Source organism: Hypanus sabinus, chromosome 3, assembly GCF_030144855.1.
Source record: "Hypanus sabinus isolate sHypSab1 chromosome 3, sHypSab1.hap1, whole genome shotgun sequence".
Taxonomy (NCBI): Eukaryota; Metazoa; Chordata; class Chondrichthyes; order Myliobatiformes; family Dasyatidae; genus Hypanus; species Hypanus sabinus.
In genome coordinates, this window is record NC_082708.1 from 63,475,861 (window position 1) to 63,597,756 (window position 121,896).

Genomic DNA, 121,896 nt, shown 5'->3' on the forward strand with positions numbered 1-121,896 from the left:
GTGAAAGAAATTATTATTTCAGGATTGAATAAGTAACAGTATACCAATGAAATAGAAATAAATCTCAATTAATAGTCAGGCTTGATTGGCCTTGTCCACTCTCTTGTGGGTATACATGAATGATTCATTGTAGTTCCCCACAAACAGTAAATTAAGCTGCAGGACAATCAAGTCTAAGTTGTTTGCATCTGGAAGGACATAAAAATAATTAATGGTGTATATCCCAGTATATTTAAATATGAATGTGTCACATACAGTTGTAGGTATAACACACATATTATCCGCAACGTCTGTGTGTATGTGCAAATACTAAATGTATTCCATTGCTCAGTCTTTATCGCTTTCAAGACAATAATGCCAGTCAGTGTACTAGTGCCAAGCTACTGATCCATTTGCTGGCTCAGTGAATTTTGTTCCTGCCCACAGTAATTCAATCCCCAATGACCAAACATACTTTGACATGTAATGCAAATTGCTTGATTGCCATGAATTCTAAACTCCCAAACATAAAAAAAGATTGTGTCAATTATTAAATTTTATTTTGAAGCATATTATTTGACGTTGTAGAACCTACCCTACCATGAAGCAGAAAACATGACCAGTAAACATGCCAGTTAATGGACTTATTTGCTTAAAAGGGGCATTCACACACACACCAATTCATTCCTCATAAATTCAATAATGCTGCTTAATGGAAAACAAGAAAATTAGTAATGATGAAGACAGAAATATTTTCTTGTTTGAAGGAGGAAAGTAACAGTTCCCACTATATGCTGATATTAATATTTGGTATTCACAGGTAATCCTATACACTATTGTTTATGTTTTTATCCTATAATGCTGCCGTCAGTTACATATAGACCGACATTTTTTTTAATACAAGGCAATGATGCTGATTGGCTGTGGCAGTTAGAAACACCTCGGCTGTTTATTCCAAGGTTCCTACAGAGACATCACTCATTTGTTCAGCCACTATAAAAGGGAGAATTAAACAAGGATGGTTTCTCAGCCACAATAGTCCAATGCATATATTGTTATTAGTAATTTAAAAGTCATAGGAGCCCATACAGATTATCAATTTACAAAAGGCCAAATCATTTTGAGAGTATGTTTAGATGCTCTGTTTTTGGAATGCTATTTCATATAAATACAAGCAATATCTCTGCAAAAAATTAACCTTTCCAAAGGTTGAGAAAACTCTCTGAAACCTTTTTTCCCGCTTCAACTTGAAGATGACACTGATAAGATTCAGGTTCACATGAAAAAATAAAACTCAGAACAGATGAGTTTATTACAAATTTAAATGATAATATCTAAAATGCATGTGTGTATTATCAAGTGTATTTCTTTATTGAACTGATGGTGTCATAAACTTGTATTTTCTAAGTATAATTATGATATAGATGATTTTACTACCAAATTATATGGCCACTGTAAACTTGCTAGTATTCTGCCATGTCCATATCTTCTGGAGAGAGGGAGGGAGAGAGAGTAGATTCCTCAATAGAAGGCACAAAATAAATCATTCTGTCTGCTACAATAACTGAAGCAATAGGACTTCGCCATGGGGCTTTATAAAATTAATCATTTTCCATGTTTTCTGGTAAGAACTCTCACTGAATCTTTCCAGTGTATGCTTTTATGATAACCTTTTCATGTAGTTAATACCATTCATTCTTGAGGCACAGGCCATTCCCAATTTAAACAGCCTGACAGTACTTCTGATAATAATCATATCGGGAAGCACAAAACAAAGAACAGAATATTCAGCTCCATCATGTTGCTCCCAATCCACCTTATTACACCTCATGGATTTATTCTCTTGCATAAAAGAATCATGGAGAATTTTTTGGAAATCTTTAGGAATTTAGAATGCCCTGAATCTTAAATTCTAGCAAATCTGTCATATTTAAGGGCCTTCTCCAAGGAGGTACAGTTGATAGCAGGTTAATCCATGGCTTTTGACTTTGTGCTGTCAAGTCAGTGGAATGCTCCTCCTGCCAGGTGTGGGAAGTCAGAGAACCTCATGGTTTCCCCGATGTCTAAATCTGCGGGATGTGCACCTTGTACAGCTTCTGACTAACCAGATCAGGGAACTGGAGGTGCAGCTGAATGTACTCAGGATCATGTGGGAGGGATGAGAGTTTTAGTAAGGCAGTCACACCTCAGGTAATTAAGTAAGCTAGCAGCAATTGGAAATCTAATGACTGAAATTAGGGCATAATCAGGGAGAAAGGAGTGTTAAAGGGGAACAGCCAACCTGAACCATGGCACATACATAAGGATAAAAAAGCTAAAATCGGAAAATCTACTTATAGACTATAAGTATAACAGAAAAGCGTTCATGCAGGTGACTAGCAAGGCCAAAAAGAGCCATGAAATGTTGTTTAGTGAGCAGTATCAAAGAGCATTTTATATACTGTATGTATTAAGAGGGTAACTAGGAAGAGGGCTGGTTCACTCAAGGATAGGGGGGAAATGTGTGCTTGGAGTCAGGGCTTGCAGCTGAGGTATTAATTGAGTGTTTAGTGTTGGTAGTTACCAAGGAGAAGGATTTGGAGATAAGCAAAGGCAGAATGGGGCATGATAATGTGCACCTCTCAGATTAAGGAGGAGATAGTACTGAAAAGCATTAAGGTGGATAAATCCCCACAGCCTGATGGCATATTTCCCAGAATATTGAAAGAAGCAAGTGAGGAGACTGTTGAGGATTTGACAAAGATCTTTGTATGTTCATTAACAATCAACAAAGTCCCAAAGGACAGGAGGGTAGCAAATGTTGTGCCTTTGTTCAAGAAAAGAAATAGGGATAATCCAAGTAATTATAAACCAGCAATCTGGAACCAGGCAAATTGGTGGAGTTCAAGAGGCTTTTAGATGGACACATCAATATGAAGGGAATAGAGGGATATAGATGATATACTGGGAGGAGGACTTTTAATATAAATGGCATTCAGTGTGCAGAACATCACAGCCTGTCTAGTGCAGTACTGCTCTATGTTTTGTGTTCTATTCTCCTTTACTGAGGTTTTTGCCCATGTTTTGGTTACTTAGGTATAAAGCAAGGGACAAAATGGATGAATGAGATATATATGTTTAAGGTGGAAAGTGATGTGTGTAGCCTGTCAGTTTAACAAGGATTTTAACATGTATATTTCTATCTCATTGTCTTCTTTTCTAATTAGCACCTCATAACAGACAACATGATGAGTGGATGATTCCAACAAACCTTAGCATTGTGGAGTTGCCTTTGCACATTAAATAAGATTAAAAATATTCCATCCCAATGTTTTCTGAAGAGAAAAGAGCTTATCATGAGAAAGAACTGCACTTTGATTCAGACTGCCCGCTGGCTATTTTTATTCTCCCAACCTGATCTTTAACAGCTAGTGGCTGAAGTAAAAGGCAACAACGCAAAGTGGTGTGTATCCCACAGAGAGTGCCTGAAATGCTAGTTATTGGCTGGCTGGTTTCACAAGTCCCTCACAATTGTACAAGTCATAAAGCCATGCAAGAGACCACCTAACATCTTTTAAAATACTTTCTCCCATCACGTTTTTCAGGATGTATTTTATACTTTCTGCACTTTCTTCATCTCCTGCTGACTGTAACTACATTATTAATATTACTCTCTGCAGGGCACCATACACCAAGGGGTCCAAACTTGTCTGGAAATAAACTTAATGACATTAGACAACTTCTGTAAATAGTTTTGTGACCCAAGGAATTCAGCAGGTTACCCATAGTTCCAGCATTTATTCCAGTTCATTGCTCCTACCCCCTGCAGACCACTATACAATGGTCAAAGTCCAAATATAGAGCTTCATGCTTTTTATTGTTATTACTTCTTCTTACACATTTAGAACATGGAAAACTTGCTGCTCCTTGAAGATACGGATGAACTCTTAAAAATGTTTTCTGAAGGAAACTCATGGCACAAATTAGCAAGATTAATAAATGCTCTAGGGACATTACTGCTTAAGTAAACATATACAACTCACACAAAAGGTAATTATTTAGCTTTTTAATGAAATATGAAGCAAACCAGGAGATTTTCATGATGAACAAACTTGAGATGTTTCTTCAAGTGCCATCAGTATAAGTGAGTGGAATTAACACTTGTTTTAATTGGTCTGCTCTATATCAGAAACCTTCAGTCAAAATGTTCTTGTCACAGATGAGGTCTGATGCAAGATAAATAATCATTATTACTAGAAGGATTCAAAATATGTTTTTTATCAAAGTATGTACACAGTATACAACTCTGAGATTTATCTTCCCCACAGACAGATATGAAATGAAGAACCATGGAACCCATTCAAAGAAAAGAAATATCTACTCCCCCCACCCCCATGCACAGAAAACAACCAATGGTGCAAACAACAACAAAAATTTTAGCTAAAACACAAAATCAACAGGCATATCTCAATTCAGCTCAGTGTTCATTATCTGCAGGCCACCCCGATTCAGAATCAGGCAAATTAACAAAGAGCAACTAGAAACTAAATCACATTACAAAAGTGAATTAGAGGCCACAATCCACAACCACCGTGATTAAACTGCTCCGGCACCACCCTCCGACAGCATCAAGGGAGGGAGGGAGAGAGAGAGAGATCATTCGAATTCAAGGACTTGCCCTCAGGAGCAGCGAGCGAGGAAGAGAAGGAGGCAGCCACATGTAGACACCCTCCTCTGGCAGCAGCGAACGAGAGTCTACACCTTCTGCACCCCTCCTGATTATTTCAATCTTCCTCAGCACTTTAATTGGGGAGATTAGCAAGAAATGGAGTCAGTCGTGGGCTTGGGCCCCATCTCCATTGTATTTATTTCATTCAACAAAGATGGAACAAGAAGTTTTGCAGATACCAGAGTCATCATAAACTAGAACTATAATTAATGCTATAATGAATATAATTTATAAGATACTATTAATGAATCTCAAATGTACATCAGCACAATTCCTAGACTTAAGAAAACATTATAGATAACTGCTCATAAATAACTGAATTCTCATGATTTTTGTATTTATATAACACTTACATTTATGCTCAGCACTTAATTCAGATTCAGATTCAATTTATTGTCATTTAGTAACCACAAATGCAATGCAGTTAAAAAATGAGACAACATTTCTCCAGGATGATATCACAAAAGCATATGACAAAACACACTACACCAGAAAATCCACGTAACATTTGGCAATCCCCAATCCAGAGCCCAGAGAGGCTGCTGTGTATTAATATCGTGCTACCATCTTAATGCATTCCCCTTAAAGGAGCTCCAAACTCACCAGGCTAAACAAAACCAAAAACTAAGGCTACAAGATCTGCACAAAACCACATAGTTACAACAGTGCAAACAATAGCATAATTGATTAAAAAAAAACAGACTATGGGCACAGTAAAAATAGTCCAAAGATGTTAAAAGACTATAAGTTCGAAAGAAACCACCACACAGTTTCCACAAGTCCTCAGTGTCCCGATAGACTCGTCATCCCACGCAGGCGACAGAAGGGAATAATATCATCATACCCACAATGCTGACCGAGAAGTTGCAGAACCTAGGCCTCTGTACCTCCCTCTGTAAATGGATCCTCAACTTCCTAACTGGAAGATCACAGTCTGTGCAGATTGGTGATGACATATCCACTGGTGCACCTCAGGGATGTGTGCTTAGCCCACTGCTCTACTCTCTATATACACATGACTGTGAGGCTAGACATAGCTCAAATACCATCTACAAATTTGCTGATGATACAATCATTGTTGGTTGAATCTCAGGTGGTGATGAGAGGGCGTACGGGAGTGAGATATGCCAACTAGTGGAGTGGTGCCGCAGCAACAACCTTGCACTCAACGTCAGTAAGACAAAAGAGCTGATTGTGGACTTCAGGAAGGGTGAGATGAAGGAACAGATACCAATCCTCAGAGGTGGAGAGAGTGAGCATTTTCAAGTTCCTGGGTGTCAAGATCTCTGAGAATCTAACCTGGTCCCAACACATTGATGTAGTCATAAAGAAGGCAAGACAGTGGCTATACTTTATTTGGAGCTTGAAGCGATTTGGCATGTCAACAAATAAACTCAAAAACTTCTATAGTTGTACCTTGGAGAGCATTCTGACAGGCTGCATCACTCTCTGGTGCACAGGACTGAAAGAAGCTGCAGAGGGGTGTAAATTTAGTCAGCTCCATCTTGGGTACTAGCCTACAAAGTACTCAGGACATATTTAGGGAGCAGTGTCTCAGAAAGGCAGTATCCATTATTAAAGGCCTTCAGCACCCAGGGCATACCCTTTTCTCACTGTTACCATCAGGTAGGAGGTACAGAAGCCTGAAGGCACACACTCAACAATTCAGGAACAGCTCCTTTCCCTCTGCCATCCTGTTCCTAAATGGACTTTGAAGCTTTGGACACAACCTCACTTTTTTTAATATACAGTATTTCTGTTTTTGCACATTGTTTAATAATCTATTCAATATGTGTAATTGATTTACTTGTTTATTTATTATTATGTTTTTATGTTATTTTTTTTTCTCTTTCTGCTAGTTTATGCATTGCATTGAACTGCTGTTGCTAAGTTAACAAATTCCATGTCACATGCTTGTGATAATAAACCTGATTCTGATTCTGACTTTATCTTTGGATGCAAGTTCTCCAGTTTACCAAGTTCAAAATATAAGATACACACTCTGCAGTTTGTTAAAACATCATAATGGCCTTTTGAAATAAACAGAAATTATCGATTTTGTAGCAATTGCTAAATTGTTGAGAAATGGAAGTGTAAAAGGAAAATAGAACACACAATTGCAGAGTTTTGCATAAATTTCAAAGACTCTAATTGAAGAGCCAAAGGCAAAAGTGGCAAAGACCGTTAAGTGCTATTCCCAAAGATTAATAGATGTTCCAACCCTATCAGTAGACAGAAGCATTCAGTACACAGAACAAACTGTTGCATAATGGTTTTTGAAGCATGTTGGAAGAACAAAATGAAGAGTACAAAGAAAGTATCAAAATCATTGGATAAACAGAAAGAAAGGAACTATAAGCGTTCTTGTGGAAACCAGAGGCACTTTGGAGCTGCAAGAGAGTTTCAAAAGAAAGAATGGCAAACAGCCTTATGAAGTTGAGCCAGAGATTCAAGATTCAAGATTGTTTAATGTAATTTCTAGTACACAAATGTAAAGGAGACAAAATAAATGTTACTCCACGTCTGATGCAGCACAAAAAATACACAGTAGTTAAAGAATACAATAACAATAATAATAACACCATAAATATAAATACATTAATTATGAATATTATATGATAAGGAACTACTGTAAATGAATATACAAATACATGACAAATCATTGAATTATTCCCACAACCTATGGACTCATTTTCAAGGACTCTTCAACCTATGTTCTCAATTTTTATTGTTTATTTGTCATTATTATTATATTTTTGTATTTGCAGTTTGTTGTCTTTTGCACATTGGTTATCTGTCCATCCTGTTGGGTGCCGTCTTTCATTGATTCCATTATGTTTCTTGGAATTACTGAGTATGCCTGCAAGAAAATGAATTTTAGGGTTGTATATGGTGACATATATGTACTTCGATAATAAATTTACTTTGAACTTTGAACAGAAGTTATCACATATATATACAGATTGATTGAATGTCCATAAATTGACACTAGTGCTGATGAACTCTGTAAACAGCAACATTTTTTAAAAATATATGCATTATTTATAATATCTTGCATTTTTATAGTAACTTTAATATATAAAGGCAGTTTAAGATGTTTTATCAAGCCATTATGTAGTAAGTAATAATATATTTGACATCTCAAAATCAGGCAAGGTAAACAAATATTTGTTATGAGAGGTAGATTTTAAGAAACAGGAAGTTATAGAGTTTGAGTTTTGAGTAAAGATTCCAGAGATTTTGTGCAAGACAGTTCAAAACAGTTGTCAGGAGTTGAAAAATTCAAGTTGAGGGTGCAGGGAAAGGCATTGGGATGTGTGAGTCTGTTGTAATTTACATTAAGGGGCAGAAGGAAGATGAAGAAGTGACCTAAAAACAGGGATAATTATATTAAACCTGATATGTTGGGAATTGGTGTAGATTCCCATGTACGTGCTGAAGAGAGAGCAAAATGTTGCAAGTTAAGATATTGGTAGTCAACCCACGGAAGGCTGCTGGACCAGACAACATTCCTGGCAGAGTGCTTGAAGGATGTACAGACCAGCTAGCAGATGTTCTCACTGACATCTTCAACATCTCCCTGAGCAGCACCACTGTTCCAACATGCTTCAAAGCCGCCACCATCGTCCCCGTGCCGAAGAAGTCTTCAGTGTCCTGCCTCAATGACTACTGTCTCGTTGCACTCACATCCATCATCATGAAGTGTTTCGAGCGGCTCCTCATGAGGCATGTAAAGACCCTGCTGCCCCTCTCACTGGAACCCCTGCAGTTTGCGTACCGTCCCAACCGCTCAACAGACGAAGCCATTGCTATCACCCTCCACCTGGCCCTAACCCACCTGGACAAAAAAGACATGTACATTCAAATGCTGTTCATAGACTTCAGTTCAGCATTCAACACAATCATCCCTCAGAAACTGACTGGAAAGCTGAGCCTACTGGGCCTGAACAACTCCCTCTGCAACTGGATCCTAGACTTCCTGACTGGGAGATCTCAGTCAGTCCGGATTGAAGGCAGCATCTCCAACACCATCACACTGAGCATGGGGGACCCCCAGGGCTGTGTGCTCGGTCCACTGCTGTTCTCTCTGCTGACCCATGACTGTGCTGCAACACACAGCTCAAACCACATCATCAAGTTTGCTGATGACACGACCGTGGTGGGTCTTATTGGCAAGAATGATGAGTCAGCATACAGAGAGGAGGTGCAGCGGCTAACGGACTGGTACTGAACCAACAACCTGTCTCCGAATATGAACAAAACAAAAAAGATGGTTACACAAGGAAATCTGCAGATGCTGGAAATTCAAGATGGTTGTTGACTTCAGGAGGGCACGGAGCGACCACTCCCCATTGAATATTGACAGCTCCTCGGTAGAGATCATTAAGAGCACCAAATTTCTTGGTGTTCGTCTGGCGGAGAATCTCACCTGGTCCCTCAACACCAGCTCCATAGCAAAGAAACACCAGCAGCATCTTTACTTTCTGCAAAGGTTGAGGAAAGTCCATCTCCCAGCCCCCATCCTCATCACATTCTACAGGCGTTGTATTGAGAGCATCCTGAGCAGCTGCATCAATTCCTGATACAGAAATTGCATCATCTCAGATCGCAAGACCCTGCAGCGGATAGTGAGGTCAGCTGAGATCATCGGGGTCTCTCTTCCCTCCATTACGGACATTTACACTACATGTTGCAACCGCAAAGCAAACAGCATTAAGAAGGACACCACACATCCTTCATACAAACTCCTCTCCCTCCTGCCATCTGGGAAAAGGCACCGAAACATTGAGGCTCTCATGACCAGACCATGTAACAGTTTCTTCCAAGCTATCAGACTCCTCAATACCCAGAGACTGAACTGACAGCAACTTACTGTCCTCTACTGTGCCTGCACTGTTTTCTGCACTTTATGCAGTCCTAGGTAGGTCTGTAGTCTCGTGTAGTTTTTTTTTCTCTCTGTGTTGTTTTTCACGTAGTTCAGTGTAGTTTTTGTATTGTTTCATGTAGCACCATGATCCTGAAAAATGTCTCATTCTTACTGTGTACTGTACCAGCAGTTATGATCAAAATGACAATAAAAAGTGACTTGACTTGACTTGACGACTTGAAATTCTGATATTATGAGATTATGTAGAATGTGTACAAGTATCATCCAAAAGATCGCTGGAATGGTTAAAATTTGAGGTAAGTAAGGCATGAATTAAGGTTTCAGCCACAGATATGCTGGAGTGGAGTTGGATATGGGTGATATTAGAAAGATGAAAATCAGATCATTTTACAAAATCATGAATTTCAGGCTGCACTAGGAATCAAATAAGGGTTAATGTATCCAATGAGGTAGAAGGATGGTGAGTATTGAATGGCTCAGATAAGTTGCAAAAGTAAGTTTGGGCTGGAGGGAGAGTGAAAGAAAGTGGTGGAAAAAAGCTGAACATATGGTCTCAATTTTTGATCCAGAAATTGTCCAGGAAATCCTTGTTCTGGAACTCAGTTTGGAGGAAGCATGGGATGGATTTAAGATGGGGTGTCTGTGTGAAAAGGAGCCAGTGTCACCATTCTAGGATAAATTTTGAGCAGTGCAAAGTTTTAGTGATACAAGATTGAACCTAACAGTGCCGCATGAGATCCAGCCAGATCTGGTGATGGAAGTATTTTATAATTCCCACAAAAACATACAAATTAGCATCCCTTGGACTTCAGAGAGTGAAAAAGAATAAATAACATGAGTGAGCAAAAAGATCAACAATTTTAAAATGGATGAGGTCAACAAAAGACAGTGAAATTAATACAAATTAACACAACAAAAACCGTAAACCATGAACACAATAAGCAACAACTACCATCTTGTCCTCCCGGGACAACATCCCTAGGTTCAAGACTCTGATTACACACAGTCAGCTGCTATAGATGAACCGCATCATTCACAAAATTGGCTTTGTACTTAAAGCTCCTTCTCACCCAAAGATTTCAAAGATGAAAAAGACAACACTTCAGTGATTCCTGATGAAGGGTCTTGACCCAAAATGTCAACTGTACACTTAACCATAGACGCTGCCTGGCTGCTGAGTTCCTCCAGCATTTTGTGTGTGTTACTTCAATGATGTTCTCAAAAAAGCCTTGACACAAATGTAGTGCCCATAAATGTATGCATCTGGACAGGTATGTCAACATCTCCTGTCTCAACTGTGACAGATCCCACAAAGACCTCACCAACTCACAAAGTAGGGTCAGGAGCAAGACTCTGAGACCGGCTAAGAAGGAGTTGTGCACCATAATAAAGTGTTGAATGGCACTAGATAGATTTGGAACAAACATCAAGTCAGATCATTCTATTTGCTACCTGGTAGCTCGGTGCAGAAACTCATCCCAACCTCAACACTGGCGTCTACATGTCCCAGACTTCCAGACCTGCTTCCCCAATGTGGAAGAATGGAGTATGTTGCTTCGAGATGTGGGTTTTTCTAACCTTCCATTTCACCCATGTTTCCACCACTGTCTTCTTAGGGATTCAGTTACACTTGTTATGTAGTCTTACAACAGCTGTTACTGGAACATCTCATGTGGCTGCAGCCATTTAAAATTACTTACAGGTTTTTATTAAAATGATAAGTTGGCTCAGTATTATTTTTACTTCCCTATATATTTATGGTTAATTAATTATAGTAGCTCAATGTTTTAATGACTTTATTATTTATTGTTTCTATTCTAATTATTAAACATAGAACATAGAAAACCTACAGCACAATAGAGGCCCTTCAGCCCACAATGCTGTGCCAAACATGTACTTACTTTAAAAATTACCTAGGGTTACCCATAGACCCCTATTTTTCTAAGCTCCAAGAGTCACTTAAAAGACTCTATTGTATCCACCTCCACCACCGCCACCACCAGCCCATTCCACGTACTCACCACTCTCTGCGTAAAAAACTTACCCCTGATATCTCCTCTGTACCTGCTTTCAAGCACCTTAAAACAATGCCCTCTCATGTTAGCCATTTCAGCCCTGGGAAAAAGTCTCTTACTATCCACACAATCAATGCCTCTCATCATCTTATACACCTCTATGAGGTCACCACTCATCCTCCAAGAAGAAAAGGCCAAGTTCACTCAACCTATTCTCAGAAGACATGCTCCTCAGTCCAGGAAACATCCTTGTAAATCTCCTCTTTATATAGTTTCCACATCCTTCCTGTAGTGAGGTGACCAGAATTGAGCACAGTATGCCAAGCGGGGACTGACCAGGGCCCCATATAGCTGTAACATTACCTCTTGGCTCTTGAATTCAATCCCACAGTTGATGGAAGCCAATACACCATATGCTTTCTTAACCACAGTCAACCTGTGCAGCCTGTATTGTCAACAACAGACAATAGATTTAGCTTGATCACTTATGTTCAAATTGCCACAAAGGGATGAAAATTACTTTTGACTATATTGCCCCAGTGGTACTAAAAATCTCGCATCCATTTCCTTTCTATTTTATTCAAGGCAGCGATCAATTAATTACATGGAAGTTAACCTTGTACAACTGCAATTTGCTTCCAGCAGTTAAATTGGCATTCTTTATCATCCAGCTACTATAGAAACTAATTTTCATTTCCTTTCAAATTTGGATAGCTTTTATAATGATGATGATTCAAAAATTCAGGCTAACACTTGGGTGATACATTGATGGTTAACAGAGAAAAGAGAGAGCTCAGCCCTGGATTCTAAAGCATTTGTGTATTTATACTTCCTGCAACAAAGTCTATCCAGTGGAGTTCAGAAACAAGCTAATATATTTAGGTGTTCTCAGTGATGAGTTCCCACTCTTTTAAAAATTTATGGCTATCTTTGAAGGAAAAGGGAGAGGAATCAGTCACTCAAAAACATTATAAAGGAGGAAAGAATCATGAAGTACACCTCCGGCAACAATGAATATAGGATTGAGACAGTTTTTTAAATTATAAACAAAAAAGCAATTTATTAAACTCTGCTCAACAACAATGAAAAGTAAACAAATGACTAACTTAACCGGAAGCCAACTGCTATACGGCAACTCGAACAGTTCTTAAAGCGATAAATGCGAACACAGTTCTTATAGTGGTGAGTGCATAAGTCCAAATGATTTACACAGTCAATTAGGAGAGACTTCCCTAAAGTAACTAATTTCTTGACGATGTAACGTTACTGCTGATCCCAGCCAAAATATGCCTTACCCAAAAGACTCACGATGAAGGAAATTAAACCGGCTTAAAGGAACTGACCTTTTCCTTGGCGAATAACACTGCCCCAACCCTTTCTGCTCTTACAAAGGAGGGGTTATCTCAGATGCAGGTTACCATTTCCTGAACGAAGAACCAATAATGTTGATCCTGTATTACCACCGACAACACCAACTTTACTCAGGTTTCCGTACTTCTTTAAATCTTCACTCTTCAATTCTTAAAATTAAATCAAAGATATATCAAACATAACTGGCAGCAATTTTAAAAACTGCCGGCACAATGATTATGTACCTTACAGTAGAAATTAAAACTCCACTTTAAAATGAAACTGCGTCATGAACCAAATACACAGCATAAGGGAGTAACTGACGACTTAAATGACATCTCAACACAAAAACCCCTGCTTCACAGCAAAGCTTTTCAATTTTATACCTGTTGGAACAGGCCATCACATGACCTCACACTGGCGGGAAGATTGCATCACATGACCTCACACTGGCGGGAAGATTGCATCACATGACCTCACACTGGCGGGAGATTACATTACCCCACCATCACAAGACCATTACATCATGCTCACCAAATACTCAGTTACATCATGGTCATGAGACAGTCACAAGATACCCACAGGGTATGTAACAAATCACATACAAATTATTCTAATTATAACTAATTATATAAATTATAACTATTATTCTAATTCTAATGGCTTACAAATCAACTGGCTCTTCAGAAACATTTGCCATAATAGTGTCTTGGTGGCAAGGGTTATGCAATATAAAGATCATGTCTAGAAAACCCATCAAAAGTTGCTAGTGTTGGTCAGAAGGGTCTTCATCAAATAGTTTCTATTAGTTGTTTGACAATTGCCCAAATGTCAGAGACAGGAGTGATGTAGTCCAGTTTTGTTCCTTAAATTACACCCACAGCTGACTGATTCTGGTACATGCAGTGGGCTGTTGACAGTTATAAAGAAAGCCAAGGTAATGTTCTTGCCAGCCGAACAAAAATGTAATGACTCACAGTCTACAAAGAAAGCTGAGAATGGAGAGAAAAAGTGCTTGCATTATCAGAATTAGTATAAATTGTGTCAATTTGAAAATATTTCTCATTAATAGTATTACATTATCCTCCACAGTGCTTTAACTTAGCTGATTCGCATTCCCCTATTTTCACTTTGGCAAGATTCATATTTGTTCAGCCAAGTTCAGCTTCATTATTCATGTGGAATTAAATTATTCAGTTTGCTCAACACCACTCATTTAAATCATGATAAAGAAACATAAATCAGATTCCAAAGCTGATGCTACCCTTTGAGATTAGCATAACAAAGTTCGGAGAATGAATCTCTGATTAATAAAAATAATCTTCTGCTTTAATTATACATAAGCACAGATGCGACATAAATGTCTTCATAAAGCTAGCAATCAAGAAAAAGAAATCTGCAACCTTCCAATTTAATCAAGAGCTCCAGATTTCGTAGTCACTGAGAAAAAACTGAAAGGCTTTCTTCTTTTGGCATAATAAGAATTCTCTATACAATGCTGTGCCAAAAGTGAAGGGAAACATATCTTATAATTTTAAAAACTAAGCACGATTGAATTTCCACACAATGTCAGTCAAAAATAAAAATGTGTCTTTCTGCATATATGGTTTATCAATAACATAAAAATCAAGTTGTAGTGCAAAGATGATCAGAATGTGAAAACATACTTTACAGCAACACACTGATGGCAGTCTTCCCAGCCGTGAGACGCTGCCAAGATAACTGAAAGTGTGTGTTGTCTAAATTGGCATTCTGTGGGTCGTATTCATGAAGTCATCATAATTGCAACAGTAGGAGCTGAAAATTATGTTTTGGAAAAGAGAAGGGTTTCTGTCCTCTTCTGTCTGAATTGGTCATCCTGCTTATTTTTTTGACTTAAACTACTTTGCTTTTGATTTGATGACTTTTTAAGATCACACGTCTTCAGAAGAAGAAGGTCATCAGGACTTTAAAACTTTCCCTTTGGAATCACCTTGGTAACCAAGGGGTGTTGGAAACTTGATGATTTACCTCTGCTGCCAACCAGAAGATTAGGTCACTATTGTTGTGGAAGAGAATTAAAGCACCTGTAATTGTTTTTTAAAGTGTCAAATATTTCAAACAAGCAGATTATAGTACTTCAGTATAGGGTTATTGTAAAATAAGACAACACATTTAACACATTTCCCTAGATGAGTTTTAAACATTCTTCTCTGACTAAAAGATAACACAAATTTTGGTGAATCTATCGAACTGAATAGCATGAGATCTTTCACACAAGCTTTAATAATATAGACCAGCCTGTGGAGTTTTTGACTTCTTGTTGCCAGCCTGCTGAGCAAGAGAAAAGACTGAGCTGAAAGCTGAAGGCATCCAGCCAAATATTGTAATGAACAAGGTAAAAAATTCAAGTTGAAGCAATCGATGCCTCTCTCTTAACATACTCAGTACTCGCTTATTTTTGCCCATTGCTGACTAATTTTCTTGGCATTGAAGACATCCAGCCAAATTCATTTTTGGGGAAAGTAAACAACATAATACTTAAATCACATGACATGACACCAATGCAATCATGCAAATTTTGATTATGTTGCATTATCACACTCTTTCAACTAGTTACTGACAGGACCTAATTTGCCCTTTGCTTTTTTACTGGTCTTTACACCCATAATTATTTTCTTCTTCTTTGAATATTTTTTTTATTTTGTTTTAAAGTAACCTCACTTAAAAACAAATAAGTATTTCCAGTTTTGAAAATAACATTTGACTTATTTAAATTGCATACTTGAATAAACATTTTCATCCCACTGTTCAACCTTGATGGCTTGAGGTGCTAAAATGCAGGTGGAACTAGATTAATCCTTATGGAAAGATTGTAGGGAATAACCATATTTCAGGGAGAAATGTATTTGGTGCTTTTGAACAAATTTGGAATCATGATTCTGACAAAGTTCTGACAGGACCTGTTCTGTTGTTTTCTTTTTGGCCGGCCTTTATACCCATGATGCTTTTCTTCTTTTATGGACCATATGTTTTGTTTTTTGATCTTACTTTTAAATAACCTCGCTTAAAAGTAACAAAGAAACACAAAGCATGAATTAAAATGTTGTCCTTGTCCAGGATGCAATGCAACATTTTAATGGCGTGCTAGCTCCGGATGGTCTGGGGAGTTCCAGTAGGCACTGTGTAATCCATAGCAAGGCCTAATTTTAGCATAACTTTAGGATGCATGAACTCTCCTGCCAATGATGGCTCACTGCCTGGACCTGTGAATGGCCACCCAGAACACACTACCAAGGAAATCTCCCCCCCCCCCGCAATCAAATGTGAGATCACGGAAGTAAGGCTTATAGGTAGCTAAAACATGAGAAGTCCCTTCCCGGATTCAAAGAGAGGCAGCAGCTTCTCACATTTGTTTTTTTTACATATAATGCAGACTCGCCCAAGCATCATTAGTTACAAAGGGCCTGGAAATGTACAATACTAGTTAATTATGTGGGACTTCCGTAAGGAGAATTTATAAGCTGGAGTCCACTGGCCAAGTGAGGATCAACTTGGTCAGGACTGTTCCACAGTTCGAACCAAGGATCCGGGCTGCCTTTTGGCTACCAATCCAGTCTGTCTCAATATACAATTACCTTGACAACTGGAGTTCCTTTCACAACTGGCACACTGAATAAAGGTGACCATGTTTCAAATTCCAAATAGACCCTTCTAATAAACAGCTAACTCTCTCAGGAGACATGATCAGTGCTTGCCCACTGGAGCTGTGTGTCATCCTAAGTTAATGCCTTGATATAGAATGCACATTGCCAGCACAAACCACCTGGCTTCTGTGGACGGATTCTATGCAGGGTTCAAAGGTAGACAGTCATAGCCTGAGAACTGTCAAGTTGCCCACAAGAACACTATGGCGCCTGGGTCAGATTGCCCACAGTGTTAGTCTGAGGTGCGGGGGGTTGGGGGGGGGGAACACTCAATTGCCTCAATCAGATTGTCAGATTGCCTATAGTGTTACTCTGGGAGAGGGCAGGGAACACTATGGCGCCTGGGTCAGATTGCCCACAGAGTTAGTCTGGGGGTGGGGGCAGTGTGCTGGGCAATGACGGGCAGATGAAAGGACAGCCTGCAATCCTGGATATGGTTACCCACAGGACCAGGGACAGGCTGATGAGAGAACTAACCTGAACCAGGAGTAACTTGAGCAAGTCTAGCATAATAAACATTTGATTGATTAGAGCAGTGAACATTGAACAGGGACTGGTTGAATTCCCAGGATCTGTTTTGAATCTAGCTTAAACTGAAGAGGTAAAAATATCTTCAGTATAGAATAGAACCAAGTCTACCAAGCTGCCACTATGCCACCTCTGGTGAGCACAGCTCCACATAACAAAGATTATCATAATTTGGTAACTCAACACTCACTATAGGATAGAAGATTTGAAAAATACAATGTCATAATGCAGCATTTGACACTGTATTAATGAAGCCAAGGCTGAAAGAAACAAAAATAAAATTGTAATCTTTGTCAAGTCATTTTTAACCTAACTTGAGAGTTTCCATCCAGATTGACTGTCTATAAGTAAAAGGAAACCCAATGATGCTTCAACGTCTAGTAAAACACAAAAATATTGGCTTTTTTTTTGGAAAAATTACCTTAAGAAATTGTTGTTTAAGTTCCTGATCTATTAGGAACTATTAAAATCCTTGGCATAGGCAGCTGCAGAAAGTCACACCACTGTAAATGGACCATTGTTCCAAGCCTGTCCATGCTCTAGCACACTGCCAACCAATCCAATAGGGAAAAACAAACACCCTAAGTAATGAAAGGCAAACATAAATACCAGATATGCTCTTGGTCTATGAAGGTTCGCAGTCATCGAGCTCATTGGATATCTCCACAACAGTTCACACCTCCACTCATGCAAAGATAAGAGTAATGACCTTCTCATTACTTCTACCACTCTTAACAACCCTCCAACCCTCATGTGATTGCTATACCTTTAAACAACTCACAGAGGTTATAAGCTGGAAAACCAGCCAACATGGTTCAGAACTGAAGCCTCTAGGATGAGTGGTGAAGCAGCTTTTAGACAACACTGCATGTCCAGTTGCCTTGATTTACTACCGCGTGATCCAGATTTGCTATATTTTAATTGAAAATCACAAAAAAATCCTTTATTACCCCTCAACCATTAGACTCTTGACCAGAGAGGATAACTTTACTCATCTTGATTCACTCGATCACTGAAGTCTTCCAACAACCTCTGGACTCACTTTCAAGGACTCTTCATATTCTCACTATTTATTGCTTTATTATTATTATTTCTTTTACAACAGTTGTCCTGCTTCCATCAATGTTTCGGACTGCACAGGTTCAACTGGGATATGACAATGAAGCCTCAAAAGTCCATCACAATCAACAGACTTCAACATCACCCTTTTCAAATCTTCGTTCATTTGACACTACAGGCAGTTTCAAAGTATGGAATACTGGCAAACATAACTCTGATTCTGACTTGAAATATTCACTCTTTTTCTCTTTCCACAAATGCTGCCTGACCTGCAGCGTGTTCCTAGCACTTTCTATTTTTCTTTCAGATTTCCAGCATCTGTATTATTTTTTCATTTTCATGACATGCACAACTTGCACCCATGCACAGCAAAAATCCGTCCATATATACAAATTTATAGCATGTGAAGAGAACATTCAGTCTGTAATTTCCATTGCAGCCAAAGCTGGATTACAAACGTGAGTTACTATATATATGGTATATCTATATATAACAAATATAGCCTAGTGGTAAGCACACTTTACAGTACCAGTGGCCCCAGCTCAATTCCCACTACCTGTTTATACATTCTCCCCGTGACTGCGTGCATTTTCTCTGGGTGCTCCAGTTTCCCCCCACAGTTCAAAGACGTACTGGTTGGTCATTGTAAATTGTCCCATGATTAAGCAAGGATTAAATTGAGAGTTGTTGGCTGACATAGCATATTCCATGCAGTATCTCAATAAATAAATGAAACAAATAGAAGACCCGGATTAAAATGTAGATGAGTTAGATGGTTGGGTTAGTAAATTCACATATGATACAAAAATCGGCAATGTTGTGGGTAGTGTAGAGTTTTCCCAGAACTTACAGTGGACATAGATCAGTTGCAGATATGGGCAGAGAAATAGTAAATGGAGTTTAATCTGGTAAACTGTGAGGTGTGGCATTGAGAGAGCAAATGTGAAGGGACAGAATACCGTTAACGGCAGGACCTCTAACAAAGTTGATATAGAGAGGAATCTTGGGGTCCAAGTGCTCAGCTCCTTGAAAATGTGTGCACATGTTGATAGGGTGTTATGGCATGCTTGCCTTTATTGCTTGAGGCATTGCAGTCAGGAGTCAGGAAGTTTTGTGGCAGCTTTATAAAACTCTAGTTATACTGCATTTGGAATATTGCATTCAATTCTGGTCGCCCTGTTTCTGGAGGTATGTGGGGGGCTTTGGATACGGGGCAGTAGAGGTTTATCAGGGTGTTATCAGGATTAGAAGGCATGTGTTATCAGGAGAAGTTGGACAGCTTGGGTTCCTTTCTTTGGATTGATGGAGGAAGAGGGAAGATCTGATTGAGGTTTACAAGATTATGAGTGTAGTAGGTAGAGTAGGCAGCTAGAACCTCTTCACAGGGTCAAAATGTTTAATACTGATGGGTACCCATTTAAGGTGAGAGTGGGTAAGTTCAAAGGAACTGCACAGGTCAGGTTTGCTTCACACAGAGACTGGTGAGTGCCTGATATGCACTGCCGGGGAGATGGTGAGGGAACTCTGACAGAGGCATTGAAGAGCCTTTATGTAGGCACACGGATGTGCAGAGAATGGGTGAACATGGACGTTCTGAAGGACGAAGGGATTAGTTTAGTTTTTAATAACTAGTTTAATTAGTTCAGCACAACAGTGTGGACCAAATGGCCTATCCCTGTATTATTCTATGTTCTATGTTCTAAACCCACTCCAATCCTGCCACTAACTTATATATATGTCCCCTAGTGATTGATGTTTGTACTGAGGTAGGTACTTTTATTTTTTTCATTTTTAGAACCTTTTTATTGGTACATAATCTTCTACAGCTATAAAATGATACAGAACTTCAACAAATTAATATATACACAATTAATAAAGCTGAAGAAAATAAGAACTGATCATAATATATAAAAATGAAAAAAAATTATATGTAAAGAAAAGAAAGAAAAAAAAAAGAACCCCATCTAAGAAAAAAAAACCACTGACTGCAAAAAAATAGGGAAAAATCCATTAGGAATCAACCCCCGTAGCAATACGTCTTACCATCCTCTATATAGATAAAGAAAAAGAATCATCAACCGCCAATTCATATTTATATAAAATAAGATTAGAAGGAAACCATATAACATAATTCAAATTAAATGATAATATTTGGCAAAAGAGCCCCATCTTCTCTCAAAATCAAATCAGGGATCAAAAGTTCTACTAATTTTTTCCAAACTGAGATATAACATTACTTGAGAAAACCATCCAATTAATGTAGGGACAGAGGTATCTTTCCATTTTAATAAAATAGTCCTTCTTGCCAACAATGTAACAAATGCAATTACATGTTGATCTGAAGATGAAATACCCTGAATATGGTGCGGAACTATTCTAAATAGAACAGTCAATCTGTTAGGTTGTAAATTAATTTTCAGAGCTTTAGAAATTGTAGAAAATAATGATTTCCAAAATGGTTTTAATAAAGAACATGACCAGAACGTATGTGACAAAGTAGCTACTTCAGTTTTACACCTATCGCAGTGGTTATCTATACTAGGAAATACTTTAGATAGTCTCTCCTTTGTTAATTAATAACGGTGAACAATTTAAAACTGAATTAAAAAGTGATTGGCACATATAGAAGAAGAATTTACATTTTTCAAAACTCACAACCAATCTTCATTAACAAATGTCATATTAAGTTCTCTCTCCCAATCTTGTTTAATCTTTAGTGAGAATAGGTCCTTTTAGTTCAGCTTGCCTAAGCCTCTCCACTCCAGCAATCTCCTCAGCTCACTTTCTGCATTGCTCCTGCACTGTGGTAATCACAGAATTCTAGCCATGGCCAGCTAAATGTTCACACAGTTCCATCACAACTGCTCTTGGATTCTGTATTTTGCCACCAAGAATCCCCTGCAATTTCTTAATCATTTTATCTGCCTGCCCTGCTGCCTTCAAGAATTGGTGGACCTCTTTGTTCAGCCGTACAAAACCCTGCATCCTTATGAATCTCAACTCTTCAACACCCATTAATACTAAACATTAGCTTTCTGGCATTGTTCCCAATGCATCATGAATTATTTTCTGAAAGTTCATCACTTTTCTTCCATAGTTGATCTTCATCCATGTCTTAGCTCCAGCATTATGGGTAAGGGTGATGAACTCAGAGCATGGATCAGTACACGGAACTATGATGTTGTAGCCTTCACTGAAACTTGGTTGAGAGAACATAGAACTTAAAAAACCTACAGCACAATACAGGTCCTTTGGCCCACAAAGTTGTGCCGAACATGTCCCTACCTTAGAAATTACTAGGCTTATCTATAGCCCTCTATTTTATTAAGCTCCATGTACCTATCCAAAAGTCTCTTAAAAGACCCTATCGTATCCACCTCCACCACCATTGCCAACAGCCTATTCAACACACTCACCGCTCTAAGTAAAAAACTTACCCCTGACATCTCCTCTGTACCTACTCCCTAGCATCTTAAACCTGTGTCCTCTTGTGGCAACCATTTCAGCCCTGGGAAAAAGCCTCTGACTATCCACATGATCAATGCAGTCATCATTTTATACACCTCTATCAGGTCACCTCTCATCCTCCGTCACTCCAAGAAGAAAAGGCCGAGTTCACTCAACCTATTCTCATAAGGCATGCTCCCCAATCCAGGCAACATCCTTGAAAATCTCCTCTGCATCCTTTCTATGGCTTCCACATCCTTCCTGCAGTGAGGCAACCAGAACTGAGCACAATACACCAAGTTGGGTCTGACCAGGGTCCTATTAGCTGCAAAATTACCTCTCGGCTCCTAAATTCAATTCCACGATTGATGAAAGCCAATGCACCATATACCTTATTAACCAGAGTCAACCTGTGCAGCTACTTTGAGTGTCCTATCGACTCAAACTCCAAGATCCCTCTGATCCCCCATGCTCCCAAGAGTCTTACCATTAATACTATATTCTGCCATCATATTTGACCTACCAAAGTGAACCACCTCACACTTATCTGGGTTGAACTCCATCTGCCACTTCTCAGCCCAGTTTTGCAGAGGGGCAGGAATGGGTGATTAAGGTGCCAGGTTTTCAAAGTTTTTGAAAAGATTAGAGAAGTTAAATAAGTGGGGGGAATTTCACTTCTAATCAGGGACAATATCACAGCTGTGCTCAGAAGAGACATAATGGGTGGGGGGTGTCAGACACTATTTGGGTAGAACTCAGAAATATAAAGGGTGCAATCACAGTGAGGGGATTGTACAACAGACCGCCTAATAGCCACCGGGTCATTGAGGAACAGATATATAATCAGATTAAGGTAATGAGTGAAAATAATAGGGTTGTTGTCATGGGGGATTTCAATTTTCCCAATATACATTGGGCCTTTTAATGCAAGGGGTTTAGATGGGGCAGGGTTTGTTACGTGTATCCAGGAAGGTTTCATAAATCAATATGTGGACCATCCAAGAGGAGGAGCCGTACTGGATCTGGTGCTGCGTAATGAGTCTGACCTCTCAATGGGTAACAGTTAGGGAACTCCTTAACTTTCAGGATAGCTATTGATAAGGATAGGTATGGCTCTTGAGGGAGAGTTTTAAATTGGAGTGGGCCAACTACAAGGGCATTTGGCAGGAACTAAGAGGCATTAATTGGGAACAGCTTTCCTCTGACAAGTCCACATCAGACATATGGCAGTTGTTTAAAGATCAATAACACAGAGTACAGGAACGGTATGTTTCTGTTAGAAGGAAGACAGGGATGGAAAGATAAGAAAACCTTGGATGCCCAGAGAGGTGGTGAATTTAGTCAAGAGGCAAAAGGGGAAGTATGTAAAGCTTTGGAAGTTAAGATCAAACGAAGCACATGAAGAGTATAAGGAAGACAGAAAACAAATAAAGAAGGGAATTAGGAAAGCTAAGAGTGGCCAAGGGAAGTGCCTGGCAGGTAGAATTAAGCTGAATCCCAAGACATTCTATACATACATCCAGAACAAGAGGGAGAGGGTGGGACCACTCAAGGAAAAAGGGGAAAACATTAGCTTGGATGTGGAGATTGTGAGTGAGGTACTTAATGAGAACTTTGCTTCAGTATTTACCAAGGAAATGGATAAGGAGGACCAGGAGATCAGTGCTAATTGTATAAATACATTAAAAATGTATAAATAAATAAGTACTTTTATAAAACTTTGGTTAGGCCACATCTGGAGTATTGCATACAGTTCTGGTTGCCCCATGTTGGAAGGATGTTAAGGCTTTCGAGAGGGTGCAGAAGAGGTTTACCTGGATGCTGCCTGGTTTGTAGAGAACATACTGTCATGAGAGGCTGGATAAATTTTAGTTGTTTTCCCTGGAGCACTGGAGGCTGAGCAGATAGCTGGAAGTTTACAAGATTATGAGAGTCATAGATAGAGTGGACAGAGAGTATCTGTTTCCCAAGTTTGAGATATCTAATACCAGAGAGCATGTGAGAGAGGGAAGATTCAAAGGGAATGTGAGAGGTAGAGTTTTTGACTCAGCGTGTTGTGGATACCTGGAAGGCATTGCTTGGAATGGTGGTAGAAGCAAATGCATTAGAAGCTTTTAAGAGACATTTAGATAGGCACGTGGATGTAAGGAAGATGGAGGGATATAGACATTGTGTAGGTGGGAGGGATTAGTGTTTGGGTGCTTTTTTTGCTGGTTCAGCATATCATTGTGGGCCGAATGGCCTGTCTCTGTACTGTACTATTCTACGTGACATTGCCCTTCATTGAACTGGTTCCTACATTACCATTCCTCTTGCACACCTCTTCTCCTAGTTTCACACCATGTTCGTGCTCTCAATCCCATTCTATCCTCTAAATCTTGTACAAGTGCCTGAATTAGTACCTGCAGTACTTGCATGCTCTTAAATTCCACCTGGCACTCTGGAACTGTGTACTTGGCTCTGCTAGACAATCTTAGGGCAAAAACTGGAAAATTGTTTCAGGGGATGCTCAGCTACAGATGATGCAACTCCAGGATGCCCTGAAACCATGAGCTGATGGCACTGCCGAGCAAGTTGCCATCTGTCCCAGTTTGGGCAAATGTACACTAATAACGCTATAGGTGTGGTGAGCAGGAACTCCCAGCAGCATGCTCGAGGTTACACCTCTGTCAGGCCTCCCTGCAGCCACTTTGGTGTGAAGTGCATTCTGAGCCGGCTCAGACAGGAGATGCAGACAAAAGAATGGCAAGTAAAGAGAGACTATGATAAGTGCATGAAAGTTAACATAAAAATAATTCTTCTATAGGCATGTAAATGGGTAGTAATATATGGGGTGGTGTCAGTTCAGTTTAGAGTTGAACTATGCAAAGCTGAACGATCGATTGAGCCTGTTGGATTAGTTATCAAGTAAGTGGATGCAACTAAGATCTCAGCAAATGAGGTGGTGGTGGAGATAATGGATGGGCTAAAAATTGATAGGGGCTTACTAAATAGATTGTCTCTATTGGTCTGGAGAAGATGTTTGCCTGGTTACTGAGGGAGATAAAGACCGCTGAGGTCAGACTTTAATTTTTGAATTATTCTTGAATACAATGGAAGTACTACAAGATTAAAAAATGGCAAAAGTAACATCCTTGTTCAAAAAGGAATACAAGGACATGACAGGCAATTACAGGCCAGTTGGTTTAAGTACTAATGAGGGAAAAAAAACAAAGAGAAAAATATATAAGGCACATGGAAAAGTTTAAGGACGGCTATAATTAAAGGCAAATCATACTTGATTAACCTGACTGAATCTATTTATTGAGGTACCAGAGATAACCGATGAAGGAAATACAGTAGATGGCACCTGAATGGATTTTTAAGGCATTTGATGAAAAAGAGCAGCCAGCAAAATATAACCTCAGGTAATTAAAGGACTATTATCAGCATGGATAGGAAATCTGGTTTAAAGTAGAAAGCAGAGAATAATGATAAATGGATATTTGATAGATTGGAAGATGGCACACAGTGCTGTCCTCCAGGAGTCAGTGCTGCAGTCACTTAGTTATTGGGATACAGGGTAAAATCTCCAACTTTGCATTGAGCACAAAACTCAAAAATGTACTAATTATAGTAATCCTTTTCAAGAAGGCTAGATGAACAGGCAGACAGTGACAAATGAAATTTATTATGGAGAAGTTTGGATGATGAGGACAGATTATATCAACTAAAATACACAATTCTAAAGGATGAAGAGCAGAGGAATTGGAGGGTACGTGTGTAGAAATCCTTCAAAGTGGCACGGCACAATGAGGAAATGGTTAGTAAACCATATGGCATCCTGAGATTCACAAATAGAGGTTCTGATCACAAAACCTGGTAATCTGTAAAAACAATGGTTGATCGACAATTGGTGTATTGCATCCAACTATGGTGATCAAGCTTCAGAAAGGATGGGAAGACCCAAGAAAGTGCACAGGATAAGTTCACTAAAATGGTTCTATGGATGAGCGATTTCAACAATAGGACTGGACGAGAGAAGCTGGTGTTGATTGCTTTGGAGCAAAGAAACGTGAATGGAGATTTGATAGGAATGTCGAGCTCATGGTTCATTTAGATGAAGGAAATTGCTGTCCTCAGTGAATATTTCAAAGATAAAATATATAGTCCTTGAAATTTATCTAATTCAGAAAGAAGTTATTTTGGGAATTCACTGTGAGCAAGGGTAGTAGAAATAAAATGTTTTGGAGACTTCAAAAGCAAATTGGGTGGGCTCTTGAGGGAATGATTGACAGGGCTTTGGGGAAAGAGTGGTATAAATGACACCAATAGGATTGCTCCACGAGGAGCTGGCAAGAAGTGCCCTTCTAGAGTGCTGTAACAGTTCTCCATGCTGCAAGTTATGTGATGTGGGTGCGTACTGAGCACAGGCAGTTTGAATGTCGAAGATTGCTGTTTAGTGAACAATGGATTCAGTAAAGTCTGGTTCACTTGTAAGGATACGACATTGAATGATCTTTACAACTCATGTGTAATCATTGAATTTCTGCTGGATCTGGATGCTCAACTCCTGCCATTCATATCCTAAAACGAATACACCTACTGAAATTTCCGTGCTTGTGGAGAGGCTCCCAGGGCTTATTTACCCCACTCCCATTGTCTTTTTTCAAGTGTTTCAGCTAGGAGAGCAGCTGCTTTACAACTCCAGTGACCCAGTTCAATCCCGGCTTGCAGAGCTGTCTGTGCGCAGCTTGTGTTTTCTCTCTGTGCTGTAGATTCCTTCCACATTGTAAAGCCGTGTGGTTTAGCAGGTTAATTAGCTGATGTAAATTGCCTTAAGTGTGTAGGTGAGCTGTAGGAATTGGGGGGTGTAAAGGGGAGAATAAAATGGGTTCGGAGGAGTATTAGGTAAGTGGTATTTGCTGGTTTGTGTCGAATTGATGGGACAAGAAGCTTGTTTCTGTGTTGGTTAACTCCAAAGTAGTGCCATGGAATATTTTATACCCACCTAAAACAGGCAAATAAGGCTCCAGCTTAATGAGTCACCCAAGACAGAACCTCCAACAATGGAATATTGCTTCAGTATGACTGAGAATTGTAAAGATATACAAATTACGACGCCAGCAGTTTGAAATGTCACTCTTCAGTACTTCAGACCCATCAGTTCTGTATACAATCTGAGTTGCCTTGATTAACTAACAGTTATGTTAAGCCCAGGTATCATTTGTAAATTTAGTTGCATTAAATTATATAAACTATGAACAATACTACATCTCTCAATGTGGAACCACATCCACCCAAAATGATCCAACCGGTTATCCCACGAGAACTGAACATGTTTTGTTCTATGGCTACTCGAATAAGGAAAACTGCTGAGGTGTAAACTCACATACAAATGACCCCAAATTACTGTTGGCATCAGTATTATCCATAACGCGAAGCCATGTCTTCTGAGCATCAAGCAATAAAAGCTGAAAAAAATGTATTTACTTACTTATTTTTTATATATTACAGCAAATTTATATTGTATCTCAAATATTTGGCTAGTGAATTGTGAATGCTGTGTGGGCAAATTTCCATAATGGAACATAGGGGTGGCCTGTACTGCACTTTGCCCCAACAAGACAAACAGATTTTGGAACGCTCTGCACTAAATCATAACAACATAGAAAGCTGACGGTCAAATGATGTGATCCTTAAAAATGGTACAACCCAAAGGAGAAGATTGTATATGATAAGAAGCAACAAATGTTACAATTATAAATCTGACAAATGCATTCAGTGTGACTGGGATAGATACTGTTCTGTATACCTGGTAAAATTATCAACCTCCATGCCTTCTAGATCTAAAGTCATCCACTTTCAGGACAGGATTGATATTTAGTTGTATAACTAGCTCTGAGACATTCAATTCGGCACTTCATATTGGCTATTCAACCTGAGACATGGGAATTTGATTGAGAAATTGATCTTAACTGAAGTGATTTTGTATATTCTTGTTAAACATATATAAAACCAGGATGAAAACTAAAGAATACAAAAACGAAATGACATTCATTTTTGTTTCAGATAAATATAAGTACTCATTTCCTAAGCACCTACTGAAAGTAAATAAAATACAGTTTACTGCTGTTCTGTAAAAGCAAAGATGCAGTTTTGCATAATAAAATTAAATATTCTGTTTGTGCACTAAACAATCAGAAGAGCTGCCAGGTCTTGGCAATATACCAAGTAGTATTTTATTGGGAAAATTCGAGGCCTCAAAGACTCTCTCCGGAGCTTTTGTACTGTTTTGAAGAAAAAGGCCAATGGGTGACTAAAGCTGCAAATATTCCCTGCCTCCAGAGACGAGTGATTTACACCATAAAACAGCAATTGCTCCTTGGAGCATCTTCCGCCCACATTAGAGAAGGGATTAAGCAGATACATTCAGTTCTGCCAACAGATTTCTCTGCTCTAAGCCCTCAATAGCCCTCTCATAGTCACTAAGATAATCACATTAGTTTTGTCATTAAAGAAGCTTCTCTGTTAGACGGTGTTTAAACGGCTTAAACCACCCATAGAGGTGGCATATATTAAAAATATAAATGAATATCTGCATTTTATACCAAGCAGTGTTCACTGCTGCTTTCAAAAGTTCAAACTAATGTAGCAAACGAACTATTTTAATTTCTGTTATTACTAACTTTGATTACATAATAGGATCAGAAAGTACATATTTTAATTGAATATACAGAATTTCTATCTCATCACGTTCCTCAGTGTTGCTGTTTAAGTGGATAATTATGGATCCTGCACATTTTAAGGGATGAAGGTCCTTACTGATCAACAGATAATCTCTGACTACAAAGCAATTAAAGTGAAATCATTGTCTTAGAAAATTGAAGTTATTGTTCAACACAAAGTGCACTGCACATTTAACATGGAAGCAGCAATGTGGATTAATATATGTGTTGGGTTTATCAAGGAGTCATTTTTTCTCCATTAAATTATAGAGATGAATTGCTTAACTTCAAAAATCACATTTTACCAATGAAACAAACTCAAGTGGTCTTACCTGAATGGTCTTTTCTCACAATTGTGACACATGCTGAGATATACAGTGACAAGGATTGCATTTATACTTACATTAAAATAACTGAAGTTCTTTCAACTACCTTAATCAAAAACAAATTATTTCTGATAAATTAAAATTCAGCAGTGTTTGATGAAGACGTAGCAAAAAATATTTTCTAGTTACTTTTCTGCGGACAGGTTCCAGTTTAGTTCATGTATAAATAGTCCCTGGTGTTTGAATAGATGATATTGCTACCTAAATGTGCTATTCTCTTGCTACCTATTGCCAGGAATACATAGAAATAGAACTATATTCTTCTTAATAATAGAACATATCTAAAATAACATCTGAGGAATTATTAGTTAAAAAGTTTTAATGAAGGAATCTCCTACCTTCAATTAAGCCAAATAGATGTTGAGATGAAGGGCTTAACAAACAATGTATGAAAATCACTGTGAATTATGTATCATTTTATAGAGTCCACAAATTCATCGGGAAAGAGACCAAATTTGATTCTTTTGTGTGATCTGCACAGAATCCATTTCTCTACCTTATGCCAGTCTTGATTTATGATTTGATTTGCAGCTGCTTGCTAGTGATTGCAAAAACAGCAATTGTTAGAAACTTACAACTAAAAATCTTGTTTCAGGTGCTTCGTGAAGACATAATCAGAAAAAAAGGAAGCAAAGGCTGAAAATGTGATTGTAAGCTTAGTTAAGGTGAGTGTCGCTGGAACAGATTAACATGGAGGGACAGGGGGATTTAAGTAGGGAATTAAAGAAAATCAAGTTTAGTTAAATGAAGGTATGGCCATGAGAAGAATAAAGAAAAGAAAGGATTTCAAGGAAAGTGTAATTAAACATACTGCATAACAGCACACACTGTGTAAATGAACCAAAGTATGTGCATATAGAGCATAGCTGCTCAAGAGTAAAAGAGCATTTCATCTATAACAAAATATAATTGTACTATTTATAAATACATGTGTACATGTGCATGGGATGATGTGTACTTTGTGGAGAATCTCCCCACCCCAAAAATTTACAATTAAATTACATTCTTCTTCTAATAGGTATAATTGATCTTTCAGAAATTTGCTCTTCTCAATTAAAATATTCTACCAACTCTTAAAGACCATTAAATGACAACTTGTGCATGTCTTTGAATACAGCTGCTCTGAGCTCCCCCATTGCCACAATAATGCAACCAGGAGCTATTCCTCATTGACTTCAATTCCAATTTTGTTTTATATTTTACAGTAACTGGAGCAGTGGGATATCTGGAAATACTGATAGGAGTATGGAGAGTTTTATTCAAAATTCATCGATAGTATTTCACTACAGTAAATCACTATGTTGTCTTCACCTATGGGCATAGCATATCTTCTCACTTAGGTAATGATTCTGAAAACCTGAATTTTGAGATGCATTGAAATTTAATACAAACACTTTAACATACTGTACCTCTGAAGCAAGAATCAACCTGTCACAGACCTATTAACATGAAGAAGGCGAGACTTAAAGATTAAGAAAAGAGAACTACTTACATCTTACCTAACATCTCAGTGAAAACAATTAGAGTCTCACAAATGATTCATGCATTGACAGTTAAGTACAATAATGTTCATGTTTAGTCCTGGCAGCTATTTACTCATGGGGCAATATTGAACCTGCACACCTTTATGTACAATTATTTGATCTAATGACTTTAGATAAGGAAACACAAAAATAAGGCATAGTAATTATTTTGTGAACGGGTCACCTAAATTATTTTTAAATCACAGATAAACTAATTTCATGCATTTTATGTTTATTTTTGTCATTTCACGATGTAACAATGTTGTTGTTACTTTCTTAAAGTTATAAACCCCTGGAAGGTTACAGATCTCAGTCTGTAAGGATTTGTTGGTTGCACTTTGACTTATGCATAAATGAATTGTCTATGAATTCTGTTTTAAAAAATCCAAGCAAAGACAGCAATGCTGGAAATCTGAAGCAAAAAGGGGAAATAATGGAAATTATCAGCCTTCTGAAGGAAGGTCTTCATCAGAACAAAAGGCTGAGATTTTCAATTATTTCTCTTTCTACAATCTCTAGTATCCTTCCACAACCCAGTACACTTGGGTTGGAGGGTTAATTAGACAATGTAAATTGCCCCAATTGTATTGGTGAACAGTAGAATCCTCAGAGGGTTGATGAGAAGGTTATAAGATTAGGTCACAGGAAAATTAGATTGGGCAAATAGGATTGCTCTGAGAGTTAGTATAGTCTTGATGTAACCTCCCTCTAGTTGTAAAAAAAGGAATATTGCATATTTGTAAATATTTATTTTTAACTTCTTGTTCCAAGCAGCTGTCATTGTTACTCTCCTCCAGCTAGTGTTGTTATATGTTCAGTTGTGAAAACAATTGTGGCTTTCACGTAGCGATGAGCAGATTGGAAAAGGGCAGTAAGTGTAAAATCCCAGCTGATGGGATACAATAAAAGTACTACAGACTGCACCCGCAGGAGATTATTCCAGATCAGAAAATCTAAAAGCCCTAAGTTTACAATTTTAATGGAACAGCTACACAGTTCTTAACAGCACGGTGATCTGTCCTGGAACAAGATGATTACAGCTGTATTCCAATGTGTGCTCTATCATGGCAATTCACTGAACTGGTAAATCCAGTGAAATTCATTTTACTTACCCAACACTTAAGATATAAAAAAATAATTTATCAGATAAAAAAAATGCCTTAACATACAGATTAGGTTAAAATATTCAAAAAAAGGGCAAATGAGCAAAATATGAAATATCTTGCATTTCATTTTCATTGTATCCATTTGCTGCTAATTGTATTTAAAATTAGTTGAGCTTTTCCAATGTGGGAATTTGGTTTTAGAAGAAAAACAAGCAACTGAAATCAATCACACTTCTGTCATTTGTTGGTTTTGCATACGAATTTGACTCTGGGCTGTAACACGCCACCTAGTGGATTACCTGAGAGACAGCAAGTGGTAGGGTGGATTTCGGGAAAAAGTTCATTCTGGAATCCGGAGTCTGAATTATAACATTCCAGTGCATTGGAAAGTTGGGTGGAGATTGAGGCGAAAGGGTGTGAGTTTCTTAATGGAAAAAGACTGAAGTTTCTGCTGCTCATCTGTCTCTGTCTTTTAGCCATACAACGTGTGTTCTGCGAATATATGGCTCCTCCATAGAGAGAGCTATACGTACTCCAAGTTCCTGGAAGTTCACATCATGGATAATCTCAACCTGGTCCTTTAGTTTGGCGAGCAAGTCTCCCCACTCGCCCCCCCCCCCACCCCCATCTTAACTGTGTTTTGCTGGAGCACCTCATCTAGCATGGAAGCAGCCGAGGGTCAGACCAGAAGTCCCTACAAAGAACTGTGAGAATAGCTAAGAGGATCACACGGGTCTCCCTTGGATCCATCAAGGCGTTTATCAGGAGCGCTGCATACGCAGGGCCCTTAATATTATTAAGGATCCCACCCACCCATCCATCCAGCACCCTCTTTGACTTTCTCCCATCAGGCAGGAGACTCCGATGCATAAAAACAAGAACAGTCAGGATTGGGAACAGTTTCTTGCATCGGGCCATTAGGCTTCTGAACTCCCTGTCGCTTTGTATTGGAAGTGTCACTGGTTAATCTCTTCAGTACCTTACAACATTTAATTTATGCACTTCAGTTTGTTACTTATGTGTAGTTCATATGTAGATTGTGTCCTTGCCCTCATAAGTTATCGTGTGTTATGTGTATTGCAGTGCTTTACACCCTGGTTCGGAGAAACATCTCATTTCTATATAAATTATAGGGTTATATACTGTATATAGTTAAGTAAACGACTTAATTATATGTGGCTAGTTTTCCAGACTAGTTTGGTTAGCCACATGTGATGAATCAATTTCAGTTTCACTATTTAAAAGGACACTGTAATTATGACATTCAGTATTTTGTGATGTTAACTGTGCATACAAAGAGAACAGAATGCAGACAAGCCATCCAGATGTAGTAACTCGACTGAGGACATCATGAAGAGTTAATACATTTCCACAGGGAGAATCTTATCTCCGCTGTTGAGAGGTAAAAGATTGTGTGAAAGGCACGATTTTTCTCATAAAGAACATATGACAGAACTAACTGGAGGAGAGTAACAATCACAGCCGCTTGGGACAAAAAGTTAAAAATAATGATTTTCTCAGCGTTAGAGGGAGACCACATGGCTCAACAAGACAATGATAGCTCTCAGAGCAATCTCATTTCCCCCACCCTAATTTTCCCAATAACCTGTTCTCCTGGTTCCTTAAGGTTGTCATAGCCAGGGAGTGGTGGGGTTGGGGGGGGGGGGGGGGTAATGGGATGAGCTCCCACTACCAATTAAACGCGTCATAAATAGCCTGACGATCCTTGCTCCTGGCCTTAGCTGCAAAGCCCAGCAGAACAGGAGACAAGGCAAAGGCAGGTTACTTGTCTCTTAAAACCAGTCGCTCTGAATAGATGGGGCTTGTCAGTGATGATTGGCAGCTCAGCTAAGAGAAGAAAAATTCTGGTCTTAAAAACCAGCTACCTTGTGGCTACACCCACCCATAGGGACGGCTTCGGGAGTAAATCCCGAGGAAAAAGCCAGAGCTGGAGTCCCAAAGGCAGTCCTGCTTTGCTGACTGGCAACTCCTGCGATGTGCCAAGCTGTATCAGTCTCTGACATTCCTTTGGATTCATCCGCTGTGTGGAGTCGGGGGGGGGGGGGGGGGGGAGGGTCTGCATGGGCAACAACTTGCTCTCCATATCATACTGCCCAGGCAGTCTAAGACAGGACATCCATAATCGACCTTCACAACCGAGAGCCTCCTGAGGGCCTCATTCTCCTCACTTTCATCAACACCCCTCAGATTTTCTGTGAGATGAACAACCCATGGCTCTGGGCAGTTACAGGAACTGGAAATGGAACCGGAGTGCCTTTATTACTGTCACATATACTGAGATAGAGTGGAAGGTTTGTCTTGTGTTCGGTTCATACACTGAATGGCACAATAGCATAGCACGTCACTTCACAGTGCCAACAACCTGTGTTCAATTCCTGCTGTTGTCTGTAAGGAATTTGTGTGTTCTTCCCATGACCATGTGAGTTTCCTCCCACGTTCCAAAGATGTGTGGGATTAGTAAGTTAATTGGTCACGTCAGTGGGACTGAAGGGCCTGGTACTGTGTTGTATCTCTAAACAAATACATTTACACAGTGCATTGAGGTAAAACAATGACAATGCAGGATAATGTGCAACAGCTACAGAGAATGTGCAGTGCAGGTAATCAATCAGGTGCAAGATCATAGTAAGGTAGATTGTGAGGGCAAGAGTCCAATTCATCATGCTGGGGAATTATATAATAGTCTTCTAACTGTTACGATTTGTAACTCCAAAACATAACCTCAATTGAAAGAAGAACACAGAGCTGGGGATAACTCATGCGCTTTCACTTACTTTTAGTGAGGAGCGCACTTACGACGTGGTGGCATGATGACGTACTCCATTCAAGTATTTTTGCATGTAACCCATAATTAACCAATATATTTACAATACTACACCAATATTCCTGAAGTATTAAATCATAACACTCTTCCCTGCTTAGCTATAAACCCCAACTCAATATAGAATGTATTTCAATTCAAGTATGTAATGCATTGATCTCTAGTTTATATATACTGCATACTATATATTACAGGGGATATCGCTTTCCTTCCCGTCCTGATGAAGGGTCTCGAACCAAAACATCAACTGTTTGGGCTTTTCCATAGATGCTGCCTGGCCTGCTGAGTTCCTGCAGCACTTTGGGTGTGTTAGCGGGTGAGATGTTGGTGGTGGAGTGTGGTGCATTGCAATATGCAAGGAGGACATTGCTGAGCTTCTGCCGAGGTGTCTGTAGTGCATTATGCCGACATTGCTTGCAGTGCTTTCTTTAGATTCTGGACAAACCTTTTTGCCGAGAGATTTGTAGCTGGGTGGTACAATTCCTTGTTCCATACATTCCCTGGAATGACTGAAACTATTCCAGCGCAAACTGTAGTCCATTGTCACTGACTCAGCGTTCTGAAACACCAGTGCTTGAGAAGAAGCTTCTCAACACATCAGCAGTGTGTGAGGATATAGTGAAGGCTATTGGGAACACTTCTAGCTGCTTTGTAGCTGCATCCACTATTACCAAGAGATTTGTGCCCATGAATGGTCCAACAAAATCCACATGATTCCTCTGCCAGGGCAATGCAGTCCATTCCCAGGAATGAACAGGCTTTCCTCTTGGCATCTTCTGGATATGCTGGCATCCCAAGCAGTGTATTTCACTCTGCTTGGTCTGCTGATCTAGTTCAATCTACCAGTTAAAGCTTTCAGTCAACGCTTTAATTTTGACCACATCAAGATGACAGGAATGTAGCTCCTCCAACAGTTCAGCTCTCAGCTTGGATGGTACATTTTGGGTTGAGTGTAGATCTGAAACTGTGTGGTGTTTTTTCTGACTTCCCTTCGGTTCGTCTCTGCTGTAATAGGGAAAACTTTGATTTGCTTTAGGGAATAACACATCAAGAGGAGAGTCTCAGCCAATCACCGCACTCCTGTTTTTACCACAGTTGTATTTCATGCTACAAATATCATTCCCACAGGAATGATCTTTTCTACAGAATAAGATGGATATCTGCAAACTTCAGTTCAGTATCTCTGAAATGCTATTCGAGTACATTTTGTGGAATGACTGAAACACCCGAGCCAGTGTCAGATTCCATTTTAATTAATTTGCTGTTCACTTCCGGTTAATCCATATTTCTTGTCTATTGTTAGTTTTCACATATTAAATCTCAAGTCTACACAGCCCTGTGTCATTCTCATCATTAACAGCATGCAGATTAGTGCTTTTGTTGAAACTGCAACTTGACTTTTTATCTTTTTATCTTCTTTGTGCAGTCCATTTATTTTTGTCTACCCAACATGCTCTTTGTACGTGTCCTACTTTGTTGCATTTTCTGCAAGTTTTGCTTTTAAACCTGTATTGTTCTGATGTATGTGAGCCACTGCCACAATGGTAACACATTTTATTCGGCTAAGCAAACCTCCGTCTGGATGCTGCAATTTTATTCACGCTCAATTTCCTTCCTCCCTGCAACTCAGCTGTGTCTCTGTCTGTTCTTGCCATTGATACAATGATTTCAACTGCTCTTTTAAATTTAAGTCATGCTTCAGTTAGGAGCCATTTTTGAATGCCTTCCTGTAAGATTCCACAAAGTAAATTACCTGTCAGTGCATTGCTAAACCCATCACTGAACTGATAATGTGCAGACAATATCTTCAGTTCAGCCATGTAAACTGAAATGGACCCCTTTCCTTTTGATTCCATTTATGAAACCTAAAGCATTCTGCAATGAACAATAGTTTTAGTTCTAAATGTTCCTCATTACTTTCACAATGTCAGCAAAGCTCATTTGGCTGGTTTGGTTGCAGCAATGAAACCTCTAAGCAAACTTTTGTAGGAGTGGCAGCAACAATTGACATGAATGTAATTACTTCTAACGTACACCTTATTCCTCCCACCAACAATTGGCAATGTCGTGTGTGTGTGTGTGTGTGCGTAAAAGAAAAAAATCTGCCTCCAAAATGTAATAACGTATAATGTAACATGTAATATACACGGCGAACTTAACCATTAACAGTCTGGGTGAATTCTGCCTAATGAGATTAAGGAGTCCCTACACTGTATAATTTTCTACCAGTTACATGCAGCAAAACTGGAACTTGCTTTTCATTAGCTATTTCATTTACTTTAAAACACTGCTCAGTTTCTTCAGATACAGCATCCATTTATCTCTTGTGTAATCAAACATATCTATCTTTCCAATATAGCCAGCCTTTTTGCTTTTGTTTCATTTGTGATTATTATTATCCAGTACTCACTGTCTATGAACCCATGAATTTCATCCATTTTCTGCCTTTTCTTTTAACTTGTTCATCTTTCCCTTCCATCTGAAGAAAAACACATGCTGCCATTTTTTACACTCTAATATCTTGATGTACTTCGAGGGGTAGGTAGTCATCTCGGGTTTGTTTTAAAACTTAACCTCCAAAACATAAAACTAATTGAAAGAAAACACAGAGCTGGGATATACATTCATGTACATTCAGTTTTATTTTTATTGAAGCACTCGCTTATGATGTGGTGGCGTGTTGACGTATGCCATTCACATACTTTTACATATAACCCATAATGCATTATTTAAACAACAGAGAATGAATAATCAAACAATATATTTATAATATTACTCAAATATTACTGAAATACTGAATACATGACAAGAGCAGTGGGTTAGAAGTTGTTCTTGAACCCTATAGTACATGCTGTCATGCTTTTGTATCTTCTGCCTGATGGAAGAGGGGAAAGACAGAGTGTTTAGGGTGGATGGGATCTTTGATAATGCTGATTGATTTACTGATGCAGTGAGAGGTGTAGACAGAGGACAAGGAGGGGAGGCTAGTTCCCTACCATAGAGATAAGCAGCAAGCATCTAGATGCCATTGCAGAATTCAGTCCCATAATGACCTTATCAAATCATCAGTACAACAGCACTTTTCCCTACTCCAAACCCAACTAAACACTGTAAATGCCAATTCATGTTTCAGGTACAGACATCACTTTCTGTTAAAGCATTCTTTTACATCCCAGCCAAAGCTCATACTCACTCTCTATGCAGAGGCAAGCCTCACTACGATCAGTAGTTTTATTCTATTCAACCACTCAACACATCATAATTTGCACCTGGATCACTTTATTTTCCTCTTTTAAGTCAAAAACACAGAACACTGGGGAAAGAAAACTGGAGATGGCTCAATGCAGTTATCACCTCCAGAGCTGATAGAGCAGCTGCTCTGGAAAGCACAAATGGATTCAAATGAGGGTGAAGGCCTGCACAGTTATGCACCTCCCAGTCTCCACCCAACAGGAATCACTTGTCAATCGTTTCCAGTTCATCATCTGCATCCTATTTAAAACCAGTTCTCATCACAGTCCTTGTTCTTGTATATGAACCAGCCAGCCTCAGCCAGTTGCTTCTAGCCTTCAGTTGCCTTGTTGTGTTAAGTGTTTATTCTTTTTGCTTTGTGGCTCCTCGTAGCTTGTTATTTTGCAGGTCATTATTAAAGAGATTCTCACTGATAAACATCTCCATTGCTCTGTGTTTGGGTCAAGCCTCCTCTACATTTTCTGACAGGATGAGTGAACCAGTGATTCACCCAGCAGAGTTTGTTCACCTAAAGAAAGTCACCTGCCAACACAATCCAGAAGCAGCAGAAAAGCTTTGATCTTCTGCTGGCCACTCTCAACCAACTCTCCATCTCATTACAACACCACTCGAATCAACTCCTCCCTCAGAGCCCCAGATTCCAAAGCCTGAACATTTTAACAGATTCCTAACCTGATGCTGAAAGTACCTTTCCTTGTGCTTGAAGTCTCTTGCACTCGAGTTCAGGTCATCTCTGTATTTTACAGACTGAACCAAGATTGCCTTTGTCACCTCTCTCTTAACTGGACAAGCTCTGACCAGAGCCATCTCTAATAACTATTTTGTTATTATTTAACAATAACATTTGGAACAGATATGAGGATTTCACTGCTGAGGTGGCTGGGATTTTGACCATCCGGGAATTGGAAGGGAGACAGTGAGTCAGATATTTCATGTGCGTCAAGGCTCGCGCTTGGTGCTGCATCACACCACGGAATTCAGAGCCTCTGTGGCAGAGCATCACTGGAATGCAGAAGTGCTGCTAGCCCATCACCATCACGGCCTCACAGCGTGCTTGGCGGATGAGCAGCCTACCCAGATGAAGCCCACCGAGCTTGCAAGTTTCATTCTGGCCTTCCATCTTATGAAACAATCCTACAGATCTCCAGCCAGAACAGTACATCCATTCCCAGACCCATTTCAGGCAACACAAACCTCATCAGCAATGCATCACGAATCCTAAGGCGGACACCCTGTCATAGTAGTTTGGCCCAGCAGAAATAGAGATTAACACTCAGCCCATCGTACTATCCTTCCAGATGCTTGCCCTGATCAGTCGGGGTCTGGAGAACCAGATCCACCAGACCCTACAGCTCAAAACTGCTCTGGACAACATGCCTGACAACTGTACGTGCAGCTGTGCACCCTAAGGTACTCCTGAAGGCCCACTCCTCACCCTTCTCTGGCCATCCAGGTCCATGATGGACTCTGCATTTAATGGGACATTGAGAACCAGATTCGGCAGGCCCTGCACCTCAGATTTGCTCTGTCCGATATACTTACTGGTGGCTGTGCACACTGAGGCACTCCAGTGGGCCCACTCTTTACCCCTCTCCGTGAAACCAGGCACACAGCAGACTCTGGGTTTTCTGCAACGCCGGTTCTGATGGTCCACCTTGATCATTGCTGCTTGCCCTCAATGTGCCCGTTCCATTCTCTCCAACCAGCAGCTGTTTGGGCTCTTGCATCCCTCAACAATGATGGTCCCACATCATCATAGATTTCAACACAGGTTTGCCACCTTCCGATGGGGCTATGGTGATTGTGACAGTGGTTGACTGGTTCTCCAAGGTGGCCCACTTTATTGCCACCCCCAAACTTCAGTCAGCCTCTGAGACAGCAGACCTGGTTCTCTAACATCCAGCACCTCCTTGGTTTCCTCCAGGACACTGTGTTGGGCCAGGGCCCACAATTCGTCTCCCGTTCTGGCAAACATTCTGCTCCCTCCTCCACACGTCAGTGAGCCTGTACTCGGGATATCATCTGCAGACCAGCAGTCAGTCAGGAAGAGCCAGTCAGCCGGTGGAGAAGTTTCTGCAATGCTTCTCCATTTCTAACCCTTCCACTTGGAAGAGGTATCTGCTCTGAGCCAAGCTGTCCTCCCATCTACACAGCTCCTCTGCCAATGGTATATCACCCTTTGAAGTGCTTCATGGCTACTAACCCCCAATGTTCTCTGCAGAGGAGACAAAGGCAGAGGTCCTGTCCTCCAGGACTCTGGTTTGGCGTTGCCAGAATGGCTGGGAGAGGGCACAGAGAGCCATCCTAGCTGCAAACCATGCCTGCTGCCACCATGCCAATTGCTGGAAGCACCAAGCCAGACTTCTCCAGTGCCGGGACCACATCTGGTTGTCCACCCAACATCCGCTCCTACGCACTGACTCCCACAAGCTTCATTTTGGTTCCTTCAAAATCACCCAATGCATCAATTCAGTCACTGATCATCTCCAGCTGCCACAGTCACTCTGGGTCACACCTGCTTTCCACATGTCCTGCCTCAAGTCCGTTGTCGATGGACCACTCAACCCACCTGAGACTGCACCTCTGGAACCTGGGATGGTGGAAGGTGATTCGGTGTACACAGTCCACCGATTGATGGATTCACGGCATCATGGATGGGCTGTGCAGTACCTGGTCAACTGGGAAGGGTACAGCCCAGAGGAGAGGTCATGGATGCTGTCCAATTTCATCTTAGATTCATCATTCATCGAAGAATTCCACCAGACACATCCTGATCCCCCTGGACCATTGGATGCCTACCGTAGGGGGTGGGCTGTCAAGCCTACACAGGCAGGCACCTCTCAGTCTCCACTCAGCTAAGAGGCATCATCTGTCACTCGTTCCCAAATCATCACCTGCAGCCTATTTAAACCCAGCTCTCATTCACGGTCCTTATTCACTCATACTAACCAGCCATCCTTGGCCAGTTGCTCCTAGACTTCAGTTACCTTGTTGCCTTGTTGTGTTAAGTATCCATTTTCTCTTCCTTTGTGGCCACTTGTGGCCTGTTATTCTGCAGGTTATTATTAAAAAGATTGCTCACTATAAATATGTCTCCGTTGCTCTGCATTTAGGTCAAACCACTTCTACATTTCCTGACAGATATATCAATGCCACCATGGTGGGGGTGCTTACAACACTGAGTTGGACTTGAAGACAGTTGAGAACGGGAAATGAGTGCTTCAATAATGATAACCATCATACTTCTGATAGATACAACATAAGAATAGACAGAGTAAGTCATTAAGCACCAAGTGCCTGATCCATTATTAATAAGATTGTACTTGATTTACTACTTCAAAGACACTTTCTTGTACGAACTCCACATCCCTCAATGCTTTTAGTATTCGAGCAGCTAGTTACAGTGAGTGTCTTGTGTAAGTATTCAGTCCCCAACCCCCGTTCGCATAAATTTTTTATTTTTTATTCATACATAATCTTCTACAGCTATAAAATGATACAAAACTTCAACAAGTTGATATATATACAATCAATAAAGCTGAAGAGAAAAAAGCTGATCGTAATATATGAAAATGAAAAAAATATTTTTATAAGAAAAAGAAGGAAAAAAAGAGAACCCTAACTAACTTAAAAATCCCCACTAACTACAAAAAACAGGGAAAAAAACATTAGGAATCAAACCCTGGAGCAACACATCTTACCATCCTCTATATATATAAAGAAAAAGAATCATCAACCACCAATTCATGTTTATATAGAATAAAATTGGAAGGAAACCAAATAAAATAATTTAAATTAAATGATAATATTTGGCAAAAGAGCCCCATCTTCTCTCAAAAATCAAATTGAGGATCAAAAGTTCTACTATTTTTTTCCAAACTGAGACATAACATTACTTGAGAAAACCATTGCATTAATGTAGGGACAGAGGTGTCTTTCCATTTTAATAAAATAGCCCTTCTTGCCAACAATATAACAAATGGAATTACATGTTGATCTGAAGATGAAATACCCTGAATATGATGCAGAGCTATTCCAAATAGAACAGTCAATGTAATAGGTTGTAAATTAATTCTCAGAGCCTTAGAAATTGTAGAAAATAATGATTTCCAAAAAGATTTTAATGAAGAACATGACCAGAACATATGTGACAAAATGGCTACTTCAGTTTTACACCTCTCACAGTAATTGTCAATGCTAGGAAATATTTTGGATAGTCTCTCCTTTGTTAAATAATGGTGAACAATTTAAAATTGAATTAAACAGTGATTGGCACATATCGAAAAAGAATTTACCATTTTCAGAGCTTGCAACTAATCTTCATTAACAAAGGTCATATTAAGTTCTCTCTCCCAATCTTGTTTGATCTTTAGTGAGAGGTTATCTTTTTGTAGTAAAAATAGATTATAAATTCTACCAATGGAACCTCTTACTAAAGGATTCAAATTCAAAATAGTATCCAACAAATCAGATTCTTGCATATATGGAAACTTAGATAAGTATTGTTGTAAGAAATGTCTAATCTAAAAATATTGCAGGAAGTGTGTATGAGAGAGAGAATATTTGCTAATTAACTCTTCAAAAGTCATCACTCGACCATCACAAAATAAATCTGTAAAAGAACGGATCCCTTTATTTCTCCATAAGAGAAAAATGGGATCAGTTGTTGAAGGTTTAAATAAAAGAATTTTGATATAGAGAACTAGAAAATTTAAGTTGTTTAAAATTTTTTAAATTGCAAAACTGAAACCAAATCCGTAAGGACTGTTTAATAACAGGGTAGAGATTTAAATTTGGAATTTTAGAGAGCTGTAAAGGTAATGGAGCTCCTAATAATGAGGTTAAATAAAACAGTTTGACAGCTTTTAATTCCAAATCAATCCAAACTGGTTTCAGGCTCTTATCGAGCCAATATAAGCAAATATGTAATAATCAGATATTAACAGCTCAATAATGAAGTCTTAAATTAGGAAGTGCAAGTCCACCATCTTTTTTAGATTTTTGTAAATGATACTTATTAATTCTTGGTCTATTATTGATCCAAATAAAGGACAAAATAATGGAGTCAATTTGATCAAAAAATTGGTATATTTTGAAAAATATGTAAAAATCTAGGTAAAATCATCATTTTCACAGCATTGATATGACCTATTAAGGAAAAAGTAAATGGATTCCATCTAAAAAATAGTTGTTTCATGGAGTGCATTAAAGGAATTACATTAGCTTTATACTGTAAAGATCTTTATATTTTTTAGTAATTATAATACCTAAATATTTAAAAGAATTAACAATTCTAGATGGAATATTATTATATATAAAAACAGGGGCATTTAATGGAAACAATTCACTTTTATTCAAGTTAAGTTTATATCCTGAAAATTTTCCAAAATCTTTTAGTATTTCCAAAGATTAGGAAATGATTCCTCAGGATTTGAAATAAAAACCGAATGATCATCTGCGTAAATAGAAATCTTATGTATGATCCCATTCATAGAAATACCATGAATATGTTTAGCTTCATGGAGTGTTATGGCCAAAGGCTCCAGTACAAGATTACATAATAAAGGGCTGAATGGATATCCCTGTCTAGTACCACATGAAAGTGAAAAAAGAGGACCTGAAATTATTAATAATAACCATAGCAATAGGATTCTTATAGATCATTTGAATCCACCTATTGAAATTATTACCAAAACCAAATTTTTCTAATACTTTAAACAAATATGACCACTCAACTCTATCAAATGCCTTTTCTGCATCAAGAGAAATAACACATTGGGGTTCCTTAGATATTGGTGAATATATAATGTTCATCAATCTCCGAACATTGGAGAAAGAGTAACAGCCTTTAATAAAGCCCGTTTGATCCATAGAGATGATTTTAGTTAAACTATTTTCCAAACGGTTAGCCATTATCTTAGACAGAATTCTTGTATCCACATTTAATAATGAAATAGGTCTATATGATGAACATTGAGTAGGATCTTTATCTTTATTAAGAATTAAGGAAATAGAAGCTTCATAAAAAGAAGAAGGTAAACTACCCTTCTCAAAGGATTCATGAAATATTTCCAACAGGTACGGAGAAAGTAATCTTTGAAATTTTTTGTAAAATCCTACCGAATAACCATCAAGTCCAGGAGCTTTACCTGATTGCATTGACAACATAGCATTCTGAATTTCATTCTCAGTAATTGGAGCATCGAGCATCTGTTGATCTTCAACAGGAATTTGAGGAAATTTAATATGTAAAAAAAAAAGCCTTCATTTTGGAGGAATCTGCAGGAAATTGAGATCTATAAAGATCAGAATAAAAATCCTGAAAAATATTATTGATGTCTTCATGGATACTTGCTATATCTCCATTTTCTTTATGAATCTTTAAAATCTTTTAGTTCTAGCTGCCCTTAACTGGGATGCTGAGATTATTATTTTTATCCCCAAAAATTTTTATCCCCTAATACTGACTTTTCAATTTAAGCAAATATCCTTCAATAGGATAAGTTAATAATAAATTATGTTGTGAATGTAATTCCACTCTTCTTTTAAGCAAAACAACATTTGGAGAGGTTGCATTGATGTTATTTAAGTCTTTAATTTGCTTAGAGATTTTATCTAATTCCATTCTTGTCTGTTTCTTCAACTTAACTATATATGAAATAATCTGACCACATAAATAGGCTTTTAATGTATCCCAAATCACTAACCTTGAGATGTTTCCTGTATTATTAAAGAGAAAAAAACTCTGTTATCTGAGTTTCAATAAACTCAACAAATTCTGAACTTTGAACTTCTGGTAGAAGCAAAATCTTTCAGTTCAAATATTAGGTTTAAAGGAGCATGATCAGAGATAAGAATTGCATCATATTCACATTTCTGAACATTAAATAGAAGTCGAGGGTTGACCATAAAATAGTCAATTCTCAAATATTTATTATGAACATGTGAGAAAAAAGAATATTCTCTATAACTAGGATGCATATGCCTCCAAATTTCAATTAAGCCATAATCAGTTAAAAAGGAATTAATAAGTGATGCAGGACGATTAGGGAGTTGATATTTGGATGATGACTTATCTATTAAAGGATTTAAATAAGTATTCAAATCATGACCCATTAATAACATATATTCATTTAGATCAGGTAATAGAGAAAAGACAGTTTTAAAAATGAGGGATCATCAACATGTAGTCCATAAATATTAGCCAAAACCATTTTCCTGTTATGAATTGTTCCTTTAACAATCAAAATTCTGCCATTAATATCAGCTATAATATCCTCCTGGTTAAAAGGAATATCGGAATCAATAAAAATAGAAACCTCTCCAATTTTACTTTGAGAGTTTGTATGAAACTGAGGATACTTCCAAAATTTAAAAATCGATTTTTACCACATAACCTGATGTGCATCTCTTGTGCAAGGATTATATCAGGTTGGAATCGGTTAATAGTTTTAAATGTTTTCTTGCGCTTAATCGGATAGTTCCAACCACAGACATTCCAACTTAAAACATTTAACTGTTTAAGTATCATCACGAGACTTTGTATCTAGAGAAAGTTGTTAGACGCATGTCAGGATAAGATAAGACGGACTCTGTCTCCTGCCTGTGGAGACATAGTTTCTTTCTGTCCGCCTTTAGTCTCTCCCTTTTCTGACTTAAACTTAGAAATTTTAACTTTATTCAGTCGGATCTGTAGAGAAACAGTTATAATTATGTCTACCCTAAGAAGCACCAAAAGGAATCCGGTACCAGGCAACGGGAAGCCTAAAAAAGCTGACGAGTCCTCGGAGGAACACCCTTGGGTAAAGAGATTGGAGTCTCAAATCAGTTATATCGTCACTGAAGTAACTCAACTAAAAGATAAATTTCTCTCTTTTAAGGAAAAAATTGATTCTCTGAGCCTCGATCTTCAAGAAGTTAGTTGAAGTGCAGCTGACCTTTCTTCTCGTTTGGAAAAGGCTCAACAATGAAGCGTTGATCCGGAAGCCCGGGCGCGTCAGGATAATATTCGAATTGTTGGATTAAAGAGAAATCAGAACCTGCCGACACACCGGATTATTTTGCTAAAATGTTTCAGTCTTTATTTCCAGAGGCTTGCCCACAACTGACGGAGATTGAAATGGCTCACAGAATCGGTGCTTTAAAACTTTTGGACCAAGGTAAAAACAGGCATATTGTTCAGCGCTTTCTTCGTTTTAGAGACAAAGGCCGCATTTTTAAACTTGCAAGAAAACAAAGGTTGTTTGAATTTCAAAGTTCGGAGATTCGCTTCTTTGAAGATTTTCCTCGTGAAATTGTTAAGAAACGTTCTGGATTTTTTCCGTCTATGCGTATAGCTTATCAAAAAAAAGCTTTATCCATCGCTTCAATACCCAACTAAATTAAGTCTTTTCGTCAAATATTCTGGGGTTCGTATTTTAGATGACCCAGCTGAAGCATTGCGTTTTATTAATTCGCTGCCTGACAAGTCTGAAGCCTGAAGTTTGTATGATTTACAGCTGTTTAATTGTCTCGCGATGTAAGGTGTGATGAAATCGGAAGATTTGATGGTTATAGAAAGTCTTTACCTTAAAATGTACTTTTATCTCTGAAATAGACTGGTTTGGATTGTTTTAACCTTAGAAGACATAGCGGGAGAACTGTTGAAAGACTGTAGATAACTTTGAACAATCTAGAATTTTTTTCTGTTTGTAGCATTTAAATGAATTAATTGTTTTTTTTTGCTCCGTATGCTTTTGTAAAGATCTTTTAAGTAATTGTCTGGATCTCTTTGCTTTTTAAAGATTGATCGGATAATTTAAAGAGGGCGATTGTTTTTCTTCTGTGCAAATATTTCAAGAATTTTTTTGGACGTGTTTTTCTTTCCTTATCTAATATTATGAAAGTATTCTCAAAATTAAAGGTCGTTTTTCAAATAAAACACTGTTCCTTCTAAATCAATTATATTGAGTTGACTGTAATGGGTTTTATATCCAGAAGAGGGAGACAAAGATTACTTTTTTCATTTTTACTTTTTATTTAGGCAGATGGAGTTATAATTGCTATTTATGTATTCTTTGGGGCTTGTGTCGATTGATATCGACTTACTTCCGGGTTTTTTCTTTTTTCCTTTTTATCCCCATTATGGAATCCCGAAGTGAACACTAATTATTATTATTATTGTTGTTTATCCCCGTTCACATTAATGAGTATTTCAATCAATTTAACTGAGATTTTTATTTGTGAATCACATGCTCCAACCCAAAATACATAGAAAATTGTAAAATATGAAAAACTAAAAATTCAAAAACTGAAATGTCAGCAGTTCTAAAGTATTCACCTCACCCCGCTCAGTACATAGCTGAAGTGCCTGTCACAGCTATACAGCCAGTAGTCTTTTTGGATAAGTCTCTATTAGTTTTACAACATGCAATGGCCATTCCTCCTGCAAAATGGCTCAAACTATGGCAGGTTAGTTGGGGATGGTGGTTGTCAGCAATCTTGAGTCTTGCTATAGATGTTCGGTCAGGTTAAGTCTGAGACTCTAACTGGGCCACTCAAGGACATCAGCTTTCTTCATCTGAAGCCGCTCCCTAGTTGCCCTGACAGTGTACTGTGGGTCATTCTCCTACTAAAAGACAAACTTCCTCCCCAGTTTAAGCTTTCCAGCAGAGGCTAGCAGTTTTTTATCCGGGATCTTTCTGTAGTTAGCAGCATTCATCTGCTGACTAAATAAATCCTGACTAGATTTCCAGACCCTGCTACTGAAAACATCCCCTTAGCATGATGCCACCTCCACCATACTTTACTGCAGGGATGGTGTTTCCTGGCTAATGTGCAGTATTAGATTTAAACCACACAAACTACTTATTTTTGAGGCCAGAGAATTATATTTTACTCTCATCCGATCATAAGACCTTCTTCCACATCTTTACAGTATCTTCAAAGTGACACTTTGCAAAGTCTTCACGGGCAAGGGCATACTTTTTTTTCAGCCAGGGCTCAGGAATTGGAGCCATAGGACAGTGTATAAATGTTTCTTCAGAAACAAAATATCAAGTTGTTAAGAGCAACACACTCAAAATGCTGCAGGAACTCAGCAGGTCAGGCAGCATCTATGGAAGTGAATGAACTGTCGACATTTTGGGCCGAGACCTTCTTCAGGACTAAGAAGGAAGAAAGTGTTAGGGCGAGGGTAGCTCAAAGGTGATAGGTGAAGCCAGACGGGTAGGAAAGGTAAAGGGCTGGAGAAGAAGGAATCTGATAGGAGAGGAGAGTGGAACATAGGAGAAGGGGAAGCAGGAGGAGACTCAGGGAGAGGTGATAGGCAGATGAGAAGAGGCAAGAGGCCAGAGTGGGGAATACTGAGGCAGGGGGGGGGGGATTTTTTTACTGAAAGGAGAAATCAATATTCATGCAATAAGGCTGGAGGCTACCTAAACAGAGGAGGGGTGGCCTCATCTTGACACAAGAGAAGACCATGGACTAAACATGTAGGAATGGTAATTAGAATGAATATGTTTGGCACAAAGAAGTTCTCCTTTTGGCAGGTGGAGCAGAGGTGCTCGATGAAGCAGTCTCCCAATTTATGACAGGTCTCACTAATGTAGAGGAGGCTGCATCAGGAGCACCAGACACAATTAGTAGCCCCAGCAGATTCGCGGGTGAAATGTTGCCTCGCCTGGGAAGACTGTTTGGGGTCCTGAATGGAGGTGAGGAAGGAGACGAATGGGCACGTGTAGCACTTTGGCAACTTGCAGGGATAAGTGCCAGGAGGGAGATTAGGGGGGGAGAGGTGAACAGATGAGGAAACCATGGAGGAGCAAGCTCTGCGGAGAGTGGTGGGGGGGAAGTAAAGGTATGTTTCGTGGTAGGATCCCTTTGGAGATGGCAGAAGTAGCATAAGATGATGCATTGGATGCAGAGGATCATGGAATGGTAGATAAGGACAAGAGGAACTCCATCACTGTTAAGGTAAGTGCTGATGTTTGGGAAATGGAGGAAATGTGGGAGACAGCAGAATCAAGGGCAGAGGAAGGAAAACCCCATTCTTTGATGAAGGAGATCATCTCTGATGCTCTGGAAAGGAAAGTTACGTGCTGGGAACAGCTGCAGCAGAAATGAAGGAACTGAGAAAAGGTAATAGCATTTTTACAGGAGACAGGGTAGGTAGGAAGTGCTATAGTCAAGATAACTGTGAGAATCAGTAGATTTATTAAAGATGCCTCCAGAGATGGAGACTGGAAGATTGAGAAAAGAGAGGGGTGTCATTAGAGCACCAAGAGGATTTAAGGGCAGGGTGGAAGTTGGAGGCAAGGTTGATGAGCTCAGCATGGGTGCATGAAGCAGCACCAATACTGTCGTCAATATAGCGGAGGAAGAGTTGGGGGAGCATTACTGGAGAAGGTCTGGAACATGTACTGTTCTATGTAGCCAACAAAGAGGCAGGTATAGTTGGGGCCCATACAGGTGCCCATGGCTACCCCTCGAGTCTAAAGAAAATGGGAGGAGCCTGTTATGTACCCCGTAACTAGGTGTCTAACCAGCAGAGGAAGAAGAATCCATTGGAGTCTGGTGATACCAAACTAAAGGTGTTTATTAATAAAAATAAGCAAAAACCATATCAATAATGCAAATATACATATAAAACAAGTTAGCAATAATAAACCTAAAAGTGCAGGAATAATAATCAATAATAAACAAGCTCTATCGATGTCCAGGGGTAAATGAATTGTCATAGAAAAGTATAAAGTTCAGTTCATGAGTGCTGATGTAGTTATGGTTGTTGTATTGTAATCGTTGGAGAGAGAGAGAGAGCGAGCGAGATGTACAGCTACAGTCAGGCAAACCTTCCTTTGCTTTCTTAATCTGTTGTATCGGTGTGGTCATTCAGTTATGACCTCTCCGTCCGTCTGCTAGACCGTTCTTCTGTGGCGGACTCGTCACTCTGGCATGAGTGGACACACACACAAGTCCCCACCGGCCCTGCTGTAACACTGTGAGCCTTACTGACCGATCTTCTGGTTCAGTCTTCGAAGCCCCCACCTTTCTGTCGGTTCCAACACTCAATCAGTGTCCACTGGCGTGTCTGGAGGGTGTCTCTCCAGACCTGTCTTTTTATCCTTACCAACGGGGACTCAGCTATCCATCACTCCTGAATGACTGTGTCCATCAAATAAGGCCACTTCTTCAGTCCACTGAGGAATGTTTATGAGCAAACTATTGTCCTTGCAGCGAAACAGTAAACAATTCAAAAAAAGGAGTCACAATACGGTTAATCAGCAATTTCCCCCTCTCTCTTATCTGTCACCGATGTTCTTGCTTGTTTTTCCATCTCTCTTTCTCATGGTCAGCATAACAACAGCAATAGTTCGTAGTTCTCAGGAGGGGGGTTGGGAATGGTTAACTCTGTACCCCATTGTCCATCAGGTCTGTTCATCACTCATAACAAGCCAAAGAAAAAATTGTTGAGGACCAGATCTGTAAGACGGAGGAGAGTGGTGGTAGAGTGGAACTGACTGGTTCTTTTATTGAGAAAGAAGCTGAGACCTTTAAGGCCTTCTTGATGGAGGTTAGAGTGTATTGGAACTGGCCATCCATGGTGAAAATGAGGCAATATAGCCAGGGAATTGACAATTGCTGAGGAGGTCGAGAGCATGAGAAGTGTCATGGATGTAGGTGGGAAGAGACTGAAGCAAGGGGGATAGAATGGAGTCGAGGTATGAGGACACAGGTTCATTACAGCAAGAGCAGGAAGAGACAATAGGCCTACCTGGACAGCCAGGTTTGTGGATTTTGGCTAGGATGTAGTAGTGAGCTGTACAGGGTAAGGGAACTATGAGTTTGGTGATAGTGGATGAGAGTTTTCCTAAGTTGGTGAGGTCTGTGATAGTGTCAGAGACAGTTCTATGATAATCTGGAGTTGGGTGCTCATCAAGTGGTAAGTTTGGGAGGTGTATCAGAGTTATTAATAACACTTTCAAGACACTCTGATGCATACAATTCAAAATTTTTTACACAGTATATCCTAACAAAGAGAAATACAGAAAACTTCTCCTCTGACTCTTACTCAGAAAGTCAAGCCCTGTTTTCCATCTATTTAAGCCTCAACCATAACTCACTCACCTACTCACACTCCAAAGTGTTACTGTACTTGCACAAGTCCCTACATTACACAAGTCTCTACATTATGTGCACTCTGAATTATATAGTATGATGTTGCTAACTTGCTTCATTTTTGATATTGCAAAAAAAATGGACTAACTTCAACTAGCTATCTGAACAATACATTTAGCTACATTTTTTGTTCAAGTACTTTCTTAGAAGTTTGTAAAGATTCGGCTTGTCATCTAAAGCTTTGACAAGCTTCTATAGGTGTTGAGTGGAGAGTATATTGACCAGTTGCAACACAGCCTTGTATGGGAACACCAAAGTCCTTGTACAGAAAACCATACAAGAAGTAGTGGATATGGCTCACTCCATCACGGGTAAAATCTTCCCCACCATTGAGCACTGTCACAGGAAAGCACCATCCGTCATCACAGACCCCCCACCACCCAGGCTATGCTCTCTTCTCACTGCTGCCATCAGAAAAAGGAACTGGAACCTCAGGACCACACCACCAGATTCAGGAGTAGTTATTACCCCTTGGGGTGCCACACATGAGGCTGCTAAACAAGATAAGAATCTAGGGTATTACAGGAAGGAAACACGCAAGTACGGGTAGAGCTTTGGCTTATTGGCAGGAGGCAAAGAGTGAGAATAAAGAAATCCTTATCAGATTGGCTACTGTTGACTAGTGGCATTCCACTGGGTCTGCGTTGGGACCATTCTATGCATATCAACAATTTAGATGATGAAATTGATGGCTTTATGGCCAAGCTCTATGCTGTATATCAATGGTTTAGAATGATGATGGAATAGATGGCTTTGTTGCCAAGTTTGCAGATGATATGAAGATTGGTGGAGGGGCAGGTAGTGTTGGAGGAGCAGAGAGGCTGCAGAAGGACTTAGACAGATTAGGAAAATGGGCAAAGGTGTGGCAGATGGAATACAATGTCGGGAAATGGATGGCCATGCACTTTGGTAGAAGGAATAAGAGCATAGTCTGTTTTCTAAATGGGGGAAAAAATTCAAAAATCTGAGCTGCAAAGGGATTTGGGAGTCCTCATGTAGGATTCCCTAAAGGTTAATTTACAGGTTGAATTGGTGGTGAGGAAGGCAAGTGTAATGTTAGCATTCATTTCAAGAGCATCAGAATATAAAAGCAAGGATGTCAAGCTGAGCCTGTGTAAGACACTGATGAGGCCTCACATGGAGTATTGTGAGCAATTTTGGGCCTTTTGTATAAGAAAGGGTGTGCTGACATTGGAGACGGTTCAGGCGAAGTTCACAAGAATAATTCCAGGAATGAAAGGGTTATCATGTGAGCAGAGATTTAAGGCTCTGGGTCTGTACTCACTGGAATTTAGAAGAATGAGAGGGGATCTCATTGAAACCTATTCAATGTTGAAAGACCTAGATAGAGTAGGTGTGAAGAGGGTGTTTTCTTTGCTGCAGGAATCTAGAAACAGATGGCACCACCTCAAAATAGAGGGGGGTCCATTTAGAACAGAAATGAGGAGGAATTTCTTTAACCAGAGGGTGGTAAATCTGTGGAATTCATTATCACAAGTGGCTGTAGAGGCCAAGTCACTGGGTGCACCCAGTGAGGTAGAGATTTATAGGTTCTTGATTGGTCAGGGTTTGAAAGGTTATGGGACAAATGCAGGAACCATGATGAAATGGCGGAGCAGACTCGCTTGGCCGAATGGCCGAATTCTGCTCCTACGTCGTATGGTCTTATGGTCTCAACAATCACATTTGTGAACCAGAAGGGATTATTTCACTCACCCTGTCAATGAACTGGACTCACTTTCAAGGGCTCTTCATCTCATGGTTTTGATATTTTTTGCTTATTTATTGTTAGTATTGTTGGACTTTTAACTTTTTCTCAGCTCAAGCTGGTAAAATCAGAGTTATGGGGATGGCAAAGCAGACTCATTTCTCAATTGTTAAGAAATTTCAGACTATTCAAGTGGTGTTTAGGGCTAGAGCGATTTTTTAGGGGGTTAGCACAAATAGCAAATAACTTCAGCAGCTGACTTCAGATTCAAATATAAACTGTGAATTAAATCTAAATTGCAGCTCTGAACAATGGGTTCCTAAGACCGTGAGCCACAGTTAGCTGGAAGACAAGACAATGCTGATTAAATTCTTTATCTGGGTGTCAGTTGGGTGTCTGTCATGTGCGTCAGAAGAGGGTAGTGTGTAGTTCAAAGGAAGCATTGTAAATATAAAATTGTCCCGAGTTGTCCTTTGATTTTTAGCACATAAAATGTTGTATAGCATTAGGGCAAGCAGGCCTTGACCTCTGAAAAGGGTCTCAATATGAAGCCTGCTATGTCTCATTTTGTCAAATAAAGGAACTTCTCCAGAGCTACCAGTACATCTTTCCTGTGACTTCGTTCACACAACAACATTTAGTAAGTGGCTTTCTGGAGATTCACATAAGCATTTTGCGTAGGCCTGATTGCTTAATGCTATTGTGTAGTGACTTTAGGTTGATACCAGTTGTAAGTATTAATATTAGGACAATGTCTATCCTATAGGCTTTGTATTTCATTCAGCATATTTCTGGCATTTTCACTTATTGATTTCTGTATATTTGCAATGGCTATATCTATTCAATAAATAGTTCTTGCTTGTTAATCTTATTATATCTAAACGGTGATTCTGGATTGCCCTTTCTGTTATAATGGATCAGTCATAATATGCTTTATAGGAGTCTGACTCTAAAACTGGATCAGGCATAGTAAGGTATGGTGTCTTTTATGAGTTCATAGTTTAAAGCAAGATCCTGGTCAATGACATTCGCCAGTTGATATCCTGTGTAAGTAATCAGATTGAGTTCAACTGCTACAGGATCCTATAGTGTGTTGAACTGTGTCTGGGTTCTCTTCGCATTTTCTACATTATTGTTTTGAATTTGTTGTTCATTTATTATGTGTTTTTTTTGTGTTAACTACCTGGTCCTGCATTGCCACAAGGAACCCCTCTGTTTCTGGGATGTCCCCAACTCTTCCATTGGTTAATTTTTTCTTCAATAGTGATCATTTTTCTGGGCTGTGTTCTTATTTAAGTTTAGTAGTGTATACTTATCAGAATTGCATAGGCTCACAAAGAGTGCTAAATCCTGTTTTCGTTGATGAAAATATATCCTTCTAAGTTTTATCTGGCTGTTATGTGATTTTTTTTAATGTCTGATATCCCTCTTCCTCCTTCTCTCCTAACTAGTGTGTTAGTGTGTTCAGGTGTATATAGTGTTTTCTAAAATTTCTCATTTCAGTTATTTTTCTTTGTAGAATTTCCACAGCAGTTTCAGATCAATGTATTATGCTAAAAGAAGATGTTAATATGGGTGTAGAAGTGTTTATGCCCTTTGTCATATTTGTACTATTGAGCTCTGTTTGGCAAATTTTTCTTAAGCCTTGAAGTATTTTCTGTTGAAAGCTTTCCTTTTTGCACTATGATATATTTTCTTTGCATGTTGATATCCCAGATACTCTTGTTTCATATTCATCCATTGGTTGTATTGTATCCTTCTGTTCTGTTTTTTATTCTACTAGCTCTATTGTACCTTTGTGATTACTGTTCTGCACTTAATCCAATCCAAAGTTCATGTTTGTATCTTTAGAAAATAGTTCTAGTTGAATTATTTGTTTTAGCTTAACTGATGAAAGAGCATTTAATTTCAAATCCCAAGGTGTGTCAATGTATATTTGATGTCTCTGATCTGTTACCATTTTTCTACTGATTTAGTAAATTAGAGAGTGAGTTTAAAGCTAGACAAAAGAGGGCTTAGTCACCCTAGAAAATCCCTCGGTTTATTTTGATAACAGTGGTTGTTCTTTTTTGGTGTCAGTATAGGGCGATTACTGTACACAAATGTTTCATCAGACTTTTTAGGAACTTTACAAGTATCGGGTGTAGTTTATATATATATATATTAATAGCATCTATTAGCCATGAGTATAGGAGAAAATCAAATGCATGGCAGCAGCCTGTGAGACCCTACAGAGGATAGTTGAAACCCAGTGAGAGGAACATCAGGGTCTCCCACGCCATTTGTGACATTTACCAGGAGCATTACAGACAAAAGGACCACAGCTTCGCTGAGGATCCCCACCATCGTCAGGAAGGAGGTACAGAAGCTTCAGGATTAGGACTGGGTAACAGCTTCTTTCCACAGGCTGAGAGACCATTGAGCTCTCATTACTAAGTCAGCGTGTTGTCTACTCCACTGTTTACCAGTGCTACATGCATTTTGGATTACGTTTTATTTATGGTAATATTTTGGTTTATGTGCCCTGTGTGATAAATGTTTAGTGGGTGCACCGTGGTCCAGAAGAACATTATTTCATTTGGTTGTATATGTACAGTTTGACGACAATAAACTTACTCTTGAAGTGCTGCAAGACAATTTCATGAAATGGCAGTCCTAATTCGCTCCCTGGTAAATAAGGAAATCACACACATATGTGCTCTTTGCAGACGACTTCAGGGTATTGCAAAAAAAAACAATTGTAAGGACAAGTGATAACTTGGTTCAGTAATCTCAAAACTACCCTAGTAAGATACATTTATTTCTCTGATTTGCTTCTGCTAGTGTTTGTCAACAGATTGACAGGGCAGTTGATGTTTAAAGAATTAGGTCTGTTACTGAGTAATAGAAAGCACTGATATACAGGTTTTAGCCAAATCAGACCTGTGGTAATATCATTAAACAGGGTACATGTACTATATTAGAACTCAAAGCTGAAAGTTGGTTATGTAGGGTGGCCAACCTTGCATTAAATTAAAAGGATTTTATAACATCTAAAACATTTCACTTGCAGGTTCAAAGGGCAATGGGGGACATTTGAAATAACAAAGGCCAGAATAACAGGGAAAAAGATATTGGTGAATGCAAATGGATTGCAGAGATTATAATGAATCCGGTGCAACACACCAGGTCTGGCAGCATCTATGGAGGGAAATGGACAGTCATTGATTTGGATTGAGACCCCTCATCTCAAATGAGAGAAGAGGTGGACCAGACCTGACAGATCATGGACGGACCTGGTGGGGGGTTTTTTGGGGGGGGAGAGGTGGAAAAGGGGGAAAAACAAGGAGCTGGGGTGAGTGGGAATAGTACCAGCACCACTGAAAAAGAGCTGATGATGACAGAATCTGATAGGAAAGGAAGGTGGACCATAGAATAAAGGAAGGGAGGCAAGGGATAGAGATGGATGCAGAGGGGGAGAGGGACCAGTGGAAGGAACATGGGTGATGGACAGGTCGAGAGAATGAAAGGGAAAGAGAATCTTGGCCTGGAAACACCCTCCCAGGTGAGGAAATGTTTCAAATGAATCTGGTGCTCCCGTTGTAGCCTCCTCTGCATCACTGAGACAGAATGCAAACTGGTCAACCACTTTATCGATCATCTTCCTCCATATGATGTGGTCACTCTATCTCCTGGGTGCCAGACATCTTAATTCCCCTTCCCATTACCACACAGACACATCTATCCTCTGTCTCCTCCACTGCTAGATTGAGGTTAAGTGCAAAATAGAGAAACGGGGCTTCATATTCCTCCCAGGTAGTCCGCAACCTGGAGCCACAAACATTGAATTCTACAACTTCCAGTAACCAGCTCCCATCTTCTCCATCTGTCCATCATCCACTGGTTCCCCTCTGCTCTCCACAGCTCCCTTTATCTACCCCTTGCTTCACCTTCCTCTTCAGCCTTTGTTACTTGCACCTATCACCCCCCAGTTTCTGGCACCACTCTCAGACTTAGATCCTCACCCCCACATCACTGGATCCACCTAGCATCTGCCAGCTCTTGCTCCACCATTCCAGATTTCCAGTCAATTCTTACCATGTACTGCATAGGAACATTATGCTAGACCACAACATTCCTATGTTCAGTATCACAAAGGCACTGTAATTTGGCTTTTGCCCCTCCCCCCATAGCAATCTCAGCATTTGCTTGGCACTCCAGGAATGTTATGGACTATTTCCCAATTGATTGGAAGAACGAAGCTACAGCTTCTCAAGGAACATTGCTTGTAGTTATGCTGCATCTCTGATCGATAGTTCTTCACCAGCACCTCTCAAGCTCTCCTGGAACAAAGTGAGAGGCACAAGGGGACCTCACCGCCTGCAGATCTCTTCCAGATTCAACAGCAATTGCAAATATAAAACCTTCATTATTCTGCAATCCTAATCTAGCAGCCATGTAGGAGTCACATCAACATACAAATCAAAAAGGCAACATATCAACATCTTTTCAAAATCATTTTAGAATGGCCTTGTCAGCAACTAGAAATGTAAAAATATTCCAACTGCAAATTGGATGCACAAGCTGCTTAGAAAATGTCGCAAAATTGAACATGGAAGATATGATTGCAGCAAACTGGACTAAGTAAATTACATGCAGAAATTGAATTTAATTTATTTAGAGATATCAAAATGACAAACGATAATAGGATAAATGTAACATAGAAAGGCACTGGGTAGAATATTAAAAATGATAATAGTAAAAGATGTGCATTTTGAGTTAGAAGTCTTAAAATGGCGAGGTCTGAGCCACTGAAACTTGTTTTACATCACTTTCAGTTTTCAAACAGTGGAAATATTCACAAATCAATTTGAAATCTGGATCTGACCAGTAAACCACAATTCACGAAAGCAAATTAACACAAAATAATACTGGACCAGGTTAATGATTATATCAGCACATAAAAGTTAACAAATTAACAAAGCTCAAATTGGATTTAAAAAACTAGATTGACACTTGCTCTTGGTTTCACACTAGTATCACTCAGTTATAGACACAAATACAAAACATAAAGTTTCTCGTAAGGAACATCAGGATCCTTATTGGTGTAAATTACCCCACAGCAAACTCCAAAAAGGAACTATTGTAAATCAATTGAGAAATCAGCAAACTTTAAGAACTTTATTCCATGTTCATATAGTTTAATGATTAGGAGAACTGTAGCTGCCATCTGATTGAAGTTTTGCCTCCTTTATCCACTTCTTAAAATAACTAAGTTCCAGAGATCGTGCTTTTCGGACCGAGGAAGGATCCTGTTTATTATTGGAACGCAGATCTAAATGATGAGCTCCTTCAGCAATAAAAATAGCAGGCAAGCTACTGGAGATAGATTTAGTCACACCTCCACTTGACCAAGGATCCAAACCACCATTGCTGTCAAAAGAAATCAATGTTTATAGCTAACATAGCTCAAATACGTACATTTAAGTTTAACTTATAAACTATGCTTCACCTATAATGTGTGATAACTGAATCACTTTGTTTTTGACCCCTTTCATTCAAAAAACAGTTCAAGGCAAAAGTTTTTACATGGCTCAGTTACACAAGAGCTGAGTTTTGATGACTAAGCTTTAAGATTATTGTTAAATAATTCTCTTTCCTTAACCCACATGTATAACTTTTGTTATGTGCTGGTAAACAAAAGTATCCAGACAAAAATAATTACTGAAATGTTTCTGTCTTGCAAATAATCCACTAAGTGGCCTTCTGATAAGAAACATTAAAAGATTTGCAAATTCAAAAACCAATGACTGGTGATGTATGAAATTTATAATCCAAAAGTATGTGAAATGTGTTAAATGAACATTATTTCAAATCAGAACAAACAATGATAAAAAGGCTTTTGTTTTATGTTGGTTTTTGCCATTAGAATGAAGAAACTAACTGCTAAACATATGAGCCACTCATTCTACAGAGGCATGAGATGGTCTTAGTGAGTAGGATTCAGTAAGTAGGATTTAGATTAGATATGGCAAAGTTATTTCCCATGGTAGGAGAGTCTAGGACAAGAGGGCATGACTTCAGCATTGAAGGACATCCATTTAGAACAGATGTGGAGAAATTACTTTAGTCAGAGGGTGGTAAATCTGTGGAATTTGTTGCCACAAGCAGCTGTGGAGGCCAAGTCACTGGGTGTATTTAAGGCAGAGATAGATGGGTTCTTGATTAGCCAGGGTATCGAAGGATATGATGAGAAGGCAGCAAAGAGGGGATGACTGGAGGAATTGGATCAGCCCATTACTGAATGGTGGAGCAGACTCGATAGGCCGAATGGCCTATTTCAGCTCCTATATCTTATGGTCTTAAAACCTCCAAGGCGTTCTACACTTATGTGAAGAACAGGAGCATGCCAGATTGAGGGTAGAACCAATCCAGGATACAAGACGTATGTGCTTGGAGTCAGAGGAGATAGGGGAGGTCGTTAATGAATACTTTTCTTCAGTATTTACCAGTGAGAGGACTTTGATGTCTGTGAGGGTCGTGTAAAACAGGCTGATATGCTAGGGCACGTCAATGTTAGGAAAGTGAATATACTAGAACTTTTGAAAAACAACAGGAGAGATAAATCCCAGGGGAAGGATGGGATGTATCACCAGTTGCTACAGGAAGCGAAGAGAGAGACTGCTGCACCTCTGGCAATGACCTTTGCATCCTCACTGGCCACAGTAGTAATACCAGATCATTGAAAGGTGGCATATTTTATTCCTTTGTTCAAGAAAGGAAGTAAGCATAACTGTGGGATTAAGGCCTAGTGAGGCTTACTTCAGTAGTGGACAAATTATTGGAGAAGATTCTTAGACACAGGGTTTACAAGCATTTGGAGAAGCATAATCTGATTAGAGGTAGCAAGGTTTTGTGAGAGGCAGGTCATGCCTAATGAGCCTGATTTTCTTTGAGGCTGTGACAAAATACATTGAAGGTAGAATAGTGGAAATGGTATATATGGATTTTAGTCAGATGTTTGATAAGGTTCCCAATCAAACATCTGACTAAATGGTAGGCTCATATAGAGAGTTAGGAGACATGGGATCTTAGGAAACTTGGCTGTGTGGATTATTTGGCTTGCCCATTAGAAGGTGATTTTAAATGGAGTTTATTTGGTGCAGAAGCCAGTAGTGTTGCACAGGGATCTGTTCTGCTCATTGTGATTTTTTATAAAGCAGAAGCTCTGTTAATAAGTTTGTAGGTGACATAAGGTTGGTGGTGTGTTGGACAGTGTAGAAGGTTACAACAGAACATTGACAGGATGCAGAGCTAGACTGAGAAGTGACAGATGGATTCAGCCTGTTAAAGTGTGAAGTGATTCACTTTGGAAAGAAGGATTTAAGGGTAATGTTAGGATTCTTAACAGTGTGGAGCAGAGGAGGTATCTTGTTCGTTCATCAGGGGAATTGAGTTCAAAAGCTGCGAGTTAATGTTTAAGTTCTATAAAACTGTTGTTAGACCACACTTGGAATATTGTATTCAGTTCTGGTTGCCTCATTTATATGAAGAACGTGGAAGCTTTAAAGAGGGTGTAAGTGACATTTACCGGGATGCTAAATGAATTGGAGAGCATGTCTTGAGGATAGGTTCAGCAAGGACTTTTCTCTTTGGAGCAAAGGAAGATGAAAGGTGAGTTGACAGAGGTGTATAAGATATAGATGGCCAGATTGAGTGGACAGCCAGAGATTTTTCCTCAGGGAGGAGATGGCTAATATGAGGGAGATAATTTTAAGGCGTTTGGAGGAAAATGTGGGATGTCAGAGGCAATTTTTTTTTTAAATAACTAAGTGTTGAGGTGTAGATCACATTGCCAGGGCTGGTGGCAGAAGCAGACATGTTAGGGACATATTAGATAGGCACAGGGATAATAGAAAAATGGAGGGCTATGTGGGAGGGGAAGATTAGACTAAACAACCTTCCATTCCGCATTTGCCAGAGTATATCTGTTCCTGATTTATGCTCCCAAATTCCTGCCTAATAACATAATTCCCCTTCCAGAATTAAATACTTTTCCAAACCATCTCCAAGACAATGGTAAAGGTCAGGGAGTTGTGATCACTGTCTCATCCACCATGAGATCTGAAAGCTGATCAGGTTCATGGCCTCTCCTCTAGTTGGCCTGTCTATATATTGTGTCAGGAAACCTTCCCAGACACACCTAATAAACCCCACCCCATCTATATTAAGGAGGTGCCAATCAATATTAAGGAAATTGAAATCACCCATGGCAACAATCCTGTGTTTTTCCAGTTTTCCCAAATCTTCTGTTTTCTGTTGCCATTGGGGATGGGGTTGGTGGGTGGGGGTCGGGTCTATAGAATACAGTCAATAGATTGATTGCTCGTGAATTAGGTTTGGATACAATCTAGAAGACAAAGTTCAGACTACCAGACCATGCAAAACACGATGACCAATGCTGGAGTTAGCTTACTTATGAACTTAGAATTAATTGACACCTGCAACCTACAGGACTGCAGGAGACACAAAAACCAATTCATGCGAGATGTCTGGAACAGAGGTACTCATAGGTATTATTGCTCAACCCATCATTGCTCATGGTGCCTTGTTAGTTGCTGCTCAAAGCGGCAGTGTTATGTTTTATCAGACTTGAACAAAAATGGCTATGGTGATTACTGATGCAGTTTAACATTGAACTGTATGAATTAGACATTTAGAGTTAGTTGGCCTTACACATACTGTCAAGCATATTAGTGAAGCTAGTAGACCTTTCGTTCCTTAACTTCAGTAACCTGGGTCCAACCCTGTCTTCTGGTGTCATCTGTGTGGAGCTTGTACTTTCTCTGGAAATGCATGGATTTCCCCACACATCCCAAAGACATTTGGGCTAGATTCATTAGTCACTATAAAACGGCACTAGTGTATAGGTGAGAGGTAGAATGTAGGGAGAAGTTGAAGGAAATATGGGGAGAATAAAAATTTGAGGTTACTGAAATACTAGCAGTCAGTGTAAAAACAATAGACTAAAAGACCTATTTCTGTATACAACTCTGAGAATTGCTACTTTCTACAAAGTAATAAAAATCCTAATATATTCTTCACCAATCAGCAGACCACACCCCTGTTAAAAGTCACCTTTTTTGAAGTCGTTTATCTAGCTGCCAAGATTCTATCTGGATTTCTTATCTAGTTGCTGACATAATTCACTTGCTTTTTGCCCCCAAGAGGTGCTGTTAACTCATTATACTGAAGTCTTTTTTTCTTCTCTGTACACTTTAAGTCCCACTTTCTGAAATTCTTTTCCCAATTTCTTCATTTTCCTTGCTTTAAAAATCTTTGGAAAATTCAACTCTTCAACCATGCAACAAATGTCCCCATTAAATTTCTTTACCCAGCTATGACCAATTTTCTGCAACGTCTCTTATACTATTTCATTATACCACAAGTGCTATAATAAATATAGCCTATAGCTACTACAGTACACAGAAATGTGTATTCTATTTTCTCAATATTAAAGTAATATTTGTGTCTCTTGTATGAATGCCATACCATCAGTATTTTGACATTACATATCTACTGTAAGAATGCAGAAATGAAAAGACCTAACATTTAATTGCTACATGGTGATCAAGCTGTTTACAGAAAATGAACTGTTCACTGCAGTTTATGTGCAAAATGTACACCAAGTTACTTGGAAAATCCTGTGCTAAGTAAAATGTAATATTTCTTGTGCACTCCAAGAGGTCTACAATTTTTTTTCTGGATCCTGTCTCTACAGCATGAACAAATGGAAATAGCAAGTCATGCTATTTCCAATGTTTCGCACGGATGCTGCCTGGCCTGCTGAGTTCTTCCAGCGTTCTGTATGTATTCTTTGATCCACAGCATCTGCAGTTGTATTTTTATGCTATTTCCAGGCTGTGCAGTGCAAATCTAAAATGCACATACACGATGTTAATACACAGAGAGACAGCTTCAAATACTCATACAGAAGCAGTTCGTACGAGGTTAAAAGAAGTCTGCCTTTATTCCATATTTCCAAGCAACAGAAAAGGAGACCATTTATATAACCAAGTTAGAGTTGGCTCTTATCGTGACCCCACTGCCCAGTTACTTAATATTTCTCATTTATCCTTTAAATTTGTTTCAATGAAGGGACTATATTTCTGATACATCCACTCCTACTTGGGTCCCCCATTTCACTACTGGTCGATCTGCAACTTCCATTGCCTATTCTGTATGTCTCAATCCAATGCTCAATACCCTATTGCTCCCAAACTTGACAACGTTCTGATCCAATCCTGCACGACTCTTATATCGTGTTCTATTTTAGAATTTGAGAATCTAAGATACTTGAATTACTTAATTTTTGCATTTAATTTAAATATTTTTGACACCCATTCCTCCAAACTTTAGCCATTCAAATGCATTGGTGCCCAGCGAAACCAAATTAGATATACATCCTCCACATTTTGAAGGTAATCACATGCAACAATCTCAAAATCGCTGTAATAATATTACCAGTAGTGTTTCTCCTCCCCCCCTCCAAAGTGCTCTATTCTCACTGAGAAATGTCAAGTTATCTCCAAAATCACACAACACACACAAAATGCTGGTGGAACACAGCAGGCCAGGCAGCATCTATAAGGAGAAGCACTGTCAGCGTTTTGGGCCGAGACCCATCAACAGTGCTTCTCCCTCTAGGTGCTGCCTGGCTTGCTGTGTTCCACCAGCATTTTGTGTGTGTTGTTGTTTGAATTTCCAGCATCTGCAGATTTCTTCGTATTATCTCCAAAATCACTGGTTTTCACTGATGCTTGGAAAGTCTTGCAGTTTTATAAAAAACTCACCTGAAAATAATGTTGCTGTGTGAACTGATATTTTTCCCACCATAAACCGTGGTGATCCAGTCAGGTCTTGGGCGCAATCCCCAGGACTCTTTGCAGGCGTCAGAATACAATTTGAAATCCCATTCCATTGGTTCAAACATATCATTTACACCATCTGTACATAAAGGCATCACCATTTCTGTACAACTCTAACAACAAAGAACAAGCAACTGTAAATCAGAGAGAAAGGTTATCTACTTAAAATATTCATGTACAGTATTAGAATATTCAGACATCAGAGAATGAATGTTACCAAAATCTTTCTGGAAAAATGTTTACCTACTGGAATAGATAAACCTGTAGGCAAATCAAAAAACATCATGGGTCTTTCCATTACCACAAATGGAGAAATATGGATGACTTATGGAGAACTTTCTCTTAATTATACATATCCACATTGTATTGGAGAAAGAAAGACCTTACAATTAGATCAAGTTAATCACGGTTGTTACCATGTGGTTTAAAGGAGGTCTACTCCATATTTTTTTAAGAAGGGGTTTATCAGAACAATTTACAGCTACACATATTCTTGCTCAATACTGAATTTAATATTGCCACTTTTTAGTTTTCTTTAGTCATTTAATGGACTAACTTGGTTTAGTCAGCCGTGACAAAATTTAGACAACGTTATTGCATTCTTTTGCTCAAGTCTCCAACTAGCACAAAAAAGTTGTCATGTGTGCAAGATCCTACAAACAACAATGAGATAAGTTAATAGATAATCTAATTTATGTTAATTGAAAAGATAATACTTGCAAATTCACCAAATAGTCTCCCAAATTCCTCATCAAAAAGTACAAGCTAAAATAGTAAAAAAAGGCCTTTAGGATTATATTTCAAACAAGAGACAGCATCGTCCACAGCGCAAAACTTTCTGTATTACAATACTTATCTCAAGATTGAGACATGATATTCCAACCTTCCAACTTGAAAAGCAAGGATCAAAAGGCAGCTTTACTACTCATTCACCTACATTACTCAAAATCACTTCAAGCTATATAGACTCAGTCTTTTCTGTGTTTTGCCTGCAGTGTCAAGTTGTAAATGCTATCAATATTCAGATTTTCTAAGCTAATGTAGTACTAAAAGGGCCTGAGATAATAGTTTCTCAATAGCAAAGATGTTCTGAAACACTGAAACTCTGGGTAAAAAGGCAAAGCCAGGGGCTGGCTTTACTAACATTCAGAATTCCCCCCCACCCACAAAAGAATTTTCAGGGCAGAACTTATTTTGATTGGTTTACAACATCCAATGGAGTCAGTCAAGACCTTGTCACCACTCATCAATAACTGACTTCAGGACTACCACAACCAGCAAACAGCAAGAAGAGGAAAAAGACACTTGTCTGCATGGCTTCCTTCCACACTGAAACATAGAGAAACGAGGTACAAACAAATGGCATGAAAAGTAAAACGTGTTTTTTAAAGTTAGAAATTCCTCAGAGAGTGCTGCAAAGATAAAAGTAAGTAAATGTCATAAAATTGTGTTCCATTGTGTCTTACTCTTATCTATAAAGGCTAATCTATACAAGGATTATGATGAAGAAAATAGTTTAAACTAATATTGATACAAGGTTCTGAAGATACATCTCAAATTTTCCCTTCATATTTCTTCTTTTTGATCCAGATGTTGGAGAACTACAGCACAGAAACAGGCCTTTCAGCCCATCTGGTATGTGCTGAACTATTATTCTACCCAGTTCCTTCGACCTGCACCAATACCATAACCTTCCACATCCCCCTTCCCATCCATGATAGCTTTACAGAGGTTGTACCTCAATTTCTTATAAAAGGCAGAATCACCTGATTTGAACACAAAAGTCATAGACTTTAGTAGGGACTGGATCTCCCAGTTTCCTGTTGGAAAATCCTGGACTGTCCTCCTCAATACATAATCTTCAACACCCTTGCTAGTAAAATCCATGATGATAGTGATATGCTCATATGCCCAGATTGGCCACTGAGTCTCTAAACATGGACTAGTCTATTGACGCAAAGCTGTAGTGTTGAAGCTTATCTATGTCCTCAGCATGGCTTTTTATACCGGTTGCCCACTTTCAGCTTGTGTGTATGCAGGGAGGTGGAGCACTGCCTGGTGATCTGACTTACCAAAGTATGGGCAGAAGTGGACTCAGTAGATGTGTTTGATGATTGTATAGCAATGTTAGGGTGTTTGGATCCCTAGTAGGGTCAGGAGATGTGTTAGTAGTACTGTGGTAACACACTCTTGAAGTTGGTCTGGTTGAAGTCAGGCAATGATGAAAAGGCCTCAGGGTATCCTGTTTCAAGACTACTCACCAGTGTAAAGTTGCAGGCTTCACTTCTGCCTGGGATGGAATGTAGTCTGCTGTCAGGATAACTAGAATGAACTCCCATGATACACAGTATGGGAAAGATATTCAAAAGCTGGTTGAGCAGGAACTGGCCAGAACCATCACATCCCAGCACTCGGAGACATTGATTAGGAAAGCAGGTCCCTCTACCTCCAACTTTGCCAAGGATGCCAATATGGTCCATCCAGTGAATAGTCAGGAGAAGCAGGTGTGAACCAAGTGAGACACAGCACAAGAATCCCTAGTTCTCCTTGGTGGGTCAGATAAAGGGATTTTTTTCCCCTCTCGTTTTAGTATATTAAATTTTCCAACAGGGCAGTCCAATCAACACAAGAAGCTATTACACAAAATACTGTATCTGCTGCTGATCTCATGGGAAATCAAGCCTATATAAATGTGGAAGAAGATAGAAAAGAATATGGATAGCAAGTTAAACGTGGCTACAATGATCTTTCAGGTTAATTAACTGAATAATCAAATTAAGCTCCAGCATGTAATGGGATACTATGTCATGGGACATAGGAAAGCCGAGGAAGAGAACTTAGTTCAGAGTGGAGAAATGCAGCGAGTACCAGAAAGAAAAGTTCCTAATATATGAATTACTGTTAGATGTCACTGCAGTATGGAAACATTTTATTACAATATATTTTAAAAATATTTCCACTGCACACTGCACCAACATCACATAATCTGTACATAACTATATTCACCTGGTAATCCCAACCTTTGTCATCAAGGGTGGAAGATGAAGTCTGGGATATATTCAGACATGTAGCAGTGCCAGTGTAGTTATAATATATATTCACAGCCTTATAGACATTTTGGAGCAATGACTCCACAGGAAGCGAGGGTTTCCTAAGGAAGTTGCAAACCACCTAAGGAATAAATTTAGACGGTTATCAACATGTCCAACGTACATTAAAAATGCTTGTAGATACATCTTTGATAAAATTCCCATAATCCATGGAGGGAGGAACAAATTTAAAATTTGTCTACTTAAACTCCGAAAAGCCAGCTTTTCTACTGAGCTGTAAGATGCTGAATGATTTTAACCCTTCATTATCTAGAATGTGTTTTCATTGGTTTTAAAGCTACTTAATTACCTCAGTTGCAATTAAGTGCACAGTAACATCTACATTGATTTGCATCATAGACTGCCTTGAGATACTGAAAATGGTCAAAACTCTATTAATGAACAGTATTGAAAAATACTTTGTCCATTGCTAACATTACATGTACACATTACTTTTGCATTGAGCTAATCCTACTAGTATTAAAGTTAATATCCAGTAAATATCAAGCATCAACTTGGGCCTGAGACGGAGCAAGGCTAATTAACACTCTAAATTTAATATAAATGCTAGTATTTTCACTGGATAGAGTTGTCGATACTCAGCGGGTCAGGCAACCATGCTTCAAGTTGCTGGCTACCAATTCAGAGACTTGAAACAGTACTTCCCTCGTCCATTAAGCTGCTTCACTCGTATCTCCAGCATTTTCTGTTTCCCCTTTGGATTTCCGGCATCTGTAGTATTGTGTGTATGTGTGTGCCCACACACTAACATTTGGGAATTTGTGTACAAATTGGGAGAACTATCCCACAAATAGCCTGACATAGTCCAACTCATCATTAAGCAAATGTCCCAAAGTCCTTTATCATACTTTTTGGGCATGTCCTATTCCTCCATGTACCTGTCCAAATTTTCAAACTCAAAACCACATTCACACTTCTGCTGGCAGCTTGTTCCACACTTTAACCGCCCTCTGAGTGAAGAAGATCCCTCTCAATTTGCCCTTAAATATTTCACCCTTAACCCATGACTTCTGGTTCTATTCTCATCCAGCCTTAGTGGAAACTGCCTCTTGCATTTACTCTACCTATACCCCTCATTTTTGAAAACCTATATCAAATCTCCTCTCAAACTCCAACACGAGAAAAACTGCAGATAGTGGAAATCCAAGCAACACACACAAAATGCTGAAAGAACTCAGCAGGCCAGACAGCATCGATGGAAAAGTGTAAACAGTTGATGTTTCAGGCTGAGACCCTGGATCAGGACTGGAGAAAAAGGATGAGAAGTCAGTAAAAAAAAAGTGAGGGGGAGGGGTGAAGTAAAGAACTGGGGTGTCGACACACACACACACAGAGTTAGAAAAAATAAGCTTGTGAACCTTTTGCAATTACCTGGATTTCTGCATTAATTACTCAAAAATGTGGACTGATCTTCATCGAAGTCAAAATAACAGACAAACACAATCTGCCCAAACTAATAACACACAAACAATTGTACTTCTCATCAATATACACCATTTAAACAGTCCCAGTCTAGGTTCAAAAAAGTAGGTGAACACCTGGGGTAATGCTTTCTACAAAAGTTTTTTTGGAGTCAGGTGTTTCAATCATTGCGATGAGATTGGAGGTGTGGCTTGTGAAGTAACCCTCCCCTATAAAACACACAAGCTCAGGTTACTGACAGAACCTGCTCAAGGAAGATCTGTTTATGTGCACCATGCCTCAATCAGAACAACTTTCAGAGGAACTTAGAAGAATTGCAGGAATGTATGAAGTTGGAAAAGCCTACAGAAGCACTTCTAAATACCTGAGTGTTCATCAGTCCACAGTAAAAGAAATTGCCTGCAAACAGAGGAAACTCAGTACTATTGCTACTCTCCCTAGGAGTGGGCATCCTGCAAAGATCATACCGAGAGCACAACGTGCAATGCTGAAGGAGGTGAAAAAAGAACCGAAGGGTAACAGCAAAAGACCTACAGAAATCTCCAGAACGTGCTAAAATCTCTGTTCACGTATCCACTGTAAGAAATATACTAAACAAAAATGGTGTTTGTGGAAGGACACCAAGGGAAACTACTGGTCTCCAACAAAAAACAAACTAACAAACAAACAACATTGCTGCACATCTCAAGTTTGCTAAAGACGATCTGGATGTTCCACAATGCTTATGGGACAATGTTCTGCGGACATGAGGCAAAAATTGAACTTTCTGGCAGATATGCACACTACCATACTTGGAGGAAAAAGGGCAATGCATACCAACACCAAAGGCTCATCCCAGCTTGAAGCACAGTGGCTTGGGGCTGCTTTGCTGCCTCGGGATCAAAATTGCTTGTAATTGTTGAGGGAACCACAAGTTCAAAATTGTATCAAGTGATTTTGCAGGATAATATCAGGGTAGTGGTCCATCAACTGAAGCTTAATAAAAGTTGGATCATGCATTCAGATAATGCATGATTCAGACAAGTTGGATCATGATTCAAACAAGTTGGATCATGCATTCAGACAATGCATGATTCAGACAATGATCTGAAACACAAGAGCAAATCAACAACAGAGTGGTTTGAAAAGAAGAAAATTTGTGTTTTGGAATGGCCAAGTCAGGGTCCAGACTTTAACCCAATTGAGATGCTGTGGCATGATCTGAAGTGGGTTGTTCATGCAAGGAATCCCAGAAATATTGATGAACTGAAACAGTTTTGTATGGAGGAATGGTCTGAAATTCCTCCTTGTCATTGTGCAAGGCTGGTCAGCAGCTACAGGAAATGTTTGGTGGAGGTTATTGCTGCTAAAGGAGGTTCTACCGGTTATTAAATACAAGGGCTCACATTTTTTCCAGCCTGGACTGTGAATGGTTAAACACTCTGTTCAATAAACTCATGAAAAGTACAACTGATTGTGTTATTAGTTTAGGCAAATTGTGTTTGTGTACTATTGTGACTTAGATTAAAATCAGACCACATTTTATGAGTAACTAATACAGAAAAACAGGTAATTGCAAAGGGTTGAAAATACATATATTTATCAGTTCATTATGAATTCAGTTACGTATAAATAGAATATTCATGTTACAAAGTGCAAAATTTTCTTCAACTAGGAAAGTTCTAGAATATTTTTCCATAATTGAGATTTACATCAATTACCTTAATAGGCCAGGCAGGAAGAGGTTCTAGAAAATTGGCTTCATAAGGATAGTCCACCATGGCTAGATTAACCCAAGTTTCAGACAGCCACATTTTGAACAGTGCCACATCAGATGCTTGTAACGGTGAACAAAGATGAAAAGTACTTGAAAGAAACTTCAATCCTTGTGCTAAAATAAACAGACATAAGTATTTAAATGTTACATGGATTGACATAATTATAGCTTTAATTATGAACTGACCTAAACTTCTAAGCTGTTACTAGTTTGCCATTAAAATGTGTGGCTACAGGGTTTAGAAAATCAATTGGGTCCTTAAAACGACCAATGGAGAAACCATGAAACCCATCAACAAGGAGGAACCCTTTGCTACTGCCTGTCTTTCCAATATTTCCATGGTTTCTGGAAGGATCGCCAGGATCCTGAAGAAGTAAGAGATTAATACCATCCAACAAACCCATAAGGAAGCTCAAATCACAGTTTATGCAAATCAAAGATGAGCTGGGAATCAGGACGGGTGACGCTTACAGGATTCCCTGTGAATGCAGGGCAGCCCGTTTCAGCCAGATGGAACGCACGGTGTAAACACATATCAAGGAACACAGGAGGTGTATCCATTTGGGTTACCCAGAGAAACTGGCAGTAGAGGAACACTGCATTCACTGTAACTATAGGGTTGACTGTGACGGCACAAAAGTACTACTGTGCTGCACCACTGACTTCTGGGACTGCCTGGTGAAGGAAGCCATTCAAATAAAGCTAGAAGACGAAAGTCTCACTCTGAGAACTGGAATTCGATTGTAAGCAAGCTGGGACAGCAGAAACCTGATTGGATACAGACTAACTAATCGGGAGAGACAGACAACAGGGGTTCTAATACCATCAGACTAGACACACCCAGGCATAATCCATAATGGAGATGGCAGAGTCTGTCATCAAGACGCCAGTTAAAATCAATAGCTGTACCCGACTGGAGGCCCGAGAAGAGTTTATTCATCGTGTACACTGGGAAGACACTAAATCCTTTTGTACTTGTAAAAGAAGTTGCTAGCTGGTCTATAGCCTGAGATGGAGATATCCAGAAGGGGAACTGTCAGTGATGGACCACAAATGTGTGGTAGAGCAGGGTAGAAACAAATGATAAAAATGGAATTGTGTGTCTAGAGAATGCAACACCTATGCAATTGGAGAAAGATGTTGAGTGTGGCCCCAAATAAGCCTGCAGCAAATATTGTTCCACATATCCAACCAAAAAACAGGCATAACTAGAGCAGGTTCTCATAGCTATACCACTAATCTGGAGAAAATGAGTGGAGAAAGAAGTTGTTCACTGCAAGGCCAAGTTCTACAAATCAGAAAGATATTTCAGATGGTGAAAGGAAACAGGTTCACCACTTTTCAAAGAAGAAACAGGAACCTCAAATGTTCCTGATTCAAAAGGGGTTCCCAATTTTTCTTTTTATGCCATTGACTAACGCCATTAAGCAAGGGGTCCATGGACCCCAGGTTGGGAACCCCTGGATAAAGGGGTTGAATACATTTGGTAGAATGCCCCATTTGGATAGTGAGTTACAGGATTCTGACCCAATAATGCATACATTCCCAGGTCAGGATGGCATTGAACTTGAGAGAAGCTTCACCAATCTTGTCTTTCTCAGGAGTGTTTGCGTGTTTTAGAGATGATACTGAATAGGCCTTATGATTGCTGCAATGAGCTGATTATGCACGCAGTAAATGTTTAATTAGGTTGTTAATCAAAATGAGACCAACTTAAAAAAATATTTTTTTTCAGCATTGTTATGTTCTGGAAAGGAGGAAGGACAAAGAACAGAGACTTAGATAATGATGAAAGAAATTGTGAAGTTTTTCAGAAAGAGAGAAAGCATATGTAAGGTTAAAGATGCTAAAAATCTAATGGGGTGCTTGAGAAATATAAAGCAGGGGATTAGGAGAGCCACAGGGGCCATGAAATGTCCTTAGCAAGCTGAATTTAAAAGAATCTCAAAACATTTCATACTACATTCAAAAACAAAAGGATAACTAAGGAGAGGGTATAGCCACTCAAGGATAAAAGAGGGAATTTGAATATGGAGTCAGGAGGTGGGCTAGGTACTAAATGGGTAAACTCAGCAGGTCGGGCAGCATCTGTGGAAACGAGCAGTCAACTTTTCCGGCCAAGACCCTTCATCCTGACGAAGGGTCTTGGCCGGAAAAGTTGACTGCTCGTTTCCACGGATGCTGCCCGACCTGCTGAGTTCCTCCAGCTTGTTGTACGTATTGCTTTGACCACAGCATCTGCAGTGTACTTTGTGTGTACTAAATGGGTACTTTGCTGGTTTTCACCAAGGAGAAAGACATGGAGAGTAACGAGTACAGTATCAGGAATGCTAATGTACTAGGTCAGTCATTCCCAAAGTGGGCAATATTGCTCCCCCCCAGGCAGTTGTGGGAATTTCAAGAGGGCAATAAAGATAAAGGCAGTGGGAGGGTGCTCAGCGGGGGATTACGGGCTTAAATTCTGAAATGAATTACTTATTATAAGCATTTAATCCTCAGTGCCTCATATGTGCTTACAATGATCACAAACCAACTCATTTCGTGTTCTCTTAAACTGCTCTAAGTTCATTATAGTTGTTGAAAATCAATGTGACACTGCTGTATATGGCATATCATGAGAAATCTGTACTGAAGAAATAGTGTTATTTCCAGGCACATTATTGCCATTCACTACTGTAGTACAGTGTTAGCTAGTATGATCCCCATACTCTAATCACAGTGAGCAATCCCTGTGGATTCAATGGGGTAAAGTTCAGAATCTGCCTTTTCATATAATCTTGACCATATTTCTCTAGCCCACAGTGCAGCTGAGATATCGCTGCCCTACTTCAGGCCAAGTCAGGTTTCGACTGAGCTATGATAATGTCATAAGTTATCCCTTTAATGTTCACAGTGCATGGGGTTGAACTTAAACAAAAGGGATTGACCATGGTCATTATCCATAACGAAAATAGCAGAAGCAGACCAAACAAAAAAAATTAGACAGTATAGTGTGGAGTATCTGAAATATGGATTTATACCAACACTGAGCAACCAACATCAGCCATGTGTCTGTTGTGTGAAAAAGCTTTTTTTGAAATGAGACAATGAAACCACAGAGGGTCCTTGAGCATTACAAGAGAATACACTGATAAAGAAAACAATAACTTGGCTTATTTTCAGTCACTTTGAAAACTTTCAGAAACAGAAAACACTTCAAAACATGTTCTGTTGTGAAGTGCTGGCAAACAAGTAATGGTTTGGGTGCTTCATACATTTCAATGCTCATTGCCAAATCTGGAAAGCCCTTACAATTTGAGGAGAACTGATTCTGCCAGCAGTAAGGGAATTTCCTAGTATGGCTTTGCATAAGTCACCAGACCAGACAATTAAAGTGTTTCCACTCAGCGACAACTCAGTTCAAAGACAAATAGATGTAGAGATAGCTCAGAAAATTACAGACCAGTGAGTCTTACTTCAGTGGTTCTGAGAGGCAGGATATATGAATATTTGGAGAGGCTAATGATTAGGAATAGTCAACATGGCTTTGTCAAAGGCAGGTCATGCCTTACAAACTCAGCAGGTCAGGCAGCATCCGTTGAAATGAGCAGTCAACGTTTCGGGCCGAGACCCTTCGTCAGGCCCGAAATGTTGACTGCTCATTTCAACGGATGCTGCCCAACCTGCTGAGTTCATCCAGCTTGTTTGTTCGTGTTGATTTGACCACAGCATCTGCAGTATACTTTGTGTTTATCATGCCTGATTGAACTTTTTGAGGATGTAACTAAACACATTGATGAAGGTAGAGCAGTAGATGTAGTGTATATAGATTTCAGCAAGGCATTTGATAAGATACCCCATGCAAGGCTTATTGAGAAAGTAAAGAGGCATGGGATCCAAGGGGATCTTGCTTTGTGGATCCAAAACTGGCTTGCTCACAGAAGGCTAAGAGTGGTTGTAGACAGGTTATATTTCACATGGAGGCTGTTGACCAGTGGAGTGCCTCAGGGATCTGTTCTGATCTCTTCGTGATTTTTGTAAATGACCTGGATGAGGAAGTGGAGGGATGGGTTAGTAACTTTGCTGATGACACAAAGGTTGGGAGGTGTTGTGTATAGTGTGGAGGGCTGTCAGAGGTTACAGCGGAACATCAATAGGATGCAGAACTGGACTGAGAAGTGGCAAATGGACTTCAACCCAGTTAAGTGTGAAGTAGTTCATTTTGGTAGGTCAAATTTGAAGACAGAATATAATATTAATGGTAAGACTCTTGCAGGGTGGAGAATCTGAGAGATCTTGGGGTCTGTGTCCATAAGACATTCAAAGCTGCTGCGCAGGTTGAATCTGTCGTTAAGAAAGCGTACAGTATATTGGCCTTCATCAATTGTGGGATTGAGTCCAAGAATCGGGAGGCAATGTTACAGCTATATAGGACCCTGGTCAGACCCCACTTGGAATACTATGTTCAATTCTGGTCACCTCACTATAGGAAGGATGTGGAAACTACAGAAAGGGTGCAGAGGAGATTTACAAGGACATTGCCTTGATTGGGGAGCATGCCTTATGAGAATATGTTGAGTGAACTTGGCATTTTCTCCTTGGAGCAACGGAGGATGAGAGGTAACCTGATAGAGGCGTGTAAGATGATGAGAGGTATTGATCGTGTGGATAGTCAGGAAGCTTATTCCCAAGGCTGAAATGGTTAACACAAGAGGGCAATTTTAAGGTGCTTGGAAGTAGATACAGAGGAGATGTCAAGGGTAAGGTTTTTTTATGCACAGAGTGGTGAGTGTGTGGAATGGGCTGCCAGCAACGGTGGTGGAGGCAGATACAATAGGATCTTTTAAGAGACTCCTGGATAGGTACAAGGAGCTTAGAAAAATAGAAGGCCATGGGTAACCCTTGATCATTTCTAAAAGTAAGTACATGTTCGTCACAGCATTATGGGCTGAAGGGCCTGTATTGTGCTGTAGGTTTTCTGTGTTTCCATAAATGTTATTTGATTGACAATTGGGCCAACTACAGTTCTTAAAAGAACATTCAAATGTATGAAGATATACCCAATTACAGACACACAGTCTCATCAGTCATAGCTAACAACTACATTGCTGCAGGCATATAATTTTGTTCAGAACAGGGCCTGTACTTTGCTGGTTAAAAGAGCATAGCATGATTCTGTAAGCTTTTTTTTCAAACAGTGAATTATAGTGATGTGCATATATACACATAAATATTAATTCCTACAGAACTACAGCCCAAGGTGAGAAATTCTGAAGTAAAACAATTTAAAATTACCGTGAGAATATCTTAAACCAAAAATCAAATACATTTTTGTCAATTCTGGACAGAGCTTTATTACCTTTGGATGAGAGTTCATTTATTGCAGCCCAAGAACGTCTGATGCTTTCAGCACAGCCTTTTCCACTCTTTGAGAAGTCTTTGGTTACAATAGCAAAGTAAGTTTCACATGGGGTTAAATCTTCAAACAGCCATATTGGAGCAGAAGCAGCAAGAGCTCTGGTATATACACAGATAGATTAAAAGTTTATGGTGCACGTATTAAACACTGTTAATGTTTTAACACTGAAATTGGCCACCATTTCAACAATGTGATAGTAAAACAAGAATTAGGCTAATTGAAAAAGAAATGTTCAGAAATGAGCACAGAATGGGAAAATGCGCTTTGATTACTAAAGTATGGTTCACATTAAGAGATATGTAGAAGCATAATTATGATGATCACCTCTGATTTAATATAATCTATACCATGGATTAATTAAAAATAAAATACTTGAAAAAATGTTATCTGAACTTACCATAAAAAAACCAAAGTAAGTCAATTACTTCAAAGTAACGCATTTAAAAATGGGATGGAGTGATAACCCCAAATCATAGTACGCTCCCCACAAATTACTTTGTGTTATCTAATCTAATCCTCAAACTAATACTCACCCAACAACAAAATTTGGATACTTCATTCTAAACCAAGCTGCTAACATTCCTCCGTAGGAACCTCCAATTGCAATAACAGGACTGCTCTGAGCTCCAGGAATGGTCTCTTTCAGATTTCTAACAAGGACTGCAAAGTCAGCTAAAGCTTGTTCTGAAGTGAAGTAGTTCAGGTACTTGGGATTCTACAACAGAAACATTGACAAAACACTTGCAATGAAACAACTAAAAGTGACAAGCTAATAACCTTTGGTATTCCAATATGATAATGTGAACAGACTTTCGTAAATTACTAAAAATTGTATAACTGAAACTAATAGAATAAAAATGAATTCACATTTCTGCATGTCACATTCACCAGACAGTGTGTTTGACAGGTTAGTAACACAACAATATCAATGAGAAAGCTACTTTGGTAATGATTTAAAGACATATTTTGGTACACTCCATTTCACAAATAACAGATCCACACCCAAAATAGTGCAAGCATTTCAAGCTGATTTGCAGCATTAACATGCAGGTCAACTGGGAAAATCAGGTTGGTAATGTTGCATGCTTATGAGATGGCTTTTTACAGCAGTTTGTTGTTGAGTCTACTATAGTTGGGGATCAGCTATATTGGATTGGGTGTTTCGTAATGAACAGGAGGTGATTAGGGAGCTTAAGGTAAAAGAACTCTTGGGAGGCAGTGACCACAATATGAGTGAGTTCAACTTGAAATTTGATAGGGTGAAAGTAAAGTCTGACACAACAGTATTTCTGTGGAGTAAAGGGAATTACAGTGGTATGAGAGAGGAGTTGGCCAAAGTAAATTGGAAGGAGATGCTGGCAGGGTAACAGCAGAGCAGCAATGGTGTGAGTTTCTGGGAAAAATTAGGAAGCAGCAGGATAGATGTATTTCAAAAACAAAGAAATACTTAAATGGCAAAATAGTACCAGCATGGCTGCCATGGGAAATCAAAGCGAATGTAAAAGCAAAAGAGAGGGCATACAACAAAGCAAAAATTAACAGGAAGGTAGAAAGTTGGAAAGCTTTTAAAAACCTGCAGAGAGCAACTAAAAGAATCATTTGGAGGTAAAAGATGATATATGAAAGCAAGCGAGCAAACAGTATCAAACGTGGATAATAAAAGCTTTTCCAAGAATGTCAAAAATAAAAGAAAGACGAGAGTAGATATAGGACCGCTACAAAATGAAGCCAGAGAAATAATAACAGGGGACAAGGAGGTAGCAGATGAAATAAATGTGTATTTTGCATCAGTCTTCACTGTGGAAGACACTAGCAGTGTGCCAGATGTTGAAGGGTGTGAGGGAAGAGAGGTGAAAGCAGTTACTATTACAAGGGAGAAGCTACTCCAAAAGCTGAAAGACCCAAGGGTACATAAGCCACTCGGACCAGATAACTGCATTCCACTGTTCTGAAAGAGGTATTGGGAGAGATTGCGGAGGCATTACTAATGATTTTTCAAAAATCATTGGAGTGACATGGTGCCAGGAGTGGAAAATTGCAAATGTCACTCCACTCTTTACGAAAGGAAGAAGGCAGCAGAAAGGAAATTATAGACTAGTTAGCCTGACCTCAGTGGTTGGAAGATGTTGGCGTCAATAGTTAAGGAACTATATTTACTTGGTGACACAGGACAAAATAGGACAAAGACAGCATGATTTTCTTAAGGGAAAATCTTGCCTTACGAACCTGTTGGATTATTTCAGGGGATTACAAGTAGGATAGATAAAGGGGTTGCAGTGGATGTTGAATTTTTGGATTTTCAGAAGGCCTTTGACAAGGTGCTACCCAAGGCTGCTAACCAAGTTAAGAGCCCATGGTATTACAGAAAAGTTCCTGGCATGGTTAGAGCATTGGCTGATTGGTAGGAGGCAGCAAGTGGGAACAAAAGGATCCTTTTCTGGTTGGCCGCCAGTGACTAGTGGTGTTCCACAGAGGTCGGTGTTGGGACCACTTCTTTTTATGCTGTATATCAATGGTTCAGATGATGGAATAGATGGCTTTGTTGACAAGTTTGCAGATGATGTGAAGATTGGCAGAGGGGCAGGTAGCGTTAAGGAAACAGATAGGCTGCAGAAGGACTTAGATTAGGAGAAGGGGCAAGAAAGTGGCAAGTGAAATACAACATTGGAAATTGCATGGTCATGCACTTTGGTAGGAGAAATAAATGTGCAGACAATTTTCTAAATGGGGAGAAAATACCATAAAGTTTAACTTGCAGGTCAAGTCAGAGGTGAGGAAGGCAAATACAATGTTAGTATTCATTTCAAGAGATCTAGAATACAAGAGCAGGGATACAATGCTGAGGCTTTGTAAGGGACTGATGAGGCCTCACCTGGAGTAGCGTGAAGGGTTCTGGGCTCCTTATCTAAGAAAGGATGTGCTGGCATTGGAGAAGGTTCAGAGGAGGTTCACAAGGATGATTCTGGGAATGAAAGGGTCATCATACGAAAAAAGTTTGATAGCTTTATGTCTGTACTCACTGGAATTTAGAAGGATGGGGGGAGGGAATCTCACTGAAACCTTTCAAATGTTGAAAGGCCTAGAAAGAGTAAATGTGGAAAAGATGTTTCCCCTGGTGGGTGAGTCTGGGACAAGAGGGCACAGTCTCACGATAGAGGGACATCTATTTAAAACAGAAAAGTGGAGGAATTTCTTTAGCCAGCGGGTAGCGGATTTGTGGAATTTGTCACCACAAGAAGCTGCGGAGGCCAGGTCATTGGGTGTAATTAAGGCAGAGATTGATAGGTTCTCAATTAGCCACGGCATCAAAGATTACGGGGAGAAGGCTGGAGAGTGGGGTTGAGGAGGGGAAAATAAAAGGATCAGCCATGATTGAATGGCGGAGCAGACTCGATGGGCCAAATGGACTAAGTCTGCTCCTAAGTCTTATGGTCTTCAAAGGTATAAACATGAACTGGACCGAGCTGCAGCTCCACATTTATTGCCCATGCAACTCCTGGAGCTGAACTTCCTTTATTTGTCACCCCGACAGGTCCATATGTATCCTACATCTCATGGTGTCTGTTCTGTGTGGCTGGGCAGTCCTTGGACAGCAACCTGTCATCAGGCAGAGGACCCCAAGGCCCTCTCCTTGGACCACTCCAGCAAACCTTCTGAGCTCACTGCTGTCAAAGATCAAACTTTTTAAAAATTATTTTTAAACAGACACATTTAAAGATACTTGAAATAGAATTTTTAGCTTAAAACATTTTAAATTAAAAATAACAAACTTGATTTTTTTTGTGATAGAAATTAAAAGCATCTATATTAAGCAAATTAAAGAGGGAAAAGCAACCAGCCTACAACTAGCTTTTCAATCAGATCAGCAATCCATTTGATTGAAAAGCATTGTGCTACATATGACAGTGACCATTAGTGTACAGCCAAATTATCAAATGCAAAATGTATCCAGATGCAGAGTTCTGCACATCTAATTCAATATCTGGTTCTAGCACACAGCCCAATTGCACAGCAGGTGTCCACCTCCCTCCCAATAACTGTATTATTGGGAGGAAGTCAGGAACAAGCTAACTGACACATTGCAATCTGTCAGGGGATCACTGTGAACTGTTAGCTAGTGAGCAGCATTAACCAGCAAAATTATAATAATTACCTTATAGTTACTTTCATATTGCTCACCAGTCTACACGTCAATTTTTCATTGCAGATTGAACTGATGAAATTAAAGCATTAATCTACACCTTCACCTTTATTTCACCTCCCAATATTGAATGTGACTTCAAACATACTGTCATTATTTCAATACGCAAAAAATACGCACCAAGTCAAAAGTTTATATCATGAAGAAGATAGAGACCGTGTTTTTCCCATAGATGCTGCCTGGCCTGCCGAGTTCCTCCAGCATTTTGTGTGTGTTGCTCAGATTTCCAGCATCTGCAGATTTTCTCATTAGAGACAGCATTTGTCTGATTAAACAAACTTGCATGGAATAAATGTCTCAATATGTGATTCGTGGTGGGGGGCCATCCATGCTTGCCACTGGCTGACAGAAAAGTCTCTTACATGGACTGATCAGCAGAGGTCACTGTCAGAAAAATTCTTGTTCATTATTCACTACATAATTTCAAAATTAGGTTTAATATCACTCACATATGTCAAGATATGTATTGTTTTACAGCAGCAGTACATATTAGTTTTAAAAAACTATAAATTGTAATAGGTAAATTGCAAATTTTTCCAAGATGGTGGCACAACACAGCTTGCAGCGGCCACTCCGGAGCTGATTATCTGTTATTTGTGAAGTGGGGTGCCGTGCGCAATCATAATTGATTGAAAACAGACGTGGGAGCACGGAGGAACATCGGGAAATCTCCAGGAAAACCTTCTTTGTTGCTGCTGCTGCTGTGAGGTCCAGGACTCTGCTGGGAAGAACAGGCCCCCAGTCCTTGGGGTCGCGTTGCCAATGGCCGTTGGCGGGGCCGTCTTAATACGCTCGGCAGAGGATGGTGCTCAGAGAAGCTGTGCAGGAGGGGATGGTCGACGGCTCGGAAGTTCGACGGACTCGGAGTCCACTGCGGTCAGGTCGTTTTCGGTGTGTGCTGCGTCTGCCAGGCTGGGTTCGATGGAGCTTTCATTGTGTGCTGCGTCTGCGAGGCTGAATGGGGCAGCACCGTGGAAGTCCATAGCGGGGGTACTCCCTTCTGCCGCTGGCGTGGGATGGCGAGTCTGTCGGGACTCTGGGGACTTGTGGAACTGTGTGGTGATTTCTTTTGAACTTTAACATCTTTGGACTATTTTTACTGTGCCCATAGTCTGATTTTTATCAATTATGCTATTGTTTGCACTGTTGTAACTATATGTTGAAACTATGTGGTTTTGTGCAGGTCCTGTAGCTTTAGTTTTCAGTCTTATTCGTCTGGTGGATTTGGAGCTCCTTTCCAGGGAACGCGCTAAGATGGTAGCGCAATATTAATACACAGCTGCTTCTCCGGACTCTGGATTGGGGATTGCCAAACATTACGTGGATTTTCTGGTATAGTCTGTTTTGTCATATGCTTTTGTGATATCATTCTGGGGGAACGTTGTCTCATTTTTTAACTGCATTGCATTTGTGGTTTCTAAATGACAATAAACTGAATCTGAATCTGAAGCTGTGGACAGCAGATTCCAGTTAACTGGGACACATCGGGGATTTTGGCCCATTTAAGCAGCTGCCCCAGTTAGCTGAAGTTTCATGGAATTAGTTAAAGATAAGTAAAAAAGTCAAATAGAGTAACAAATTATATTTTAAATGAAATATTGAACAAATTAGAACACAACCAAGAGCACAACAGTACTATAAAACCCTATTGGTTCCTAATAATATTGACAGAAGAATTCATCCAGTGTATGTAATGAAATTCTTCATAGTTCGTAACATGCTGAAGTAATGAATTCATTTCATTTTCATTCCCAGCCATTTTTGGCATCTGCAAGCCTGGGTGTTTAAAACCACAGAGAGCAAAACAGTTCTGAATTGCCTTACTGCTTATTTCTTGCCATCAGTGACAAAAATCACTGTTCTTTGAACACAAACTGTTCAGCTTCTCCTGCTCCAATTCAACAGCATAATGTCCCAAATAACCCAAGGGAATCTCGGCAATTTTCTCAATTAGTTTTTGTACTTTAAGAGTCGTCTCAAATAAGCAGCTTCCCTGACTAGCCAATTGCCCAATTAACCCGAATCCAGAGTGCGTGTATGTGCAAGAGAGCATGTGCGTGTGTATCTGCATAACAATGGGTGCTGGCTTTTTGAGCCATTGCATTTTGAAGGTGGGGGGCTAGTGCCCATGATGGAGCTAGCTGAGTTTACGACATTCTGCATCTTTAATTTGCTTTTCAATTCTCAATCGACATTTTCAGAATACATGATCCTTGAGCAAAAGTTGATCAAGTCAAAGGCAAATGACAAAGCCCCTAGTGAGATTTATGAAATATTGACATTTTAGAAACAGAACACGTAGTCTGTACTTTGTAAGTTGCAGAAGTTGTAAAATTAGTCAACTCCATCATGGGTACTATCCTCCATAGTATCCAAAACATCTTCAAAGAACAATGCTTCAGGAAAGTGGCATCCATTATTGAGGACCCTCACCATGAAGAACATGCCTCCTTCTCACTGTTACCATCAGGAAGGAGGTACAGAAGCATAAAGGTACACATTCAATGATTCAGGAACAGCTTCCTCTCTGCCATCCGATTTCTGAATGGACACTGAACCCATGAACGTTACCTATTTTCTTATTTCTGCTTTGACACTACTTATTTTAAGTTAACTATTTATATACACGTGTGTTTTCTGTATTTATGATGTATTGCATTGTACTGCTGCCACAAAGTCAACAAATTTCACAACATATGCCAGTGACATAAAACCTGATTGAGTCTAGTGTTCAATATATGCCATTAAATCTGATCTTTCTGCAGATTTCTCATAACAACAGAAGAAAAAGATAGCAATGGCTATGCAGTTTTCAAAAGAACTGAAAATATTTGTCTGTCAAGTATATAGTCAAAGTTTAGAAAGCATTTTTTTATAACTTACACTGAATGCTTTTTTTCCAAAAGGTATAGACTCTCCATAATATCTATGTTCAGCAAACACCAACATGGCACCCAGTTCCTTAGAGATATCCCACATAAAACCCTAAAAAAAAAGCATTTTTATTTTAAAAAGCTGCAATTTCAAGAGCAACCAAAAAATAAATCCTTTAAAAAAGTTGTGATGAAGTAAATTAAGCAAAAGGAAAAGAAAGCAAACCAGCTAACACTTCCAACCTTAGATATGGCCTAGCTTTCAACTAGAATGGCAATTCTTTCTATTTTAAGAGCCAAGAGAGATGGGAAAAATAGATAACCAATCAAGGGTAAAGATCATTTAAGACCTTCACATGCTTGCATTTGAATTTGGCTAGGTGACTTCCTTATTGATCCTTTTCTGTATATGCAAGTCAACAATCTAAAATTGATTTTTAAAAATTGGATATAAGCAATAAAGTATTAGAAAGAAAAATATAAAGAAAGATAAAGTTTTTAAAAGAGTGTGATTCTGGAGCCTTTGACTCTACTCTATACCACACTACCTGCATAGAGACGAACAGAGTCGAGGGCAATACTATCAAAGTTATTTTACACTGAAAAGAATTTCAAAGTGTCAAAGGTGGTGGTATAGCTAGATACACGAAAGACATTTAAGAAACTCATAGATGGTCACATGAAAGAAAGAACAATGGAGGGCAATGTGGAAGGTACGGATTAGATTGATCTTGGAGACCCTAAAAAAGTTGGCACATCGTGGGCCAAAGGACCTGTACTGTTCTATGTTACTTTTGGCATCACTGGCTGTTCTTTGATGGGTCGTCTGGGCTGCAGATGGGCTTGACCAAACTGAAAAATCCATACATTCTTTGTTAATCTACCACTGGTTGGAAACAACATCTTGGATTTATATGGCGTATTTACTACAGATAGCAGCTGTAGTGTTTAAATCTGAAATTCTGAGGAACAATAATCAGAAAAGCTACAAGTTTGTCAAAACAAGCTCAGTTTACTTATCTCATTCAGGGAAGGAATTCTGCCATACAATTGGCTTTTATGAGACCCACAACCTACTCCATGTGGTTGATTGATGCAAGTCCTTTAAGTTTTCTTAGCAAGCTACTTAGTTGTACCATAACTACCATGTTCAAACAGAGTGGGGAAAAGAAAACAAGAAAGGACACCAGTCTAGTTAACCTTGCCAAGTCTCCCTCATAAACATCTGCAATTGGGAGAGAAGTCCTGAAAAAGATGCACCAGCCTGTATAAGCCATGCGCCCTCTCTAGGGAGAGATGGGACCACTCAGGATAAAGGAGGAAATATTTCCTTGACTATGGAGATTGTGAGTGAGGTACTTAATGAGAACTTTGCTTCAGTATTTACCAAGGAAAAATATACGAGGACCAGGACATCAATGCTGAGTGTATAAATAAGTTAGGGTGTTTAGAGATCAAGGAGGAGGAAGTGTTAGGGCCTCTAATGAGTATTAATGTGGTTAAGTCCCCAAGACTTGATGCACCTTACATTAGGTTATTGAAGGAGGCAAGGGACGAGATTGCTGGGACCTTGACCAGTACCTTAGTGTCTTCTCTAACCACAGGTGAGGTCTCAGCAGACTGGCAAGTGGCTAATGTTGTATCTCTATTTAAAAAGGAAACAAGGCGAAGTCCTTGTGAGTCTCACATCATTTTTAGGGAAATTCCTAGAGAAAATCCTTATGGACAGGATATATGAACACTTGGAAACCCGTGGCCTAACTAGGGAGGACCAGCATGGCTTTGTGCAGAGCAGGTCATATCTTACCAACTTGATTTTTTTGACAAGGTGACAAGAGAGATTGAGAAGGGTAGGGCAGTGGGTGTGTTCTACATGAATATTAGTAAGGCTTTTAACAAAGTCACTCATGGGAGGCTAATCCAAAAGATTACGATGCATGGGGTCTGCAGCTAATTGGATTCAGAACTGGCTTGTGCATAAATGATACAGAATAGTGGTTAAAGGGACTTATTTGAACTGGAGGTCTGTAGTTAGTGGTGTACTGCAAGGTCCTGTTCTGGGACCTCTGTTGTTTGTGATGTATATAAATGACTTGGATGAAAACGTAAATGGGAGGGTTCGTAAGTTTGTAGATGATACGAAGATTGGTGTAGCTGTGGATAGAATAGACAGACAATACAGCACGACATAGATTAGTTGCAGATATGAGCAGAGAAATGGCAGATGGAGATTAACCCAGATAAATGTAAGGTGTTGCACTTAGGTAGAGCAAATGCAAGTATCCTGTTAAGAGCAAACTTCTTAAAAGTATTGATGAGCAGTGAGATCTTGGGATCTAAGTTCATAGTTACTTGAAAATGGCTGCACAGGTTGAGAAGGTGGTTAAGAAGGCTGATGGAATGCTTGCTTTTATTAGCTGGGGCATTAAGTTCAAAAGTCAAGAGGTTATGTTGTAACTTTATAAAACAATGGTTAGGCTACATCTTACAGTTCTGGTCGCCCCACTATAGGAAGGACGTTGGGGCTTTGGAGAGGGTGCAGAAGTGGTTTACCAGGATGCTGCCTGGTTTAGAGGGCACGTGCTACCACGAGAGGCTGGGTAAACCTGGGTTGTTTTCTCTGGAGCACCAGAGGCTTAGGGCAGATCTGATAAAGCTTTACAAGATTATAATAGGCATTGACAGAGCAGACACACGGTACCTATTTCCCAGGTTTGAAATGTCTAACACCAAAGAGCTTGCATTGAAAATGGGGGGGTCAAAGGTTATGTGAGAGGCGAGTTTTTTTACTCAAGGGTGGTGGATGCCTGGAATGGTAGCAGAAGCAAATACATTAGAAGCTTTTAATAGAGGTTTGGATAGGCACATGGATGTAAGGAAGATGGAGGGATATGGCCATTGTTTAGGTAGGAGCAATTGGCGTTTGGATGTTTCTGATTTGCTGTTTAAGCTGGTTTGGCAGAACATAGTAGGCTAAATGGCCTGTCCTGTGCTGTACTGTTCTATGGTCTATAAAGGTAGCCTGGTAGCACTACTGTAGCTACCAAACTGAGAGTGCAGCAGTTAGTGAATGAACTGCCACAAGGAATAAACCTACTCAAATCCACCCTCACCAGTCTGCCTTTGGTAGATGCATCTGCTCCATGGTAGCAGGAGCAGCGGAGAAATAGTCCTATCTACACACCAAAGGTATTATCCTGTGTTGTGTTGTACTGCCATTGTGCTGAAAAGGATAGAATGGACAGACTGCTCAAAACAGAGTAATCTTGATCCTTGACCAACAGAAGAAGCAGAAATATACTCCACCATATCTGCATGCTGGCAGTGGCAATACACATACACACAAAATGACAAGACAATGACCTAGGAAAGCTGCAAAGCAAAACCAAACGCAGAAACCAGGGTAATTATCTAAAGCTTCAGAGCATTGAGCAAAGCCCAATTTCTGCACTGCCTCCTATTAATGAATTTGTCCCATGATATCTCCACAACTTTTTTTAGTCACTGAAGAAAAGCTGTAAAAGTGAAAAATACAATAAAAATCAGTGAAAGCAACAGAGGAATCATGAAAGCAGGTGGCTAACAATAGTACGGAAGTTCATAATCAGAGAAGCGGGTAAAAGCACAGGAAGAAACCTAAGTAGAATTGCTGGAAACTGAAAGCACAGAAAAAGAAATCGCGGCTTAACTGACATAAACAGAACTTTAGATATATCGCAATAGGGCACCAATTTTCAAAAAAATGTACAGCAGTGTCACAATTGTGTCAAATTAATAAACATTTTCACACCTGCAAAGAAGTGGTTTAGCTGATTTAAACATGGTAACTTGTAACTTTGTAAATATATTATCCTACCAATAAATAAAATATACAGAAACTTGTTTTTCAGATGTTGCTGCAAAACTGCCAATAGAGCTTATAAATCTCATAATTTAGGTACATTTTAGAATTATAAAATGGTAATTTTATACTATCATTACATTTCTGTTTACATGGTAACCTTCTTTAAACTGACACCCAGAAACCCGAGTTATCCAAGCATAATAAAATTCAGATAAGAAGAGGATGCACTTTTACTCAGATTTATGATATTTACCTCAAATGTAATATAATTCAGCAGAATACTAATCCAACTCTTCCCTTCCAGCTCATAAACTAAATAAGGGATAAAATTATTTCAAAACAAATGTCCAGGTAAAAGAAGAACTGTGGTTTGAAACCATGTGTTGGCATAATTCTTTCTTAATTACTATCCAGTAATCTATCTCAGAAATTCTCCAGCTGAATTTCTACTGAGGACAGGATAGAGCTCAGTAACAAACCCCCAAACTGCAGGCAATGTGTTCTGAGTTCACAAAAATATTGGGGACAGATAAAACAACTGTATCAAATGAAGAACCCAAGGCAAACTTGTTTGAGAGAAAGGAAGGAAATCTCCCAGGGTAAATAGTTCTTACCGTATTATTACAGAACCATGTGATGTCTCCTTCGTTTCCTGTATAGAAAAGAATGGGGCCTCCATCCCGATTCCAATCTGCATCTGCTATCAAGTACCTTTGTTTGAAAGTGGAATCTTCAACAAATCCAAAGTGATCAATCTGTTAAAATGATTAATTTACATATTTATGTACAAAAGTATAATCTTCATTAACCATAATTTAATGATGGATACTAGAATAATAATAGCATTGATCATTGGATTGGATTAAGATTTATTTCACTTCAAATTTAGACACCCATGCATGGTTTCTATTCCTTTTTAAGTCAGTGTAATGCAAAATATATTATCACATGACAGAACTACATGCATCACATGCTATGGTTATGAAATTCACGTGAGCAGCAAGGAAACTACATCATCTAAAGAATTATAGAAGAAAATCTGCATTTTTTTCTGGAACGTTGGTTTTAATTGCTTGTCAATGCAAGCACTCAATGTCAAAATAAATTTCCAACAATTTACATGACACGCGAGTAGATCCTTTTAGATTTACCTAATAAACAATTGTTTTAATCTTGTGGTTACCGATAGGAATACCACGGGAAAAAAATCACAGAAAACATTACTCTACTCAGTTCAGATCTGCAGAGATTTAAAAGTTCGATGAGTCTGCCCAATATTCTTTCGAGCGGCTAACTTTCGATACGTTTATTTAGAGCTGCAGAGGGCATAAGTTCTCTGCTGTTGCAAAAGCAGCGAGTCGTCAAATCCGTTGTCCATTAAATGAGCAATCACCAGACTCACACGGCCATGGAAAGACCAACATGCTTTAAATTCATTAATAGATTTACAGTCAAACGAGACAATCTAAGATTGTTAACACATAAAAGTACACGGTGCCAGGTAACAAACGAGGTCTCTCCCAACAGCTTGTTATTGTAGAGCAGAATGCGGAAGTTAGAAACTGGGGAAAACACAATTTAAGTACAAATCATTGTTTCCTCTTGACTAGGGTAAGTGGGTGTTTTGTTAATTTTTGGCAGTAAACTATCACGTACATTTTAATATATATTTAGCTGATTAAGTAATTTTAAAAACAATGCGGTATGGGTCGGGAAGCGAAGCTGCAGCCTGACCGGTGCAACGCGCGGCTCACGGGGCAAGATTGTCCTTCTCTGACTATAAGAACCCTGTACGTATTAAACTCATTTCTCGCCAAGGCGCTCACGTACCTTCTGCACGAAGTACCGCGTCTTGTAGTTGAACCGGCTGGGCTGCTCCGACAGACGGTTCCGAGACAAACGCAGTAACACTCGAGCGGAGATGGCGGGGACCAGGGCCAGGCACAGGGTTGCCATCAGCGCGGCGACAGCCGTAAAGGGCAGCTTCGGCACCGAGCCTTCTGCCATCCTGCCCAGGAGAGAGGGAAGCCGTTGAATGAACGGAGCGGGGAAGAGGGAGAAAAGGCTGGGGAGTTTGGGGGAGAAGGAGGGGCTAGGTTGGGGGAAGGGCAGTGAGGTCCATTGTTCACCGGCTAGGACGTATCTCTGTTACTAACGTCGAGGAGGAGCAATGGGCGCCTGTGGATGTTCTAGGAACAACTCCATCCCTTCCTCCATTAGATGTCTGAGCGGACTGAAAACACTACCCTGTGTACGAACAAGCGTTTAAAGCTACGATTTACAGCGGGAGACATCACCTACCTACTGTATCGGGGTTCAATTCCCGCCGCTGTCTGAGAAGTAGTTCGTACGTTCTCCGCTTTTCTCCCAAAGTTAACGGGATGGGGCAGTGAGTTACCGACATGTTCTGTTGGCGATGAAGCGTGGAGACACCCGCAAGTATTTTATCAGATTATGTTGGTCGTTGACGCAAAGTGCGTATTTTACTATATGTTTTGATGTATATTTGACAAATAAAGTTATTTTGCCATCTTTGCACTGTTTATGTTCATATTTCTTAGTGTAAACTAGTATTTTATCAGAATTGGATTTAATATCACCGGCATATATCGTGGAATTTGTTCAATTTATGATCAATATAAAGGGGGGAACTGAGTAACATTAAGTAGGTCTATTAAATATTAAGTTAAAATAAGCAGAGCAAAAATAACAAAAAAGTCCTGCGTAAGGATTTTGGCCCGAAACGTTGACTGTACTTTTCCATAGATGCTGCCTGGCCTGCTAAATTCCTCCAGCATTTTGTGTGTGTTCCTCGGATTTCCAGCATCTGCAGATTTTCTCATTTAAAATAAAATGTAGTGAGGTAGTGTTCACGGGTTCAATGACCATTCAGAAATCGGAAGGAAGAGGGGAAGAAGTTGTTCCTAAATCGCTGAGTGTGTGCCTTCAGGCTTCTGTACCCCTTTCCCGACGGTAACTGTGAAGAGGGCAAGTCCTAGGTGGAGGGGATGTCTCCTCCCTAAGGCCCATTCCCTAAAAATGCAACACACACAAAATGCCAATTGGAATGCTCTTCACAGTAAGTTTGTAGAAGTTTGAATGTTTTAGTTGACAAACCAGTTCTCCTCAAACTTAATGAACTATAGCTGCTGTTTGGAAATCCTGTGAGACAGATATTCAAAACACAAAATGCTGGCAGAACTCATCAGGCAATATTCAACATGGTTTTGTAAAGTTTTCTGCATGTTTCACATTTCTTTATATAATCTCCCCAGTTGACCAGGTCACCACATGGATTGCCTTGTTCTTTGGCAACATTTTTCAATGCCTTGGTGGATTTAATTGATTTTTCCTTGTAAAGAAGCAGGGATGATGAGTCTGGAGGCACTTGGCAGCAAACCGTCCAGAATAAGGCCTCTTTCAAGCCAGTTAGGTCTGAATTCCTGAGCTCTTTTTTGAACAGCTGACCTGCTGTGATCACAGTATTGAATAACCTTAGTGCAGATTTGGTCATTTTTTTTTGACTCAGCATGAACTTTGTCCAGTTTACTCTTGTGAGGCATCCTTGACAGTGGTGTAATGAAAAATTTGCCAAGGCCGTTTAATGTCATGATAGTATTGCATAAGCCTCATTCTGAATCTGTGGAGATGAGTCATCCATCTGTTTTGAGTTGAGGCTGACAAGTGGCACATGGTCTTTTTCAAGTAGGAATTTAATGCCCATCAAGCTGAAGAGTTCACATGCCCACACTATAGCCAGGGTCATGTTTTTGATTTGGGCATAATGCTGTTAAGTAGGAGTCAGTGCTCTTGATGCATGCACCACCAGTTTCCATACAGCACTCTCCCAAGGCCAAAGGAAGAAGTTTCTGTTGAGACCTTGGTTGCTTTGTTTGGAGCAAAGAATGCCAATGTTGGCAGAGAGATGAGCTCTGCTGTGAGTGATGAGAATGACTTCTCCTGTGATGTGCCCCAGGTCCAAACCTGAGAAACGTGGCTTTGGATTCTCCACCAAATCTGTAATGAACTTTCCCAGCTGGTTTACCATGCCAATGAAACAGCAGATCTCTGATACATTTGTAGGTTGTTCCATGTTCTGAACACTTGGCAGTTTTTTTGAATCTAGTTACACTCCCTCTAAGGACAGTTAGTGGCCTGATAACTACACCTCCAACCTTGCAAGCTCACCTTTCAATTTGTTAGGTTGATTCTGGCTTGTTTCAGTTTATCCAAGGAAGCTTCTACTCTTTCGTCCTGTTCCTCACTTGAGTCCCTCCAAAATTTGGTTCCTTCTCATCTGAAAGAGTTCAGGGGCTGATGAGATTTGTTGAAGACATAGCGTCCATTCAATGTGGTAAAGGTTGTGAGCTTCTGTGACTTGGGACCTAAACAATCTGCTAGAACACTGAGTTTACATCTACTTTGGAGAAGAACTTGGTTCCACCCAGCATGTCCAGTGAGTTCTCAGAGGGCACAATAAACTTCTCCCATCTCACTGCATTATTCAATTTTGTTAGATCAACACTGTGCCATCTGGCTTGGGAACAGCAGCAATGCCTGTACACCAGTTAGTAGGTCAATTCACCCTAGTTATGATGTCAAGCTCAACTTTGACTTCTCTCAAGTTCAGCCTCGACTTTGTTCAACAATGGGACCGGTATACGCCTCGCTGTGGTTAGAGAGTAGGGCATCACTCTTGGCCTTAGTTCGATGAAGTACCCCTCTTTCAGTATTTCCAGGCCTGTGAACAACTCCAGGTGCTTCTGCAACTGAACGTTATTTAACAAATCCAACCTTGCAATGAGGTCAGCATCCTGATGGTATGTCATCCCAGTAGTGGTGAGAAAAGATTCTGAACTGTTTCTCAGTTTTCCTTTCACACCGAGCTTGCCCCATGACCACTTTTTTTTTGGGGGGGGGGGGTTAGTGTAATACCCATTTTCCTCGTCAGTGTTGTGAACAGACGTTCGGGGATGACTGACATCTATGGCTGTGACTTCTGCCCTAGTGTCAATTTTGAATGTCACCGTCTCATTTTGCAACTAAACCATAGTACACCAGCCTTGTCTATTTGAATCTGGAGCCCTAAGTAAAGCTCACTCTTCATCTGAATCTTGTTCTTCTTTGACCTCCTGAAGAGCTGTTTTTGAGTGACATTACTGGCCAACTCTATTGCATTGTCAGCATTTCACTTTTGCTGGACAAAGCTCTTTGATGTGAAATAGAGACTTACTGCATCTACCATTATCGGACATTTTTCCTGCTCTTTATTTATCTTGTCTGTTCTGTTTGAGCTGACCTCCTGTTCCGTCTTTCTGACCACACATTGTTTCCTCTCATATCACTTCCACTTTCTTGTGGAATATTCTTTGAATTTGTCCTGCACTCCTTTTCCTAAGCATCAGACCTAATCCACCCAGGATGTCATCGGCTTTGTCACCCATGCACTATATTAGTGTGTTTATTCGATGCTCTCTGAAGCCAGAGTGAGATTGCTAGCAATCCTAAATCTCTCAAAGCATCTGAGACATCTCTCATAATGGGAACGGGCATAGGAATTAAAATGGTTAGCCACCAGGAAATTCTAATTGTGGCAGATGAAACAGAGGTGCTCACCAAAGCGGTCCCACCAATGCAGCAGAGCACCAGATACAAAGGACAGTCCCAACAAATGTCGCCCACCTGGAAGGACTGTTAGGGGCCTTGAATTGGAAGCAAGGGAGTAGGTAAATGAACAAGTGTAGATAGAGTGTCTGTCTGTCCCTCCTGTTGGGTGCGGGCTTTTATTGATTCTAATTGTGTCTCTTGTATTTAATACAATGCCTGCAAGAAAATGCAGGGTTGTTTATGGTGATATATACTATTTGTACTTTGAAAATCAATTTACTTTGAATCTTATCAAATACCTATCCATATACACTACATCCACTGCTTTCATCAATTTGTTTTGCCACTTCTTTGAACAATTCAACCAGGATTGTGAGGCATGACCTGCCCGTCACAAACCCATGCTGATTATTCCTAATTAGACAATTCTTCAAATGCTCTTAAACCTGTCCTGTCTCTAAGAATTCACTCCAGTAGTTTGCCCACCACTGATATAAGACTCACTGGACTATAATCCCTATTACCTTTCTTGCAACATACAAAGTATCAGCGTTCTGCACTCAAGTCAGAAACAAAACTAGTTCCACTTTAAAGAATACACTTAAGTAGACAAGTTGCACGAATAAGTGTTCTTTTGTTGGCTGTCAATGGTACTTTTCTCTAAATAGATTTTCTGAACATTTGTGAGCAGAGTTACCCTCAGAGCAAGGTTGTAGGATAAGGCATTCCAATGCCATCTGTTAAATTAAAATCACTATAATCTGTCAGTCTCAAATAAAGGCATTTTATTATAGAATCAGGAATTCTGGTTTGTTGTCAATTGCAATAACAAAATCCCTTTTTGTGACAACTGCATAGCCAGTGATTATTATTAGACAGCTCCATTGTAAATGAAGACAGCACAGGAAAAATCCTGTTTCATATTTTGCCCTGTGACTTAACCCATTAATATTTCTTAATAGCCTCCTTATGTCCTCTCACAATTTACCATTCTGCCTCTCTTTATGTCATCAGCACAAGTATTTTCCAAGATCTCATTTACCAATCATGGTAGATACAGTGGCATGCAAAAGTTTGGGGATCCCCGGTCAAAATTTCTGTTACTGGTGAATAATTATGTGAGTAGAAGATGAACTGATCTCCAAAAGTCATAAAGTTAAAGATGAAACATTCTTTTCAACATTTTAAGCAAGATTAGTGTATTATTTTTGTTTTGTACAATTTTAGAGTGAAAAAAAGGAAAGGAACACCATGCAAAAGTTTGGGCATCCCAAGAGATTTGAGCTCTCAGATAACTTATACCAAGGTTTCAGACCTTAATTAGCTTGTTAGGACTATGGCTTGTTCACAGTCATCCTTAGGAAAGGCCAAGTGAAGCAAATTTCAAAGCTTTATAAATTCCCTGACTCCTCAAACCTTGTCCCAACAATTAGCAGCCATGGGCTCCTCTAAGCCGCTGCCTACCACTCTGAAAATTAAAATAAATGATGCCCACAAAGCAGGAGAAGGCTATAAGAAGATAGCAAAGTGTTCTCAGGTAGCCGTTTCCTCAGTTCATAATGTAATTAAGAAATGGCAGTTAACAGGAATGGTGGAGGTCAAGTTGAGGTCTGGAAGAACAAGAAAAATTTCCGAGAGAACTGCTCATAGGATTGCTAGAAAGGCAAATCGAAACCCCCGTTTGACTGCAAAAGACCTTCAGGAAGGTTTAGCAGACTCTAGAGTGGTGGTGCACTGTTCTACTGTGCAGTGACACCTGCACAAATATGACCTTCATGAAAGAGTCATTAGAAGAAAACCTTTCCTGCGTCCTCATCAGTGTCAGAACTTTGCAACAGAACATCTAAACAAACCTGATGCATTTTGGAAACAAGTTTTGTGGACTGATGGAAGTTAAAATAGAACTTTTTGGCTGCAATGAGCAAAGGTATGTTTGGAGAAAATAGGGTGCAGAATCTCATGAAAAGAACACCTCTCCAACTGTTAAGCATGGGAGTGGATCAATCATGCTTTGGGCTTGTGTTGCAGCCAGTGGCACGGGGAACATTTCACTGGTAGAGGGAAGAATGAATTCAATTAAATACCAGCAAATTCTGGAAGCATCTGTAAAAAAGCTGAAGATAAAAAGAGGATGGCTTCTACAACAGGATAATGATCCTACACACACCTCAAAATCCACAATGGACAACCTCAAGAGGCTCAAGCTGAAGGTTTTGCCATGGCCCTCACAGTCCCCCAACCTAAACATCATCGAAAATCTGTGGATAGACCTCAAAAAAGCAGTGCATGCAAGACAGCCCAAGAATCTCACAGAACTAGAAGCCATTTGCAAGGAAGAATGGGCGAAAATTGAAAGACTCTTAGCTGGCTACAGAAAGGGTTTACAAGCTGCGATACTTGCCAAAGGGGATGTTACTAAGTACTGACCATACAGGGTGCCCAAACTTTTGCTTCGGGCCCTTTTCCTTTTTTGTTATTTTGAAACTGTACAAGATGGAAATTTTTAAAAAAGTAATCTTGTTTAAAATATTAAAGAAATGTGTCATCTTTAACTTTATGCCTTTTGGAAATCAGGTCATCTTTTACTCGCTTAGCTATTCACAGTAACAGAAATGTTGACCAGGGTGCCAAAGCTTTCGCATGCCACTGTATGTTACGTCTATTCAGGACTGAAAAGAACTTTCTTCATCTTTGGAATCTTTGTTATGATGACTCTCTGGAGTTCTCTCCAAGAGTGTCATGAAGGCTTAGTCTTTAAGTATTTATACCTACGAGGGGGAATAAAACAATAGATTGCTATATGAAAGGAATCAAGAAGTACAGGGCAAGCCCAAGGAAGTGGCACCAAGGGAAAAGAGGAAAAGGTGAGCAATTTCAAGTTCCTGGGAGTCAACATCTCTGAGGATCTATCCTGGACCCAACATATTGATGCAATTACAAAGAACAGACAACAACTATATTCCGATAGCATCATGGTTAGCACAGTGATTTACAGTACTAGCCAATTCTCATGCCTGTCTGTAAGGAGTTTGTACGTTCTCCCCGTGACTGTGTGGGGTTCTCCGGGTGCTCCAGTTTCCTCCCGTAGTCCAAAGATGTATGGGTTAGTAGGTTAACTGGTGATTGTAAATTGTCTTGTGATTTACGCTGTCCAATTGTGGGTCGCTCGGTAGCGTGGTTCAAAGGGTCTGAACAGCCTGTTCTGCAGTGTGTCTCAACAGACTTCATTAGGAGTTTGTGGAGATTTGGTATGTCACCAAACTCATTCATAAATTCCTACAGATACATCATGAAAAGCATTCCACCTGGCTGCATCACCATCTGGTATGTAGGGGCCACTGCACAGGACCAAGATAAGTTGTAAACTCAGTCAGTTCCTTCATGGGCACTAGCCTTCCCAGCATCCAGTACATCTCCAAGGAGTGATGCCTCAAAAAGGCAGCATCCTTCATTAAGGACCCCCATCATCCAGGATGCTCCCTCTTCTCATTGCTACCATCAGGGAGGGGGTACAGGGAACTGAAGGCACACATTCAACAATTCAGGAACAGCTTCTTCCCCTCTGCCATCAGTTTTCTGAATGGACATTAAAACCATGAACACTGCTACCTCACCACTTTCTTTTTCTCTTTTGGCACTGCTTACTATACACTTTTCACTGTAACTACAGTTTTTATTATGTAAGGCTGCTGCACAACATATGCTGGTGATATTAAACCATAATCATATTGACCAGTAGAGTCAGCATAGAAGCTGTATGGCTTACACCTGTATCTGCTAACACAAGACCATTGAATGGGCCTTTAGTACAGGAAAATGAACTCTTGACCTCACAATCAACCTCATTATGGCCTTGCACCTTATTGTCTGCCTGCATTGCACTTTCTCTGTCACTCTACACATTGTTCTGCATTCTGTTATCATTTTCTCCTTCTCTAGCTGAAAGCACTGATGTGATGAAATGATCTGTATGGCTGGCATCCAAAACATTTTCTTATGTATACAGTACTCTGGTACATGTGACAATATAAACCAATTTACCAATTTCTTGCTTCTATTTCTTACAAACGAAAAGCCCCAGTTCTTAGCCTGTTGAAACCCATTTCCTTGGCAATAAGATAAACATTTTGGTGTTCTACATTATGTGACGTTCCAAAAGAAAAGCAGCACTTTATTGATAGCCACTTGTGATTCTTATTCTAGTTCAACCTTCAGCTGAGTTCATTGATTAATACTGTTCGATAGATTTAAACTATAAATGTACATTACAAGACTTCATTCAGCAGTCACAGTGGATACTATAACTATTGTCATAGGTTTCAAATTCATTGTCATTTGGCACTAATGTGCCTTTGTTGGAGATAGACGAGACCGCAGATGCCGAAGTCTGGTGACACACAAAAAGCTGGAGGAATTCAGCGGGTCAGGCAGCGTCGATGTAAGAAATGGGGTAAATCCAGATGAAGGTTCCCAATCCAAAACATCAAATGTCCATTTCCCTCCATAAATATTGCCTAACCCACTATGTTCCTCCAGCAGCTCGTGTGCTTCTGCATGTTCAATGTTACCTAGCTGGCTGTGCAAGTTTCTAACTCACTCTGTGACTTCTCATGCCTAATGCAACTCCTTACAAGTTGCGTACAAATGTAACGGACGGAGTGTCCAGCAAGGATTTCTGCTCACTCACTCCCCGCACCCAACCCGCTATTCCCACTTTCAACACCTGCAGTAAAGGAGCTTCGCGGAGGCGCTGAGAAACTGAAGGAAGTAACTAACCCCAGGACTCAACTTTAACAGCCGCTGTTTTCCTGCATGATCACTTGACCCTTTTCCAAGAGGCTGACCAAGCCGCTGTCTTCTTCTTCTTCTGACTTTTAATGACAGTTGGCAGTCCAGCTTAAGGTGCATTACCACCACCAACTGGACTGTAATGGGGTACAGAGAGTTGGGAAATAAAACCCCTATGAACTGAAAACTAAATTATCCCCAAAAGCCCGATAGATTTTAAATAGTGAAAGGCAATATTGTGAATTAAAGTCACTTCCGTAACTTTAATAAAGTTTTAAAGTAAACCATCAACCCACAAAGTAGTAGTGCAGCTGACATCTGCTTTCTTTCAATCTTGTATGCATCGCATTGTAAAAGAATGTGTTCAACTGTTCCATAATGATGACAAAACCTACACATCCCAGAGTGATGTTTTCCAACAAGATACAAGGGATAATTAAACATAGTATGTCCAATTCTAAGTCAGTAGAATTCCTTCCCTTCATGTCTTACCCCCTTCTCCCATCAATCCAACAGTTTTATGTATTATGTAAAGGTGTCTCCCATTATCCCACAGTTCTTGCCATAATCCCCTAATTCTTAGCCTCACCAACCCCTTGGCTTCTGATTTGATAAGTGGAAGGTCTATATCCACAGATGAACTTCTAACAGCTTTTTTGGCCAAGCAATCAACCTGCTGATTCCACTCAACACCTCTATGTGCAGGAATCCGTAAGAAGAAGACATGTAGACCAATACTTTGAATATGAAATAAAAGATTGAAGAGCTTTCAGCAGTAAATCAGACCTATTGCTAGAACAACCTGTTTTAAGACCAGTCCCAAAAATGAATCTGAACAAGTTATAACTTTTCAAGGACAGATTTCCTCCACCCACTGTAAGCCCAAAATGATGGCGACCAGTTCTGCAGAATACACAGATAGATAGTTAGTAATATGTTTCTTTATTGTTATCTGTAATTCAGGTACTAAAACAGCCACACTGACATTTCCCATTATCTTTTGATCCATCAGTAAAAATGGTTAACATATCACAATAATTCTCCTTAATATACTGATGAAGCAACAGACTCTTGAGCATATCAGGATTCTTGGATTTCATTAAATCATGCAACCTAAAATCAACTAAAGCTATTGGAAAAAAAACCATGGTGGGGTTTCCCGAAAATGCTATAGTGGGATAAATTACATAATCCAGCAAACCCATATTCCTAGTGTGATGAGAACTCAGCCACCCAAAACTAAAAACACTCTTCTTGTGCTGTTCCAGTCTTCCAACACACTTTTAACGGGGTGATCATTCTTCTGCCCCCTCAAGTTAACCCAGGGTGTTAACAACAACTTCATCCTCCACAACTGTAAGGGTAATCGCCCCATTTCAACCAGTAAAGCTGAAAGAGGAGCTGACTTACTGCACTGCCACACAGTCTTAAAGCCTGAGCTTGCATCACATCCAAACATTTTAACTTTGAAGATGAAGCTGATCCATAAATCACACAACCATAATCACGTACCGATCTAATTAAACAAATACATAAAGTCAATAGAATTTTCAAGTAGCACCCCCCAACTATTTAGAAACAAAGAAAACCTACAGCACAATACAGGCCCTTCAGCCCACAAAGCTGTGCTGAACATGTCCTTACCTTAGAACTACCTAGGCTTACCCATAGCCCTCTATTTTTCTAAGCTCCATGTACCCATTCAGGAGTCTCTAAAAAGACCCTATCATATCCCCCTCCACCACCACCGCCGGCAGCCCATTCTGCGCACTCACCACTCTCTGAGTAAACAACTTACCCCTGACAAATCCTCTATACCTACTTACAAGCATCTTAAAACTATGCCCTCTCCTGCTAGTCATTTCAGCCCTGGGGGAAAGCCTCTGACTATCCACACGATCAATGCCTCTCATTATCTTGTACACCTCTGTCAGGTCACTTCTCATCCTCCGTTGTTCCAAGGAGAAAAGGCCGAGTTCACTTAGCCTATTCTCATAAGGCATGCTCCCCAATCCAGGCAATATCCTTGTAAATCTCCTCTGCACCCTTTCTGTGGTTTCCACAGAGTGAGTCGACCAGAACTAAGCAGAGTACTCCAAGTGGGGTCTGACCTGGGGTCCTACATAACTGCAACATTACCTTTTCGGCTCCTAAGGCCAATGCACCGTATGCCTTCTTGACCACAGAGTCAACCTGCGTAGCAGCTTTGAGTGTCCTATGGACTCGGACCCTAAGATCCCTCTGATCCTCCACAATGCCAGGAGTCGTACCATTAATACTATATTCTGCCATCATATTTGACCTACCAAAATGAACCACCTCACACTTATTGGGGTTGAACATCTGCCACTTCTCAGCCCAGTTTTGTATCCTATCAATGTCCCGCTATAACCTCTGACACGATCAATAACACCCCCAAACTTTGTGTAATCAGCAAATTTACTAACCCATCCCTCCACTTCCTCATCCAGGTCATTTATAAAAATCACAAGGAGTAGGGGTCCCAGAACAGATCCCTGAGGCACATCACTGGTCACTGATTTTCCCACTGGTCGACCTTATTAATTGCGAATTGCATCCTACATACAGTTAAATTGAACATCTTCCCTCTGATCCATAAAGCTACATTATCCACAAAGAGTGGTTTACCCAGCCCAGTGTCTATCTCAGAAAAAATATCATTAATCATAATATTAAACAATAAAGGGCTGCAAATACTGCATTGTGGAGACCCATTCTCTATCTTATAAAAGCCCTAATATACCTTTCCTACCCTTACTTGCATGGACCGTCCAAACAGGAAACTCTACCCAGCCGTTTGAAGGGCCCCGGAACAGAAATAATCCGGACTATTAGCGACGCGCCCGAACCTTCAGGGCCTAAAAGGCAGCGGACAACTATGCAACCTCATTGGAGGTCACCACTTCCGGCGGGAATTTCAAAAGGAAAGAGTGACCCATAAGGAGCGCGAATTCTCGTTAAGACTGGCATCGAAAAGTAAAATATCTGCAGGTGATGAACATCTGAAGTAGTAATAGGAAGTGCTGAAAAATCTCAAAAAGTTGGATAACTTCTGTTCAAAAGCAGCGTTTTGGTTTAATGGTCCTGCGTCAGAACTGAAAAACAAGAGTATTTTAGCTTCCAGAAAAGATGGGATTAGAAGGAATGTCTGTAATAGTTTGAAGACGCAATTGTCAAGGTAACTATTGCTTTAAATGCTTATAAATTTGAGACGGGTGTTAAAAAGTAAGAGGACAAATTGAAGCTGAAATATGTTGGTGTGTTGAAACAAGTCCAGACGGAAAATGAAGCTGGTGTAGGGTATCATTGAAACGGTGTCATAGCCCAAAATACAGTGGTCATTATGCTTGGGATTGACAATTAAAAATGACTCTGTTTTCTTCTTCACTTCCCACCATACAGGCGAAGAAAACCTTGTAAATGAAATGGCAATTTATTTGCATTTCCAGTTTAGTGTTTTATCTTCATTGTTTACAATGTGGCAATCTCTGCATTGAAGAGATCAAATGTCGTGTGGATGAGTGTAGAACATCTCCATTTGGTACACTAGTGCCTTCAGTCACCTGTTGTTTTAATTTTCTACCACACTCATTCTGATCTCAGCCTGTTATGCTTGTCCAACCTCTTCTGCTGTTCAAATACAATTCAGTCCTCAGGACTCCAATAATTTGGGGTATATGGTCTTTTTTTTTCTCTCTTTGCTTGATGCTTTAGTTTTTAATTATGATTTGCCTTCCTCCACACCCCACCCCCAACTGCTGATATTAAAAACAAGTTAAAGCTGGTCTGGACTCTATCACTGATATTCCCATTATTTTATCCTTTTCGCCTTTCTCTCAATCTTCAAAACATGCTTGTTCTTCTGTATTTTCAGTTCTGATGAATTCCCTGAGACAGTTATTCTGTTTTTCTTTTCATGGACACTGATGACCTGCTAAGTGCTTCTGGCATTTTGTTTTGGTATTCTTGAATTTCTGCAATCAGTGTAGCATTCTGGATCAGCATAAAACTCTCAGAATTTTAGATCTCAGTGATTTGTACAAAAAAATTGCCATCCACTACTTGGGGATTTTGTTTAGCTGAATCAAATCTAAATTACATTTTTCCTTGAAATTACTTAATAATCTTTGTGCTAACATTCATTCATAACCACTGTGATAATAGAGAAATTTTACAATGTTCATTGTATTGTGCAGATATGAGACAGTAACTTTTAGATTTCCATCTTAAACTTTCAATCTGCTCTCACCCAGAATTGTTTCATTTGTACTTAAGTATACAGCAGCAAGTTGCTATTTTTATATATTTACTTAGTTCTATTGCAAACTTGGGTTAATGGTGTTGCTCCTATGTTGTACTCCAGGATTTTTGCTTTACTGTTTTTCTGTTGAGATCTTTTGTCTAAAAAGTAGACGTAACAGAATCCATGGCACTAAGGAACAGTATTTCAAATACGCAAAATCATTAATATATCACATTCTCTTTATGGATCATTGCAGTGAACCATCTGTTGGTTTATTTACTTATAAACAAGTATAACCACATTTATTTATGATGTGAAAGATCATTGTAAAAGAAGGGAGTTGTGCTTCTCTGCTTTTGCGATACATGCATTTAGTATGAATTGCTTTAGAAAATAATTTACTGATTTTTGGGAAAGCAGTTTGATTTCAAACAGATATGATTGGAAACATTTCATAATGTTGTCCCTGCTCCAGTTTCCATCTGCCAGTACATTGAACATTGAAGATTTATAATTAACATTCATAACCAGGTTGTCATCAGAAAATGTGCACAGCTATTAATCTGTTGTGAAAAACTATAAAAAATGTTATCCATGCAACACACACAAAATGCTGGAAGAATGTCTGCCGAGTTCCTCCAGCATTTTGTGTGTGTTGCTTGGATTTCCAGCATCTGCAGATTTCCACTTGTTTGAGAAATGTTATCCATTTCTTTCAAGTTTAAGTATTTTAACTAATTAATACACTAATTATGATCTTTTGTTACATTCTTGTCTTAAGGAACCACATGAATGGGAAGAGATCTTTTGTTGCTGCATCAATATTGTGTCTTCATGACACCTGTTTTCTGTACCCAGCGTGTCAGAAATGTGGATCTCGGTTATTTATTAATCATGGCAAGTATGTACCAAAGATTGAAATAATGCAACAAAGTTAAAGAATTTACTAATCTTGCTATTTTGTTTAATGCTACTTTTCCTCTTTTTAAAAATCTTCGTTTTCTTATTTTTAAGGTACCTGCCATCATTTTAGAAATTTTGAGGATTCACGGTACTTTTAGTAATGCTTGGCTTTACTATTTCTCACTTTTTCCTCTTGGTAGTTTTCTGTGTGACAAATGAGGCCTTGTCTTTCATAAAGATAGAGCACAATGATAGATGGAGTGAATCAGTCTTTGCATGTGTGCCATGTTAGACAATATACTATGACCTAGAAGCATAATCAATATTGCATAACTAACCTAGTGTATAATGTCCTGTGTATGTTACTCAAAATGGCTTCTCTGGTTTGTTAAGAATAGGAATGCTTCTTTGAATGATCAGTGTTTCTCTCGCAGTTGTTTAGCTTTAGACTTGCTGATATGGGGATTGTATTCATTTGTTAACCAATGGGGAATGCTATTTTGTCTCGTGAGGCTGGGAACTTTGGGGGGGGGGGGGGGGTTTCGCGGGTTTTCGAGAGAGTCGGGAGGAAGACGCCGAGGAAGGTGGACGTGCGCTGCACTGCTTGGCTGACCACCGGGGGTGGTCCCGGGTGTGAAGACGTGGAGGTCGAAGGCAAGCGACGAGGGGTCGAATGGTTCGATGGTTGAGCTCCAACAATGTGCACTAAACCGACTGAACTTTGATAAGTTGGCGCCTTTTGCTTTTTCTTTTCTTTCATATATATTGTATTGCCTAGTACTCTTTTAGTTTTAGTAAACTCTTTAAAGTGTATTTCATAACGGTATCTGGTGTGAATTTGATACTGTGTGCGGGCGTGAGGCATAAACTTGATTCTCACAGCACCTGAGTGTACGGGAGGTGGGGTTGGTGTGTGGCTGGATCTGGTTTTCCCCTAGACATATACCAGCCTGTTGGTTAAGTGTTACACTAGTATATCACAGAAAATGGAACATAAATTGTTGCAAGTAGGTGGAGCCTCCATCAATTATGCAGCATATTTCCTAGGCTGACTCATCAAGGTAATGACTGAATACTGTTACCATAGATGGCATCTTTCAGATGAGACACAACACTAAGATAAAAACCTGTTTGGTTGTTTGGCTAAAATATTAATGCAAAAGTGTCTTTTTCTTTATTATATTAAAGATACTGTATCTTGCAATCTGCTATTGTTTAATGTTCTTGAATCAGTGGTTAAAAATAGAGAAAATGAACCTGTAGCTGCTAAGCATTTGCAGGTGCTTTGGTTTTTATTTCAGGTTGGCATCATCCACTGTATTGTGAATACATGAGGTTCATAGCCAAGGCTTTACTTAAATTGTGCATTTGGCAGCATCAGGCCTCTATTGTAGCAGATCACTTAGACAAAGTGCTAGAATCCTCTCAATCAACTTGGAATACATAATAGACAATAGACAATAGGTGCAGAAGTAGACCATTCGGCCCCTCGAGTCTGCACCGCCATTCTGAGATCATGGCTGATCATTCACTATCAATACCCAGTCCCTGCCTTGTCCCCATATCCCTTGATTACCCTATCCATCAGATATCTATCCAGCACCTTCTTGAAAGCATCCAGAGAATTGGCCTCCACCGTCTTCCAAGGCAGTGCATTCCACACCTCCACAACTCTCTGGGAGAAGAAGCTCTTCCTCAATCTCCCTCTCAGATGCTCAGGGTGGTTTCAGCTTGTTTATGTAGTTCAAGATCTTGGACACGTTTGTTTCTATAGCAGACACTAGTGCCTGCTATGTCACTGGATTGGATTTGGTTGCTGGGTAACGAGTGAAGCAACAAAGGTTTACAAATTTTAGAAGGTGGCAGTTGGCCAAGAGAGTGTTGGAATAGTTGGTAGGAGATTTTAGACTGACAGTTTTATGGGGGTAAAGTGGAGGATATAGGGTCAGAGATATGCTCGTGGTTAAACAGGAAGTTTGCAGTTGGCCTGGTAATTCATCTTCAGTATGGTTTCTAAGAATTTGCTTGTGGAACCACAAGTGATTTGAATATTTTTGCATATTATGTACAGTAGGATGTTCTGAAAATAAAGGTCAGAATATAAATTCCAGTATAATCATATTGCAGTAATCTTTGTATGATTTTTGATTTGCATATATAACACCTGAAATATAATGCATTAGGAAATATTTTAATAGCTTTGATTTTATTTGCATTATATACTGTAACACCATTTTTATGGTCACAATGTTTTTTAGTTTATGAAGTGATCTTCTAATAGTGTTGTAAAGTAACAAAGATCTTAGTACAATTTTATGTTATTTATGAAAATAAATATTTCTTTGTAAGACTTTTTTTCAGAAACTGTAAAGGCAAGATTTTGTATCCAAACAGTTCCCTAATTAGATATCATTTGGTAAAGTTGGTGGGGGTAGAAGTAAAGGGGAAGCAAAGACCAGTGGATAATTTCTACGTTGGTTCTTGAAGGCAATTGCAGCACAGTCATGTTGCTGTCAAACAATGGCTGTCAAACAATCTGGTCAATCCACTCTGACGTTAAAGGCTAGTATATGTTTTCACCAGAAATGAGATAAAATCTGCTCTCACCATAGATTTGTATAACCTCTGAGACTTTTCTTCAAAACCCTCAGTAAAGGTCAGCATTTAATTTGCAGCCTAATCGATGTTTCTGAATACTTCTGTGAAGGCACTCAAACATATCATTATTCTACGTTACATTAAGTGTTACAGAAAACAGTTTAGTTAATTTCATCAATTCTTATTAGAATTTCCAAAACCAAAGAAAAGGCTGGAATGTTATTTAATTTCAGTGCTGAAGCTCTCAAGTAAATCATAAATAGCTTAAGTAGGCTTTCTCTATACTAGATTGATGAGGAGCACAAAGACTGAATTAGGCACAATACACCTACCAGGCTAAATATTGATTTCAGCAAACTCAGAAAAAGCTAGCAACATTGATTAACTATGTTCTATTCAGATCTCCAGCATCCACAGTATTTTCCTTTTGTTATTTCGGATCACAATTCTGCTTCTCTCAATAACAGCTATAGTGATCATTTGTTTTCTTTATTTGCCTTATCAACATTCTCTTTTATTTTTGTGTTATTATTCTTGCCTTTTTTCTTTGCATCATTTAATCTGTTGTCTACAACCTGCACTAGTTTGAAAGGTATTGGAATGAAATGTTAACCTGATTTCTTTCCTACAGGTGTTACCTGGCCTGCTGAGTGTTTCCAGCATTTTGTCCTGTCTCCCCATATACACTGCCCTCTCCACCCCAACCCCAGGCTTTCAGCATTTACAGCTCTTTGTTCCTAACCAAGTGTGTGATATACCACATTTAGCTTTGAGTAAAAGTCCCATTTTATTGCCTTTGATATTTATGAATGTATCCCTGTGTACCCAGTTCTCCATAGCTCACAACATAAGGAGCAGTTTTCAAGTTGAAATATGTTTTATGAAACAACAGAATAATTCAATCTATTTTTTCCCCCTGTAGATTCCAGTGCCCAAAAAAAGATTGTTTGTCAATAGTGCAGAATGTAAATTACAGATACAGACTTTCTGTAAAAGTTGCGGAAAAATGTGAAATATTTAATATTACCGTCTTTGGAAGCTGTCTTGAACCTTATTTTGGAGCAGCAGCAGGATTTCTACACAGGTAAAACTTTAAATCCATTGAATACCATCTATGAGTCTACCATATCTTATCCAAACTAACTTGTTTTGAAAATTGCGGTGTGATCACCAGGTTATTTAGCAATTGACCCAAAATAAAACCTAAAGTATTTTTGAATACTGAACTAAGAGATTACTTTTCTTTGAGGTTCAGGTGAAAATTTCTATAGTTTAAAAACTAGAGTGGCAAAAATAAAGCTTTATCTTTAATAAGAAGATATTTCTTACTAGGCATATGCATGAAATAAGGTGTCTCATTAAATCCAGTGAATCTTGAGGTGTCTTCTGTCATATAAATTAAGTGAAAGTCCTAATTAACCACTTGCCCGCAAGGGCATTAATATTTGACAAACAGAGCAAACTAATTAGCTAAAATTCTTTAATGAACTTGTCATATGCATATATAATTTTATTCCCATTAAACTGGGACTTTTTTATGTTGCTTACCCTGGCCTGCATTTGTGATTCTTGGATCACGGAGTGATTTAGGCTTGTATGATGATCTGTCATGTGTCACCTTGCTTTGGACATGAATGGTGTAAATAATCACCTGGTACTAAAATATTATAATAACGGGTTACATCTACATGATTGCATTCTTCGTTCTAAGGCAGCCAGCTTCCAATATGTTTGGCCTGACCAACAATACATGACTTGGTCATCAAGTATATTACCATGATTCTAGAATCATTTTTTGAGAAGTACAAATTAATATTGATCAAATACAAGATAATACCTTCCAAATCTCAGTAACTCCAAGTTATATTTCAAAAATGTATTAGATAAAAGGAACATAATTATTGGTAAAATAATAAACTATTTTCAAGTAAATAAATTGAGCAATAGTGCTTTGCTATCAAAGCTTTAAGTTATCATTGTGCCCAGTGTTTTATATGTCAAAGTGCCATAACCTCTTGTACATTTGAATCTGTGCAAAACATTTGTAAATGTAGTGAATTTGCAATTGGGACACACGAGGACCAGTACATTTTGGCCTAATTAAGCAGTTGCCCCAGTTAGCCAAAGTTTTATGACTATTCAAATGAAATGCAAACATATTCAAACACTACCAATACCACTGGTGGTTGTGGGTTGTATCCAGTGATGATAGGAAACGCTGAGGGTAAGTTTTTAAACTGAAAGGGCCATTGCAGTTCCATTCTCTCTACCTCAGAAGTCTGGTTCAGGTGATATGATTAGACATCACAACTGGGGTCTTCCCTGGTTGCAGTGGATGACCATGACTACCTCTGTGCTTCGTCTTGTTCTTTGCTCTCCACTTAGCCTTTCTGGCCATTGGATTTCACTGTAGATCTCATCTGCCCAGTCCATCAAAACTGACTTCACATGCTAGGACAGACATATCTCTATCTCAGTGGGGTACGAGACCTGTCAGCTACCCTCATCTTGTCTCCATCAAAGCAGTGTGGCCGCTGCTGCATGCAGACAGTTATTTGGAGCGACAGGTGAGAGCTGAATGTTTGGAGGTTACCAAAGGTAACATTCAAGATGATTGTCAATATTTTCAAATTCTTCTTGGTTCGAATTTGTTGAAATAATGAAGTTGTTTCATTTTTCACTCCTGGCATTTCTAGCATCTCCAAGTCTGAATGCTTAAATTGCAGTGAGCAAAACAGTTCTAAATTGACTTAACTGGTTTATTTCTCACCAACTATCAGTGTCAAAAATCACTACTTTTTGAATACAAACTCATACAACCGCCACTATTAAAAACTGTTCACTCTAAGCATGGTGTAGTGTCTAACGGCCACACAAGCACACGTGAATGACGTTAGTTAGAAACTGGCAACAGTTTCCTGTCCCAAATAAATGAAGGGAATTCCAGCTATTTTTTTGATTAATTTATGTTCTTTAAGAGTTGTCCCAAATAATCAGCTGTCCCAGTTAACCAATGACCCAATTGATTGGAATCCACTGTATTTCATAAGTTTTCACCTGATCACTGATAATATCTAGCTCTACATCTCTACCATCTCTGCCATTCCACTATCCTATCAGGCATTCCACTATCCTATCAGGCACTTTGTTCAACACTATTTTCTTTTTTTTTATTCCAATTTTTATTATTATGTATTCTTATTTTACAAAGAGGCACAGCATATCATAGAGCAGATACAGTACAGCATATTTACACAGCCACCCCATGACAGGAAAACATAAAAAACAGAAAAAAGTTCTAATTTACGTTTAAATTAACGTACAACCAAAATTGATCCCACGCATCTTGCACTTCTCCCTCACTGTTAATTCTTCCTAACATGTGTTCATATGATGAAATCTTAAACATTTCCTCAGTCCATTCCCTCACAGTGGGACATCTGGGTTTTTTCCAGTTTTGCAATATAATTCTTGCAGCTGTGATGAGACCCACCTTTAAAATAGTAAACTTGTCATTGTTTACATTAGGTATCATTGTCCTATCACCCAGGAGACAAAGCCGTGGGCACGAGGGCAGTGTAGGACCCAACCAATTCCCCAACAAATCAAGAACTTTACACCAAAATAGACGAACTATGGAACACTCCCAAATCATGTGAAAACATGTGCCCACCTCATTTTTTACATTTTCAGCATAAATTATTATCAACAATCCCCATTTTGTAGAGTCTAGTTGGGTCCAATAATATCTGTGTACTATCTTATACTGAATAAATTTCCCTCTTGCTTCCCTAATATGTCTACCCTCATTTGATAAAATATTTGACCATTCATTATCTTCAATACCGCTTCGAAGATCCTTCTGCCATACTGCTTTGAGATTGTTACATCATTCACCCACAGAGTGCTTGAATATTTTATAAAACATTGATGCTTTATGAACTTCCTGTGGTAATATAAAGTATTCAGTTACTTTGTGGGTCACTGTTCTTGAATATACTACTAACGCAATGTCTTATTTGTAAATACTTCCAAAAATTCCCTTTATCTACAAAGTTATATTTCTTCTGTAAATCCACATATGACATAAAAATCCCATTCTCATACAGATCACCTTCTGTATTTACCCTTTTAATCTTCCATTCTTTCCAGTACAACATTCTTTTCCCAATGCATATCTCAAGTTTATTCTAGAGCGAGGAGTATAACTGGTTTAAATGTAACATTCTACAAGCTTTATGAATTGTACTCCACACACTCCTTGAGTGAAATAGTATACAATTTAGATTAGTCTTGTTTTCCACATGTTGTGAGAGAATGTGGTGCAGTCAGGATCCGTTCTATAATTACCCAGTCTAAAGCAACATCAACCCTGTCCCAATGCTTAGTTAATTTGGTCATTTCAAAGGATAATTTATATGCCCTGACATCTGGTAGACTGAGCCCACCCACATCCCTGGACATACACATTTTACTTGTTTTAATCCTGGGCTTCTTATCCCATAGAAAATCACTGATAATTCTGTTGTATTGCTTGTAGATCAGATCTGAAATATTTAAAAGAAACATTATAGGAAGATAGTTAAACTGAGGTGGTATGACCATTTTAACTACATTGACTTTACCCCAGAGTGACAGTGTCAGTGCCCTCCACTTATCCAGATTATTTCTTATCCTACTCAATAATGGATCATAATTTAAAGTAATTATTTCATCCAAATTCTGACTGAGTTTGACCCCTAGATACTTCATTCCAACTAGCACCCATCTGAAATTAAACTGAGATACTGAATTTGAATAACACAATTTCAATATTGGCATAGCCTCAGATTTACTGCAGTTGACTTTATAACCAGATACCTCAGAATATAATTGAATTGTTTTAATTAGTGGGAGTAAGGAATTAGGAAGGTCAGTAATAAAATATCGTCAGCATATGGCATCAGCTTATGCTCCTTTCTGCCTCCCTTCACTCCTGCTCTAATCATGATTGCCAATGGTTCTGAAAAAATTGTAAATAATAGTGGGGAGAGGGGGCAGCCTTGGCGTGTACCCTGTGAAATGTTAAAAAATGGGGATATGATACCATTTGTGATAACTGCAACCTTAGGGTTTTTATACAAAATTCTAATCCATGATTTAAAGATAGAGTCAAACCCAAAGAATGACAAGGCTGTGGTCAAAAAATCTCCACTCAACCCTGTCAAAGGCCTTTTCGGCGTCCAGGGGGATGGCAGTAACTGGGATACTACTTGGGGAGTTCAGCCATATTAAGTGCAGTAATCTCCTTAAATTGTCAGTTGGGGATCTGTCTTTAATGAAGCCAACCTGGTCAGTGTTAATTATAAATGGCAAAACTTTCTCTAATTGCAAAGCCAGTATTTTAGTCAGTATCTTACAGTCCACATTAATTAAGCTTATAGGTCTATAGTTGATAGGATCTATTGTATCCCTGTCTTTTTTTGGGATCAATGATATTAGTGCTTCATTAAATGTATTAGTTAAAGATTTCAAATTAAATGCTTCTGAATAGATTTTTATTAGAATAGGAGCCAATATGTCCAGAGATTTCTTATAATATTCAACTGGGAAGCCATCCATACCGGAGATTTCCCCATTTTCATAGCCACAATAGCCCGTCTGACCTCACCCTCAGTAATTGGGGCATCCAAGGACTCAGCTTGTTGTGGGGATACTGTAGGCAATTTTATGTTAGCAAAAAACTGATTCAACTCCTCCTGATCATGGTTAAATGGAGATGCATATAAATGTTCATAGAACTGTTCAAAGACTTCGTTTATTTCTTTAGATGGTGACACTAATGTATCCCCTTTCTTAATTACAGATATAATACTATTCGTATTCTGCTGCTTTAAATATCATGCCAGCAGTTTACCAGCTTTGTCACCACCTTAGTAGAAACTTGTTTTTAATCTAAGTAATGCATATTCTGCTTCTTTGTTATATATGTTATTTAGCTGGAATTTCAAATTGTAGAGATCTTTGTATAAGTCATCGCTATATTGTCTTAATAAGACCTTTTCCAATGTGGTTATTTCTGCTTCCAGGTTTTTTATTTGCTCCATACTTTCTTTCTTCCTTTTAGATGTTTGTGCTATTAATTTTCCTCTTATGCCTCCTAAACAGAGGACAGCTTTACTGTGCTCCCTACGTTCAATTAAAAAAACAAAGTCAGATCCTCAGCCAACTTATCACTGAAATCCTCATCTTTTAACAGCATGGTATTCACTCGCCACCTACCCCTCCTTCCCCTTTCAGTATTTAAATCAATTTGAATTTCAATTGGTGCATGGTCTGATAATGTTATTGGGCCAATTTTACAACCTGGTCAACAATGGAGTTGGATATTAGAAAAAAAATCTCTTCTAGAGTAGGATTTGTGTCGATGAGAGAAAAATGTATATCCTTTTTTGGATGGATTCACCAATTGCCATATATCCACCAGACCAATATGCTCAATAAGTTGATGTAAGGCAGCCCTGTCCCTAGGTACTGGCGATGTCTGAAATTTGCTTTTATCAATAGCAGGGTCCATTACTTGGTTAAAGTCTCCTGCTAAAATTATTTTTCCTTCCTTGGTACCTAAAATTTCATTCACCTTGTTGAGAAAGTCTGGGTCTTTCTTATTAGGTGCATGTATGTTACAAAATACTACCTTCACCCCATTAATAAGTGCATCTATACAAATTATCCTGAATTCCTTGTCTTTAAATTCCCGAAGCAATACAAAACTAAGTTTTTTGTTAACTAAAATCATTGTCCCATTTTGTTTGCTATTAAATGATGAATAGAATACCTGGCCCATCCATTCTCTTCTAAATTTCAGTGCTTCAATATCTTTAAAATGTGTTTCCTGGACAAATGCAGCATCAATTTGTTTACCTTTCAGGTTGATAAAATGTTTTTCCTCTTGATTGGGTTTCCACACCCATTAATGATCCATGATATGAAATTAACTTTTCATGTCCTAAACTTCATGCACATGTGTGCAAAAATATACATTTTCCCGGATGGCTGAGTCTGGAATGCAATAAAATGAAAACTCCAAAAAAAAACCTGCTGTACTCTATCCCCATGCTCAATTATTACCAACAAACGCTGGAAATGCTATGCTCTCAAACAACAAGTAAACAACCAACATAACCCAAAAACATAAAGATAATATATTCCTGCCTGATTAACTAACAAATAAAAACGAACAGGCAGGATAAACTCTACAAAGAAACAGAAAAGAAAAAGACACATGATATGGTCCACAAAGTGCTGTGCTGGCTAGTAAGCCTAGCCCTAATCAGACCGCTTTATCCAGCTCCCCACCCACCCTATTATACCTAAAAAGTTATCTCCTCCTATTACTGTGATTATATCCTGTCTCTCAATCAGCGCCAGCACTGCAGTTTTCCTGGATGAATTTCTCTACTTCCGTAGCAGTAGTAAAGAATTTTTTTTTTTTCCCTTTCCATGTGAAGTGTAGAACTGCTGGATAAGCGAGTGTATACCTCATGTTGAATTTTTGCAGCATTTTCCGGGGGGGGGGGGGGGGGGGGTTGTGATCCTTGCCCGGCCTAGGAGCTGGGGCCCAATGCATCCTCTCAATCTCAAACTCTGCGTTCAGTTCGATGCCAAATCCTTTGGACGTGATACTTTGCACACATTTCATCAGACCACCAGTTTCCGCACCCTCCTTTAGACCGATCAGCCTGATGTTGTTGCATCTGCTCCTGTTCTCAAGCTCCTTGACACAGTTCCACAGCAGGTCCAAGCGTTTATTATTCTGCTCGCTGGCACCCACCAGTTGCACAGTAGTGTCCTCCACACTGGAGGGTCGGCACTTGGCTTCGGTCAGCCTCTCTTGAATGGCATTGACGGAGTTCTTCAACTCCATTGTCGTTTCCTTAATCGTAGATTCATCAGCAGCCACCATGAGTAAAGTGGAACTCGTACTACTTACCTCAGTCAGTAAATTCTCCGTGCTGGAGCCTTGGTTCGTCTGTGTCGTTAGTGTGGCTTGAACTTCGGATTCTTCTCTTGTAGCCACATGACTCATTGTAGCGTTCCTAGAAGGTCTTGACATCATACAGAGTTATCTCACAAAGTTGTTATTAGCTGTATCCGGACAAGGCAGGATAAATATGCTCTAATTAATATAATTTCATGGTGGGATGTCAGAACTCCACTAATGTGCAGCCATCTTGCCCAGTGCCCACGTGACTCCATTCAACACTATTTTGCATCATTATAAGGAAAAGAAAAGCCATAATCATAGCTGCTGCCACAAAATGTCCCTTTGTCATAACTCACTTTCCTTCTACAACCACTGCCTCCTGCTATGCCACCTTCTTTATACTCTCAAAGTCCAGTTCACTCTTGCATCATGATTCTTCTGTTTCATTCATCTTAACAACATTCCCCAGCTAATCTGTCACTGAAACCCTTATCTCCAACTTCAGTTCTCCTGGCTAACCTATCAGTATCTTATTGAAAACTTTGCCTCCCTCTTGCTATCCCACTTGCTCTTTACCAATGTCTTTTGACCTTTGATTCCTGATTTTTCAAAGACTTAAACTCAAACTGCCTGTCAGAATGCTTTTTAAAGGCTTTGTATTTTACATAGTCCAGCACCAAAGTTGCATATCTTAAGCTCTTTCTCCAACTTTGACCTTCAAAAAACACTTTATCCCATTTTGGGGAGTATGCTTTCAACCCAGACTACTTGTTTTGGATTCCTTCCCAAAATCTTGTCTTTTACAGATGCAAGAGGCTTATTTTCCATTCATTCATATCAACTCGCCTAAATCTGTTAATTCAGCCAACCTTTCTTTTTGTACAATCTCCAAACTATGCCTCAGCACTTTATATAATACCTTTAATTGAAGTTCTTTTCAAATGTATAAGTAGCTACATGTATCCATTTCCCTCTAAAACAGTTGTGTGTTTGAATATCAAAGGGTAAGCAATAGTTGGTTTTAATAAAAAGTTTGAACTGAAAAAATGCCCATCCTGTTTGCAAGAACATTAGATTTTTTTTCCCCCTTAGTGGTCCTCAAATAACTACCTCATTCCAGAAGGTATGGCATTAAATATATTGTCATGCATCAAGTACTGAGTACTCTAGCTATTGACGTGTGCCCAGTTGTTGTTATTTCATTAGAGGAAGAGAAGGCCTGTTTAATTGTTTCACTTTAAATAAGACCACTGCTGATCTGTGATCAAACACTACCATTAATTAATGCCTTTGGTTAATAAAAGGTAACACTTAATTGGCTTCAATGGTAACTTCTGGAAAAGTTGCAAATTTCCTTCATCCTTTCTGAGTAGAAGTGTTTCACAGTTTAAATCCAGAAAGTATTGTCTTTAATGTTTGGACACACCTAATTCCAGGTTCTGAAACCACCAGAAATAGTCATCTATTAATTCTCCTTTACCTTAACTTCAATTACCTTTTAATGTTACAATATTCAGAGAATAAAAATCCAGATTCTGTAAACTCTCATCATAACCCTTGAAGTATCATTCTGATTTATCAGAGTGACTTTCTTTCAAAGACTTTAATTTCCTTCCTTGGTTATGGAATGTGGGACCGAGTTATCATCTAAGTTCTCTAAAACTGGTTAGACCACACTTGGAGTATTTTGTTCAGTTCTGGTTGCCTTATTATAGGAAAGATGTGGAAGCTTTAGAGAAAATGCAGAGGAAATTTGCCAGGATGCTCTCTGAATTAGAGAGCATGTCTTATGAGGAAAGATTGATCAATCTGGGGTTTTTCTTTGCAGCAAAGGAGGATGAGAGGTGACTTGATAGATGTATGTAAGATGATCAGAGGCAGAGATAGATGTATTTATCACATTCATGGAAATATAGATTGAAATGCATTGTTTGCATTCACAACCGACACACCCAGGGATATGTTCAGGGCAGCCCGCAAGCATCGCTGCACGTTCTGGTGCTAGCATAGCAAGACCAGAAAGCTTGGCAGATCAACACAGAACACGACAGCAAAACAAGCCCCTTTCCACCCTCCCACACATGGATAGTAACTAACTCCAGGACTGGCCTCCAGTCTCCGGGCTTTGGCCTTTGAGCTTCGATTTCTGGACTGCCAATAGACCTTCAGTCTTCGATATCAATCTCTGTACTAGCCAACACTGTTAAGCCAGTGTTGTTTGCCAAGGACAGAAATGGGTAATATGAGCTGGCTAATATAAGAAGAGCCATTAAAGTGATCTTGATGCACATTAAAAGTTCAGCATAATATTGTGGGCCGAAGGGCTGTATTGTGCTATGCTGTTCTATATCCTAGGTCTGATCTAAATTTCACATTGTTGTGCTGCAAATCTCCAGTCACAGCCACTGATTTTATATTGGTCTTTTGAATCATTTTCAGAATACATTTATGGTATTTTATGGATTTTATATTAATAGATCCCTTGGGGTTTTTTCTCTTGCAGAAAATAAAATCTAATCAACATGTTAAATTTCTCATTAGAACAAAAGATGCAATTAATTTACAGTAAATGATGTAAAGTCATTTCAGTTTTAATTATATTAGTGACATGATGGTGTAGTGATTTGTGCAACATGTTACGATGGGTTTCCTATGGGTGTTCTGGTTTCCTCCCACATTCCAAAGGCATTAGATTAGGATTAGTGAGTTGTAGGCATGCTGTGTTGGCCCCAGAAACATGAAGACACTTGTATGTTGCTCATCATAATACTTGTGCATTTGATGCAAATGACATATTTTACTGTATATTTTCATTTGTACATAAAACAAATCTGATCTTTTTTTAAAAAATCTTGTTCTTCTAAATTATGTCACCTGAACACTCAAGTTTTATAATTTCATGATTGTCAATTAGCCCAAAATTTGTGTTAAATATTATAAAGCAGATCAAACATCTATGTCAGAAGTATATACTGTACCTGCACAGTTGTAATTGCAAAATCTGAAATTTTCCTTCCTGGCTCTGCAACCTTGTTAACTACACTAATAGAAATTATTGAACTGTTGAGAATTTCAGACATTTCTAAACTATTTTATTATAAAAACACTGAAAGTGTTAAGAAGTACCTACCCAAAGTTGTTGTACCACTCTGGCCCTAATAAAAAAAACTATTAGTCTTTTAAATATCTTAATTTAAGAGAATTGCAATTTTTTTTTAAAAAAAAAGACTTGTTTCTACCTTAATCTGATGCAGATTCCCATCTTTATTTAAAAGATAGGTTTCTGGAAAAATTAAGTTTCCTTTCTTTAAAATTGCATTTTTGGAAGAAGCTTCAACAGAATTAACTACTCAACCTGAATTGTTGACATCACTGTTGCTGTATCCAAAGGATTTTGTGGGCTGAGGCCTGACAGTGAAAAACGGGGATCTCCCAACCACAGATCTCTGAATTTCTTGTATCACAGTGGTGAACAAGATTTATCAGTGACATATGATGTGAAATTTGTTTTGCAGCAGCAGTGCAGTTGGAGACAAAAACTATAAATTACAAAAGCTAATCATGATTATGGACCATACAGTAATCTGATGTTGGAAGGAAGAAACTGTTCCTAATTCATTGGGGGTGGGTATTCCGGCTCTGGTAGGAATAAGAAGTGGACGTGTCCCAAATGGTGCAAATCCTTAATGACGGGTGGTGCCTTAAGGCACTTCCTCTTGAAGACATCTTTCATGGCAGGGAGGTCTATATCTGTGATATAGACTCAGCCAGCTCTAACCCTTTGCAGCCTTTTGCAATCTGTGCACTGGATGCTTCATATCAGATTGTGATGCAACACAATCACCTCATCACAAAGTTCAAATCAACCTGTTAATATAACTTAATGATCTGACTGCACATAAATGGTATTTCATTCCAGTAAATCTCTAATCCTTCATCCTTGATGTTGACATTTAGCTCTGGTATCAGGCTATTTGCTTGCAACTTATGTAGTGTATTCAATTCCAATTAGATACTGTGAAGCTTTCAAGAAAGATCTTCAAGAACCAGAGGAAGAGAGAGTTCAGGATCTGTTGGTTCAAGCTGTGGAACACTGCTTTGTTGGGAGAAGTTTTATATTTGGAGTGAAGGTAATTATTGGTTAAGTATATGCCAGTACGGCTGGACCTTCCCTCTCACCCCTACAGGAAGACTATTGGGTGCATTTTGGCAAAAATGAAAAGTACTTTATTTCATTCAGTGATCTGATAATAGTTCTGATTAATCCAAGAGATGTGCATTTGACTCTGTTTACAACTTACTTGAACTTGAAATTCATGAGCCAGTTTTAGATTATGGTTGGTTTTATAAATTAACATATAATCACCATATTTGGACACCATAAAATGATTTAACAAACATGAATTTTGTGGGGGGGGTGGGAGGTTTAGCAGAAGGTCAATTTTCTGTAATGAATAGACAATAAGTTTCCCTCCAATAAATTTTACCAAAAAATAACTTTTGATATTGAAGAGCAACTTTTATGAATATTTGCATTCTGAACAAAATTGCTCCTAGTTTTTCTTTTGTCTCCTCTTCAATGACAAAACATTTAACCAAGAATTGCATGGTTTAAAAGAGCCAGAAGGCAGTCTTTAAAATGTTTTTTTTTAAATCAAGGATTCAGCAAGCTGGTAAACTAAGTTCTGATGAAAGATCTTTAATCTGAAGCAATAACCCTTACACTTTCCAGCATTTTCTGTTTTTATTTTTGAATCTAGTATGCTGTTTTACATCTGTTTGTTATGTTGATCTTTTTGCTATTTATTCATACTTAGAACATGATACATGCAAGATTAGAGGATATTACACGTAAAATAGGAAAAATATTGGTCTTTTAGCTGTCTGTGTAATTGTAATGCTATATGCGTTAAGTCATGAGATTCCTTATCTCAAGGGATGTTGTGTATTCAGAAGTAAATACAACATAAGCCCAAGACAATTGGAGAGGAAAAATAGAGACTGAATATTCTTGTACGCTCTCTTCAAGCTAAAGTAACTATTAAACTCATGCAGCAGATCACAGTCACTGTTAGTTTTATTATTTAGTTTGTCTTCTGTTCCCTTTAAGTTATGCAGGGTATCATCAGTCAATTTATATAATTGATAAATGACTGAGAATAAACACCATTCTGACAAATATAACTTGTTAGAATGACAAACCCCTTGTATTGTTCAGTGATTCAGAATCAAGGGAAATTATTGTTCAGAATCTTCCATAACACGTTCAATGTACATGTCATTTTTGCAGCCAGTGGACCTCACGTTGACTTCTTTTAAAATGGATACTTCAGTTTTACAATTCTGGGTTATAATTTTTAAACAAGAATAATGAGTGAACTAGCAAGTAATATAAGAACAATAGCTTCTATGTGTGCAGTAGATAATCTGAAAGTTTGATAATTAGTTCACGCATTAGTACAGTAAGTTCTCATTACTATCCATTCTGCATATATAATCAGTCTTGTGTTACTGGGAATGTAGAAAGGCTACTCACAAGATAAGGATGCAGGAGTTTGGGAGTAACATAGGCATAAGTAGGGGATTGGCTAACCAGTAATGGGTCATTATCAGTATGACAGTCAGTAACTAGTAGAATATCATAAAGATCAAGGCTGAGGTCTCTGATGAAGACAGTCTGTTAGTGATTTGTTGGAAAGAGTTGTCCATCTTTTCCATTCACAGAATGATATGGTATCAAATTCTGAGGAGTTCAAATCAGCAACATGACAGATAGTGAGTGGATAAGAAGTTGGCAGACAGAATATGTGAGAAAATGTGAAGTAATCCACTTTGGAAGGAAGAGTGGAAAACCAAATTATTATTAAATGGACTTGAATTGTGTTTCAGAGGGCCATAGCGTATGAAGTACAGAAGGTTAGTACATATTTAACAAGGAAAGTTAATGGAATATAGTCCTTTACTATACGGAGTACTGTATGAAGGTAAGGTAGTTTTAATGCAGTTTTGCTGAGCATTAGTGAAACTAGCTGCAGAATAATAAACATAGCTTTTGTCTTCATACTTCGGATAAGTCCTGAAAAGGTTCAGTAGGTTTCTGGGATGTTTGATGCTTAAAGATTTGTCATTGGAATTTATATTTTTTTTTTAAAAAAAAGGGATCTTATTCTGTGTGGAGCCATGGAGAAATTTATTTTCTCATGGATTATGGGAGCTGTGGAGATGGAGTCATTGAGTAGAGAGATTGATGGGTATTTGAACTGTTAAAGTGTCAAGGGAAATGGTGCATGAGTGATATTGAGATCAAGGTTGATTAACCATGATTTTATTAAATGGCAGAGCATATAAAAGTGTTTGGCTGGCCTGATACTGTTGTAACCACACAAAGAATACAAGAATGCTTTAAGGGTGGAGCTTGCTCAATGTAATCTTCAGTGGCAGTTTAAAATCTTTGGCTGCTGTACAGTTGTTATTTAATGATTTATCTAACAACCTGATTTTTTTTTCCTCTTTACAGACATCTAAATCCCAAACCAGTGTACTGTCATTTTCTCCAAGCACCTTGCAATCTACCACCAGGAAAAATAAATGTAAAAAACACCTGATAGCTTGCCAAATTGCAGTGCCTAACACTACAGTCTATGGCTGCACTGTAATTAATTATTACAAGAAACTCTTGGATTCAATCCGTCCCAAAGATTTGTCTTCCACTTCAGTACTATCTGCTAGCCCATTTATTAGCATTGACCAGTCTACTCCCAAGTTCAACAGTTTATCCGGTTCCACACAGCTAACTGGTGCTAGTCAACTGACAAACCCTTGGCAGCAAGATTTTGCACTAACTTTCTTCTCTGGTGATTGTGCTACAGTTGAAGAGCTTTCGATTGCAGGAACTAGCAGGGTTAGTTCGAAGAGGAGCATCACCTCACTTGAACATGAAGAGGGAACAACCTGTAGAAGGAAATACAAAAAACAAATCTTTGGAGCTTATGCTGCTTCACTTTCTCTAAATAGTAGTGACAGTATTGGATGCAATTCAAATACAATTGGCAGCCTCCCATCTTGTAGAGAATCACATAGGCTAACTGCAAATGAATGTACACATCAATATTATACCAGTTCTGAGTTAGCAGAGGACTGTCTGGAGACCAGTTTTGATAACCAAATACTTTGCTTACAGAAATTAGAGGATTCGATGTCCAATTGGAACGGCAATGTAATCTTGCCCTCTGACAAAAGTTGTCCACTGGATTGTGATGATTCTTTATTATGGGATGAACTGCCTTTTTCAGAAAGTTTAGGTGAATTTATAGCAAAAGTTGAAGCAGATTTGGAGAGATGTGATAAAGAAAATGCACCTACCAAGGTGAATGATGTTGCCATCCATTCCTGTTCTTTAAATAAACTAGAAACTGATAAACATTCTGGAATGCCAGGACAGCAGAGGAGATCTGGAAAGAATTCTACCAAATTGCTGAAAGTTAGAAGAACTAAAAACAGAAGGAGCTCCAGTGGTGATTCTCACGATCTGAATGATACTATAGACCACCTAGTTCTTGCAGATGGTTTCAAAAATGATGTCACTGAGATGCTGTTTTCTCCAGAAGCACCACTCCTCTGGACAAGGGATGTTACTTGTGCTGCACATATTCCCAATCCAGTGGTAACTGGAAAGATTTGCACTGTTTTGTTAAGCCCTATAAATGTAAATAACTGCAAAAATTATTCTGATCAGATAATCCAGACAAAGGTGCAGAGCCATCAAGACAACCAGGCAGGTGAATGTGTAACTTTTCCAACTGGACATGCAGTTAAGGGACAAGATACAAGTAATTCTTATGCAGTAAGTAATGCTGATGTTCAAACACCATTGACTTCTTCCAAGAGGTGGCTAACAAAAGGGGAAAACTTTTATAGCCAAATTCAAGATCTAGAACACAACTCCAATAAATGTAACCAGGAACCTTTCTACAGATCTTGGACACGATCCATCTTTAAAAATGAAAATAACTTATTCCAAAATTTGTGCACCAGCACTGAAGAATACGATGTTTCTAGAGAACTCTTCAGTGATGTAGGAGGCTATGAAGAGGAAACACCATTATGTTTCAATAGAAACCCAAGTATTTTATCTCGGAAATCTGTACCTAAACTAGGTAGTAAAACTGCCTGCAAGCCTAATGACCAGCAGTGTAATATTTCCCTGTATTTTTCAGATACAGCCTCTGATACGATAATAAACCAAGTCAACAATAGTTCTCCAGAAAATGATTCACAGAAACTAATTAAATGCGACTTTCCAGATTCACAAGACTATATTCCATTTTCTCAGTCTACACCTATTTCAAGAGTTAAGCATTTCAAGTGTTTTGGGGTAGATGAAAAAAAGGCTTTCAAAATGTCACCCTATGTTCAGCCCTGCCCAAAGGAAGCTATTTTTGAACAGAAGCAAGTAGTTTTTTCAAAAAATGATTTTCAGCAGCAGTCACTGCAAATTCCAAAAGTGTCTTTGAATAACCAAGTCTCTAGTTCATCAAAGTCTTCCTTGTTAGACAACAGACCAGTTAGCAAGTCCTTTGTAAATGATGCTGATGAATGGATTCCGCCTTCAACAATCAAAACACAACTAATATCTCGTTTTTCTTCATATGTCTCTGATGTATGCAGTTCACAAGGCTTTGAATTATTTAAAAATGTGTCACACGCTAGTGCTGCTGCTATGGAAACTAGTCACTCAAAAATTACAACGGAGAGCAACAAAGGGAAAGACGGTAGCAAGCACTTCAGAGGCTACGTATTTATGAAAAGGACACCTGCAGGAAATTGTACCACACCATCATTACAACGAAAATTCATCAATTCAAATGTTTCTCAAAAGAGAACAGAAAGACTGGGGCCACTTGTTTCAAAAAAAATTCAGATTGGGGAAGGTTTAAAAATGAACAAAAGCATGTCAACTACTTTTCACACACTTTTTGCAGAAAGTGAGGCATTAGGTTGTTATTCACCAGAACTATTTGCAGCGAGCACAGAATTTTTTGAAGATGACAAATCATTTTAAAAGTTTTGGGCCATTGCTGAACAATATAATTTTTAAGGGAAGATTAATGATGGCTTTATTTTTTTAAAATAATACTGAATTTGGAGGTGCATTTCTGCTGTGTCTGATTGCCTGAAACACAAAAGAGCTGCAATAGAATCTGGAGATGTTTATGAGCCAGGTGTGACCAGTACAGCAGAAATTTGCCTTGTCTTTCCAGTTTTTAATCTGTCCATTAATTCTATTGTTATTAAAAGAAATCTATAAATTGGTGAGATCTTAAGAATTGCTTTTATTTATTTATATATTGAATGAGCTGCAAAAGAACACTTTCATACACTTTCATTATTTACTTCAGGATACTTGGAGGCACGTGAAAAATAGGCCACAGTCAGCATGGTTTCCTCAAGAGAAATCTTGCCTGACAAATCTACTGGAATTCTTTGAAGTAATAACAAGTAGGTAGACAAATCGATGGATGTTGTATGCTAGGATTTTCAAGGCCTTTGACAGGGTGCCAAACAACTTGTCTACTTAACAAGTTAAAATTCTATGGTATTACCGGAAAGATACTATCATGAATAAAGGAGTGGGAATAAAGGGAGCCTTTTTCAAGTTGGCTGCCAGTGACTAGTGGTCCACAGGAGTCTGTGTTGGGGCCACTTATTACATTATATGTCAATGACCTGGATGACAATATTGATGGCTTTGTGGCAAAGTTAGAGGATGATACGAAATTAGGGGCAGGTAGTTTTGAGGAGTTATAGAGCCTACAAAAGGACTTGGATAGAATAGGAGAATGGGCAAAGAAGTGACAGATGGACTACAGTGTCATGCACTTCAGAAGAAGAAATAAAAGGGTAGAATATTTTCTAAATGA

At 39.1% G+C, this 121,896-nt stretch overlaps 2 protein-coding genes across 4 annotated transcripts; one reads left to right on the forward strand and one right to left on the reverse strand.

The window, feature by feature from the left end:
- Positions 1-56,972: 56,972 nt before the first annotated feature.
- prcp (prolylcarboxypeptidase (angiotensinase C)) lies at positions 56,973-99,065 on the reverse strand. Of its 2 annotated transcripts, none has more exons than XM_059964506.1 (10): positions 99,025-99,065; positions 87,681-87,858; positions 86,465-86,605; positions 82,017-82,118; positions 75,466-75,647; positions 74,873-75,030; positions 69,479-69,648; positions 66,253-66,417; positions 63,172-63,359; positions 56,973-57,751 (listed from the first exon to the last, which is right to left on the reverse strand). In XM_059964506.1, exons 2-10 carry the CDS (start codon positions 87,855-87,857, stop codon positions 57,520-57,522), a joined length of 1,515 nt encoding a protein of 504 aa, XP_059820489.1. In that variant the 5' UTR covers position 87,858; positions 99,025-99,065; the 3' UTR covers positions 56,973-57,519. The 2 variants fall into 2 exon arrangements, with proteins under 2 accessions (XP_059820489.1, XP_059820488.1); XM_059964505.1 differs by lacking the exon at positions 99,025-99,065 and adding an exon at positions 88,152-88,287.
- On the forward strand, positions 87,057-121,391 carry ddias (DNA damage-induced apoptosis suppressor). Of its 2 annotated transcripts, XM_059964504.1 has the most exons (6): positions 87,428-87,461; positions 99,046-99,444; positions 101,291-101,410; positions 104,933-105,094; positions 115,989-116,106; positions 118,494-121,391. In XM_059964504.1, exons 3-6 carry the CDS (start codon positions 101,298-101,300, stop codon positions 121,035-121,037), a joined length of 2,937 nt encoding a protein of 978 aa, XP_059820487.1. In that variant the 5' UTR covers positions 87,428-87,461; positions 99,046-99,444; positions 101,291-101,297; the 3' UTR covers positions 121,038-121,391. The 2 variants fall into 2 exon arrangements, with proteins under 2 accessions (XP_059820486.1, XP_059820487.1); XM_059964503.1 differs by lacking the exon at positions 99,046-99,444 and having other exon boundaries at positions 87,057-87,461.
- Positions 121,392-121,896: the final 505 nt, after the last annotated feature.

Coding starts and splice junctions, on each gene's coding strand:
- prcp (XM_059964506.1), bottom strand. CDS start 87,857: ATGGCAGAAGGCTCGGTGCCGAAGCTGCCCTTTACGGCTGTCGCCGCG. Junction 69,649..74,872: donor AAATGAACTCTCATCCAAAG/GTAATAAAGCTC, acceptor TGTTTATTTTAG/CACAAGGATTGAAGTTTCTT. Junction 57,752..63,171: donor CACAGCAACATTATTTTCAG/GTGAGTTTTTTA, acceptor TTCTTTTGACAG/CAATGGTGGTTTGGATCCTT.
- ddias (XM_059964503.1), top strand. CDS start 101,298: ATGAATGGGAAGAGATCTTTTGTTGCTGCATCAATATTGTGTCTTCAT. Junction 105,095..115,988: donor GCAGCAGGATTTCTACACAG/GTAAAACTTTAA, acceptor AATTCCAATTAG/ATACTGTGAAGCTTTCAAGA. Junction 116,107..118,493: donor GTTTTATATTTGGAGTGAAG/GTAATTATTGGT, acceptor TCCTCTTTACAG/ACATCTAAATCCCAAACCAG.